The sequence below is a fragment of the Periophthalmus magnuspinnatus genome, chromosome 14 (genome assembly GCF_009829125.3).
Source record: "Periophthalmus magnuspinnatus isolate fPerMag1 chromosome 14, fPerMag1.2.pri, whole genome shotgun sequence".
NCBI lineage: Eukaryota > Metazoa > Chordata > Actinopteri > Gobiiformes > Gobiidae > Periophthalmus > Periophthalmus magnuspinnatus.
In genome coordinates this window covers 14859160-14973925 of record NC_047139.1, presented here as the reverse complement: position 1 = coordinate 14973925, position 114766 = coordinate 14859160, and the positions used below count along the sequence as shown (strand labels likewise).

Sequence of the window (114766 nt, the reverse complement as noted above, 5' to 3'; positions counted from 1 at the left end):
TATTTATAAGATATTGTGGGAGTGCTATCCTCAATTTCAAACCTGTCATTGACAAAGCCAAGAAAAGGTTCCATCATTTGTCTTTAAATGGTAGAATGCTACTTACAAATATTGAAGAAATGTTCAGATCGATTTATTCAGCTATGGCTCTAAATCTTGACCCAAAAAATAAGCAACTCAATTGATAAGATGTTATATAATTTTTTGTGGAAAAAGGGGAGAAAGTCTGGACATTACCCTACAAATAAGTACAAACAAATACATACAAACTTTTTCACTTCTGCGACCCCCTCAAGCACCTCAGGACACTAACAGACACTTCCTGCTCTTTTTTTAACACAGAAACTGCCACTCACCTATTCTGGACATGCTCCTGTACCACCACCTTCTGGAAACAGATTGTCAAATACATCTCGACCATTATTTCAAAAGCATTCACTCTCTGTTACAAAGACATACTCTTTAGGTGTTTTGAAAGTAAAAAACAGTTTGTACTAAATCTACTTATTATTTTGGCCAAATTCTATGGACCTTATTCTGTTCTGCCCACTTTTACTACTAAACCACGCTCTCTTTGTGCTGGCACTTCCGGTTAAGCGGGAATCACATTCATTTCAGTGGAGAATTTGGGAAATGTTTCACCACTAAAATCTGATATAAAGCATGCTGACTTGTGTAAACTGTTCAATGTTCAAGTCAACACTGCAGTGATTCTCTGGGAGGCTTTAAAACGGCTTTGTAGTCCCTGTAGAACTTAACCCCATTGACGATGGCAGTGCCCACGGCAACTTCAAGAATAGGGAGAATATTCACAAAACCAAACTTTGAAACCAGAAACCCATATTTTCAATATTCCAAAATGAAATACAATATTACAAACAAACCATCCAGAGCTCATAGCACCAAAAGCCATAAAAACCTACAATGTTTTTGAAAATTACAAACTGTAGTCCCCACCCCCGTCTAACATTTTTTCTTTCTTTCCTTCTTTTCCCCCTCTCTCGCTCTCCTATTTCCCATCACACAAGGTTACATCTGTTGCACCTAATATTGTTTTCAGTAAATTATTAGTAAACATTTATAATCAGTTTGTTATGCCACTGCTTTGTACCACTCTATTTTTTCAATAAATAAATAATATAATAAAATAATAAAGTGTCATGTGTAAAATGATCCAACCAACGACAGTGGAGCATGAGCTGAACTGGAGGAAACAGCTGCTCCTGGGTAAATCTCTGGACCCTAGCCTGTGTGTGCATGTATTATAACATTATTTAAAGTCAATGTTTGTTTGTTTATTTTTAGCATCTTTTTATTTCAGATAACTAGTCATATCAAAATATACAACAAATAACAACAGACAGTAAATGCCTTGAGAACGATTTTTACCCTTATATCCCTCCCATTCCCTGAAACTGTATACAAACAGCCTTATTTAGCCATATTACCCTGATGGGCTAACCCACCTGTCAATCACACCCATCTGAACTCAAGGAAAATCACCGGTGCTGAATTATAAACATTTCATATAAAACGCACCAAATGCAGAAAATTACCTATAAATAATTGTCAAATGTTTCCACGTTTGAAGTTAATCAATTCAAAATGTTATATTTATTAGCTGACCTACTCAGTTTACAGTCATTTTATGTCCTGTTTTTTAGTTTTTCGTGTTTTTGTTTTTTTAGCATTGAGATTGCATGCATGTCTCTTTTGAACTTCAATTTGGTTTGAAAGGAATCAATGCTGTTAAAGGTTGCAGACCCCTGATTTATACATTTTATTCTACAACACTGCCACAGGATGCATCAAAGAATCTGTCTAGTGTTCAAAATAAAGTATTGTGCAAAACGATAAATGGTAAAAGCCAAAGTTAAATCTGTCAACTGGACAAAAAGTTGTAGGACTGAAGCCGTTTTGCTGCTCATCCAAGCCGCTTCTTCACTTTTGGTCAGATTGCTGGTGGACACTGCCTTATATCTATCTGAAGGGAGGGGCTAAACTACACTGAAACTGTAAACATCTATTGTTTACAGCTTCAGCCTAAATGAGCCTGCACTCAGCCTTAATGGCCCTAATGGCTCGCTCTAATGTTCTCTTTGTTTCCTTTGTTTTCTTTGAGTCTGAGGATGGAGTTATAAATCGGAGATAGATGATCCTGTTTAAGGAAGGATTGTCTTTCCTAACAAAAATAGCTTCTTTAACTCTCCTCTCAATGAGATGGAGATGTACTGCAGACTGGGGTCCAGAGGAGCTCTAACGACGGAGTTGGTACATTCTCTTATGGAGTAGCTGTTTAGTTTCTCCAATGTAACTCTCATTGCACTCTTCACTACACTGAATGGAGCAGACCACATTACTTTGTTTATGGCTCGGGGTTTATGGCTCGTGCTAATGTGGTAATAATACATTTTAATTGTCATAACATAATAACAGACTTCTCACATACTTCCAAAACTGCAATTTGTTTTTAAATTGTTTTCAATACTGGGCAAATACCATATTCACATACCACACAGCCAAACTTTATAGAGGTAAACTCCTATTCAAACTATTGATAATAAAAAAAATAAATATGTAAGTCTTGTGTGCTCTTACACTGAAAGGGCCTAAACCGGAACTTCCGGACATTCCGCTAAACAAACTGCTCCCCCCTGTGCTGTTGTCTTCACAGGTCCATGGCGGTGTCTGTCTCTGTTGTTCTGTGCAGTTTGTCTCCGTGAGATGTGCGCGTTTCCCTCCGGTGTTTCCGCTGTGTTTTCGTGCGTAAAATGGTCCGACCAAAGACAGCGGAGAATGAGGAGGACCAGAGGAGACAGGAGCTCGTGGGTGAGTGTGTGGATCCTGTTAAACTGCTGCTAAACGTGCGCTGTAAATGAAAACAACTCAACATCATTTAGTCCTGATTATTCTGAGCTTACACTGTGTGAGTTTAAGACGTCCTGAATGTTTCCCAGACTCACCCTGTGCTTGAATCTGAGGAGAGTCCGAGCTCCTCCTCTGATCTGCTCCTGTGTGTCCAGAGGAAGAGGCTGTGGACACGTCTGTCCTCTGTCTGCTCTTACAGCGGCTTTAAACTCACACGACACTACGGAGTCTCATGAGCAAACCCTTTAGCCAACTTTAGCCTTGTATATTAGCTGTATTGTGTCGTTTTGCGTGTACTTTGTTCAGGAGCTCCATGTGTCCATCTCCTCACAGTTGTGTTCATCTTGTGGTCAGTCCATATTAGAGCCCTTTACACCTGAAAGTGACCAAAGTGCTTTTGAATAAAATCAAAACAATGCAAAACAATATATTCAACAGTGGGGAAAAACAGTACAATCACTATGCATAAGTTAAAGTAGAATTATGAACACAAATATATTCTGAGTGTACAATATGGCTTTTTTATTTGTATTTTTTAATGGGGGTGAATCAAAGCAATGATGTTTTAAATAAAGGTTACTCAAACATATGTTAATCACTCTAAATACAACCTCAAAATATTTTAATATTATGAGGTTGTATATATCTATTTTCTCATCTATGTTATGTTGTTTCCTCATAAAAACTACACTTAAAGCTTTGTTTTGCTTCTCTCACATATGTTTAACACACAAACCCTGCACGTTTAGGCTGAGTTCTTCTCTCAAACAGAAAACACTGTGTATTTAAACTCCATACACCTTCACTAGAATCATTTGGATGAATCCAGCTCTGGAATCTCAACTGAACTAAAGGTAAAACGTAGCTGTTAACTTAAACTACAGCTTCATGACATCACAAGGTGGAACAGAGCATTTTGAGGATTTGGAGATGTAGACAGACTAATAATAAAGTGTTACTCAAACATATGTGACTGAAACAAAACACAGCTCCAGGTATGTGTTTGAGGAGATAACATAACATGGCTTAAAGGTCACAAGGGTCAATTTTGTGCAGTATAGTACCTGTTGAAGTAAACTACAGTACAAACATGTTCACACAGGAAACCAGGAAATCCCACAGACCCTCCAGATTAAACAGGAGCCTGAAGAGCAGGACGTCAAACAGGAGGAAGAGCAGCTGCAGCTGTGAGGTTTATAATATATATTATATTATAGTTATTTTTTACTATTTTTAATGACAATTTGTTGTGTCTTTGTTTTTTTTCAGGTCTGTCTCTGAGTCCAGTACTGTGTGTGTGAAGACAGAAGAGTCGTCACAGGGAGAGGACATCAGCTCAGAGACACTTGTCCACACACAGACAGAGGGAGACACAGGGCACTCTTCTGACACTGACAATGATGACGACTGGGGAGTTCCAGTCAGCTATTCAATTTGTGAGTAGAGCTGGGTACCGTTTGATTTTTTTCTATACCAGTACTTTAACGATATCTCATTTTCGATACCAGGTCCTGAACGGTTCTTTTTTCAGTACCTGAATTATTTGTAAGTGTAAATTAATGGCCAATATTATGAAGATCATTTTTTGTAACCTTGAATTGCGTTATATACTATGTTAATTCATATTTTAAAACATAGTACTAGGCTATACGATGTTACAACTCAAGACAAATGCACATGCAAATGAACCAGAGCACCAGAGTTTATGCTTTTACTACGCAGTTACCTGGACAGAGGAGGATTATGGAGAACTTTACGTGGACTCACTTGCGTACATCTTTACACACACATGCTCCACACTGGATACTTACACCACAATTACTTGGGAATTGCGCTTTTACAGAGGAGGAGGAGGATTTTGGTGAGGTTTTGTTCAAATGATCTGTTTGGTTTCAGCTTTACGTGGACACTGCAGACTGTGACTGGATCTGGGTTTATTATTAGGGACAACACTCTTACTTTGAGATACTGCAAAGGCCCCGTGCTGGAGACTTGATGTGTTTTTGAGTGGATAAGTTGAAACTCTGCACGGTGGTTGTTCAGCTCTTCTGTTTTATCGATAAGATGATACACTGCTCTTTGTTTGGACACGTGGCTTATGTTAAAATGTGAGTGCCATTTGTTTGTGCACAGTCATGATGCGTGAACATCTGCTCTGCTGTTAAATCAGTGCGGTGTCTTAATTGTCTTATTGATGCTGTCATTTAAAGCCAAAGAAGCAAAAAGTTGGCACCAAATGAATGGTGTTTTTTTTGGTACCAGTACTTACCAAACCTTTTCGGTCAGTTCCTACTTGGAACCAATTATCGGTGCCCAGCCCTATCTGTGAAAACAATTTTACTAATTCCTTTGGTCTCAAATATCATAAGAGCTAACAAAAACTAGCATGCTAATGCACACATTCTGATTATTGGACAATAAAACACTTTATAATTGGATGCAGGCAGCACACAGTGGACATATTTTGACCTCAAGAGCTGCTATACAATATATATGTACTGGGGCAAGACATGGGTAAAAATTGGGTACAGGAACTTTAATGTCTCTATAATTAGCCTATCCAGAGGAAAGAAATTGCAGTTTCAATTTCACCAGGACATTTAGTATCTTTACATCTAGTTATTTATTTATTTAACTTTCATTTAACCAGGAAGTCCCACGGTAATTCAGAATCTCTATTACAAGAGAGACCAGGCCAAGGTAGCAGCGAACAGGAAAGTCACAAAATATGACATTGTAAAAACATTTGCAGCTCTCAAGAAAAATGTACACATCACAAAGGTCACCTCACTTTTTACATTTTTCTTTAACTTGTCAAGTGTCTTTTAAGTAAAACATATTGTGTTTGTGTGCGCTAATCAGCAGATTAATAAATCTGCTGATTTCCGCGATAGAAAACTGAGATGCCTAATGGGAGCTGACGTAAATGTCATCACAACAAAAAGCTGTGAAGTTGTCGGCACCTCTGATGGACAGCTGCACATCACACTAGTAAACAGCAGATTTTTTCATTTGTACCAAAATGACTATGCAATGCTGCCAAATCCTGAATGTATCACTGATTAAAAAAATAAAATTGGACAATGATGTGTAGCGTAGTGGGCATGTACCGGTGGAGGTGAAAATGAGAATTGATCGGCAATATGATATAAACGGAAATAAGAAGTTAAAGATTGCTAAACATTCATAGATCACTCCAAATACAATTCTGGGTGAGTAAAAGGTGAGGGGAAACAACTATAACATGGATAAAAGCTCTGGAAAGTCCATTTTGCAGAATAGGTCTGATTTTAAAGATGCGGCTTGTCTCCATGAAGATATTATTGCTCAGTGAAAAGTAACTGGTGGGAGGTGATGAATTGATGTTAAGGAGATTACTAAGGTACTATGGAAATATCCCCATTAAGGCTTTGTAAATGAATAAGTACCGGTGTTGTTTTCTGCAGATTGTCAGTCACTACATTCACATGCACATTAGGAAAACTGCATAATTGACCTAGTCCAACTGAAACCGATTCATCAAAATGTATGTAAACCCAGGAATTAGAATTGAGGTGTTGATTGAATCTCAAATATCCCACTAACACATTTGGAGAAGCAGATATGCACTCAGATAGCTGCTGTTTTTTTGTTTGTTTTATGGTTGTAATATGAATTTTAAATCTAGGATGATGATGGTTGAACCATATACCCAAGTATTTGATTGAACCCTTTGAATAAGTTTCCCATCTCTCTCCATTGTTGACACAGCCTCTGCACAAGCACAACACTTTTCAAAAAGCCTAGTGTGCGTGAGCCCTTAAAGTAAATTAGAGACAAAATTAGTGAGTGTTTCACAGGACAAAATGATATATTAATCACTGCACATTTATGTGTAAGGAATTCACTCCTTTATGCCCTGATTGACTCCTGCAGGTGTCCAGATCCCCCCTTTGAGTCCTGGTCCCTCTCTGAACCAGGAAATCCCTGAGACTCCACAGATTAAAGAGGAGCCAGAAGAACAGAGCGTCAAACAGGAGGAAGAGCAGCTGCAAGTGTGAGTCGCTAACCCTTTGAAACAACTGCAATTATTATAAATTTTTTTTTTTTTTTTTTTGTAATTTCCTGTGGTTTTTATAAACATGTGATTTTCTGTTTCTGTTACAATCATGTTGTCTCTGGGTGCTTTCAGTCATGTCACTGAGTCCAGTGCTGCTTCCGAGACTGAGAGAGGCGGGGAGGATTCTTCTGATACTGACAATGATGAAGACTGGAAAGCTCCATTCAGCTGTTCAGCTGCACAGATGGAAACAGAGGCTGATGGAGACTTCAGACAAGTTCAGACCAGAGCCAGAAGCACCACTGTACCAAACTCCAGTTCATCCCCCCAAAACAAGTCTGCACCAGAGACCAGTGCCACTGTGGACAATGGGGACATGCCAAGAACAGCTGAAGGACCTGAGAGGAAGAAACACCAGTGCTCTTTTTGTAAAGAGAGATATGGGTCTAAACATGATTTACTAAAACACATTAGAGTTCATACAAGAGAGAAACCATTCAGCTGTTCAGTCTGCAAGAAGACATTTACCCAAAAGAATAGCCTTTTTGTACATAAGAGGATACACACAGGAGACAAACCTTACAGCTGTTTAATATGTAAGAAAACATTTAGTCAAAAGAATAATCTTGTTGTACACTTGAGAACACACACAGGAGACAAACCTTACTGCTGTTCAATCTGTAAGAAACGTTTTAGTCATTCTTCTGGTCTCATATATCATAAAAAATCACACACAGGTGAGAAACCTTACAGCTGCTCTGTCTGTAAGAACTCTTTCACCCACAAAATGATTCTAAATGTACATATGAGAATACACACAGGAGAAAAACCTTACAGCTGTTCTGTTTGTAAAACAAGGTTTACCCAGAGCTATAATCTGAAAAGGCATATGAGAAGTCATGCAGAAGTGAAATCTTACAGCTGTTCTTTCTGTCTGAAAGTATTCAATCACAAGACTAACCTATGTGAACATATGAGAACACATGTAGGAGACAAACCTTTCAGCTGCTCTGTTTGTAGTAAATGCTTTATCTCAAATGCTCATTTAAAAAGACACATGAGTAGTCACACAGGAGAGAAATCTTACAGCTGTTCAATATGTAAGAAAGATTTTGCGGATTCCTGTGGTCTCAAACATCATAAGGAAACACATGCAGAACAAAAACCTTACAGCTGTTGTACCTGTAAGAAAAGATTCACTCGCAAGTCTAACCTAGATGCACATAGAACAATGCACACAGGAGAAAAACCGTACAGCTGTTCTGTCTGTAATACACAATTTATCACAAGCTCTAATCTAAAGAGACACATGAGGAGTCACTCAGGAGAGACACCTTACAGCTGTTCTGTCTGTTATAAGCAGTTTACCTTGAGCTCTTCTCTGGTGAGACATATGAAAAGTCACACAGAAGATAAACCTTATAGCTGTTCTGTCTGTAATATACGGTTTATCTTGAAGTCTTCTCTGGTGAGACATATGGGAAGTCACACAGGAGAGAAATAAGCTGGACACATATATGCACTGTGTGCACCTTGAACTTACCCAATGACTCCAGTCGCATCTCTTAAAATGCACCTACTCTGCAAAAAGTTTTCACAACTATCTACCGGTAGAAAAAAAATCAGTCACACGGATGGTAACTTTAAAGAGTATAACTGGTTTACTTTTCACCTTATATCATCGGAAAGGCTCCCTGGAGATGTTTGTGAAAAATACACTTTATTATAAAGCAATGAACCTATAACGTTTACTGATTATTGACAGTTTAAATGATGTTCTCTAATGTGCAGCCTGCGCAGCAGCTAAATCACTCATGTCAATGTAATAATTACATCAATGGATCTATTGGATCTATCAAAGATCCAAAGTCCACACTTCTATTTTGATTTTTGTCCAAAATGAAGGATTGTGTAAAAAGCTAAATAAATAAATAAAATACAAATAAAGCAATGATATGCTTTTGTTGTGTTGATTAATTTAAAACATCGCATTAGAAGATGATCTAATAACAATATAAGATAATAACAAACTTCTAGCATAATTAGGCCTGTCATGATAATTACTATATTGACTCCTCGTCCAGTATATGTTGGAGGGAATAATATTTATTTTTGGGTCAATATTCACTGTGTGTACTTATTTTCTGGCTATATGATAAGATTGAAGATTTCAGAATAGTATTCACTGTATAAATCTGCTCTTGGGTTATTGTCTCAGTGACATAAATAAGTTTGAATATTATCGTTTATCGTCTATATTTATTTATTTGAAGGACAGTGTGCAGATACATTAAAAAATGGCTGCACCAGATTTAGCAAAATGCTAATTTCCATCTGTAGTCATTGGTGTCACAAACATAAAAAAAAAAAACACAAAACAATTCATTACTTCAGCAATATATCGTACTTCAAAATTTGCTCTCGTGACAGGCCTAGGCACAGTATATTATTAATGTTGTACCATAATCACCAAAACTGCAATATGTCGTTCATTTAAATGCTACATTCACAAAGCCAAACTACTGATGATGAAAAAATACATAATGTCAGTATTGGGTGCTCTTAAACTGAAGTAACTACACAGTGTCATAAAATAAAAAGAAGAGAAAAAAAAAGAAAAGTGACATGGTTGAATGTGATCATGAGGAGTTGTTTGTTGTAGGTGTGTTGTCTGTGTCTGTGCAGATCCTTATGTCTTAGGAAAGTTTGATGGGGAACAGTTGGGTGGAGTCAAATCTGTGTGAGTGTCAAGAAGCTGCACGGTAATTATTGACTGTTATGGAATTTCTAGAGACAATTAAAAATAAAATGAACTGAGAAGCTGCCTTAAATCAAAGAGTGATTTATTAAAGCGATCGGCACTAGTGTGATGTCAGTGCATACAGCATATTTATACCATACAAATAACGATGACATTCACCTGAAAACCAGCTCAGACCCGTTAAAGGAGCACAAGGACAAAACAGAGCATGTTGTACTGGATCTAGAGGTTAAATGGTTAAGATATAGAGAAACCTTAAGATGCCGAGGCTAAGAGTTAAGAACCTGAGCTCTTACAACAGGCTATAAGACAAAGTGCAAACTGAATAAAACACTAACTATTTGTAAAACTACAAAAAAACAACAACAAAAAAACAAAACAAACGCAAGAACAGGGAATTGAGGATCATTGGGACGTTTTAACACTTTATAGACACACAAGCTCCACGTGGCGGCGGTAAAGCGCGTTTTTCTGTTTGTCACCCGCTGTAAAACTTCACCAGAAGAAGAAAAACAACGCGCTTAAACCGGAACTTCCGCTAAACAAACTGCTCCCCCCTGTGCTGTTGTCTTCACAGGTCCATGGCGGTGTCTGTCTCTGTTGTTCTGTGCAGTTTGTCTCCGTGAGATGTGCGCGTTTCCCTCCGGTGTTTCCGCTGTGTTTTCGTGCGTAAAATGGTCCGACCAAAGACAGCGGAGAATGAGGAGGACCAGAGGAGACAGGAGCTCGTGGGTGAGTGTGTGGATCCTGTTAAACTGCTGCTAAACGTGTGCTGTAAATGAAAACAACTCAACATCATTTAGTCCTGATTATTCTGAGCTTACACTGTGTGAGTTTAAGACGTCCTGAATGTTTCCCAGACTCACCCTGTGCTTGAATCTGAGGAGAGTCCGAGCTCCTCCTCTGATCTGCTCCTGTGTGTCCAGAGGAAGAGGCTGTGGACACGTCTGTCCTCTGTCTGCTCTTACAGCGACTTTAAACTCACACAACATCAGAGAAAGCAACAACGAAGTTAAATCTGTCAACTGGATAAATCTTGTAGGAGTGAAGACAGTGAAATTCAGATCTTAGCCAGAGAAAATAAATGGTTTGGGAGGAGAGTTAAAGAAGCTAAGAGCTAAGAGAATCCTTCCTTAAACACAAATGGAGGCCATAATCTCTCCCCCATCTACAACTCCATTCTCAGACCCAGAACAATGAGAATAATAGCAGGGTCGTTAAGGGCTGAATAGGTTAGTCTCATCTGAAACTGGAGACAATAGCTGTTTACAGTTTCAGTGTGGTTAGCCCCTCCCCTCAGATAGATTTAAGGCAGTGGCCACCAGCAATCTGACCAGAATTAAAGAGGAGCTAGATGGACAGCGAAACGTCTTCACTCCTACAAGATTTGTCTAGTTGACAGATTTAACTTTGTTGTTGCTATGGATTAGACCTGGACGACAGAGGGTCTACACAGACAACATCAGAGAAATGCATTAGCAAAACACTGGCAATGCCATCTTCAGCACTGCACATTAACTTTATTTAAACTTCAAGTCCGAGACTTCGACTTCCACCCAGATCCCTCTACAGGGCCCCTGGAGGGATCTGGGTGAAAGTTGAAGGTAGGGACCTCAACAACCTGATCTCAGGGATGATTGATTTTAAAGTCAATGCAATGTCAATTTGTGCCACAATTAGCCTGAAAATCACAGTGTAAGCCCATCTTTAAAGTAACTGTAATTGTACAGATCAATCCAGACGGTGCTTATTTCACAGGAAAGCAGGAAATCCCAGAGACTTTCCCGATTAAAGAGGAGCTAGAAGAACAGAGTGTCAAACAGGAGGAAGAGCAGATGCAAGTGTGAGTGTGTAACACTTTTACAACAATTATCCAAACAAATTTTTATTTTTACAGTTTTTTATGACAATTTGTTGTGTCTTTGGTTTCTTTTCAGGTCTGTCTCTGAGTCCAGTGCTGTGTGTATGAAGACAGAAGAGTCGTCACAGGGAGAGGACATCAGCTCAGAGACACTTGTCCACACGCAGACAGAGGGAGACACGGGGCACTCTTCTGGCACTGACAATGATGACGACTGGGGAGATCCAATGAGTTATTCAGTCTGTGAGAACCATTTTATTCATTCATTTAATCTGAAACACACAGGCCTTACATCAGGTCCTTTCTCAAAATAATCCACTTAACACTTAAATCAAAAATTACATTTGATTTGAATTACATACCTCCTCAGAATGATCACATTTTTATTTTCTGCTATTACTTTTCACGTATGTCACACTTATAGTTTTTGAACTATTAATTAAATTTGATAACTTATTTTTTTTTACATTTACTTCAGTGAAAGAGCTCCCCCTACTGGATACTATACTCTGCACCTCTGCAGTATTTACACATAACCACAAGATGCAGCCAAAGTGTCTCTTACTTACACTTTTACATAAAGAGTTAGGGGAAAACTTGATTAAAATTGACTTGTTTAGCTCCAGATCATCATGATCCTGACACGTGAGTACAAAGATTAGTGGTGGTTCTTCAGAATTTAATTTTTAATAAAATATGATTTTGGGTGAGTAAATGGTGCGGGGAAACAACTATGACATGATTAAAAGCTGTAAAAAGTAGATTTTGCAGAATACGTCTGATTTAAAATGTGCACAGGCTGTAGGGTCTTCTAAGTGCTTTAGTGCAAAGTGTTTGAGACGGTTAATATCATCTGTGCATCTTCTCCACCTACAGACAAACTGGACTGGGCTTACCTCAGACTTTAATAACATTTTCAAAACTACTGGCCTAAAATGATGGGTACATTTTGAAATCCAGTTTGATGTAAATATATTACTTGTGGTGAGAGTTGAATTGGCCAAGTCTTTAAATATTTTTTATCTGAATTTAGACGTGATATTGGTCAATATGATGATCATTGTTTTGGATCTTTCCCATAATTGCTAGAATTGCATTTTTCCAGGTCAACTTGTTTCTTCAGAAAGGTGTGAACTGTGCAGTGCTAGATAAAAATGAAATGATCTCTTGTCTACTTGATATACATGTACGATTCAATCCCATCGCATTGTTCTATTTTTGTGATGACCTTTACTCTCACATTGACTCCTGCAGGTGTCCAGATCCCACCTTTGAGTCCTGGTCCCTCTCTGAACCAGGAAAACCCTGGGACTCTCCAGATTAAAGAGGAGCCAGAAGAACCGAGCGTCAAACAGGAGGAAGAGCAGCTGCAGCTGTGAGTCTCTAACATTTTGAAACAATTATTATTATTATTATTTTGTAGTGATGGGAAAATGAGACAGAGCCTCGGAGCACGTCTCGTTCTTTCTGAAACAAATTGCTCCGAAGCACTGCCTCAGAGCTTGTCTCGCAGCAGCCGCTCACATGACTGAAGTGTCGATCAATCGCTTCAGTGAATCGAAGCGTTTCATTGGCTCAGCGAATGTTCTGCTCTGCGATTGGTTCAGAGTGTTCAGCGCACTTCTGTGGTTTGACAAGCGCTAAACAGCTACAGTATAAAAGATGCAGCGATATTTCTTAAAAATGTTGGGTAGTGAGGAGTATTGTGTGACGTTAGTGGTGATTTTGGTGACTTTTGGCGACTTTTGGCATTTGTTTCATTTTTGATGGCATCTACAAGTGGAAAAAAGCGATCCATGGTCTGGGAACACTTTGATCTAACTAAACCTAACAAGGTAACTGATTTTCTTATTTACAGCATGCTATTTCTGTTGCTCTTTACATATTATTTTAAATCATTATTATTGTTGTTGTTAGGTACGGTGTATGCTCTGCACACAAGTATTGTCTTACACTAACAATACTTCATCGATGCTGAGACACCTGCGTGCCAGGCACAATACTGACCAGAGCCAGCCGTCCACCACAGGCCCCAGCAACAGTGGCCATTATCCTGACAGTAAGTTATATATTTATTTCAATTATATTCCCATAATTTATGTGATTGTTTTTTAATATAAAGGCCACATATTAAGTAAGTATAGCCTTCTCATATGAACACACTTCTTTTACAGTGTCTAAAAAGATGTTAGATGAGGCCATTGTTGACATGATTATTAAAGATGGACAACCGTTTTCGATGGTTGAAGGAGAGGGATTCACCAACCTGCTAAAAATATTGGATCCTCTGTACAAAGTTCCATGCCACAAAACTGTAAAAACAATGGTGGAAGAACGCTACCAACAAAAGAAAAAGAAGGCCGAAGGAGAGTTAAAGAAAGCTTCTGCTGTCAGTTTGACCGCAGACATGTGGACATCCAGAAATATGGATGCATACCTGGGTGTGACCTGTCATTATCTTTCTGACAACTTTGAATTATCAACTATACTTTTAGGGGTACAGTACTTTCCCGTGACCCACACAGCAGCTCATATTACAGAAGCAGGATCGACAATGATGGCCGAGTGGGGAATAGCTGATAAAGTGTGTGCCATGGTTACTGATGGGGCCCGCAACATCGTGGAAAGTGTCAATTGTTTATCAATTCAAAATATTCATTGTTTTGCTCACTTGTTGAATCATGTTGTAAAAAAATCTATTTCCCAAACGTCCGAGCTGGATACAATGCGCAGCAAAGCTCGCAAAATTGTTGGCCACTTTAAATCAAGCTGTACAGCAAAGAAGAAGCTGGCTATCACTCAATCCAACATGGGCATGCCACAGGTGAAGCTGGTCCAGGAGGTAGAAACCAGGTGGAATAGCACCTTTGCCATGTTTCAAAGGATGTATGAGCAGAGGGAACCACTAGGCGCTGCCCTTGCATCCCTGACATCAACGTCCAATTTAACATCATTTAGCGCTGAGGATTATGATGCAATAAACCAGTGCTTAAAGGTGTTGAGGCCATTCAACCAAGCAACAGCGGAGTTGTGTGGGGAGGCCAGAGTATTGGGGTCTAAAGTCATACCCATTACAAAAATGTTAACTCATGCAATTACTGTTGAGTGTAACCAAATGGATGATGGTGTTGGAGCTATACTAGCCACCCACCTAAAAAATAATGTAAAAGAAAAAATGAGCGGCTTGGAGAAAGTCACCTCCCTGTCGTTGGCAACTATACTGGATCCACGTTTCAAAGAAGTTGCATTTTGCAGCCCATCCAATGCACAGGCTGCTGTTGAAAGACTGTCACGGGAATGTGCCAGCTTGATTGAACTCAGGACTCAGGGTGAAGTTCAACCACAGCCCTCTCCAGCCCCAAGTGACGATAACAATCTGTGGGCTTTACTGGACAGCCATGTTGTTGCTCAGCAAACCAGCCGTGCATCTCACAGTGCCACTGAGGAAATCCAAAGGTAGTGTTTCAGACACTTGTGCTATTCATCAAGGTTATATCTGGTGTACAAATTATATGCTTTCTGCCTTGCTTTCTAGATACTTGAAGGAACAACATATTCCCAGATGCGAGGACCCCTTAAAATACTGGGAATCACATAAAATACAATATCCTAATCTGTGGAGACTGGCTCAAAAATATCTTTGTATACCTGCATCCTCTGTTCCATGTGAGAGAATTTTTTCCAAAGCTGGTGAGTTAGTGAGCCGAAGAAGATGTAGACTAAAGCCTTCAACTGTGGAAAAACTTCTATTTCTTAATAAAAACATGTGATATATAAATAGTTGTATTTCTTTTTTAAATGTTCAAAATAGAATATATATACTAATAATGACTTCTAATAAAATAGAAAATAGAGTTTTGGGTTCCCAAATCGTGGGTTGTGTGCTGGTTTGCAATGGTTAAATTTGTCCACTAGAGGTCAGTGTTTCTCCAAGGCCTCAGCCACGATTTGAGGCCATTTGAGACGATATTGCGACTGAGGTGTCAGTGCTTCACGAGGCTCCATTCGCCCATCACTAGTTATTATTAATCAATATATTGTAGTTATTATAAATGTGATTTTTTTTTTTCCCCCTCCTTTTTGCTACGATTATGTTGGTTTATTTTCAGATCTGTTCCTGAGTCCAATGCTATTTATTTGAAGACCGATGAGTCCTCACTGCTTTTACAAAAACAAAGTGAGCACAGAGAGGACACACAGGGAGAGGACATCAGCTCAGAGCCACCAGTCCACTCAGAGACTGAGGAAGACACAGAGCATTCTTCAGACACTGACAGTGGCAACGATGAAGACTGGAAAGCTCCATTCAGTTGTTCTGCTGCACAGAAGGAAACAGAGGCTAATGGAGACTTCAAACAAGTTCAGACCAGAGCCAGAGGCACCACTGTACCATCCCCACAAAACAAGTCTGCACCAGAGACCAGTGCCACTGTGGACAATGGAGACATGTCAGGAACAAGAGCTAAAAGGAAAAAACACAAGTGCTCTGTTTGTAAAAAGAGATTTGGGTATAAAAAGTGTTTTCAGAGACACGTTACACTTCACAAGGAGAAACCATTCAGCTGTTCTGTCTGTAAAAAAACATTTGCCCGAAAGCGTAATCTTGTAGGACATATGAGAACACATACAGGAGACAAACCCTACAGCTGTTCAATTTGTAAGAAAACATTTACATACGAGACAAGCCTATATGTACATAAAAGGACACACACAGGAGACAAACCTTACAGCTGTTTAATCTGTAAGAAAAAATTTAGCCAAAAGAGTAGTGTTGCAGTACACATGAGAACACACACGGGAGACAAACCTTACAGCTGTTCAATTTGTAAGAAACGTTTTACTCATTCCACTGGTCTCCAATATCATTTGAGAACACATACTGGAGAAAAACCTTACAACTGTTCTGTCTGTAATACACAGTTTACCTCAAGTTATTATCTGAAAAGACATATGAGAAGTCACACAGAAGTGAAATCTTTCAGTTGTTCAATCTGTAAGAAAACATTCACCCAGAAGACTAACCTATGTGAACATAAGAGAACACACATACGGGAAAAACCTTACAGCTGTCCTGTCTGTAATAAAAGCTTTATCTCAAGATGCCATGTGAAAATTCATATGAGGACTCACACAGGCGAGAAACCTTACAGTTGTTCTGTCTGTAACACAAAGTTAACTTCGAACTTTTCTTTGAAAGTTCATATGAGAACGCACACAGGAGAAAAACCTTTCAGCTGCTCTATCTGTCATAAACGGTTGACCTCAAATTATGCTCTGAAATGTCATATGAGGAGTCACACAGGAGAAAAGCCTTACAGCTGTTCAATCTGTAATGCACGGTTTACTTCAAACGCTTCTCTGAAATGTCATATGAGGATTCACACAGGAGAGAAACCTTTCAGCTGTTCTGTCTGTAATAAATGGTTTTCCTCAAGCTCTACTCTGAGTAGACACATGAGAACTCACAGAGAAGAGAAACGTTACAGCTGTTCTGTTTGTAATATACGATTTTACTTGAGCTCTTCTCTGAACAGTCACATGAGAAGTCACACGGGAGAGGATTAGGATGAACAGAGCATGATGAAAGGCTTTGGTGTTGTGTTGGTACAATATTTAAAAATATTTAATATTTTAAAAAGAGGTTGAATTTTTGTGATGAAATGTTCTGGGAAAAAAATGCTGATGTTTTTGGAAGTGACGTCATGGTTCTCTGCTGATGGATGCACTTTAGCAAGGCTCTGATTACTTGTCATTGTATGTTTTTCTGTTTTTTTTTTGTTTTTTTTTGGCCCGAAAACTTTATTGGACAGCACATTTCTAGAGTTAAACTGGTAGAGAGAGGGTAGAGACATTTGGCAAACAGTTGAGGAAGGGAAGTTAGAACCCACAATGTCCATATGTGCAACGCCCTAAACCTAAAATATATTCAGTTATCTTAATAAAAAATAAAAACAATGCTCTGAAGGTTTGTAAATTCTTCTCATTACATTGATACCTGGAAATAAAATCATTCCAAATCAAAGGTTTATGAATATTTATTGATCCAAGTTAAACAGATGAAATATGCAAATGATTCATCAATGAGTGAGCAGAATGAATCATGGACCAAATACAGGAACTCTCTTTGTTGGAGTAGGTGGAGTCTCCACTTTCTCCACTGAGTGCTCAGGTCTGTGGCGATATGTCAAAATCAAAAGTCTAATTGATTAATTAAGCAAATATGTGATGTGTGCGATTGGGAGCAGGACCTTTTATCGCCAGAAGAGGTCCTGGGTCTCCTGCTAGCCTCCCATCTTGCCTGGCCTATCGTGCTTCAATCATTTTTCAAGTTAGATCAAAATCACATAATTTGTCCTGTCCCATCATATTGTCTTCTCTTGATCTTTGGTTGTTGTGGGTGTGGTTTTATGTGTGGCACAGACGAGCTGAGAACAATCAACTTGCCTGAGCCGCCTCAACTGGATCCTCTCGACGTGTAGGAGCAGCGGCTCTACTCCGAGCTCCTCCCGTGTGACCGAGCTCCTCACCCTATCTCTAAGGGAGCGCCCAGCCACCCTGCGGAGGAAACCCATTTCGGCCGCTTGTATCCATCTCTAGTTTCATTAAAAAGTCACTGAAGGGGGAGTGACTTAAATAGAACAGGGAGCAAATGGAAGAAAATAAAACAGATTAAACATGCTAACGTTTTAGGTGAATATAGCATTTTCCAAACAAAAAACCCTCCAACAATTAACAATTTTTACCTCCATAGAAGTGTAATACTCCTCTTTAAAAACACAAAAGAGCACTAGCTTTTATTTCTGTTATCCAGTGCTTAAAAAAAACAAAACAACCCAAAACATTTCTATCAAATGATTTTATTGAGTTAAAGGGGTCATTGAATTGAAAAGCAGCCAATATTGTACACATCTCTACAGCGACATAAGGACACGGAGTCGTTTTCATTAGCAAATTGGTCACTACAAAAGAGCTTCAATAATCGTAATCATTATTTCTTTTGCATATGAAAACTCTGAATGCTATAAAAATATGTGGGATACGGTGCGGAGGTGGCCGTCATGCTGCATTTGGACTCTCTCCTGTTGGAAAAGAAGACGCTTAACACCGCACGGCAAACAGAAAAAACAAACAAAACTTTGTACAATTTGTCATTTTAAACAAAAAAATAGATTTGGACTATGTTTTATGTACAATGCTAGCAATTCATATGCTATTGATAAAACAGTAAATGTGTAGGTCCAGACAGAAAAACAACAAAGGTGTTTCAATGTGATACAGAGCCCTCCACAAATATTAGCCACTCAAAATAAAACAGTTTTTTAATGGCAAATATGCAACTGAAAACTAATTACATATATGTTTTTTAATCTGGGGTGTCAAAGAATAAACATTTCATCCAGGATTTTCCAAAATGATCAGTATAATGATGAAAAAGGTGCACTATGGTAACGTTTCAGATGAGGGATCATTCATGTGCCTGTCTCCATGGAGATGTTATCGCTTTGCCTGGAATGTTCCACAGCATGACGTTAAATTCTTACTGAGAGCCGGGCCGCCTCTCCACCGATCTGACCTGTTACTTGGCCTGATACTGATAAATATTCTAATACTGATTTATTCTTTTACAAAAACATTGGACATGATGGTCAAGATGTTCAGGTTATAATTTGGGGTTTTGGTTCTTGAAATCATTGTCCAATCAGGAAGCAGAATGAGGGTCACATGGGTCTCATTTGCGTTGCCAGTTTTAGTGCTGAAATCCAGTTGGTTTAAACCTAAAAGGGCTCTCTCAACCAATCATTATCAGTGCTAGTGCAGCCTCTGCAGCTCAGAGACTGAATTGTGGAGGTTCTGATCTTTCACTTAAGGCCTGTCCATAAACTGAGAATGAGAAAAAAAACATATATGTGTCCTGTATCTGCAGGTTATGGCTCTGACAAACCAGGTTCAGTTGTGACTGTAGTAAATTTAAAACAGTAAGAGTTTTGGCGACATACAGTTCATTTAAAATAGTTTCAGAACTTTCCAGGCGAAGCAATAACATCGCCATGGAGACGGGAGACGGCAGATCCTCCAGTGAACGTGTAACTTTTGTCAGGGGTCAGCAGAGGGCTCTGTATGTTTTGTATTGCCATAGTAATTCAATGATATGTTTGAGAACACTTTTCACAAGGCACTGGAGCCCTAGAGTCTGGCCAAGTGTCCCTGCCACAAATGTACAGTGTTTTTGACCTGTGCGTTCAAGCATAACATGTGAAAATCAAAACACATTTAGACTATTTTGTGTTAAAAGTTTCCACCCGGGCTGAATAATCAAAATTAAATCTAAAATGTTGAAATTAATAATTGGAAAAGCATGTAATAGGAGTATCTGTGAGAGAAGTTGTGATTTGTTATAATTAAAATAAGTATTCAGCCCTGGTTTCAACACATGTACCATTCATCATACATTTTCTCCCCACATATTTTTACAAGAATATGACCCAAAATTTCACACAATTTTGGTCAAAAGAATTATAATTTCAAAAACAGAACCATGAACACATCACATAAACCTTTACATTTTCAAGATAAATGTAAAGCTTTTCAAATCAGAGCCCTTTCCATAAAACGCTCTAAAACTCAAATCAACCATTTTCCAGCAGGTCTTTGAAGGCATCTCTCTTTTTTAATCTTGCATAATGTTATGTTAAAGGGGACAGGTACAAGTGAAGGAAAATATACCATTCAAAATGAATACAAGCAATTTAAATAAGTCATTTTTGTTGATTTCATCTGAATTTATCCACTTTAGTCAAAAAATACTCAAATTATCAGCAAAATATTAACTAAACGAGCTTTTAGTTTATATTAAAGGTCCCGTAATATGCCAACTACTGAAACACTTTTGGATATAGTTGGATTGATATGTCATGTTTTATATTTTAAAAATGTATAAATGTGTGCAAAAATTGTGGCATATTATGATTTGAATGCATAGAAAACATTTGAGTAGTGCTACAGCGAGAACAGAGTGGGAAGCAGATTAAATGAGGTTAAAAATGATAACAAATGAGTGACGCTGAGAGCACTCAACGATCCGGTCATGTGACAGTGTAGGGACTTTAAAAACACAGAGGGGCACTTCAGCACCTCATGACATCACAAGGTAGTACAGTCCGTTTTCAGCTTTCAAGAAGATGCAGGATTAAAGTGCCTATGACAGGTTAGATCGCTCTTTTTACTAAAATGCAGTTAAAATCAACCAGTTTGTGATTTTTTTAGGTTTAAAATTTGACTTTCTCATTAGAAATCATGACATCACACTAGGTAGTCGCCTAAATACACGCCTTTTTTAGGCGCCTTTTTTTTGTATAATTGCAACAGCTCTTATCCCACCAAATGAAGTCAAAAATTTGAGACGCAAAATAACCTGGCACTTTAAAGCTACCATCCGTAATTATTCTGGCCAACCCGCCCCGTTGTATTCACAGACGGTAGCTTTAAACAAATGAATGAAACAAAGTGAATGAAACCAAAATAACCCCAGCTATGTTTTTGCTGACGAAACAACATTTAACAGTTAGATAAATAAATAAAACGTTAAGCACAACACGAGACCTTTAATTGATCTGCTTCCTTCAAACACAATAATCTTCATATTCAGAGCTCTTGGTCAAACCTTTAGCGTATTTCATAACTGTGAAAATGAAATATGCCCCTCAGATCACCATAGAACTTCAGCAGGTTAAATATATCATTACTTCATAGAATATTTAAATAACTCCATCAGCTCTCCCCTTTAAGAGAATGGAGCCCTGAGTCACACTTTCTGTACGAACAATGTCAAGTAGCTAGAATATTATCTGTATATTTAAGCACGAAGAATAGACTTATGTTATGGCAGTGTTTTTCAAAGTTCTGCTTATAGCGACGTCATCATGCAGGTGTTTGGATATGGTTACATCTTTTAAACGGTGCATTGCGGGACTTTTCCGGCGATGTCAAGAAGATGTTCTTTTCTAAGGCGAGAATGTTCCACAGTATGGCATTAAAGTAGACATTGTGCTCGTGTCTGCTCTATAGTTATAATCTACGACGCCTGTGGATTTTTACGTTATAATTTGGCTTCCACATTAGAAAATGGCGGTGTCCAATGGGAGCTGACATCGCCATAAACGTCATCACAACAAAACTATCGGCCCCTCCTACGGACAGCTGCACGTCAGATCAGCGAGTAGTGGATTTTTTTTTTTCATTTGCACCAAAATAATCAAGATTAGACCAATGATGTCTTGAATACAGGAGAATAAAGATTACTCAAACATGCACAAATCACTCAAAAATACAACCGTGAGAGGGTAAATGAGAAGGGAAACAACTATAACATGGTTAAAAAGTCGATTATGCATCATAGTTCCACCTTAGACAAGAACATGGCACCACCAGTCCAAATTACAAGTTTTTGACAATTTACAATGTTTTTCTATTATTTTGTATTATCAAGCAATAAAAACACCTGTGGTTTAATGCTGTGCTGTGGAACATTCCAGACAAAGCAATAACATTGCTATGGAGATGGACAGGTGGCAGACTCCCACCAGAAAAGTTATGCTGTGCACCTTTGATGTCAAAATTAAAATTATTATAACTAAATAAATCAACTGATGGATTTGAATAGCCCTTTTGGCAAACATCTCCTCAGTAAAGTGGCGCCTCTATCAGTTACGTATAAATTCACTACACTATTTTCATTCATATATTGCTTTTCAATAATTCAAGCACTATATATTGAGTCATTAAGATTGATATGCTAAAAAAATAATGTTAGGGATAAATATATTTTGTTATAGATCCTATATTACGCAAAACTGACTCTTATATAACTTGCTTCATCAAAAACATACCTGTTGTTTCATTCACACATGTTTTAATCCTTTATCATTAATCTGTCTATATCTCTAAAGCTCAGACTGGCAACTCCAGGACTGAAATCATCCAAATGACTGTAATGAAGATGTATGGAGTTTAAAAACACAGTGGAGCATTTCCTGTATTACCGCATGACATCACAAGGTGGAACAGAGTGTTTTCTGTTTGACAAAAGAACTCCCCCTAAACATGCAGGGTCTGTGTGTTAAACATGTGAATGAAACAAAACAAAACTCCAGGTCTGTTTGTGATGAGGAAACAACATAACATAGATCTGAAAATAGCGTAATATGGGCCGTTTAAGATATGGTTCAAAACTTTGCTTGTGTTATAAATCTCACCGGGACCAAATTATGAATGGATCACCAGCTCATATCATTTGTATTTTAATTTTAAAGATATATTCAGGGTGTTCATTTGAAATAAATACAGTCAAATCTTGAGCATTAAAAAGCATTATGGCAGTACCTCGTGACAGCCCTTTTCTGCACTTTGTCATAATGTTTTGCATAGACACAAACCTCACACACACCACTGGAATACTATGACTACTATGTCAGAAATGCATGATGGGATTATTGCTCTGAAGTGCCAACAGGATTCCATAACGCACAAATATATTAACACAAAATTGGCCAATATTGTATTATTTTACTAAACTGTAGTGTTAAAGGGCTTGTACCTGATTTTTCCTGTATATATTTCCGAGATACATTTAGCACAGCTAAATGTATCTCGCCCCAGTACAGATATATTGTACTATATAAGCAACTTGAGGTCAAAATTAGTCTGCATCTAATTATAAAGCATTTTATTGTCAGATAAAGAGGAAGAGTGCATTAGCATGCTAGTTGTTGTTAGGTTTACCATGACAAAACTTTCCTCTAAGTTGTGAAAAGTGTTTATATATATTGCATAAGCAGTTCTTGAGGTCAAAATATGCTCTGCTGTGTACTCGCTGCATCTAATTATATATGTATAGTGTTTTATTGTTCAATAAGCACGAACTGAGCATGCTAGTTGTTTTAAGCTTTACCGTGATGGCTAAAGTCCACTCTGGTCTCTGAAACTTGTGGAAAGTGCTTATAAACTCATCACAGTGAATAATTAGGATGCTCAGAATACATAAGCTAAGTGACTGATTTAAAATTAACTAGCTGTTTTTCACATTTTTTAAAACTATAAAAAAAAATCAGGCACAACACCTCTGAAGTCTTGTTACCCTATTTTTCCATGTATTTGAGCAAATGTGTCCTGCTCCAGTACAGATACATTTTATGAGCAGCTCTTGAGGTCAAAATAAGACTGCTACTTGCTGTCTGCATCAAAGTATAAAGCATTTTATTGTCCAACAATCACTATGCGGGTGTTAGCATGCTAGTTGTTAGCTTTAGTGTCATGGCAAAACTCCAATCCACTCCACTCAATGTGAAAAGTGCAAATAAACTCATTGCGATAAATAATTACGATTTTAGAATACATAAGGTAAGTGAGGAATAACTTTAGACTACTGCAAATTGTTTAAAAAGAACTTGTTCTGTTTTTTGTTTTGATTTTTGTAAGAAGTAAAAATCAGAAATAGGTGATTGGTACATAAATGCATAATATTGGCCATTTTTATGTTATCAGTTGCTAGCGCCACACTCCTTTTGCAAAGCCAGACACTGATAGTTGATCCAGTATCTCAAGCCACCAGTGTCTACTAAGCCTCACACATAAAGCCTTCTAACCTCAAAGCTCCAATGGAAGACACAATTAGAAAAAAGCTCAAAATATTTGTGCAACTGTATGGAATTCACACGTAAATAGGTCATTCATGTCCGTAAGTGAAGAAAAAGTTAGGGCTGAATTAGATTTTTTAAAACATCTTTAGGCTACAAATGTGTGGGTCTTAATTCAAAGGATTCTTGTTGTTAATCAATGCATGCTTTATATTTCTTGACCACTAGATGTCGCTCTAAGATATTTTTTTTGCATCAGCCCTAAAGACAAAAACTATTAAAGAAGACATATTGTGCTTGTGTCTGCTATATAGTTATAATCTATGACACCTGTGCATCACTATGTTATAATTTGGACATTTTAAATCACAATATTCATCTAAAATTACTTAAGAAAAGAGACAAGTCCAGAGCCCATTGGGAGGTGACGTCGCCGTAAGCAGCAGCACTTTGTTGTGATGACGTCAGCACCTCTGATAGCTGCAGATGATGCTAGCAAGTAGGTTTGTTTTACTTTGCGTCGAAATGGCTATGTGACACTGCTAAGTCCTAGCCACATGAAACAAAAGTTCAATATCTGCATGTAACGGTGGCAGTAAAACCAAGGGTAGATTGGAGCAATGACGTCCTGAATACAGGAGAATAAAGATTATTCAAACATGCATGAATCTCTCAATACAATTTGGACAGGGTAAATGAGAAGGGACAATTATAGCATGTTTATAAATTCTGAAAAGTCAATTCTGCACAATATGTCTCCTTTAAAGAGTTTCTGTAAGTGTTTAAAATGGTAAAAAACATAAGCCATAAAGGTTGTAAAAGAAGAAATAATCTACAAAAATAATGCACTACAATATTGTGTTGGTCATGTAAAATGAGGCGTAAAGGTCCCAACCAAAATCAGACCAGCTGAAAACCACGTGCTAAAAAGACTTAAGAGAAATGGGCCATATCTGTTAATGCTAGGGCTCATGTAATGATAGGTGTAGTATCATGACATCCATCTGATACCAATGTGTTCCATCAAAAATTTAGGGCTGCACAATAAATGGAAAAATTAAAGCCATGAAAATTAAAGCCCCAACTCGTAACATTTCTGGTAGCTGGCACGCAACCTACGTGACTCAGTGGAAATAAAAAGTTAAAGTGGAACTAACCACTAAGGTCATTTTCACATGTTAGATCTGTGAAAGTAAAGTAAACAGATCTGTTAGATCTGTTTACTTTACTTTTGGGTTGGCCTTGCAAGAGTCCATCAGCTGATAAATGAGTTTTATTTCTAACGTGCTTCAAGTGGACAGAGCCCCGCGAATATGTGTGCAACCTGCTCACTTCACCCATATGCGGTGGTCCTTTCTTTCACTTGTGGCTAAACACAGCGGACTGTATGCACTTTTACTGTCACAGGGACTGTGTAGGTTGGCCCAAGGTCAACCGCGTTCGCACTGCACTCGCCCACTCCAGTGGGCGAGTGCAGTCCTCATTGCAAATGTGTCTGGTCCCAGACACATTTGCAATTATTAGGCCCTGATTAAAGACAGGTGTTTCTGATTACAAACACTTGGCTGCAGGGGATACCTGTTTGACCAATCACACTTTTCCTCATATGTCCAGATCACTCTGCTCTTTAGTCCTCCAGGCACTGCCCAGTTCAACAGATCTATTTGAAATGTGGTTGTGTTTAGTCCCACTTTAAAGACATACTTTGGAAAATTCTTCATGGAGACATAAGCTGGAGACATCTTTGCCTGCTTTGCCTGAAGAGTCACATGTACTGTGTGACTCTTCAGGCAAAGCAATAACAAGCGAGTAACAGACCCTCTGCCATGCTATGAGTCAGGTCTGTGGAGATGCAAGCTGGCTCACAGTACCAAAATGCTTTTCAAGGTTTTATGTGCCCTAAACATACACACAATTAAGTACATTTTTGTTTATTTTTTGGCTGAAATGTTACATGGGGAGGCTTTAAATTTAAAAATATTACATAAAGTGAAGATTTCCATTATTTAGAAATATTTTTTTTTGTAAATTTAAATTTACTGATCTTACTTATACTATCTGTGTCAAAAAGTATATTAAAATTTCAAAATCATATATTAAATCAAGATATTAAACAAAGTTGTCACATTTTTCCTCGTTTTGCAGCCCTAAAAACTAGTGTAGTAGTCTCTATAGACAGCGAATGCAATTAAAAATCAATCAAAACACTCAAAAATAATAGCTATGCACCCATTTGTAATTTTCTTCTTAGTAGTTAAAAATGCTAAAGTAGTACTGCTACAACTGGTAAATAGTTCATTAGGAGTTCATGGTTTCAATTTTTTTTTGAAACCTACATTACAGTAAAGTGAAAGATAAAATCACATTAAAAAGGATATGAGTGACAGAACTGACCTGTTGAATAACTGCAAAAAATTAATATCTAAAACTACACAAATTCAAAACTATTAGAAAAAAATATAATAATTTTTGGGAGCACTGAATTTTTGAAATTTCCATGCTTTTTTTTTTCTTATTATTTTAAATTTACTGCCAGTGGAGCATGACATTTGCACCCATATATTTAAGACAAAATTCTCCACTTGCAGAAATTTGTTTTAAGAAAAAAGAAAAAAAGGGAGAAAAAAAACAGTAACACGGGTGTTCAAGCAAGTAGTATGAACCAATAAACTATCCAAAATGATTCAAATCAATACTGTCAATAATTGATTGTAATTTGAATTCATGTAGGTATTATAATTTAGGTATTATATTTTTTGCAGTCTAAAAATTTCTAGCTTAACTTTACGCATTCCTCATCCAAATCCTCTCACCTGAGCCATATATAGCAAAATGAATGTAGTGGAAAAAGTCTACCAAAATAAATATTGACTGTTTCAGCAGCTTATCACCAGGAGAGGGAGAGTCTATTCATTCACAAAAAAATTAAATAAAACTTTAATTTGATATGTCTGTTTAAGATTCGCAAAGAGGCATTGATGTGTGCTGCAAACGCGGAGTAGACCAGGGCTGACGTCAGTTGTCTTTGGCGCCCCCTGGTGGTGTGCTTGCCCCTCTGCTCCGCTGGTAGAGCCGGTAGCCTTTCCGACACAGCAGGATGAACCAGTAGAGCTGCGGTGCCAGGATGCAGCAGCTGCCCAGGTTGGTGGAGGCGGGCAGGTGGAGGGGCACGCTGTAGAGGGGCAGCTGGTAGTGGTGCCCGTAGGTCCAATACATGAAGGGGAAGAGGGCGATGCGGCACAGGAAGAAGGTCAGGAGCACCATGCCGCCGTTGGCTTTGTGGATCCAGCAATCCTGTAGGCCCAGCTGTGGAGAGAGAGACGGGGGTAGAGGGGAAGGGTTATGGAAGACATGTGAAAAATGCAAGTTTGGTAATTCATACATTTTATTTTGCAGTGACATCATGCCAGGGGGTTCTGCATATATGTCTATGGTGGAATGTTCAGCTGTTATCATTGTGATTCAATACACCCATATATTTTGAGATGTTTTAGCCTGAAAACTAAAGATACAATACAAAATGTATTAAAACAACACATTTTGAGAAGCCTGTGATCAATGCCAGCATTTATGGTTCCGTTTCAACAAAAAAGGTGAGTGTGTCCAACTGAAAAACTCTTGGTTAACGCTAGCTAGCTTGAGATTGTAATGTGACTTGAGGGGAACAAATCAGCTCACCTATTGTAATTTCTGGTCAGATTGCATTAAACAAAGCGCAGAGTAAAGTCTAACAGACATCCAAACTATAGACCATAAAGATATACAGTTTATGCTCCAGATAGAGCAGTGCCTATGGTTAGCATCACATATCAATAGGGTGCGTTCATGTTCAAGAATTTGATAATGTCATAATTTCAGACTGAGAGCAGGGGCCTATATCACTCTGGGGGATTGTGTGTATGGGCTTGGGTCTGGGTGGTGCACAGAAACAGCAAATACATAACAAAAGAATAAACATGAAAGAGCAGTTCTGCGTCTGAATACATATCCACAGCTGTAACTGGATATTGAATGTATTGTTTTCTCTTTTGTATGGTATTGGATGTAACAATCAAACTGCTGTTTTCACTAATGTTCCATGTGAAAGGGCGTTGGCTTTAATAAGCCTTTTGCTTCTGCATATTCCTTTTGTACATTGCTGTGTCACTTCTTTTTAAATTATTGTATTTTAAAAATGCTTTGTGTTATACTGTGTAACAAATTGCTCAAATAAAAATAAATTACATGAGATTTACTGTTTTTGGAAGAAATCTCTTCCAAAAAAAGTAACATACAATTGTCATATTTCTCTTATGGTTCAAAATCCTTCAATCATGTCTTTGAGGTTGAATGTGAAGCTATTGTGAAAAACTAATTTCACTTTTGTTTATTTATACTGACAGAGACTTTGTGAAATTTGAAACAAGGTCAGCAAATCTATTAGCAGTATTTAGTAAAACTTACCACATTAGTTATGATACATAAATTGCAAGTTTAACCAACATGATTCTTTTTATGTGATTACTCAATTCATTTAGTTTAAGTAACTAACAAATAAACAGTTTACTATGAAATTAGAATAGTGAACAGACAAATTAACCATACACCTGCCATGGTTCAGTCCAGGTCACAGATAGAGTGGTGTGTCATTTGATACAGAGCAGACCTTTCCCTCTGCTGACACTAGAGGGCAGCACAAATTGGTTAATGGAAGAGCATGGATCAGACTGAGAACAGGTTTAACATAAACTAGACTTGTTTTAGTGGGCTTTCTAATCCAAATTTAAATGGAGCTAAGTTATACTTCATTCTCTATTGTTTTCAAATGGTGGTATCTGTACCACTGGAGGTACAAAAGCTCCTGATGTTTCAGAAGGTCCTCTGCACTTCTTGTGTTGGTTTAATTTAGTCAAAACATTTTAAAAAATCTGTTGTCTGGTTTAGAACTACTCAGCTGTAGCCATTTACACCTTGAATAGTTCAGTTTTAGAGCTGGTTTACATGTTCTAGGATAGTTGAATACTTTTTCATTTGAGAACCTAAATGGATTTGACATCTCGGTATACAGTGGAAAAAGTGATTCTGCGATTATGGCTCATAGAGAAGTGTCCAAATAAGTACTGACTGAGCAACATGGAAGTAATGGAGTTTATATATGGCTAAAATAGTAACTGTAAGCATTAAAGGCACTGTACCTGATTTTTACTTATTTAAAAATATGAAAAAACAGAACTAGTTCATTTTAAACAATTTGCAGTGGTCCAAAGTTATTCCTGACTTACTTTATGCATTCCAAGCATCCTATTATTCTGTGATGAGTTTATAAGTGCTTTTCACAACCCTCAAAGACCAGAGCAGAGTTTTGCGGTAATGGCACAGCTAAAGACACTTAGTATGCTAACTTATACCTACTGATTCTCTTGACAATAAAATGTTTTCTAAGTAGATGCGGACAGCACACAGTTGACTTTGACCTCAAGAGCTGCTTATACAATACATTTCTACTGGGGCAAGATGCTCAGTAGAACACTATGAAAAAATGTAGGGCCTTTAACAGTGTATATAGGACAGTCATCCAGGCAGACGCTGAACAACAGCGGGGTTGTAAAACTAACCAAAACTGTACTGTGTAAATAATATGAGAACAGAAATAGGCAGTCAAGTGGAGGTATATGAACTTTAAAAACATAGAGGAGCTTTTCACCAAATGTTCGCTCTTTGTTATTAAAAGCTATTGTTAAACAGTATATCTGGAGTAATCTTTTTTAACTCAGTAGTGTCTGTGTCACTGGAGCTACCCTCTCAGATGTCAGCTCTTCTACAAGCCTGGCCAGACTGGATGAGAAGGTGCTTAGTGGCTTTTTCCTCGCACTGCTCTTTGTGTGCAGTGCAGCGTTTTTCTGCTGAGAGGGCCGGCCTGGTACGGCTCTGGCTCTCGACCACAGATGGTATCAGACGCTAATGAGGAGGCGCTGTCTTCCAGAGCAGAGAAGAGCAGAGTGAAGGGCCCGTGACAGCCAGGCAGGAGTACAGCGTGTGGGTAGTGTTACATTTACTCACAGCATTAGCAAACATTACAACTATAGAGAGGGCGCATGAGGAGAGGGCCCGGGTCAGGTTACACGGACGTTTGAGAGGAAACTGTGAGATGTAAAACCGACTGAGTTTTTCACTTTAGAATTGAGAAAGGTTTGTTTATGGCCCTTTACTCCATGTATTGAACCACGATAGAGAAATATTATATAAGCAACTGTTGTGGTCAAATTAAGTCTGCATGATTAGCATGGCAATAGTTCGCTTTACGGGATGGCAAAACTTCACTCTGATCTCTGAAAATTAGGAAAAGTTCACCGAGGTGAATAATTAAGATGCTCAGAAGGCATAAAATAAGTGAGGAATAACTTTGGACCACTGTAAAGCGTTTAAAATGAACTAGTTCTGTTTCTCCATGTTTTTAAGACGGTAAAAATTAGGTACAGCGCCTTTAAGATGAAGTCAACTCTGCAGATAAATTAGATGAGGTCCAAAGTTGAGATTTACACACACAGTCAAACCAGGCCTATATCCTTGAACATGCCACATACATATGACAGAGTGTTATTGATGAGCTGTCGATGAGTCCCGCGGGACAGTGCACGTTGTGTTCTTAAGTAGACAAAGCCTGATCAATAGAACAGTATGGACCACTAACTCATGAGCCCACTGCTGCTGTACACTGGATAACTAGCATCAGGCTACAGCGTTAGCCTTGTGCTGCCATTAAACGGCTAAGCACACAGCTGTTCAAGTTAGACCCACATAGCATTTTAGGAGTAAAAACATGTTTTCTAATACCCCTGGTTAAATGGATTATGTAATGTGGCCCTATAATTAGAGAATAGAATTGTTGAGAATATGCAAAATTATAATGTATGTAATGAAGGCTTTTAAAAAGGCTGCTAAAAGAGAGCATTTAAAATATTTAAGGTGAGCCACTACTCCAAAAGAAATTTGACAAAATTTGAAATTTGAGGCAAATTTTTAGTAAAATTTGTCCATCCATCCAGCTATTCTGGGGGAATCCCAAAACATTCCCAGTCCAGTCGAGAGACATAGTTCCTCCATCGTGTCCTCGGTCTTCCCGGGCCCTCCTCCCAGTGGGACATGCCCGTAATACCTTCCCAGGGAACTTTACCTTTCAACTCAGCTCCTTCTTCACCCAACAGTTCAATACAGCGGCTCCATCACTGCAGATGCTGCACCAATCCACTTGTCAATCTTACACTCCATCCTTCCCGCGTGAACAAGGCCCCAAGATACTTGAACTTGTTTACTCAAATACTAAGATATTCCCTATTTCTGTGTCTAATATGTCAACAATATGAAGTGAGAGATTAAAACCTGCCTCTGTGCATTTTACAGATTTATTTGTCTCAAATTTGTTCAATTAGGTGATATTTTCACATATAAATAAGGCTAATGAAACAATCAATCAAAGACATTTACAGGCAGTGCATTTTTGAAGGATTGCCATTATATTGATACTGCAGCACATTGCTCTGGGGGTGTTCTATATGTATCTCTATGCTAGAAGGTTCAGCAGTTCCACAGTAACACAAATGTTTTATGTGATAGCTGGAACTGCAACAGGTGAGGTGATTTGTGCTGTTAAATAAGTCTAAGTCAGTTTTTTCTCATCAGATTGTGTTAAAACAAAGCTCAGATTAAAGTCTGTGTTAAGTAACAGAGCTTCACACAGAGCAGTGGCTCCAGTTAGCTTCACACCCTAAGAGAATGTTGATGACATCAGCAGCAAACTATCAGTATCGACAATGAAATATCATGATACTCATTTGATAGTCAACCACAATCATGCTAACACAATCAAACTGAAGTATAGCGGCCCTGGTTATCTCCTATCCAATCATTTAAATGCACATATTATGTCTCACCTGAATGAGGATTTTGCCCAGGGAGACGAAGGGTGTGCTGACCTCCGTAAGAAACAAGCAGCCGATGAAGAAGTCTCCCTGTTCCTTCCTGAAGAACTGTGAAGCACATAAGACAGCGTTCAAGCACTTTGTAGTTTTACAGCTTCTCCTTGGGCCTCAATTACCAAGGCATATACTTCGAATCCATATCTTACAGAAAATAACACAGAAATATGAACTGCTAATAGAAGAATCCCATGCATTCCAGAACATGTTTGAGGTTTAAAGAGGTCTAAAGTGCAGGGTTAGCAGGTTCAACAATACCCAATGGAGCCAAGAAGAATTTGCTGCTCTCGAAGGGACTATGTAAAAAAAAAAAAGCAGCCTTTTGCAATTTGATCATTGTGACCATACAAAATGCAGTTTGGATTGTAATCTGTCAAGATTAATCGGTTTATAAATAATTGTAAGTATTTGGTAACAACTAGGGATGCATGATATTGCTGTGATAAGCAATACTGTTCAGTACTGCAACTTTTGTATTATCACAATATTTTGACACATTAATTTCATTTATAGAAAAACAAAACAGAAAAATACATGCCCAAATATACTACCAAAACCTTCTCAAACAAAAACTGAACAGAGATAAACTGATGACTAAATCAAGGCTAATCTTTTTCAGATTCTGAATGTGATGGATGATGTCATACTCCCAGATGGAGAGCAAGAGCCAGTTTTTCCTATTGATTTATATAGTACTTTGCTATAAAATATTCAAAAGGTAATCTCTTAAATATTGAACTTGATCATTTCTATTTGTGACTAAATCCAAAAACTCACTATATTACCACAAAAATCTGCATTTTAACAATATTATTTTCAGCTGCCCCCATCTGGCCTATAGGAGATAAACCCAGCAATAAGCATCATTTTGAATAAAAATAAGCAGTATATTTACTGTTGGTCATGTTGTCAGTAATTGTGAATCATCCTAATAAAAAGGCTGAATGTTGTGAGAATGTTTCTCACAATAATCTCAAGAGCTTGATATCTTGACATCCGAGCCAATTTTCAAGGAGAACCTGTACAAATGATAGAGGGAGGAGACAGGTCACAGGACGTGGGAACGCACAGCTGCAACCAAGGTCGGCCCTACATTCTGGACATGATATGGGCTGTGGGGACATTCAAACTAACTGTATGTGAGATATTTGGTTGGTTTATTTAAAAATAAGAAAATAAATAAAATAAAATCAATAATCAGGCCAAGCTGAGCATTTTACATAAGTTCAGGAGCTTTAAAATTTGAGAGGAGATTGAAGGATCACATGCATTTCAGAACATGTTTGGAGAGGTATAAAATAGGGATGTCAAGATGATTTGGTTAGAGATCATCCGATGTCAATACCGATTCCTTAGAATACAAAGCAACCGATGGCCAATAAACTCTGCCGATATTTTTGGGCCGATGTAGATTATTTTCCACAAATTATGTCATTTAAATTTGCTACAAACTGACCAACAAACCTTTAAAAGAGCAGTGTATCACATTTAGTGTGGTTGTCTCTTTGCATTAAAGTGTTAAAATAAAGCTTTGTGTGTATGTTTTAGGCGGCAAATTAACCAAAACTAAATGTTGGCCTGTGCTGGAGGTTTAAGGCTGATAGAAGATAAAGTCCATATATCAGCCTACTGATATATATCGGTCTATTGCTAGATTTGGTTATCGACGTACACAATATCGATTACAATGTACAGTATTTTTAGGCTTTTTTCTTTGCGCTAGCTGGGAATTTTGTTTAATTTATTTTCTAGTATTAAGCCAATATGATAACATAGCTGTATTTAACATGTATCACACATTTAGGTACTAGAACTAACTACAACTAAAGTGCTTCATTGTGCAATTTATTTCTAGCCATGTTTTATACAATATGTTTCACTTAGAAAAAGATTCACTGTGCTTATCCTACTTTAGGGTTATTATGTCTGTGGTATAGTCTAACCAGTCTAGTGAGGTTCATCTGGTCTTCTGTTAATTTATTTTAATAGATTCTTTTTCCAGACCAAGGTAGTTTGTTTTCATTTCAACTGCTCTCTAGCGGTCTTCCTCAGAGTGGTCACATGATGTTACTGTGATATGGCCGGTCAGCTGATTTAAATGGGACTATAAACCGGGAGGGTGGTTTACTCTCACACACCTGGGATACTAAAACCTGTTTAAATCAGTTGACTGGACACATGCAGCAACATCACATTAAAATAACTGTGACCAATGTGGAGGGAAAAAAATGGCAAATTCAAAACAATCTATATTCCAAAAAGTCAACCTAAATGTACAAGTACTTTTTTATCTGGTGGTTTATGTCACATTTACTTTCTCATTTAGTATAATATAAAGAAGTATAATTTCATAAAGCTGATCACGGTCATGGTATTGTATTAGACAATGGGAGTTTAAAAAAAAAATGATAAAAAGTTATTTGGTCATGGTGTCAATAATCTAGAACAATGGTAACACTAAAATATTATATTGTGACATCCCTAATCTAAACTAGAGTTCATGATTTTTCCACATATTTGAGAAAAATTTGTCTTGTACAGTACAGATATATTCCATAAGCAGCTCTTGAGGTCAAAATTAATCCACTGTATACTGGCTGCATCTAATTATATACTAAAGCATTTTATGGTTTGATAATCAGGAAATGCATTGTTAGCATGTTAGTTGTTGTGAGCTTTATCCTGATGGCAAAAAAGCACTTATGAATAATTATTCTTGTGAATAATTATGCTCTGAATGCATAACTTAAGTGAGGAATAAGTTTGGACCACTTCAGTTTAAAATGAACTAGTTCTGTTTTTCACATTTTAAGATGGTAAAAATCAGGTACAGGGCGTTTAAGTTCTCCAAATACATTGTTATCAAAAAAACAGGATCCTTTGTGAAGATTTTTTATGTATGTTGAGTTTGACTGCTTCACAAAACACGCCTTCCGTATCTTTTGTGTTTTAAACAATGGAACAAACTGGAATCCATTATTAATCAATGAATTATTAATGCATTCAGTTTCTAATTTGTCTTCAGGCAACAAAATACACAGTTTATAGCCCTGTTTATCTTGTTGTGTCATAAAACTTTAAATGAGGCAGGAGATGGCAATAGAACAGATGTACATTAGAAGAACTGCATAAAAAGTACACCATTATCAGCTAATACAATATTAATCTCACAGAAATTAATTAATTGTCTCCATGGAGATAGATGCAATATTGGCTAATGCAATAATCGATACAGCAAGAAAATAAATATATCGCCACAACACAAATTGCTCCATTTCACAGAAGTGTATTGTGTTGGACAAAAAACTTTTTATTTTGACCCAGTTTGACTAATAACTGAAGGCATCTACATTTTTTGTTTAGAATATATTGAACTTTTTGTGCCAAAAATATATTAAAACCTCACAATAAAACAGTTGTGACAATACAAAAATAATTATCGCATCTTTTTCTCATGTTGTGCAACCCTGACAGATACGTATAATGTTAAACTGTGGAACCATCCAGGAACGCAACCCTACTATTTGATGTTCCATTATAGGGAGTGGGTGGTGTGGTTAGATCAGAATATAGGTGAGTCAGTGGACAGGACAAAAAGACAGGAGACAAAGAACATCCCTGTCGGCAGCCTGCTGTCTGTCTGTGTGTGTGCTTGTGTGTACGTGTGTGTGCGGTATCTGAATAAAGCATGAACGCCTCCGCCCGGGGCCCTAGCCATCTGCTCATCAAGGGCCCCTCCCACACCTGTACCTGCCTCTGTCACTAAACACCTTTTCCTGGAAACTGGCTGCACTGAAATTGGCTTTGTTGAAGTCGCATGATACAAAGCAATTGAACTTAAAGCTTAGGTCACACTACTTATTCTGTCAGAATTCACATGGTCTTGCATTAGGCAAAACGGGCTCTTGTGAGCTTTAAGCCATGTTAGAATGTTGTTACCTCATCAAAAATCTGGAGTTAACTTTTGTTTCATTCAAACATGTTTGAGTAATCCTGCATTATTAGTCTGTCTTACGTCTCAAAATCTCAAAATGCTGTTCTGGCTTGTGATGTCATGAAGCGGTTTTCAAGTTAAGAGCTACCTTTTACCTTTTGCTTTGTAGAAATTGGCAAATCCAGGGTTGAAATTAGAGGTGCACCGATACCGATACTGATATCAAATATCAACACAGGTACTGAAAAACTAGCTGGGTCGAGTATCGGTTCCATGATGACGGTTAAGCCGTTATACTGGTTGGTCTTTTACTGGATGTAATAAGACTATTTTTAGGTAGATGTTTAGCCTAGAACGGCTTATACTGTTTGAACTTTTATTCAGCTGGATCTTGAGTAATAAGATAATTGTGTTTTAAGGAAATAATTGACATATTCTGTCACTGTATTGGCAGATACTTAACTTCAAAGTTTGTGTTGGAACTGGAAAAGCTGGATTGGTGCATCCCTAGCTAAAATTATCCTAATGATTCTAGTGAAGAGGAATGGCGTTTAATTGTTACAGTAATTATATTATTCAAAGCCTTCAATAAATTACCAAGTGCAATAGCTTTTTGCTCTTAATTTTATAACCTGAGAGGTTATGGAAATTTTCTCATAAAAGTTTTTGTGTGACTGTGTGAACATGTGAAATGCTGTGGATTTACAAAAGCAATGCCAAAATATTCACTAATTAAAGTTTGTATATAACGACATGGTCTAGTCAAAAAAAATGGTCTAGTCAAAAAAAAAAAAAAAGGCCCAATACAAACAGTTTAAAATATAAAAAACAGAATTAGTTAATTTTAAAGTAAAATCAGGTACAGTGCCTCAAGTAAACAGTTGAATTGCAGAGGAATCTGAGTGCCACTAGGCCTGTCACAATAAATACTTATTGTTCAAGACATGGAAGATGGAACATAAGATTTGAGTTGTAGAGAGTTGAAAAAATAACTTCTATGGCTATGTATTTCATTTATTTATTCCAGCTAATGTTCATTAACAATACTGTATATATCAAATCATTTTGGGGGGTGTCAGTGGTATTATGGCATTCAGCATTATTGTTTATCGACACTATTTTCTTTCATTCATACACCAGTGTACGACAGACATTGCTGGTGGGGTCGGAGGCTGAGGGTGGTAAAAGTCTTGACACAACGACAGCATTCATCTTTAGGTGCTGGAATCTCACCAGCAACCGTTGGGTCAGTGGATCTCATCACTCCACCAATGAGGTTTTATGTTGAGAGCGGGATAGTGTAGCCATGTTGCCAGCCCTCCCATAGTGGGGTGATGCTGGGGAGAGGGGGTGAGTTTACAGGGTCTGGATGACTGCAGCTGGAGGTGAATAATGTAGAGTCATGTGATCGCCTCCTCTCAGGTTACCACAGCACCTGCTCATGACAGGGTGAGCACTGCCTGCAAAGCGACAGGTGCCTCTACCTGTACCTGCAGCTGCTCAGGATACTTCTGTTTCATTGGTATAACATCATCATTAGAGCTACATTTTAGGGTTTTCATAGTGTCATTGTTTAGTTAATATTATGGGGTGAAATATCACAAATGTTAGTTACCGTTATATATTGATTTGTATTGATTCATACTGAACTAAACAGAAGTTGGAATATTGCATTTAAACGTGGACTATATCATTTTTCTGATGGCGGGTTCACCACCATATGTCATTAACGTTAAGGTACAGTTAAAGGTCCCATATTATACTGTTTTACGAACTATGCTATAATGTTGTTTCCTCATCACATACATATCCAGAACAGTGTTTTGTTTCATAAAAACACTCTGTTTCACCTTATGATGTCATGTGGTAATACAAGATGTGCTCTAGTGCCTTCACTAGAATCATTTAGATAATTTTAGCCCTGGAATTTCCTAACTCTACTGAAAAAAAAAGATAAAAGGTAGCTGTTAACTTGAAAAGTACCGCTTCATGACATAACAAGGTGGAACAGAGCATGCTGAGCTTTGGAGATGTAGACAGACTAATAATCCAATATAATAATAATTACTCAATCATGTGTGAATGAAACCTGGGGCAACCTGTTAAGAGCAGTGGGACACATCTCTAGATATAGATCTAATCTTGGTCAGGACTGTCTTTGTTGGTGGATGTACTGTGAAACATTCCAGGCAAAGCAGTAAGATCTTGGTTAAGACAGGTACATGGCACCCACGCCAGATCAGTTAAACAGTGCATCTTAAATTAGCATTCTTATACACTGCCTGACCAAAAAAAAGTCGCCACTAAAAAAAAAAGTCACACACTCTAATATTTTGTTGGACCACCTTTAGCTTTGATTATGGCATGCATTCGCTGTGTCATTGTTTTGATTAACTTCTGCAATGTCACAAGATTTATTTCCATCCAGTGTTACATTAATTTTTCACCAAGATGTTGCATTGATGATGGTAGAGTCTGACCGCTGCACAAAGCCTTCTCCAGCACATCCCAAAGATTCTCAGTGGGGTTAAGGTCTGGACTCTGTGGTGGACAATCCATGTGTGAAAATGATGTCTCATGCTCCCTGAACCACTCTTTCACAATTTGAGAATATTTGAGAATATGTCATCTTGGAAGAAAAAAATCCATTGATGGAATAACCTGGTCATTCAGTATATTCAGGTAGTCAGCTGACCTCATTCTTTGAGCACATGCTGTTGCTGAACCTTGACCTGACCAACTGCAGGAGGCTTGTATCTACTTGCTTAGTTAAATTCAGGTGGTGACATTTTTTTTGGCCAGGCAGTGTGTATAACAACCACAGACTGCATGAAGAAGGAAGTGTGACATCACTCATAGTGTTCATCCCCAGCCAAATGATGCCAATCAAGTCTAGCAGTTATAGCGGAAAGCTACACCCATATTTGGGATTTCAAGTGTGGAACCAAACAGCCAGTCAGGAGCAAGATTGTTGAGGGTAATGCCCCTTCCTGCCCGCACCGCTGATTTGGCATGGGGCAGGCATAACGAGCTGTGATAGTCATCAATCAAATCTGTTATGCTAGCGGGAGCTACTTCAGAGAAACAAGGTGCCGCATAGGTCTGTTATTAATGTTCATATCTTGATTTACAGACAAAATATCAAAATAAAAACACCAAGATCATGTAGAGCGTGTTTTTAAAGCTAGAATGAGAAGTCTCACAGCAGCAGTTACTGAGAGAGGGGTGCTCAAAGGAACCACTTCTTGCCCATGTTCACTTCCTATTTGGAACGCAGAGGCTAACAGGTTAGCTATGTCCATTTCTATTTACAGTCTATGATAACAGTTACTGTAAGTGTAAAATATGAAATGCTCTCCCAACCAGGCTACGGGGATGCATTGGGGGTGCACAACCACTTATAGGCTACTTAGAATGTTCTTTCTTTTCCTTCCTGTCCATTCTTAGCCATTCTTCCCCTATTCATACACAACTGAAAGAAACAATAGCTTTAGTTCAAAGAAGGTTATCAATTTCATTAATGTCCTAATTGTGCTCTGACATTCCCATGTGTATGTAATAAATAAGTCAGAACTTGTATTGATGTAACAGTACGTCTGACCAGTCAAACAGATAGAGAACAGTTGGGTTACAGCTGGAGCTTTGTAGTGGACATTAACCCGCTGGTCTAAGCTTACCCTCACCTGGCCGGGATCATCAAAGTTGAATGAGAAGAGGGTAATCACAAATGTGGTTCAGATGACCTTTGTTTCACTCAGCTCTGTTCAGGTGAGAATGCGTAAGGATACTGTCACCTCTGTGAAACTTGGCCACCATGTGTCTGCTATATATTTATAATCTATAACACCCATGGATCATTATGTTATAATTTGGACATTTTAAATGCAATTCTGATCCAAAAACGACTTCATGAAAGAAACAAGTCCACTGACTGAATCTACGGTGCCCAATGGGAGCTGATGTCACTGTAAACGTCATCTTAAGAAGGAGCAGCTCTTGGCTCCTCATATGGATATCTGCATGTCACACTAGAAAGTAGCATATTTTATTTTATTTTTAAAATTTGTACCAAAATGATTACGCAACACTGTCAAATGTATGAATAACTAAATACAACTTCAAGAGGGTAAATGAGAAGGGAAAGTAACAATAACATGGTTAAAAGCTCTGAAAAATATATTTTGCAGAATAAATTACTTTTTGTTTAGTTTTTAGTCAGCAAAAACATGGGCTATCAATGTCATTAGGCTATTACTGTTTTGACTACTTTCTTTTTTTTAAGTTAATCGCAAAGAAATTTAGGCCCTATTTGTGATATACCTTAAGCCACTGGTTTGTCTCCACAGAGATGCTTTTTTTCTTTCACTGGAATGTTCCACAGAATGGCATTAAAATTTGACAATCATTGATTAAATTGTAGTTGTTTACTAGTGCCTCAAAATATCCATGCTTACTGTGACCTGACTTGCTGCTCCTCGAATTTGACCTCTAACTCAACTATTTGTCTACTTGGAGTTATACTAGTGTAGTGCCATGAGGTGAAACGTTGTAGGTTTTCAGACTTTTTCTCTTCTTATTACTTGATATGGTGGTACATGTGGTAAATAGTTTTTCAGTTTTACATCAGTCAAGTTGGAGTTTGTAGAAAAAAAAGTTTAGAAGAAAACTGAAAAAATACAGGAGTTTTAAAACAGAATACCTCTACCTTTGTCATAGATAGTTATGTCTACCTATGACACTGAGAATCCCGTCCAAAATGCAGGAACAAATTAAGTACATTTACTTTTTTAATCATAACTACTCTTGTCCTTGTAAACATTATTTTTTACTGGAGTTAAACAGGAGTAACAGTTATGGAATTATCTCTACGTATGTGATATCTGCTGCCCATGTCCAACCAATAAAACAAAATAGAAAAAACTAAGCAAGATTTTTACTGAAATCTTAAATATAATGATGTTAACTACGTTTTAATGAAATAAGTAGTTTAACCAGTTGTATGCACTTTAACTTTGAACAGTCACTCCATTAACTCCATGATGAAAAAAAAAAAAAAAAAAAAGAAGAAGACAATGACATAATAATGCCAGTTGTTTAAAACTATATGCTTTGTGCATAACATAATTTCTATCACAATTCAGCTAAAACAATATATTTCATACCAAAGTGACAGGTAGCAAGATAGTGAGTAGCGCGATGTGATGCAGCACCAGTAGAAACTCCCTCCTCAAAAAAGAGATGACCGTACTGAGCGAGTGCTCCTTGTACTCCTCGTGCCCTTTGACCCGGAAGCGATAGTAGTGGCTGAGGTACATGGCAAAGATGTCGTAGGTCATGTATGGACAGCCATAGTAGATGACGAAGTCTGTGACCAGCCAGTGCCTGAAAGGAAACAGACAGCAGCAGTGAGACAGGTCAGACATGCAGTTTCAACAGCCGTGTTAGGTGTATAATTACTACACACACTACCGGTAATGGGGACTCAATTCATATCCTCGCTCAAAAAGAGACATTGGATGCATTGAGGACAAACTGACAAAGACGCATGACTAGTACAGTGCAGAAAAAACATCAGTACCAAATATCTGCAAAATTTTCAGTTGATACTTTGCAGTGACATCACTCTGGTGGGTGTTCTACAAACATGTCTATGGCGGAATGTTCAGCAGTTACCATGGTGACAAAATGCATTAGCATTAGCAAACACACCCAAACAAGTTTTAAGGTCATCTGAAAACTGAAAAGAAAAATACTAAATTAAATTTATCAGCACATTTTCAGGAGCCTGTGATCAATACGAGCAGTCACGGTCCTATTTAAGTGTTTGATTTTCAACAAAATGGTGAGGGTGACTAACTGAAAAACTGTTGGCTAATGCTAGCCAACTTGTGACTGTAATGTTATTTGAGAGGGACATGTTTAACAGCATAAATCAGCTCACCTGTTGTAGTTTCAACTAAGTAAGTTCTTAATGGTCAGATCATGTTAAAATAAAGCTCAGATTAAAGTTAAGACAGAGCAGAGCCTTCAGTTAGCATCACACCCCCAGGGAATGTTGATGACATCAGTTGTAATGCTGATGCTATCACCATACATGAGATTTTAAAGAGGCTGCACATTTTTTTCATTTAAAAAAGTAAAATTTGTTTTGCCCCTACAAATACCGTTCTAAAAGAGTTCTTAACATCAAAATAAGATGTGTGCTTAATAAATGTTTTATTGTCTGAACCAGGAAGTGCGCTGTTAGCTAGTTGTTGTTAGCATTACCATGACGACCTCTGCTCTGGCCTCTGAAAGTTGTGAGAAGGACTTATAAACTCATTGCGGTGAATGGACACCTGCAAATTGTTTAAAGAGGGGATTTTCCACTTCTATGGGGTATTAACTCCCCTTTCAGAGCACTGCTTTTTTTAGGACAGTAAAAATGAGGAACAGTGCCTTTAAGTTGGAATTACGTAAACTTAGCTTCCTAAAGAGCACGCCACTGAGCCCTGCATATGGAGAGAGAGGGTTAGGTATGTGAGCTGACTGCAGGACAGACCTGAGCCTCTGACCTGCGGCCTCTGCTCTTCTTAAGGTCAGGACATGGAGATGAGAGCAACAGGCTGCATATTCAGGCCAGACACTTAGGATGTTTACATGCCCAGCAGGGCTGCACGATTTACTAGATTTTCTAGATTTGCGATTTGATATTAGAATTCTGTTCAAAGTTCATATTTAAACACATTCAGAAGAAGTGAGAAACCAATTGAAATATGAACTGATATTGATAACTTTTTAACCGGTTATTTTTTTATTTTTTTATTTACACCATATCAACCACTAACAGAGCAGAGAATGAAAAAAGCAATTCTTTCCCATAACTCTAAATATTGTGTTACACAACTGACCCAAATGTAAGTGTGAGTTATCCTTTAAGTAACTATAGAAGCATATAAAAGTTCAACATTTAAAGAACTGTATGCAATATTGTGATTTAAATTTCATAAGAACCTTGTATTGTAGAACTGTATACTGCGCAGGGTACAGTTCCTTTAACAGCCACCAAAAAACAGCCTTTCAATTCATGAATTATTGGGACAAATCTTGAACAGATAGATCGTATCTAGTATCTTTTCCTGGATCAAAGCAGATACCTGCATCCCTCCAAGTAAGCCAAGTTAGCCCTTCCTGTGTGCTATTAATTTTTAATTGTGTGTAGCACTTTTTAAAGAAACTTTCAAAAATGCATCACACTCACAATCTTAGTACAAAATAGATTTATTTGAGCAAAATTTGTCTTTCCCAGGTACAGATATATTGTATAAGCAGTTCTTTGGGTCAAAATATGTCAAATTATAAAGTGTTTTACTGTTATTCATCAGGAAGTGCTTTGTTAGCATGCTAGTTGTTGTTACCTTTACCATCATGGCAAAACATTGCTCTGGCCACTAAAAGTTGTGAAAAGCACTTATGAACTCTTCACAGTGAATAATTAGGATGCTCAGAATGCATAAAGTAAGTGAGGAATAACGACTGCAAAATGAACTAGCCCAGTTTTTCACAGATTTAAGACTGTAAAAATAAACACCTTTAAATGTTTTGCAAACTAAAATGTCTACTGACCTTTTTTTTCTTTTTGCAGTGGGGTTGAGGATTGAGCAAATGTGCTAACAGAAAGCTGCATTACAAAATTTGCAGTCCTTTTGTTCATAAAGGTTGTGTGAGGTTGAGGGCAGAGTGATAAACAGTAGTCTACAAACGTATCCTCCTGGACTAATATTAAAGCACAACACAGCTGCCCTCTTAGCTTTTTATTGAAGGCATTGGAAGGTTCACTGGTCACTACTCACTGATCCCAAACACTACAAGGACAAAGTTCAAATATTAAAATGGACCTTTGTAAAGATTCAGCTAGTCGTGTAACACTTAGCCTCTAACCCCAGGCTGCTGGTGTAAGCAGATTCCAAGGAAGTTTGTGTACTTCAGCAAATCCTCTGCGTCTTTCTGGTTTCAATAACGCATAACAAATGTCAGAGACTGTAACAGAGCTGTATGTAACAGAAGGAAACTCTTAATGTGCTATAGTTCCCATTAGAGGTTACACTAGACTTTTCTTTACCGGTCATGTTGGCCAACATACTTTGGAAATCCCACGTATTCATGAGAATTACTGGCTATTCAACTGTAAATGAATGAAAAAATGCAGGTGCTCTGAAGATGGAGTAAAACAAACCTATCAAGTTTTATTTGACACATATTAAGCATCATTACTAGTTATTAGTTCCTCTGCAGCCCAGGAACATTTTTTTTTGTCTAAAACATTAATCATCATAATAATATCTAGTCTTGAGTGAGTGTTATAATGTGTTAGCTATTTTTATTTTTTTAAATTTAACCTTTATTTAACCACAAACATGTCCCGGCCAATATTATTTGTCGATTTTTGGGATGACATTGAAGTAAGTTCTTTATTGAGTAGCATCGTGTTGATATTAATTCCATATCATTCATCAGATGTAAAACAGGTGCAATCCAGACACAAAGTTTACATGTGTGGATCTATAAGTCACCCATAATAATGTCCAGCCACAACATAATTGCTTCAGTTATCTTTGCATTATAACTTGTAACTTCACCTCAGAGCCCAGCTTTGGCTCCCTCAGAGTGGCTCAGACTTATCTCCCCTAAACATCATGCATTAGCTGTGCAATGAAGTGTTCAGGTTCTTATACACAAAAGATTATTCAGACTAATGTTCCCTTTTCTTTACTATATCATATTAATATATCAATCAGGGTTTTTACTGTTCACAAAATTATTATTTTTTCAAACTTTGTGCAGGTCATCATCATTCTGCATAACCTCTGGCTCCCACACTACTGTGGCCTTGTTTCCATTGGTTTATTGGTTCTTTGGGGCAAATCAGTACAGTTCCAAAGTGTCTCCACTATCTTAAGTGAAGCGTTTGAGTACGAGCTTCCGAAGCAGTCTGGGTTGTTTTGGGTCCCAGATGGCTTTAGTGTAAGGAGATACACAGTGCAACGAGATGAATGTACAAGAGAGGACTCAGACTCATGCAACGGCAAAAAAGCAAATATAAACAGAAAATAATTTCTCATCAAACGCTGAGTTGAACTTGTGATAAACCACCATATTTCCAGTGATGTAACATATGTTTAGCCAAAACAAAGCTAGCATATGTTGGCAACAGCTGTTTTCTGTTTATCGATGCATGGCACTAAGGATCGAAAATATTAGCCGACAATTAATCAGAAGTAGTTTCTTGTTTAGGCTACCACAGCTTTAGCCACATCTCACAGCACCACACACTTTGAACGACAAAGCATCTTTCTGTGACTTGCTGAGATTGGCCTTGTGATTAAAAAGTATAATTCAGGTATGATTTAGATTTTGGCAATTAAGAAAATTTAAGTTATCGCCATGACTCATAGAGAGGAGGCTTTTTGTTGTTTTACATATTTAACAATATATTCATTCAATAAGATAACAACATGAACATTCCTAACATATTAATGTTTTACCCTTTACTGTGCATGTGATATGAAAAAAGACAGCAATTGACTTTTTATTTCGGCACACAGACGGAACCTACACAGCTCCTGTGTCCTCTGCTGGCAACAGCGAGGACATTAAAGGTAAAGCCAATAACAATAATTACTTTTATTTGACTGGAAGAGTTGAAAAATGTGATGTTTCGGGTTAATGGAGCTGTACCAGATTTTTACAGTCTTAAAAAGGTGAAAAACAGAACTAGTTAATTTTATAACGGTTTGTATCAGTCCAGACATATTCTTCACTTATGTTATGAATCCAGAGCATTCTAATAATTCACCACAATGAGATTATGAGCGCTTTTGACAATTGTCAGAGGCCAGAGGGGAGCATAGTAACATGCTAACAACACCTAGCATGCTAGCATGCACTTGCTCATTTATGGACAAGAAACTGCTTTAGTAGAGAATACATAGAAGATTTATTTTGATCTCAAGAGCTGCTTATACATTACATCGGCTCTAGGGCTAGAAACATGTTGCTCAATACATGGAAAAATCTGGTACAGGCCCTTTACCGGCGGTTTGAGTTATTGAGTCCGGTAATAGTGTACAGACTTAAAAAGTGAAGAATAAAAATGTGCGAATGAAACAAGGGTTTGATTTTAGGTAAATTACCGTACATCACCTAGGCCAGTTTTAACAAGGTATTACATTACAACATGGTCAAACGGTCAACAAAGTCAACAAATCCAAGCGATCAAAACATTGTCGATGTAAACAAAAGATAGTGATGGTTTAACAGGATCACATAAAGGCTAACCAAAGGAGCCGAAGCCTGAGTGGAAAGAGCTTTAGTAAATGTGGTCAGGGAGGCTAAACGGAGTGACAGATTGTGCTGCCGAGTATTAGCGTATTGGTGGTTGGAGCGTGTGTGTGTGTGATAAGCTGGTGCGTGTAACGGGGCCGCACAACTGAGCAACCAGCGTTAAGCCGTGTGTGTGTGGGGGGCAGGGGCAGGAGGGGCAGGAGAGGGCAGGGGGAGGGGCAGATTAGTGATGCCCCGGTCCCAGCGCTGACTCAGGATTATGTTACTGTCTGTCACGCTGAGCGCAGACATGGGGGTGCTCTGGTATGCTAACGTGGTGTTAGTGCCGGAGGAACAGGAAGGAAGTGCTCGTGCCAGTGCGAGCTTCAGAGGGGAAAGGCCAGGGGATGTGGTCAGAATACACAGACATACAAGGTGCTACTTTGCGAGTGGTACTTGAGGAGAAATTGTCCTTAATTTTACCTAATAACTGTATTCAACTAGGGCTAAATTCACCATGGAATACTTTATTACCAGATATAAAAAGGCTACTTAAAAATAGCCTATTAATTTGTTATAATATTGTAAAATAATAAAGTCTTCCACAGTACAGCAGCTTAAGAATATAGTGACAGAGACAGGTGATGTTTTATATCTTTCTATCTAAAGGCAGTGTTTTTTCACCATATTATAGGCCTGTATGTATATATTTGTGAGAATGTCCAAAGCACGTGGCTACTTAACGTAAACTACTTAATGTAAACAAGTTAGCGCATTCAGCTTTGTTCCTCCACCATGTAGGCCAGTCATGATAAAAAAATTTGATGTACGAAATATCGCTACAGAGAAATACTGCCACAAATGATAATACTGAAACTACTTTATGCTGCTGACGCAATAGAAAAAAAGCAAGATAATTCTAATCAACCACTTTTCAGTAGACAATATCATTAAAAGACGTAATAGTTACTTTTTCAAGCCCCTGTAGCAACAAAAATAACAAAAATCTTCCCAATATTGCAAAAAAATATACACACGATAAATACTGAGCCCCAAAATATATATTTCCAGCTTTCATAGGTCAATATAGTAATTATTGTGACAGGCCTAGTCCAAAGTTTTGTTTTCATTCATAAGGCTCTGTGAAAACAACGCAGAGCTAAAACAAATACTGTCTCTATCATTAATAATGTTTTTAGTGGCTTTAGAGCCCCCTTCGTCTGTAATACTGATACTGATACTGAAAATTGGCAGCCGATACCAATACCAGTACCACATATGGCAAAATGTTCTTTTTTGAGCTTTTGACCATGTTATAATATTGTTCCCTCATCTATCCGTTCACACTTGTTTGATGAATCCTTTTTAGTAAGTCACTTTCCACTAAATTTTAATTTCCAGAATTATTACGTCATAGATAAAAGTATGGAGGTCTTCTGTGCTGTTTTTCAGTCCATAAATCATTGCCTGACTCATTCTAAGCCCTTCTCAAGATTCTCAAGACGATTATCCAATCAGACAGCAGAATGGGCCACACATGACTTTCAAAGCTGAAATCCATTTGGTATAAATCTAAAAGTGCTCTCTCTAATCAGTCAGTTCATTGTTTTTTTTCTGTCAATTCTCCCAGGTGCTAAAATGTGAATTTGTGACTCCCCTGGCAGTAGTTCCAGTGATGTGCATGATGCTTACCTGTCGTGGATAACATTGTTCCAACAGGACGCCACGACGACCACTCCTGCGGCGGTAGCCATGAGTGCGTGGACCGAGGACACCAGCCTGACAACACAGAGACACAGCCAGTGAGACAAAAGCTGGCAGAGACATAACAATTGAAGGATACAGTCTGTGTCATACCATAGATATAGATAGTGCAGAGATAAAACAGTAAAGAGTGAACAGTAAAAATGTTCAGATATGAAAGTCACACAGTCCCTAAAAAGATATCTACTGTGACTACAGTTGTTACCAATACCTAATCAAATCTTATACTAGGTCTCGGGAGCAGTAAATACAGAATAGGTTTGCAACTAATGATTATTTTTGTAGTCGACTAGTCAGCAATACATTCTTCAATAAGTCAACAAGTCAAACGATTATTTCTCTTGTGTATTGAAACTTTTAAAATCTGTAATTACTTATACATTACTATATGAATACAATATTAATAAAAGTTGAAATATGGTGGGCTGCTAGATAGAGAATATTTACAAATAAAATGTACTGTTGATGAAAATCTCATTTATAGTTTGATTAAATAATGCCATTGTCTTTGTTATAGAAAGTCTTTTATGAATAGATAAATGAATAAATAAATTCAAACATTTTCCAAAATCTTTCACCCCTTGTTTCTAAAGTAAATAATGAGTATATTTCTTATATGAAATGTGGCAAAAAAAATGTTGTAAAGTTACTTATTAATATTTAAATTGCGATATATTGCTGAAGTTAATATAAACGATAATATTGAAACCAAACCATAAAGTAGAATTAGTCACAAAAAAGAATTGAAAGTGCACAACATATTTAAATATTGTTGATCTGTACAAATGAATGGCAGAATGCAACACATAAGTAATTAGTTTGTGTAATCTTAGTTCATAACTCAATCTTCTGCAGCTCAAATCTTATCATTCGGCAGAAAAAATAACCAGATTTACCACTACTAAAAATAAAATGTACTGACAATAAACACTGAACCTCAAAAATGATTGTTCCATTTATAATAAACTGATTGTTACCTCATTCTCTGTGTGTCCATGTATTAAATCTGATGCACTGAGGACAGACTCATGAGTAACAATGGAAATAGAAGAGCATTATATTATATTTTTGCTATTTTTTTTATATCCCACATAAATACATTGTGTCATTTTTTATTTTTTTTTATTTTTACAAAATTGAAACATTAATTTCTAATATTTACTTTAATAAGATACATTTACCCTTTGGACTTTAATAGCAAAAAATCAATATCTGCAAAAATCAGTTATCAGCCACAGTAGCAGGCCAAACATTGGATATCGGTATTGTCCCAAAAATCCATATCAGACCATCCCTAAATTTAATAATCCAAATGAATAGCACAATGAACTTAGACGGGGGTTAGTGAGTTAGTGTTGCCATGAACAGAGAGTCTTCAGGTGAGCTTAAGTAGCACCAGATGCTGAGGATGATCCGGGGATTAGCAGTGCTTGGGCTAAAAACAGACCTGTGATATGAGAGCAGGACATCCCCAAATACACACACAGGACTCCCCCAGTCCACAAAACTCATGCTAAACACAAGTACATCTGGCTATTCTTCTCAAACAGGCTGAGTTCACTGAGATTTTACCAACATCCAAATAGTAGATGAAAGGCAATGGCCAATAGGTGAGGCATTCTTTCACACAAAACTATCAAAAAACGTCTGAACCATATAGGCCTTTGAAGATAATCACTATATCAACTTATTGTTCAATATATGAAAGCTGTAACAATAGTTTTTGGGGTTAATATTAATTGTGTGTACATTTTCTTTGCCCTACAGGGACATTTTTGGTAATTTTTTGGCTATATGGTCAGATTTAAGACATAAAAAGGTTGAATTAATAACTATGACTATGACTTACTACAAATGCAAAGTAAGTACTTAAGTGTTTCATTCTGCTATTTACTTATTGCAGCTTTTTTTTTTTTTTTTTTTTTTTACAATATTGTAGATTTAGAATTGTGTTTGTGGTTTAAATCTGCTCTTGGGTTATTATGTCAGTGGCATAAATTAGTTTAAATGTTAGCGTTTATCGTCTATATTTACTTCAGCAATATATCGAACTTTAACATCGTGACAGGCCTAGAGCCACAGTATTTTGTCTAGGGGGACTCCTCACTACAAACTCACAACATTCATCTTGTGACTTAAATGTTTCCATGGTGATGATACAGCTTTGTCATGAATTTTTCACACTATGTTGTTAAATTTATCTCTCTCTATTCAAAGCAAATTAATGTCTGTTTGGTTGGGACAGTTATATATATATATATATATATATATATATATATATATATATATATATATATATATATATATATATATATATATATATATATATATATATATATATTATATATATATATATATATATATAAATTTATTTTTTTATATTTCATTCATAAGGGTTGCTTCTAGAGACACTGAATGTTTGAGTCAGAACTCTTGGAGACTCTTGGTTTCTCTGCTCACCAAATGAATCTTAACTCAACTTTAAGTTTAAGTTAAATTATTTTTGGGGGTCAATATTTATCATCTGCACTTTTTCTTTGGTTGGTTTCATTTTGTTTTTTTGTTCTATGATAAGATTGGAGCTATAGAAGATTGAATTATGAACTTCTACGACTCATTATAAATGCAAGCTAACTACTAACTACTAGTGTTGCATTCTGTTATTTATTTATTTATTTATTTATTTATTGCAGTTCATAGGCCTGTCACAGTAACATTTTTTGAAGTACAATATATTGCTGAAGTAAATATAGATGATAAATGATAATATGGAATCTAATTTATGCCACTTACACAATAACCCAACAGCAGATTTAAACCACAAAAACTATTTTAAATGTACAATATTGTTAAAAAATCACGAGTTGAAATAAATAAATAAATAAATAAATAAATAAATAGCAGAATGAAACAGTTTACTAGTTAGTTTGCATGTGTAATGAGGAATGCAACTTGTTAATTCAATCTTTTATAGCTTAAATCTTATCATATAGCCAAAAAAACAACTACAAATTTCCCAGTAGTGCAAAGAAAATGTACACATGATAAATACTGACCCCCAAAAAATATTGTATATAGTGATTATTGTGATAGGCCTAGCAGTTAATATTTTTTAACAATATTGTACATTTAGAGTCGATTTTTGGGGATAATTCTGCTTTAGGGTTTGGTTTCAATATTATCATTTATCATCTATATTTACTTTGTTATCGTGACATACTTATGGCAGTCGCATACTAGTTACAAGTATAAAAGTTAAATATTTATTTCAGTGCTATCCAGTCCTGCACACAGAGCATCAGTGTAAGTTATTTTAAATAGTCCCTTGTGTCAAAATACTACTTGGTTTTTCACTCAACACACATTTTATTTCTTTCCAACCCACTGCCTTAACCAGTACTGAATAAACCGATTGTACTGAGGCAAAGGGCTCCACAGAAAACTTGCCCAGTGGAAGTGGACTTTACAGGGTTGTGTGGAAATGGCCTGTGGCTCAATGAGAACAATGCAGCACTTTTCTGCTCACATGGGCCCATCTGACAGCACAAAGACCAAAGCAAGTGTCTGACAACAAGCGCCCATGCATCATTATACACATTATACTGCAGCCAAAGCTTCACAAGTTACATAACCTCAGTACCATGGTTTCCGTAGGCCAGATTTATCAGTCCAGGTGCAAAACCACAAATACATGCAAACAAAAAAAGTATTTAGTCAATTTCTGCCGCTAAACTGATATGTAAATGAGAGTATACAGTGCAAAAGCGTGGGCAGTAGTTCTCTGCTGCTGTTCTATGAGTGTCTATTAGGAGAAGCCCACAGCCACATAGTAAAAGTTGTGATGAATATAACTGAGAGGTAAGCCAGTCATGATAATTATTATATTGACTTATCATATGAAAGCTGAAACAATATATATTTTTAGCCCAATAGTTATCGTGTATGCATTTGTCTAAATTTTCTGAAATAATGGGGAGATTTTATTTTGTTTTTGTTTTATTATAACGGTAGAGGGTTGAATAAGTCTCTTTATTTATTATTGCTTTGTTCTGCTTTCTGTCTATTAAGAAAATGATTTACTGGGATCATCCTGCTTTATGGGAATTTTGTCAGTGGTATAAAGTAGCTTCAATATTATCGTTTATCGTTATATTTCTCTGTAGCAATATATCTTGCTTCCAAATTTTGTTATCTTGTCAGGCCTACTGAGTGTGTTTAAATACTAGCCTAAATAATAATAAATAGTAACTTCTATGACCAACCAAGAACACACACTTGTTTTTTTCCAGGTTGGTACTTTTCATGAACATTGCTCAGATCAGGTAATAATGACCAGTATCTTGGCTCAGATCTGGAGGTCATTCTCAGCAAATTAAACCATGTGCATTGATGGATTTATCAACTGCAGAGGAGGACACATTTGTCCTCTTGTTAAAATTTAGATGCATAGGACATATAAGGCTGCAAGATTAATCGTAATAGCAACTTGAATAGATGCAATAGGCAAATTGCAAAGGCTGCAATTTCCTCAACAAACATGCTTTATTTTTTATTTTAAAAAAAAACAAAAAAAACAGCTGATCCTGTAGTTTAGACAAATACAAACATGTTCTGAAATGAGACTGAGAAATTAGCATTTTCAAAACAATACAAGGTAACAAGGTGACATAAATGTTATTTGTTAGCAGTTAATATCCTATAGAAGTAAAGAATCCCCTCTTTAAACATGATCAGATATCTACATTTTAACAAGCACCTAATGATACTGTATTCAAAGTTATTTCATAGTTATTTTCATATTATAACAGCCTGCATTTTTTAAGTTCAAGAACATGGGTAGCTTTAGCTTTGAACATTCTAACGTGTAAATGAAGAAACTCCAGGCTTTGGAGTTCAAGTGCCTCTCAGCGCGGCTCTCATTCCTTGGGCTCTTTCGACAGCGCAGCCACAAAGACTGTATTTGTGCTTGTCCTGATTCAACCTGCCCCATCTCCATGGGAATGCAGCCATGACACAGGCATGGTCAGGCCACACGTCGACCAAGGTTGCCAGATTTTCAGAGAGTGACTAGCCTTTGGAAAAAGCCCAAAACAAGCGACCCCAACAAGCCCTACAAAACGAAGTCCCAAAGAGAACCAACTAGTTAAACGTTATGTTGCAGCTGAAAGCTACTGAGATGCACATATTTTTATGAGCATATTTCACATTCAAAACTGTTTTAAAACAGCAACTGTATTGCATTTCAGTAATTGCTGTATGGCAATTACTAGGGATGTCACAATATCATATTTTAAGATATGATTATTGTGAGTAAAAATAATGTGATTTTTTGATTATTCATGATTTTTCATAATAAAACATGAATGTTTGGGGCAAATATGACACTGAAAGGAGGTGCTGATGGCCAATATACCAGCCGATATATTTTCTGTTGTAATAATAAATTGTAAATCTTCAACTGATAAAAATTTCAGGTTGACGCCATTAAATTTCTATGTGAACATGCCACTTGGAAGCAAGCCCAAAAACACAACCTACAATTTTCAACAAGCCCAAAGTCGCTATAAAAAAGTGGACCTGGCAACTCCAACGTGGACCCCTTCAGCCTCCCGTCTCTCCGTCCCACCGGCCCCTCTAAACCCGCACAGTGTTACCACACACTGTTACCACTGCACCGTCACAAGACCCAGTCCCAACAGGCCCAGCTTTGTGCTGCTGCCACTGACCCCTGTGCACCCACTGCTGGGGCCATAGGGGTAGAGGCTGGCAATGTACATGAGAACGACAAATACACGTTTATATTTTGGTATCATAAGGAGAAAAGTTGCAAAAAGATCTAAAAAAAAAAAGTTAAATCAGTAATGCTTAGGACTATAGTTGAAATTCTTGGACATGCCTTGTGCATGTGTTGATTAATCGACTAAAAGGGTACATGATGCAAGTCTCAAAATTCATAGGATTTCACACAAAAATTGCAATGTACACAGAGAGACACTAGTAAAGAACATCTCAATGAGTAAAAATGTGGAAACACAATTCTAAAACTCCATAATTTCTAATTTTAATAAAAACATAGTCGATTAAAATACCACTGACCGATTAATCAACTTAACAACTAAAGGACTAGTAAATTTAGAGTTAAAAATATAGAAGAGGGTTAAGATAGACAGATACACACTGAACTTAGACTGTTGAATATTTTATAAACTGAAAAAAGTTAAAATTTATGTTGCAGAATCCAGCAAATGAAATTCAGTATTAAAGAAAACTATTTAAAACCGTTTTTCATGGTTAAAAATTGTAAATGTGAAATTCACAAACATGTAAAATTCTAATTATAAAATTATCTTCCATGTAAAAAGTTATGTTTCTGCACTTGTGTATTATTTATAAATCCACTTTTTTTTTTTTTCCTGAGCCAAGGCATTTCATTTTTATTTTTCAATCCTTTCTTTCTTTTATATAGATTTTGGTACTTTATTGTTGGTAATATTTGTTTATGGCATTAAGTTTTTTGTTTCAGCCTAAGGGTGGGGGAAAATAGGAATTAGAAAAAATATTAAAATACTTTTGTCAGCATTGGGCAGCTTGTACTCTGTGGTGTGAGGGACTGGAGGAAAAGTTAATAAGAACGTGTTGCTAGCCTGTTGCTTTGCTAATGTTGTCTTTGAGTGTTCCTGCTGTGTCAGAGCTCCACTTTTCTTTCACCCAGTCTTCCAGGGACATGCTGGTCTGTGAACGTCTATTGTGCTAAGTCCTAGGAGTGCGTGGATGAGCTGAGAAGTCAATAACTCAGATACCTAGATTTAGAGCTGGGCGAAAAGGTAAAAAATATAGTCAAGACTTACAAGGCCAATCTTTACACTTTTAGGTGTATGGGCTTTCATTCTTAAATCTCTAGCATAGTTCCACATTTTGTTTGACATTTTTTCTTATTATACTTTTACTATGCAAAGTTTGTAATACATTCATTTATTTTGGGTAAAATCATGACATCAGCCTTACATATTGATCAAAAAATATTGGTGAAGCTTATTGGCCATTGGCAGGGTTCTAAAATATTGGCATCACCATGACAAAAACATATTACCGGTAGTTGATTTTTTCCTATATTGAAAACAAATTAAAATGTCTTTCAATATTAATTTGAGACCCATTTAACACAAATTTTATACCTCCAATATTTGAACTGAGAACTCTGCTCTAAACTACATGGTTTTAGAGGATTTGCTGTAGATCAAAAAACGACCCAAGCTGATCACAGATGATGAATAAAAGTGAATCAAGAGTGAGACAATGAGCGGGAGTTTTCTTAACCTTTCAGGAGTCCATTGGTCACCCATCATTTTGAACAAAATCAAATTTCTTACACCTCAAATTAACAGGTTAGAGCTTCACTCATTGATTCTGCAGAAATTGGCGATGTTTTTCACTCCCCTTTGATGTTTTGTGCAGCCATATTTGTTTTGATACAGGCAGACAATGTGTGTCCCTGATTGGCTAATCCACCTGTCAAAACTGTGCTTAACAAAATCATGACGCAATTTTTTTGCAAATATTTAACTTTGCTAAAAAAAAAAATCCCCTTAGATCAGACCAGATGAACCTCACTGGACTCAATATTTTAATTTTGCATATCTTCAAAACATCATTTGCAATATTAGCAATGTTTTGATATATATCTCCCACTTCTGCCTCTACTTAACAATGAACCAAAGTACCAAGTTGCTTTTTAACCAAATGTGTCACTACACGATGTAAAAGGTCAATGAGAAACCCCATACTGAGATCAACACAAAAACAAATGCAAATCCTCCACAACAGCCGCCATGAAAAACAGTTATAGTGCAGGCTTCAGCTGCTTTGCATAATGACTCACACTGGAGTTTGATTTCTCATGGCACACCACTAAACGCTGTGGATGTGAATGGACGGGGTATTTCCTAGTTCAATTTATCCTTCAACTTCATCAACTAAATGATTAATCAAAGTTCATTTAAATGATTGGATAAATATATATGAAACTTACAGAGTTTTAAAATAAAGGCTATAATTTATTATTATTATTATTTATTTTTGCACTTTTGTGTTTACTTTCTATTCACGGTCTATTCACTTTTACGCACACCACAACCAAGACATTTACAGGCACATTTTAGCAGGGCTGCGCAATTAAACCACATTTCAGTTACAGTTATGATTAATGCTTTAATCGATTACAACAAATATGTAATCAACATTATTAACATGGACTTCCTTCCTTGAGTGGAATTTGACCGTTCAGGGATTGCACATTTCTGATTATTATTTTTTCTGTAAACGAGCAGCTCTATGTTTAAGGACAAAATAAAAATCTGATTATGAAAATTAGGAATGGGAGATATATCAGTTTCCTTATTGGTTAATATTGATTTTTTAAATTTCTTTCTATATCGGTATTGGTCAATAATGATATTTTTTTCTAGCGCTGCCCTAGGCCTGCGATGATAATTACTATATCTACTTATAGTTTAATATATGAAAGATGTAACAATATATTTTGGTGCTCAGTCTTTGCAAAAGTGGGGAGATTTTTCAAAATTTTATGTAAAATTGTAAGAGCTTGAGCTGCAGATGGTTGAAAAAATAACTTCTCTAGCTAATTATTAGTTCATTCTGCCGTTATGTGTTGCATTTCATGCCTTTAATTGACACTGACTTTTAAAAAATGGTTTAATAAGATTATCCTGCTTTGTGTCAGTGGCATAAAGTAGCTTCAATGTTATTGTTTATCGTTATATATTTCTTTGTAGCAATATATCTTGCTTCAAAATTTGTTATCGTGACAGGCCTATGCTGCCCATTCTGTGTGCCCAGGTGCCATGTCCAGATTGTCCTCAGTGAATCAGATTTGTCAAAATGGAAATAGAAAAGTTATATGGCTGTATGTTTACAAGAACATATTAAAAAAACAAATTGTGAGGTTTATTTCAACTGAATCTGTGAGCCTTGCTATGGATTTTAAAAGGTAAATTATCACAGCAGCAGGCTAAATATTGGCACAAAAAAATTCATATCAGCCCATGCCTAGAACAAATCCTCAAAATAGACAGATATTAATTTTTGTAAATATTCTTCACCCCCCTCAGTGTGTTTCCTCAGCTTCCTCCTGTTTGAACAAGGTCTGTGGGCTCATCTCACATGCACTCCTTTCTAACCCTGACAGTCGACCTCTCTGAAGTCGTATCTGAGCCGCAGCATGTAAACCGTTCTGTATTCCTCCGTGTACTGGCCCTGCGGCAATGATGTGGCCTGTAAGTACATGTTCCGTTCAGTGAGCTTTAGTAAATTAGTGGGAGTGATATTCCAGTGGCTGAGTGAGTACTTTTGCATTTGTCGGGCTAACAAGCTAGCAGCGAGTGGCCGGTGCTAAGTGTAGCTCAGTCCGGGATTAGCAATAGCAAAGGACTGAGAGTGTTCTCATGACCAGTGGAGTGAAATAAAAACACTAGAGAAGCAGGGGGCCAATTAGGTTTAGTTTGTGTGACAGATTAATATATTTTTTCAAATTACTTCTTGAATCATAATTTTGCATAAGTTAAGTGGCCATTTGTGAAGAAAAGTTACAAAAAAAAAGTTGAAAATACAGAAAGTACAGAAAGCAGCTGCAATTTCTAAAATGGAATATTTCCACCTATGTCATGGGGGTCCAGAATATACACTTCTTCAATACTTTACAAAGATGTGAGTCCGGTAACTGGTGAATCTGAAGTGGCTGTGATTGACAGGTGGATTAGCCAATCGAACACACGCATATTGGAAAAAAATTAAGACAAAAATATGCAATGCATTCCTTTGTTTCACATGTGTCACTGAAGAAAAAAAATAATAATCTGAACGAATCTGATTATGCGATCACATTTGAGCGGGCTTGAGACGTAAAGGAGGGCATGGGGACCAGAGTGGTATCAATCTGTATAAAAAATACAAAGAGATATCATTCTGGATTTGCCAGGCAAATAAACTAACATCAATTCCATCCAAAATGCAGAGATAATTTATGCACAAGGCAGGCATTCTAACACTTAAAGGTGCTGTCATCTATTTTTATTAGTCTAATCACAACTTATGTGTAATTTAGCTTTGGCTTTTGGTAACATTACAGTTGCTATAGCTAACACTTATGGAATGACCTCTACATATGTCATATCTGTTGCCCAGGTCTAACCAGGAAGTAAAACTATTAACTTCACAAAAAAAACTAGGTAAGGTAGGTTTTAGAAAATCTGAAATATAAATGTGTTAATTATGTTTTAGTGAAATTAGAAGTCTAACCTGCCATATGCACTTTACAATTTAAATGGAGGAGAGGTCATAATTTTATGTTAAAATATGCCTTTTTGCTGTCAAAATGCAAATGGTTGACCTGGTTTATGTTTAATAAATAAAAACTGCTACAAAGGTTAATGTCTTGACTGATGGCACAAATGAAATACAGTTAAATTATTTTTTCACAATAGCTTCAAAGAGTCTTGGAATTTTTCAGTTACAATGGTGTGATTGTTATGAGCTGAAAGGACCAAAATAAACCTTGAGTAGATTTAATTAAGATTTGATTTAAAGGTCAAATCATAATTAGTGATTTGAAATTAGTCTTTCACAAATCTTTAAACTGTGTGATTGTTGTGAACTGAAAAGACCTAAAGCCACGATTAATATGGTGGATTTGTTGACGCTATTCTTAACAAATAATGAAAAGATTGAATGTTCCTTAATGATTTTGAGATTCTTACAAATATGACTGAATATTGTAAAAGAGGTAACCAAATAGATGGAGCCATTATCAGAGGATGCTTCGATTAATGCTACTTCCTTATGCAAAGAAAGTCCTCAGAGCTATTATTAGAATAACCAAGTAACAAACTGAAGAGCATTAAACAGCCAGGAAGAGCTGTGCATTAGGCTGTGTTCATGTGATACAAGGACATACACATATATAAGACAGACAGAGTGTGGGCTATAAAAAAGGTGTACAAGAATTATGTTTGAGACTTTTACACCAAACAAATCTACAATTCGGTTTGTTTTTGATTCATTAATTTGCATTACTCTTTTTTGAAGTATAAACTTTTTTGTGCAAGATGAGTGTCATAGGGCTGCAAGATTAATCGCAACCGAAACGAAATCTCAATTTGAATGGACGGAATTGGCAAATCAAAAAGGCGGCAAAAAGTACCATAATTTCCTCCACAAATAACAAAATAACTAGTCTTATTCTGCATAAAACTGCTAACCCTGTAGTTTAGATCTGTACAGACATGTTCTAAAAGTGATTTTTTTATTAGTTTGTCAGTTCATATTGTCAATTTTCCTGGAGGTGTTTAAAATGTGAACTATGAACAGAATCCTATTATGAATTGAAAATCTAACCACAATTGCAATGCTTGGCTTGCAGAAGCAAACAAAGAAATAACTTAAGAACTGTTGTACAGACAAAGACGAGCTGTGATTGATAACTGCAGTGTCTGTTATTTCAAAGTCTCGGTTCAAGAGTGAATCCTTTTCTTGCTGCGCCAATCTCTGTCAAACATGTGAGCAACAGTAAACACAAGAGCACCCCTAAAGAGCTCAGCGCCGACAGGACATATTTTTCATCAACTAACTTTCAAAGCTCAAAAAGATTGCTAGCATGTAGCCCTGGCCTCAGTAAACAGGCACAAATACAGTCACTACTATACACAAAGAACTCTGAGTGCACTAAACAACCAAACTCAAATCATCCTTGGCCCAAAACCTATCAGATTGATCTTGTCCCAGTTTACAGCAGGTCAAAGAACTTAATAGGTGCGAACAGGGCTTAGGAGGTGTTCAGGGGCGTCTAGTAATTTATTCAGCATTAGCAATAAAACTGTGCAGCTATAACTGTTAATAAAAACAGCTGTCATAACCATGCTTTTGGCAGAAATAGATAAACGAAGTCTCATTAACGTTGAGCATGCTACGAACTGTATTACTCACAAGTTATTTGCTCTCCACTGCAGAAATAAACATACGGTAGTTTTTTGCTTCATTGTAGTGGTCCAAAACAAACAACATGTGCTAGTCCACAGAGGAGGGACTGTAGTTTGTCAACGATGCTCAACTAAAGTTAGTGAGTACACATCCAAAGACTAGCTGTTTCTTACCTTGTGCAGTTGAATGCCTCTCCTAGTCCTGTATGTAATCGCACTGCACTGTTACATGCAGCCGATAATCAAGTATTGTATTTTTCGGACTATAAGTCTCACTTTTCTTCATAGTTTGGCAGGGGGTGCGACTTATACGTGAAATTATTAAAATATATAATCTCACATATTTGTTATTATCACATTAACAGTCTAGGCCTGTGTACCAGTTCGACAGGCCTGCAGAAGAGGAAGCAGTGCTTCATCTATTTCCGGAGTTGGCGGAGTTGTTCAGAAGCCACACCGAGAATGAAGAATTCAATGGATTTAGTGATTTGGAGTGAGGTCGAGAGTCTGGTAAGCTTGTTTTTTAAGCTTATGTTAACATACCAGACACATAATCAATTCGTTGTCTATGGTTCATGTAGCTGAATAAATATGAATGTGTCACGTTAGCATGGTGTACTGCTATTCAGCCTGTTGTTCTCTATTTTATTGTTATTATTATAGCCTGCCTTTAAAGATAAACTGTCTGTTCTTGGTCTCGAAATGTAGAAAATAAATTCATTATTCTGCATTTTTTCGCTGGTGCAACTTACACTATGGAGCGACTTATAGTCTGGAAAATACCCAAAATGTACATGTGTTGGGATGTGTTGGGATCTTTGAGATTTGAACCACGACACCTCAGTTTTAGTTGATGGGTTCACATACATTTTGATAAATTGATAGATTTTATTTGGACTAAGCCGGTTTTCTTGGTGTGTGTGTAATGTAGTGACATGCCACTCGGCGCTATAACTGATATTTCTTCTGACAAATTTTGCTTGTATCGGTGCAGGAGATCATGTGAACCATAGCACCGTATGACTATGAAAGTGGTTTAAAATTTTCCATGTGTTGTAAAGTGACAAAGAAAGAAAATCTTTTTAAGATTTTTCATGCAGTGGACACCAAATGCTACTTTATAATTAGTGTGTGCATTTTGTAATGATATTGTCTAGGCAAGCTCTGCTTTAGATGAAAGCAGACTGTTTGCTAATTTAATGTCCTTTTAAATAAATTGATTTAAACATCAATTTGGAGGACAGATTGTTCACTACAATAAAATCTGCTGCTTTAGAGTACATTGTCAGATGTTTTGTCCTGTGATGAATTTCAAAGTTTAAACATCATATCTGTTAGCACTAAAGCTCGTGATAATGTGTAATCACAAGGAGCTGATAGCTGTCAGTTGAATACAGTGCTGAATGTGACATCTTTATTACATGAATGTTTACCGGTACTTTCTCTAGGCAAAAAAAATGCTGTGCTGCCAGAACTTAGTTTTGTAAAACGTAGACTACCGAAAACTACTCATGGCAAAATATAACGGTTACTGCCGATTAGCATCACCTCAGGTCTGTGAATGCAGACATCAAGGCTTTCGGCGCCAACAGTTTGTGCATGGCATTATGCTGGCATTATAACTGCCAGAAACGGTTACAAGTCATGTTTCAGTTGTCTTACAACAACTTAGAACTTTTTGGAGTTCATTATGTTTGACCTGAATGCTAATCCCAAATGCTAATTGATTGGCATTTTATGCATAACTCATGGAACAAAGATGAGTTCTGTTCTGTTATTTTAGCAGGTTTTTTTTTTTTACTTTTTTGTTTACATGCGCTTCCATTAACAACTAGAGCCAATATGGCTGAAGGTGGCGTATTTCTGGGTTTCAGCTTCCTGTTTACACGCAACATTTTGAGGACTCCCCACCATTCAAAAGATACATTTAGTTTTGAAATGTTAATTGCTATCGGAACAGTGCAAATTTTCCATTACTCTGAAACCCATGGATAGGTCACATGTCTGATATGAATGATACATACAGTATCATATTGCAATCACAATATATTGATATTTCAGTTCCTCCTTATTTATTGAAACTAAGGGTATGAATCTATTAGTTTACTTAGGCTGTTTAACTGAACTTGCAGACAAGATTTTCACTCTTATTCCAAAAAATAAGTTCATTGTGGAATTTGAAATTGTGTAACACAGAGATTTTCACAAAAAAGGCAAATATTGTACATTATACTTCTTCAGGACTCAACCACTCTTATTTTATCATCATTTATGCCTCTTCTAGAAACAGTTAGTTTTCCACGCAACTTTATTTCAGAGGGGTGGAGTCACGTGTGTCAAGGCATATGACTGCTTTTGAATAAATGGAGCAAACCAACAACTGTGCCAATTCTGTGTCCAAACTTCAGCTACAAAGATGTCATAGCATCTCAGACCTCTCTTACTCCATAGCTCGTAACGCATGAGTATTTGTGCAGTACTGTACTGACAAATCAGATCAGGTTTCTTGCAGAACTTACCAATGTATGTAACCAATTTTCGTCATACAGTCTATTGCACGGGTATTACCTGTTTATAACACCACGCAAAAACACAATCACAGAAAAGGCACAGTGTTAAATGGACAGAAACATAGCTCTAACGGATGGCTAACGGTTTAAGAGGCTACCAAAACAACTAGCCAAAAACTAGCTTAAACCCCAAATGCAACTGCGACACCGTAGAATAAACCACGTGGTGTAAATCCCAAGGTCCTGTTATGAAAAGGCGATGGGAAAGGTCCGATTGGGTTTTTTACCTCTCGCTGACGAGCACCACGTCGGCATCGCTCCAGTGGCTGAACACGCGCGGCAGGAGTCTCCGAAACGCCAAGAACAGACCGGGGAAAACTACGGCACCGCTAGCCAAAACTTTCCACATCCTGGCGGGGATTCGTGTGCACACCAGCCCGGATCCCTGCTACGTCTCCCCCCCGGACACTTTGGAGGCCTTCAAGAACAGCTACGAGGCATTTTCTGCGGAGCTTTGGGCGCTGTGTTCTTCCATCCACACACACGGAGCGGCAGCGGGACTCAGCAGCAGCACCACCAGCGTCAAGCCGCGGCACTGGCGCACACGAGGCGGTGAGACTTCCGGTCACTCCATCAAAATAAAAGTCGCAGGAAGTACAGTTCTGATTACTTCCGGAATGTAAAATAAAACGAAATGAATTAACTTTACTACCTGTACTGTGGGATATTTAGTTTTATTATAGTTTTATAACTGCAAAGTTAATAATTGTTGTTAACAGTTACCAGTTTATAATAAGAGTGTAATTATTATAAGCAGCACAGTATTTGCATTCCTCCCCAGTTTCAGAGTAAACACAGCACAGGTTATTTCTGATGTAAACAGAGAAGAGGTTTTGGTGGTTTTCAGATTTTAAAATGTGATAATCCAATAACGGGTAAGAAACATTTTTTTCACATAACCTTGTATTTTCATAAGAAGTATCTAAAGCGGGGGTGTCAAACTCAAATTCACAGTGGGCCAAAATTAAAAACTAAGACAAATTCTCAATGTTTACTGAAAAACTGACTGCACCTGACATGTAATGTTTAACCTTTTCATATGGAAACAAACTTTAGTTTTACTTAAACACAAAATTTGGAACAACTCAAGCTTGATATTACAAGCATATGAGAAATTAAATTTGAAATAAAAGACACATAAGTAGTATTCATTTCTTATTTAAATAAATAAAATAAATTATGTCTCTCTCTGAAGCAATTCATTTGACCGAAGTGACCAGTAGCTTGGTTGCTAATGAGTGTCAACAGAAAAGGAAGGGCGCTTGCTGATCTCGCCTTCAGCATTCTAGTAACACATTCTGGGATTTGTAATATTAGTGGTGCACGGGCCAAATATAATTACACTGCCCATATGTCAAACTCAGGCCCCTGGGCCTGAGTTTGACATATGTGATCTAAAGGGTAAATTCAGGAATGTTGAAACTTAACCTCTTACAAATGTGGCCTTTTTTTTCCTCTAAATGCCTGATTATAATGACTCCCAATTCTAATTGAACCTGTGTCTAAACTTAAATGGCTGTGTGTGAAGCTGAGGCTCTGTAGTTTTGGCCTCTGTCTGATCTACTCTAATTATAAGTGGGAACAACCTCTGCACAGAGGAATTGCAAATCCCAGATAGATTATTTGGGGTAAATAGGTATAGCTGGTGTCTGGAGAGATCGTCCGATAGGCAGTAGATTCCCGGTTCATACATCACTAAAAATGAGATTTAGGAGCTTGTAATTAGGTGAAAATAAATAAATAAATAAATAAATAAGTAAAGGTAAGCCCTATTATATTTTGGGGAATTTTATATATTGTTTATTTGTGGGTTTGGAGTACAAACTGGTCCAGATTCTTCTCAGAATGGTTGATTTGACTGAAAATAAGTGGGGTTACAGCTTTCCCTTCTTGTTTCAAATGTCCAGCAGTGTTACAGTTCCCTTTTATCAGACGGTGGATTATACAATAGAAAAAATAAAGAAAATTCAGAGGGCCCACCCTCTTAAGATCACTCTATTTCAACAAAAATAAATCTGCATTTTAACAAAGCAATGCAAATATGTGTACAGTATTACAAATGTTTTGTGTTTTATAGCATGTTATGATGATACCTGAAACCCAACAGCTAAGAAAGGTCCTGTGTATCAGAACTTTTGGTTTTTTACTATTTTAATTGGATTGCTCTGCGCCTTACTTGTTGTTTACCATTAAGTAAATTAATTATTATAGACATGTAAATTTCTCATAATTCTGCACGATTTATTACATTTATTGCTTGGAGCAGTTACTTAATTTTAGATTTTTATACTAAATGTACTTACTTATGTTTATTTCTGTCAATATGCCAATAAATGTATTCATGTTTAGTAGCCTTTGTAGTTGTGGCTGACTTGTGGATAAGCACCATCGTTATGTTCTAGCGCCCTCTGGTGGTGATAACTAGGTACACTATTGCTCTATAACATTGAACAGTATTATCTAGAATGATCCACACACACCTTTGCTCTCTCACGTGTTTTAGTCGTATGCTTTTTGATGTTGTCAATGTAATGATTATTCTTGGAAAGTGAAAAACACAGGCTGCAGTTGGCAATGACATTATCAAGTCAGTCTGAACAGTAATACAAGACTGATGGATTTTTAACACAAAAGATACACAGATATCTTCGCAAAAGATAAGAAAAATTGTGTAGCTCTCTCTGCTGAGCCCTCACATCTGTTTCTCCATCTGAGGTGGTCTAGGGACACCTACAATAAGGGCAATGTTACTTCAAAAAATATTACTGAACAAACATCCAGGTTGTGTAAATGTTTTACTGCTTTACTAATTAGAATCAGAAGATTTTTATTGCCACACAGTTTACAAACTAGGAACTTACTTTGGTGATAAAGTGCGACATAAAACACACTGAATAAATACAAATACAAATAAGGGTATGCAGAAAGTTAAAAAGATATGCTTAAAAAATAAAATAAAATACTTAGAGGTAGAAAATATATACAACAGCAGCATCAGAACAGCAGTGCAAACATGACTTATTAAAGTGACCGGTATTATAAAGTGTCCAGTTTTGTGCAAATATTATAAAGTGTTCATGAGACAAACAGCAAAGGGGAAGAAACTGTTCTTATGACGAGAGGTTCTGGTCCCAATGGACACACTCCTGCCAGAGGGAAGTGGCTCAAATAGTCCATGTCCAGGGTGAGAAGTGTCAGCTGCTATACGGCCTGCTCGCCCCCGAGTCTTGGAGACGTACAGGTCCTGTAGAGATGGAAGGCTGCAGCCAATCACCTTCTCAGCAGAGTGCACAATGCACTGCAGTCTCTGTCTGTCCCTGGCAGTGGCCCCAGCGAACCACCATCACTGTGATGGAGGAGGTGAGGATGGACTCAATTATGGCCATGTAAAACTGCACCATCATCTGGACCGGCAGCTTGCGTTTCCTCAGCTGCCGCAGGTGGAACATCCTGTGCTGGGCTTTCTTGATGAGGGAGCTGATGGTCGGCTCCCACTTGAGATCCTGGGTGATGCAGGTGTCCAGGAAGCGGGAAGAGTCCACAGTGGTGATGGGGGAGACCGTCAGGGTGAGCGGAGGCAGGGGGGCTGTGACTTTCCTGAAGTCCACGATCATCTCCACTGTCTTCTGGGCATTAAGCTCCAGGTTGTTGCTGCTGCACCAGGACACCAGCCGGTCCACCTCCCTCCTGTAGGCAGACTCATTGCCGTCCGAGATGAGTCCGATGAGGGTGATGTCATCCGCAAACTTAACCAGTTTGACGGAGTCGTGGCTGGAGGTGCAGCAGTTGGTGTACAGGGAGAAGAGCAGGGGAGAAAGTACACAGCCCTGTGGAGATTAGGCTAGTGATGTAAACATAAACACTTATGTGCTAATTCCAGTGTAATTTACAAATAATATGTATATATGTTGATAATTCACAATAAAATGCTAATGTGATATTTGAGCTGGCATCAGGACAGAGGGGAGAGTGCCTTATCCAGTTCTTATTAGAGATCCATGGTTTAAAGTTTCTGTTACTAATACTTGGTTAATTAAATAATAAAATATCCCTACATTTTTAATAACTTTGTAGTGTATGGATAACTTTGAAAAAACTTGTAATTACAGTATATCAAAGTTACTTACAAATAGTGTAATAGATATCATGTCCAGTGTTTTGTATTTAAGAATGAATCAGTGTTACATTTGTGATCAATAAAAGCTATATTTGATTTGAACATACACACCTTTTAAAGTTACCGTCTGTAAGTTTATAATTTTTGACCTGTAAATGGCAAATGTCAACCTCATATCAGGAAGTACAAAGGGTATAATAACTAATCAGACTAACCAGATAGTAGTTTAGTATGACGTATTTATTACATTCAACCAACACATTTGGAGATGTAGCCTACTGTAATCTATGGTGGGAAAACAGAAATGTGATCTTTAAGAACAGGCATAGATTGAGAAGTGCCTAGATACTCATTTAGCCTATTTTTTTTTTTGTCAATATTGAGTCATTCTTAAAGACAGTCTGCACATAGAGTATTTATGTTGCCTGAAACCACCAAGAATTAATTTGCAGGATTTGGCATGACAACAGTCCTCCATTGCTATAGTTTTATACATTTTCAAAAAAGTAAAGAGTTTTTAAGTTTTTAAGCCCATGAACTGGTCTCTGTGGTCAAATTGTGTTCAGAACAAACATGGTTCGATTAGCATGGCATTCACATTGTAACATTGCACTTGCTCTTGTTGTTTTGAGGTTTGAGTTTCCAAACTGATGAGAATCCATCTGGCACTGGTGTTAGCTGGGTCAGTGATATTGCCTGACCTTTTGTTATTTTTCTGTACTACAATAGATTTGAGTTGTGGAGGACTGAATAAATGACTTTTATGACTCACTATAAGTTCAAATTAACTCCTTAAGTGATTAATTCTGCAATTTATTTATTGCTGCTTAGGTTTTTAACAATATTTTGTGGGGGTAAGGGTTATTGCGTCAGTGGCATAAATTAGTTTCAATATTATCGTTTATTGTCTCTATTTTCTTCACCTATGTATTGCACTTCAAATATGCGTTATTGTGAAAGGGCTCATAATACATTCGTCTCATATAGAGATTTTCCAGACAAAGTTCAAAGTCCCTTTACAATTTTGGGCATTATTCCTGCATTATACTATTGTAGCCACACCTACCTTGGGACAGACTGATGGAAGGGAGACTACAAATCTGCTCCAACAGCCCCTCCCACCACTCACTCACACACCACACTCCTACGAGGCAATGTGGGTGAAGGGTCTTGCCTAAGGAAACAATTGCAACTGCTGCCCCACTGTCTGACGAGATCAGGCTTTGACAAGTGGCCATGAAGGCTGTAGTTTATAGCGTGTGTTTGTCAAATGTAGACATAATTTTAAGTTACAAAATATGAAATTCTAATGCCACTCTGACCAAAAGCATGTTTAAAGAGGGAATATTGTGCAAAAATATTTAGAGCTTTCTACCATGTTATAACGTTGTACATCAAAAACATGCCTGAAGAGGTTTTAGATGTCATCCAGTCAGTAATTTAGCAATCTCTCCCGGGTCCTGTTCAAACCCTCCTTATGATTAGTTGTAAGATTCTGTCCAATCCTCAGCCCACAAGTCTATGTCATCCTTGCTCCCACACAACAATTCCCCATAAATATACAAACGCATGATACAAAACTGTGCACAACCACATGGTGAGCTAAATATAAAAATTTGTTAGCAGTTAATACGCCATAGAAGTAAAAAAAAAAAGACCCCCTCTTTAAAAGTAAACTAAAGCCACAAGAATGTATTTCCACTTTAACCGAATGTTAAATTCTTCATTCTCTTCACTTTCCATTCCCCATGCCAAGGGGCCGACTCATAGGTCAATTTCACAAGTATGTCAAAAAGCAGAACTCTCTGATGTCCCGATGCTGTCTGTACCTGTGCTGTCCTTATCTGAAGACCCATAAAAGTATAAATTCACAAGATTAGATTGTACTATCTAAGTCAGATTGCATAATGGCCTTGCTACTATTTCTATTTCATCCCAAACTTCCTGGAGAGTCTCTTGTCACACAGCACCTGGGTTTATTTGACATTTCTGTACATTCCTTTACGTTAGACCAGACTGACAGATTTGGTTTAGATATTGTCAGATCTAGCTGGGGAGGCTGAGGAAGCTCGTGGTTCTGGTCTGGCTCCATCTACTCATGAAAAACGTCACCCCTCTCTCTGTTACTGCTGCTGCCGCAACATTTTGGTCTTAAAATGTCAGTTTTAACCAACTCTACATGATCCTGGTGTTTTTATTTAACTATTTTGTCTGTAAATCAAAATATGAACATAAATAATAGGCAAATCAGGTGTCTTCTTTTCCTGATGTCACGCTAGTGTTAGTAACAGCTTTGATTAACAGCGTTGTTAAGTGCACACTCCCTGCTAAATGACGAGAAGGGGCGTTGCCTTCAACAGCCTCGCTCTGAAGTGATCCTTTGGTTGTTGTGATATTTGCGGAACTTGGCTCTAAATTACATCCCTACGACTGTTAACCTTGACTGGCTTCATTTGGCTGGAGCTGAACACTATGGGTGACAACACACTCACATAGTCCACTTCTTTATACAGTCTCTGGATGTAGGTGGGTTTTTTCCAGGGACTCCAGTTTCCTCCATCATCCTAAAACATAGACACACGTATGTTTGTTTTCCATGCTGTTTGTGGGGACCTAACATTTGAGGTGGATCCTAACCTTAACAATAATTACTACTTTCCTAAACTTCAGCTAAACTGTAACCTTAACATAAACGAACCCATATAATAAGGCTTTTCACAACTCTCAGAGACCAGAGAGGAGTTTTGCTGACAAGCAGCATGCTAAGGTGCTCCTGATTATCGCCAATAAATTAAATTAATTAAATGCAGACAGCACACAGCAGAATAATTTTGACCTTAATAGCTGCTTATACAATATATCTGTACTGGGGCAAGACATTTTGCTCAAATACAAGGAAAAAAACGGATACAGGGCCTTTTAGATGTGACTCCATTGTTGAGACTGCAAGCCTCTCAGTGCTCCATAGAGAAAGAATCAATGTATAAAATGTCTTGATGGTCTGTGCAGCACATAATGGTCCGGTCAGCCCGTCTGAGAGCGTCACTTATAGTAGAGATGCTGTGATAATATGACAAATCATGGGGCAGAATGTAGGCTAATGCTTTTTACATTATGTATGTAATGGTCAGGTCAGAACACACAGCAGGAAAACATGTTAGCTTTAGCCTGAGTGTTTATTGTTTAACTCGAATATATGTGAATGTAAAATGTGAATGTAATATGTGAATGTCTCTTCTCGCTCTTCTTCTTCTTCTCTCTCTTTCCCTCTCTCTTCTCTCTCTGTCCCTCCTCTCTCTCTCTGTCTCTCCTCCTCTCTCCTCCTCTCTCTCTGTCTTTTCTTCTCTCTCTCTTTCTCTGTCTCTCTGTTTCTCCTTTCTCTCTCTCTGTCTCTCCTCCTCTCTCTCTCTTTCTCTCTCTGTCTCTCCTTCTCTCTCACTCTCTCTCTTTCTCTCTTTGTCTGTCTTTCTCTCCCTTTGTCTCTTCTTCTCTTCCTCGCTGTCTCGCCCTCTCTCTCCCTCTCCCTCTATCTATCTTTGTCTCTCCTTCTCTCTCTCTCTCTGTCTCTCATTTCTCTTTCTGTGTCTCTCCTTCTCTCTCTCCCTCCTTGTCTTTCTCACTGTCTGGCTCTCCTTCTCTCTATCTCTCTTTGTTTCTCCTTCTCTCTCTCTCTGTCTCCCCTTCTCTCCCTCTCTCTAACTGCCTCACCTTCTCTCCCGCTCTCTCTCTCTGTCTCTCCTCTCTCTCTGTCTCTCCTTTCTCTCTCACTCTCTCTTTATCCCTCCTCTTTCTCTCTATCTCTGTCTCTCCTACTCTCGTGCTCTCTGTCTCTCCTTCTCTCTCTCTCTCTTTCTCTCTCTGTCTCTCCTTCTCTCTCTCTCTCCTATGCTCTCTCTCTCTTTCTCCCTCTGTATCTCCTTCTCTCTCTCTGTCTCTCCTTCTCTCTCTCTCTGTCTCTCCTTCTCTCTCTCTATGTCTGTCTCTCCTTCTTTCTCTCTGTCTCTCCTTCTCTCTTTCTCTCTCTCTCCTTCTCTCTCTTTCCTTTCTTTCTCTCTCTTTCTCTTTTCTCTGGTCAAATACATCTAAATCAAAAATGGCTGTGCCTTCAGTGTCTTTTCAGTTGTGATGACAGTCAGGTCACATTGGCCTTTATGCACGCCAAAATCTGATTATAGTCTGATTTCTGGATCTTTAAGATTTGTTCACACTTAATTTATATAATCTCATAACTCAAAAAATATGATATTGCTTGAGTTTGCTTATAGGTAATAATCTATGGTCATTATGTTATATTTTTTGACAATTTAAATCACAATATCACAAGATCTAAAATGACTTAATAAAAGAAACCAGTCTGCTGACTTCTGACGTCATTGAAAACGTTGTTATATAACAAAGATGCTACGAATGTCTTAGTAAAGTGGGTAAGAAAATATTGCAATACTGCAAATATTTAAAATGAATTCTTTAATTTTTATGTTTTGAAGACAGTAAAAAGCAAGTTCTACAATACCTTTGGTTGTTCACATGTAGCAAAGCAATCATACAGTTAATCTTCTGCCTATTATTTAGGTGTGGTTTACTTCAGATCAAACTCAGGTTTCCAATGGGCCATTAATGGACCTCACACTTTTATCTTATCTATAACATCTAGATAGACACGGGACAGGATCATTTTCCGAGACTCCCAGTTTTAGTGCCAGGAGTGGATGATGTCAGCCCAGTGACCTAAGAGAGTGCTGTTCTCTAAGATTTTGTTTCCATTGCAGGATTTCCACTACCTAATCCTTTTTCGATCCCACTCAGAAATAATCTGTTCTTATTTTACCTGGATTGTGGTGTCATAGGCAAAACTCCAGATTTCTCCTGCACAGTTTAAAAGCCTACAGAGGTGTAGTTTATAAAGTATATTTTTCAAACGCAGACATTTTAATATTGGAAAATGTTAAATACGTATCCCAAGGTGGCACAAGCATAAAGTTTAAAGGAGAATTAAAGTCACAAGAATGCATAATGTGTTCTTTAAAGTCAACGTTTGCACTTTTACCCATGTTATAGCAGTGCGCATCATGATCTTAGTTGTATTTTGAGTGATCCTATATTGTCCTCCATTCAAGGCTTGAGTGCTAAGAAAATGTCCGTTCTGTTTATTACTATCTTCACCTACTAGTTAAATTTTTGTGTTTTTAAGCAGTAATAAAACACAAAAAATCAGGTATAGTCAGGTATATAGTTTTTAATCTCACAGTGAAGGTTCCAATACTTGTAGAATAATATGTAAACTTTTTGTATTGTTGTAGTATTATGTATTGTAATTGTTGAAAGTAATATGTGCGCTTTATGGTCTAAGATTCGTTTCCCCTAAACCTGTTGAGAATCCTTGGGCTGTGTTCAGACAGTTGTCCGTGTTATCAGGCACAGATAAGAAGACTTCCGGATCCGACTGATGCTTCTAGTTTCCTTTCTTAGAAAATACATAGTAACATTTTCACCTACCGTGGAAATCTGTGATCCATGTTGTGTGTTGGAGGCTCTAGTTGAAAATTTTACGTGCTATGTAAGATTCTGATTTTAAATTTTGCAAACATGAGCTATCTCTTATTCCCACATGTGAGATAATCATGTTCAAATCAAATATAGCTTTGACTCATAACAATTGAAATTATGATTTTTGATTACAAAAACATGTATTTATTTTAAAATGCTGTGTTTTGTTTATCTAATCAGAAAGCAGAATGAGCCTCACACGAGTCTCTCATTTGGTTGCCAGTGTCAGTGTCATTGTTAAAAAGTTTGGTTTAAACTTGATCTAATTGGTCACTACCTAAATCCCAGAACATCCAGCCAGTCATTAATCAGTGCTAGTGTAGCCTCTGCAGCTCAGTGAGTGACCTGTAGAGGTTCTGAGCTTTCACATGAGGCATGACCACACACTGAGAATGACAAAATATCTGCAGATTAAGGGACTGAAAACCCAGGTTCAGTTGTGAGTGTAATGCCTATAGTTCATTTAATATCATTATGAAAGTGATAAGTGTTAAGATTTAGACTTGTGAAGGATCCATCCATCAATTTTCTTCCACTTGGGGCCCCATCGCGGAGGCAGGGACTCCCAGACTTCCCCCACCCCAGACACATCCTCCAGCTCCTCCGGTGGGACCCCAAAGCATTCCCAGGCCAGCTGAAAGACATAGTCCCTCCAGCATGTCCTGGGTCTTCCCTGGGGCCTCCTTCTGGTGGGACATGCCTGGAACAACTCCCGAGGGAGGCGTCCAGGAGGCATCCTGAACAGATGCCCGAGCCACCTCAGCTGGCCCCTCTTGACGTGGAGGAGCAGTGGCTCTACTCTAGGCTCCTCCTGTGTCACCGAGCTCAATATTAAAGGACCCATATTACACTATTATTACATTATAATGTTGTTTCCTCATCACAAACAGACCTGGAGTTGTGATGTCATGTTGTAATAGAAGAAGTGCTCCACTGTGTTTTATACTCCATACACCTTCACTAGAATCATTTGGATAATTTCAGCCAATTGTGGAACGGAGTATTTTGAGCTTTGGAGATGTAGAGGAAGTAACAACATTATAACATGGCTTTACCTCACAAGAGTCAATCGTGGGTAATATAGGACCTTTAAATATGTGACATTGATCTTGAATGGGCACTTTTTACCTGTGTACTCTTACATTAAAAATATGTACAGCCGCAAATAAGAAATATTGTGGTAATTTTTCCACGACTGTCACTAGGTGTGTGTAGTCTCTATGGAAAGTCGTAAAGTGTATTGATAATCTCCGGATGACCGCGCATTGGTTAGTCCTGGTCCACTGCAATAGTGGGTGGGGTGGGGGAGTGAGGGGGAGGGAGCAGGGAGGGGGGGTTATTATATATTCTGGGCAAGAGAAGACAGTCCAGGAAGAGACGCAAACACATCGCTCCAGCATCAGGTGAGTACACATCAACACAAGTACAAGTTGTGATGTAGTTAACAAAAATGTGAAATTCTGAGATTTTAAAAAGGAATACAAATTAGACTTTTGTAAGGATTTAGGATTTGGATTCACAATCTTATTATATTAACGTGCGCATGACAGGTTAGACTATTTCACTAAAGCATAGTTAGCGTCATTGTATTTTATTTTTTAAATAATTTTACTTCGTGGTTGGACATGCGAGGCAGATATGACATACGTAGAGGTAATTATATAACTGTTACCTAGCAACCATAATGTTGATATGGGCTAAAACTGGTCTAAACTACAAAATAGTTATGACAACACATTTATTTTTGGTAAATTCATATTTAAACTGTCAGAAAAATGTGTTCCTTTTGCTTAAATGGTTTCTGTATTTTGAATAGAATTTTCAGTGTTGATTACATAGCCAGAGAGATTCTGCAACTTTCTGTATTTTTGTACTTTTCTTTTCAACTTTCTTTCCACAAGCTGCCACTTAATTAATGTAAAACTGGGATAAATCTTTAGCACAGGTACTATCCCACCAAACCAAGTCAGAATTAGCAAAAAATGAAAACGTATCATATGCAATTTAAACTTGTTGAATGCTGCTTGTTGAACAATCGAACTACTACATTAAATGACACAGAAATTTAAATAAATATGGTGAACTTTTCTAAGAATAGACAATTCCAGGTCTTTGAGATATTTTGACATGTTAACAGCTTTAAAAGGTATTGTACCTTTTACTAGTTATCAGAAGGGGGCACTGCTGAAACATGGCTACCCCTTAGAGAAATTTGCCCTCTGCATTTGACCCATCAGGGCAACCTGTCAGGAGCCATTGGGACCCATGTCCAGACCTTGAGCTAGTCTCGGTCAGTATGGTCAGTATCTCCAAACACAGACCACCTTCTTGATTCATCAGATGTTACTGGAAGATCCGAAATGTGAAAAGAAAATGGCCGCATCCTCGGCATAAACGCAGCAGGAAGTCGGCCATTTTGGGTATTAGTAGTTAGTGTAGAATGGAGTTTTGTTACAACATGTGAACAACAGTTATACTTCTATATTTATTAAAATCTGTTTTTTTTGAAGGTTTGATTTTATTGGGATTACAAATTAATACTTTTTTTTTTTACTGTAAATTATGACATACGTTTAAAGTGCATATGAGGTTTTTGTGTTTTTCTAATCATGATTTGGTGAGGTTAGGGTTAGGGTTAAAAAGTACAAAAATGCAGTAAGTAGCACTGTGTTCTAAAAAAAAAATCCCTCTACCTTTTGTCATCAACAGTGAAAACATATATACAATGTACATTTTTCTGACAGATTGAACATTGATTCGACAAAATAAAGGAGTTGTCATTTGTTTTTATTTGTCAGATAATCACTATGGTGTCAATTTGACCCTTTAAGCCCTTAACGTTAAGGTTGCTATGTAACTGAACTAGAGTTGCTTCTCTGCTGCCCTGCCCATGTCCAACCAGGAAGTAAAAGGATAAATTGTTGAAATAGAGAAAACTAAGCAAAATATTTTGTCAAATCTTTTATACAATTATGTTAACTACTACAACTAATCTGTCATATGCACTTTAATATATTTATTTAAGGTCATTCCTAGATTTCAAATTGCATAATCTTATTTGTTTAATGGGACAGTACAGTAATTCTCGTTTCACTTTGTCAGGATTTTCTCTGACTTTGTGAGAAGTTTTCCCACTGCGCCACAATGCACCTGAAAGTCTCAGCTGGTCTTCTCTGCCTCCTCTGTGCAGGTACGTGGTCCAAATACTTCCCCAGAACTGAACTTTAAGATTACCCCTAGTTTAAAGGGCTCATATTTTGAGCTTTGGGGATATAGACAGACCAGTAATAAAAGATTAATCAAACATGTATTTTGTATAATATAGGACCTTCAATTAGTTATAGATAAGAAGATGACAGAACTGGTGATGACAGCATTAACCAGATCAATAAGTTTATCAGTGCATTTATGATTAACACAAGGCCATATTGCCATCATTTGTCATCTATGGAGCAACATGAGGTTCAAGACATTTACAGACATGTTTGGATCTGAAAGTAGAAGTACGAAGTATTGCTCCAAGAAAGTATTCCGGGAAACTACTACTCAAATAAGAGGTTGTAAGAATTTGATTTAAAATTTCATAAACAGAAAAAAATCAAACACAAATGCAATATGGGGTAACTATAGTGATTTAAAATGTAATTACAGTTACATGGCTATAGTCAATCACAAGTACAAGTACATGTTTAAAAATCTGCTCAAAAAAGTACACCCCAAATCACTATACAACTACACATTTATTCAGTAATAGCCCCATACTAAACCAGGTCTATAAGAGTCCTGGCTGACTGGAATAGGGGTGGGACAACCAGACAAGCCGTGACCTTTGAACAGGAAGTAAAAAGATCAAAGGGAAGTTGGATGTAATTCAAATAAGCAAATAAAACGTCATCTTTCACTGTGTCATTCGGGCATTTATTGTACTTCAACTGTGATGCTCAAAGTTCTATCTAAATGACATTCTCCACTTTTTCCTCTTTTCACTTGGGGTTTAATCGTCAGGCCGATCTCATCAGTTCACAAAAAGATGTTTAGTAATTCCCAGTTTGTGGCACTGTGAGGTGTGGCTAAAACTAAAAGTCGCGTGAACACTTAACTTCTTCCAGTTTATTGTGACCTTTTTCTGCATTTATTTCACTTCTCTATGACTCTACATCACGTTTTAGTGTCTCTTTATGCAATACCTTGGGTTTGGCTCATGTTAGATGTATTATGGTAAGGGTTAAGGTTAGTGAAGCACATCAGCTCAACTTAGAACAGGAAATACAGCAGTTTGTCACAAGATCAAGCCAGCATTTGTTGAGTGATTACTACTTAATACGTCTGCATTCTCTCTTGTCCAATCATCTCGTTTATTGTGTAGCCACACCTTAAGTGAAGCGATCTGTCCCGCGCTGGCCCCCACTGGGAGCTAGTATCCTCAAATGGGGCGGTACGGTTCACTTTAGCCAAAAAAATACACTTGCGGCCCGCACCAATCCGCTCCAAAGTGAGCCAGTGGAAAAAAGGCTTGTCTCAATTATGGTTTCCTCCTTCAGGGTAATATCAGCATTGTGCCCTCTGCTGGAGTTTTGACTAATGATCAATTACAAGTACAGCTACTAAATCTGTACTTGTAAAAAACTGAAGGATTTATTATCACAAGTAATAACGAAATTACATTTAGAGCATTAAACAGTGAGTGTGGCTAAAGTGCAAGTATTAGTGCAATTCATAAAGTGCAGATCCTCAGAGTGTAAACATATTCACTATTGAGGTACTTACAGCATGTGACACATTAACATGGCGTGAAAGGCAGAGGTCGATACAGCATTGTAGAGTCCAGTTCACAGTTAGTTGGCAGGTGTGACGAATGGAGGGTTATGTGGGACTTAGGTGGAAGGCAGGAGAGAAGAGGACAGTGCTCATTGAGGAGTCTGATTACCTGAGGTTAGAGGCCGGAAGTGTCCTGTACCTCTGTCCAGAAGGCTGCAGGTAGAACAGGTCGTGTGTGTCTTAGTGTAGCAGTAAAAGTAAAATCATACATGAAAAAAAAAAATACTGTAGTTACTAATGCAAATATAAATCAGCCTTTTATGCAAAACTTGATTAATTAAACAGTTAATTAATGCTGAGTTGAGGTGTTTTAAACCACATTTCTCACATGATCTGGCTCTGTGCGTTAGTGTTTGTTGAGAGAAAGCAGGTTTAAAAATCTACTAAACAAGTACAATTCTCCCAAATATAAAAGAAAACCAATTACAGTAACTTAAAGGTGCTGTACTTTTTTTTTACTGCCTTAAAAATGTGAAAAACAGAACATTTGAGATGGTTTGCAGTGGTCCAAAGTTATTCCTTACTTACCTTATGCAATCTGAGCATCCTAACTATTCACCATGATGAGTTTATAAGCGCTTTTCACAACTTTCAGAGACCAAAGAAAAGGTAAAGTTAATGAGGTTATAAGCATGGCTCTATGGTTATAACTGTGGGTTTTGATGGGACTGGCATCATCACTTAACAACTCTATACAAATACAACCGTGACTATAATGTATCTCCTGCTTTACAGTTCTTTTTTGTGGAGCTCAGACCTCAACCCCATCCCCAAACACCACCACCACTACAAACAGCACCCAGTCCACCTCCGCAACCCCCCCTCCCTCAACGTCCACGGCCACCATGACAACACAGGTCAACAACGTCACTGAGATCACCCCTACACCTAAGAGCGGTCTGTCGGATGGGGCCATCGCGGGCATTGTCATCGGGAGTATCGCAGGGGCGGGGCTGCTGGGTGAGTACTACTGAATGAACAAAATAAGCAAATCAAAAAAGATGGAATTTTTGAAGGACCATAATCTCCTCCTCAAAATCTCCTGTCTTATTCTGCATAAAAACTGTGAACCCTGAAGTCTAGATCTGTACAAACACGTTCTGAAATCTGATTCTTCTATTAAATTGTCAGTTCTTATTTCTGTCTTTTTGTTAATTGATCTGGATGTGTTTAAAATGTGAACTTTGAACAGCATCCTATTATGAAAATATAAATCATGAATCTGATCACAATCACAGTATTTGTCAAAAAAAACAAACAAAAAAAAACCCACAATCGGATATATCCCGAGTACCAAACATTAAAGGTGCACTATGTAACATTCCGTTTAGAGGGCCCACTGTCTTCATGTCTCCATGGAGATGCCGTTGCTTGTTCCACAGCATGGCATTATACTTATCTGTCTTACATTAACTTTTTTTAGATTGTTCAAAAATGTCCCTCATAAAGCCCCACATAGACTAAAAAGAGTTTTTATTGCTCTGAGAACTTGGTAGGTGAGCTTGCATCTCCTCAAACCTGACTCTTATTTGACCTCCTCCTTGTTTCCATGGAAATGTTGTACCTTTGGCAATAATCTTCCACACTATGGCATAAAACTATCTCCATGGAGAATGTTCTGCCTCCAAAAAGTTACATACTGTGCTTTTAAATATGTGTTCTGCCAGTGCAAGGTCGCCATATCCAGCCATATCCAGCCATATCCAGCCATATCCACAGATCTGACTTATAACTTGGCCTTAAGGTGCCGTATTTCCATGAGGATATATATGTTTGATGCTATACTGTGGAATATTTTGTGCAAAGAAGTAAACTCTCTAAGGAGACAAGCATCCTATTTTGTCTGATTCATAAAGTTTAAATAATTCTACATTGTCCTGCTTTCGAGGAATGAGAGCTCTAAAAATGTTAGTTTTCACCTACCCCCTATCCCCACCCACTGCTCTGCACTTATAGGATATGCATAGAGTTTTTAAAAAATCACATTTTTTGTCAACAATAAATGAAAATCTGCTGCTTGCGCGGAGGTGGTAGTTAATAATTGTACTCAAGTATGTGTACCATTACTTCAAAATAGTATTCCTCAAGCAGAAGTACAAAGTTGTGGTACAAAAAATGACTAGTAAGTGAGTGAAGTGAGTGAGTAAACAAGCATTTGGGAAAAGTACTACTGTTGGAACCTAACAGCTGATTTATAATTTGAAATGAATGTAATTTAAAGGACAAAACATTAAATAACCCAAACCCAAAACCTGGTAATTTCAAAGGACAGACACAAAAAAGAGACAAACTAAATCATACCTGAAGAAGCGCTGCAAGAAACACAAATGTTCAAATCATTTCACATTGCCAAGAAAAAGCTTTTGTCACTTGTAGACTCACAGTGGGATGAGGAACCAAAATTTTTACTCAAGTAAGAGTACTGTTACTTCAATAAAAATATTATTCAAGTAGGAGTAAAAGTACACTGATAAAAAAGTACTCTGAGAAGTACAATTTCTATTACAAAGATGACTCTTTGCTACATGAAATACCACTCTGAAGAGCCGAGTCTGTCGGTTCTGCAGTTTTGAGCAGGAAATCTCTGGATCTGTTTGTCATTTTAGATCAATATGTTGGTGATGATGTTAGTTTATTGTTTAACTCCAGATCAGATATGAAAGAATCTGTGTACGTACTTCTGACCAGTGTCTTCCAGGCTCAATTGTACTTTGGTTTAGTTAATGAACAATAAAAATATACTTATTAACTGCCCTGCACTTACTTCGTTCTCCAATTTTACTTTCTTACGTTGTGATACACGTAGGATTCAACAGTATCACATAGTCATTTTGATATATTTTTTTTTTCAAATTAGCTGCTTAGGAGGTGCCGGCAACTTTATAAATCTTTGTTGTGTTGGCAATTACGATGACGTCAGCTCCTATTGGGCACCGCAGTTTTCTAACACGGAAGTCGGCGGAGTTGTTTCTTTTATCAAGTTGTTCTAGATGAATATTGCGATTTAAAATGTACAAATTATAACATAATAATCCACAGGTGACATAAATTATAACTATAGCAGACACAAGCACAGTATTTCTTCTTTAAAACTCTTTCTGTTTAACACAATCTGAAGTAAATTTGTGCTGAGAGGGAGGACATTAAACTTTGTGCCAGTTTTGTTTCATGGCCTAGTAATTACAAATATATTAACCGCGTGAACAAATCTGCTGTTTAAAGAAGACATATTGTGCTTGTGTCTGCTATACATTTGTAATCTATGACACCTGTGGAACATTACATTATAATTTGCATGTTTGAAATTGCAATATTGATCTAAACAACTTAATAAAAGAAACAATTATGCTGATATTTGGGTTGGGAAACTGTGAAGCCCAAATGACTACGTGACGCTGCCGAATCCTACGTGTATCATCGATTAAGACAATGAAATTGGACAGTGAAGTAAGTACAGAAGTGGGCGTGTACTGGTGACGGTGAAAACAGGGGTAGATCGGAGCAATGCCATCTTGAATACAGAAGAATAAAGATTACGCAAACATGCACAAATCACTCTAAATACAACTTTGAGCGGATAGAGTTGTCAAAATAAGTGTAGTAGTAGTACCCCGTTGTACCCAGTGGTTTTATTATCATCGTGGTATCATAGTCGGTATAGAGTATCATGTGCATTCCTTAGTAACAAAATCGCAAAAGCAAAAACAAAAAAAAAGCTCTGAAAAGTCGATTCTACTCAATATGTATGTGTAGATTTATTCAGTCATTACATTCAAATCAAACATTATTCAACTTGTATAAGGTTGTACATAACATCTCTATCATGACTGAAAGGGTTTAGGCTGAAGTAAAGAAAAAAATACTTATAATGCCTAACCCATATTAATAATAGCACACAAGAATTCAAAGAAAAGCAGCATCAGTTCCACAACATATGAGTAAATATGTAAACAAAAGAAAAACTACAAATCACGACAGTTCACATGAATCATTCCTGAGACCTGTAATTTTCAAAAAGTGATGTTTTATACCTCTTTTTAAATGCTTCTATTGTGTAGGAGCTTTTTAATTTATCATCAAGGTTGTTCCACACACTAACCCCTCAAACAGAAATACAATGACGTTTTTTACTGGTTCTAGTCTCCTCTAACAACAATTTTTACAATTCCCAATACCCATCTCAATTTTTAACAATATTTCCTATAGATCTATACGTGAATTTGACCAATCTAAATGTCTGTGTTTTGTTCCTGCAGGGGGCGGAGTGTACGGTGCATTGAAGTACACTGGGAAAATCTAACTCCGGCTCTGCACCAGCCCATAGCACTGAATGATACACCTTATGGAAGTGTGTGGAAATGTGGAGACTATGCATGAAGCTAAAGTCTGATAGGCCCAAGTACTAAACCTGTACATGTACGCTGAAGAAACATGCTGCGTTCAATGACTCCACAGGCCTAAAGGAAGACTTCACTTCGTTTGAATACTGTAAAAGCCTCATATTACACTATTTTCTGATTTGTTATAATGTTATTTCCTCATCACAAACATACCTGGAGTTGTGTTTTGTTTCATTCACATATAAATCCTCTATATATTTACTGTGTTTTTAAACTCCATACACCTTCACTAGATTTATGTGAATGATTTCAGCCCTAGAATTGTCGATTTCAACTAAACAAAATGCAGATTAATAATAAAGGATTACTCAAACATGTGTGAATGAAGCAAAACACAACTCCAGGTCTGTTTGTGGTGAGGAAATAACATTCTAACGAGGCTTAAAGCTCACAATTGGACCTTTAATGACTTTATTTTAATATAATGTCAAATGAAAGAAAGATCTGTAAATGTTAACAAAATTGTGTTTAAATAATTCTTACAAGGACAAAAATAAGAAACAAAGAGATACCGGGCTAATATAAAACACTATTGTTGTAATTAAATATCTACATGGCCAGTCTTCATGTTTACTACATTTTGTACAAATTCTGAAGACATCAAATATATGAAGTAAGATGTATGGCATTATGTAGCAAAGAAAGTTAAATAACAACTCTACTAAATATGTTTTTTTTGTGTGTGTGTGTTATATTGAAATCCTCAGAGTATCCACCCTTTGCTCCGTTAACAGCGCCATAAACACTTGTCCTTCTCTTACTGAGCTTCATGATGAAATCTCCTGAAACAGTTTTCACTTCACAGCTGTGCCTCGTCAGGGTCAAGAAATGCCAAAAGTCCAAACCAGAGTTCAAAATAAAGGGAGGGTGTATTTTCAAAACTAAAATCTAAACTAAGTTTAAGTTATTTTGAGTTTATTTTTGTTTTCTACATTCTATGCGTGTCATTCATAGTTTTGATGCTTTCAGTGAGAATCTACAATGTGAAAAATCATGAAAATAAAGAAGAAAAATAAATGAAAAAACTTTTGACTGGTCGTGTATTTTTAATATATAGTATAATGCATTTTAAAGTATAGTTTCATGTATTTCAGTGTAAGTCTTTGGTCCTCTGTTTCCTAATTGAATGTAATGATGTGCACAGTCTTTTGATGGAGCTAGTTTGACTGGTGTTTAATCATTAATAAATCACCTTTGTGTATCACTAAGACAATATTAGCTAAAGAATAACAATATTTGCCCACACTACAAATGAATGAATGTTAAATGCTCATCTGTTAAACATAGAACATGCTACATGTTTTCCATTTCATTTCTGTGTGTTGGCCCAAAGCAAAATATTTAGATTTCTGTTTATTTACATGAAATATTTACATGTGAAAGGTTGACATTTAAACAAGTAACATGTGTATTTCTATTATGACTGTATATTTGTGGAATCTACTAATAAAACAAAATAAAATGTTATCAAAAAGATATCCTGAAAAACATGCATTCTTTCTGTGAGCAGGGTTGTCTGTTTTCATCTGACAGGACATCCACAGCTTTTATGAAGGTTGGGTTTTGTAGGGATTCTTTTTCTTCACAACATAAATTTTCAAAATTTTCAAATCCTCAAAGCGTCTAAAGTGAGCTTTGTAAGATTTGGCCTAACTGCAGTCCCTGCTCTGGTATGCTGATTGGTCAGAATGACGAAGTAATGTGGAAAAAACAAAAACTCTTTTTGATATTTCTCCTTCTCCTCGCCTGGTCTTCCTCCTCCTCGCCTGGCCCTCCTCCGCCCCCCTCCCTCCTCCTTGCCTGGCCGATTTTTCTTGTTTTGTCTGATTTTTCCTGTTGTTTGATTTTCCTGTTTGTTTTTGTGTGTAGGCAGCACGGTGGCTGAGTGGCAACACTCATGCCTCACAGCAAGAAGGTTTGGTTCGATCTCCGGGTTGCCCAGGCCTTTCTGTGTGGAGTTTTGCATGTTTCTCCCTGTGTCTGGATGGGTTTCCTCCGGGTACGCCGGTTTCCCCCATCAACCAAAACATGAACGCCCTTCGAGACAAATCTTGTTGTGATTTTGGGCGTTACAAAAATAAAATGAATTGAATTGAATATTCCATGTCAATGAGCTCAGGCCACACAATGCCATCTTTGGTTCATCTTCCAGATCTGATTGTACTTCTATGATGGTTCACATCATTGCACTTTGGTCTGTAGCTAGACTCCTGCTTTACAATATGCAATTACCTGGTTAAGTCAACATAGGAGGAGCAGGACCTGTAGCCTTTATAACCTCGGGCCTATCTGACGCCTGGAAAAGGCTCAGCGTGGTGGGAAGGTTGAGTTTATATCTTCACTTAACCTTTTAAGACAGTTCTCGTATTGTCATTAAATGTTCAAATACAAAATGCTGAATTATCTGTTTTTCCAAGTTGAATAAGTTGCTGCACTGAAACAGAAACATACCCCCATTAAGAACATGGTTGAACTGGTTACTTTCAGGATTGTGGGTGAACACTCCACCCACTCCACAGCTGAAAGCCATCATAAACCACCATGGTAAAGACAAGTGGAGCCAGGCCAATGGCAGGCACAGGCAGTAATGGACAATAAAATGCAAAGGAGGAATCATTTCAAAAAGAAACATTGATAAAAGTTGAATGATGCCAGTTACAGCTCACGGCTGTTGCATAAACATAGTTCCTGTTTCATGATGTCATGTACAGATAAAAGTTGTTGAGGACATACAATACCATCAATGTATCATAGGCTATAAAATCTGAAGTTTGGACCTGTCCATTAAGTACACATTATATACTTATGTTACCAGGTTTGTGAACATGAGCAAAAGAGAAACACCTCAATAACAGGGACATCATTCTACTTCTCTCTTCTTCCATAGAGTACAACTCAGACCAACTATTGTAAAGCTATGAATTATGATCATGTAAGAGTGATTAAAAGAGTGTCCGATGACACTGATGCACAAAGAACAAACAGTGTTTGGAAAGTAGAGGCAGTGACTTTAATTACTCCAGGAGATTGATAAAATACTGAACATTTAATGTGTAAATGACTTCAAATGGTCAAATGTGTACATGCTCAATCTTTAGACTAAGGCCGTTTTCACACTGCCACTAGTTAGGTCAAAGTAAGTCAACGTAAAAAAGAACTTCTGCCTCTGCGCAGATGAGTCTGGGGCTGTCTGTGTGTCATTCCAAAAGGTTTTTCTCCTACACGACCGAGTGTGTACAGTCCTTGCAGTGTATTTAGCCACAGGTGAAAGGAAAGACCACCTCGTATAAGAGAAGTGAACGTGTGCGCGCATGTTCCAGAGGCTCTGTCCGCTTGAAGCATGTTGTCACAGAAACAAGTTTGGGATCAGTGTGTGTTTGGGGTGAATGATGCTCAGTACATGTGAACAAGGCCGACCCAAAAGTAAATATGGAGGTTTGTCCACAGAGCAACATGAATATTTTTGCTTTAGGTCGTTTTAGCAAAAAAAAAAAAAAAAAACACTTAAATCCCATGATGACTGTGTGGCTAACCCCCATCAGTCCAAAAAAACATGTACCAAATCCTTCAGCTAAGATACTCCTGACCAAACTGAACAACAAGATCATGGAGGTGGGTCCCCCTCTGCGGTGCTCCCTGCTCCTTAGGAGGCGCCCCAGCTGCATTTTTTTTCTTTTTCTTTTTGTATAGCACAATTCGTGCACAAAGAAGAAAGAAGAAAGACATTAAAATGACAAAACAAACAAATCAAAACATACATTATCATCATAAAATTAACATTAAAAGAGAAGAGTGGAGAATAAAAAACTGTTCAGTCATATACACGGCTAAATAGAACCATTTTGAGTCTGGACTGTCAAAGTAGAGGCCTGTCTCACATCTTCAGGAAAACTGATCCAGTTTTTAGCTGCATAAAACTGAAAAGCTGATTCTCCATGTTTAGTCCTGACTCTGGGCACCAGCAGAAGGCCTCAAGTCCTCAGAGTGTGAAATGGTTCATATGACACTAACATGTCAGAGATGTACTTTGGTGCCGGGCCATGGAGAGACTTGTTCACAAGCAGAGCTGCTTTAGAGTCTATTCTGTGAACTACAGGAAGCCAGTGCAGAGACCTGAGCACAGGACTTATGTGTGTACTTCCTGGTTCTAGTCAGAACCCAAGCAGCAGTGTTCTGGATGTACTGCAGCTGTCTGAAGGCTCGTTTGGAGAGGCCAGTGAGCAGGACGTTACAGTAGTCTAACCTACTGGAGACAAACACATGGATAAGTCTCTCCAAGTCTAGTTTTGACAGTATACATTTGATTTTTGTAATGTTTTTAGATGGTAAAAGCTGTAGATGTTATTGATTTGATGTGGCTGTTAAAGTAAAAGTATGACTACATTATTACCCCTAGATTTCTAGCCTGATTTGAAGTTTTTAGAGAGAGAGACTGGAGGTGACTGCTGACACTTTCTCTATGTTTCTGTGAACAAAATGACTTCAGTCTTTTCTGAGTTTAGCTGAAGAAAGTGGTTTACATCCACATAGTGATTTGTTGGATGAAGTGGCAGGGTGAATCCACTGGGTTTTTATGCAATAAAAACAAACCAAATGAAAAACGTGCTTTTATTTTATTTAGCTGAAAAAAAATATACTGTGTGTTATAACCCAGACATTACTACAATACATTTTAAATTCAAATATTTTTTTTATAATCGCTTTTAATACAAGATTTAACCTCCTTGAAATAGATATTCATTATGTAATGACAAAAGATGCCCGCTAGATGGTAGTGTTGCCCTTATTTCTTTATTTAAATTTTATTTGTTGAAAAATAACTGATGTATCCATTTGTCTTGGGTCATTTATGTTTACGTAGAATATGTTTTATTTTTTGTTATTTGATATTCATTTTCATATAGCTTGTTGGAGTGGCTCGATAAAAATAGTTTGGGCCTGATTTTGTGACAGAGCCCCACAACTCCAGATACATGTTTTATACTGTTAATATTTTTAGTATGTGTTAGATCAGTGTTTCTCAAACTGTGGTACAGCTCCTTCAGGTGTTTTTTTCAGTTTGTGGTTTGCCTAATTTAGAGTTAATTCTATCCACTTTTTGATATAGTCTACTTTTAGACCTGGTTTAGATCTGGTGGTACTCGAAAAGCCACATCTTATTTATGGTGGTACTTGGTGAGAAATGTTTGAGAGCCCCTGAGTTAGACTATAATAATATGGCCTTTTGAATGAAATAAAATAAATGAAATGAATAAAACTAATACTCGTCTTAGGCTTCTGTCACTTTCTTTAATTCCTTCATTTTGCTTTAGTAAAAACACACATTTTATATATATATATATATATATATATATATATATATATATATATATATATATATATATATATATATATTTGGTGTTTTGTCATACATACGTTCACAGTGCATCACATAAATACTGTACAAAAATCTGTGCACACTCTTTCCACATGTTTTGTTCCAACAACATTTTTACATTCATGTTACATTAATATTAAATAAACAATAAATTAAATATTGCAGTCAGATTCTTCATTTGTCTTCATTGCACACGATACAAAATGCAAGTTCACATATAAAAAAGTATTGCATATTTTTTTGTCCTTGAGTTTTGTGTGTAGTGGCAGGGTTTGTCCACAGGAGGGAGATGTTTCCTCAAGATTACAATTCCATGACTTGCCCAGAGTTTTGATCCAATACTTAGGAAGAAGGGGTCAGTTCAAGTTTATAGTCTGGTGCTTGTTAGGGCTGCACAATATTAGAAAAATGTAATATTCAAGTACTTTTTTAATACTGCGATAACCATATAATTACAAACATCTAATTACAACAGAAGTGTGAACTACTTCATTTGCATGTCAAAGTATATCAAAATAAAACTTAAAGGCTAAACCAAAACCAAAACTGAAAATTCAGCACCAAAAAAAAGAATGAATATATTTTCCCATTTAACAAAACGTTTTTACAAGCAAATGAAGAACCTTAGCATTTTGCGTTATGTATTATGATTTATACTGTATATTATGATATTTGTAGTTTTGAAATATATTGTGCTGCCCTATCACAGTGGGAAGGGTCTATAGTCTACAGCAGTGGTTTCTATTCTTTTTTCCTTGACACCCCCATAAATACATCATATAATAATTATTACTACCAAGCATTTATTCCAGACAAATAAACAGCACGTGGCGTTTATGTTCCCGCCCCCAGGTAGAGACCACTGCTACAGCTATAGTATTTTTATAAAGGGTTGGGCTCTAATAAAAAGTTGGGTTTTGTCCAGTTCTATAGTCTGCAGGTCTGGTACTTGTTATAAAGGGTTTGGTTGATACGACAGGTTCGGTTGTTGTAAAGGGTATGGTTGTTATAGTCTGCAGGTCTGGTACTTGGTACTTGAGGGGCTCAGCTCGTAGAAGAGGACATAAGCGTTACTGCTGCGGACTTGGCTGGAGGAGATTGGGTTCACCCTAAAGAAGGCAAACGAAGCAATGTTAGTTATGAGAATACAGCATAGTTCTCATGACAATGGCATCATTTTATCTTATCTAAACGATTTTTCCCACGTATTGAGCAAAATTTGTCTTGCACTAGGACAGATACATGGTATAAGCAGCTCTTGAGGTCAAAATAACTCAGCTGTGTACTGTCTGCATCAAATTATAAAGCTACTTAATGTTAGAGAATCAGGTTGTTAGCTTTACCGTCATTGCAAAACTCCACATTGGTCTTTGAGAGTTGTGAAAAGCTCTTATAAACTCATCGCAGTGAATAATTAGGATGCTCTGAATGCGTAAGATAAGTGGGGAATAACTTTAGACCTCTACAAACCATTTAAAATGGACTAGTTCTTTGTTTTTTATGATTTTAAGGCAGTAGAAATCAGGTACATGGTCACTGAAATGATTCATGATTTTATTCTATGAGAAGCCATGCTAATGTAGCCTGTGTTAGCTTTAGCTTCAGTGGCGTGGTGGGAGACGTACCTGTGGTCATTGTAGCAGTACCACTCCCCCAGTGCCGGGTGTTTGCAGTAGGCTGTGTAGTGTCCCCCCAAAGCACTACCCGAGTGGTTGGACACGGCAAACAAGTTATACACCGCCCGCTCTGAAAACAAAAAATAAATAATTATCAGCAATAAATTAATAAATCGGTAAATTAAATATATTAAATCAACATAAAAAATGACACGGGATCACTTTTACAAGAGGAAAAACTTAAACAAATACAACATTTTAAAGTGCATATGACAGTTTTTCATGTTGTTTTTTCAGATTTATTAAATGTTTAGCATATTATTCATGGGGAAAAAAATTACAGAAAGCAGTGAGTTTCTACCTATGTCACCAATGCACAAAATCTGCTCAATTCACAACTTCATATGTTTTTTCTGACAGTTTTAACATTCAGCCATATAAAGACGTTGCAATTTTAATTTATTTGTCAAATTAAAACAATTGTGCAAATTAAAGGAGTTTTGGCCCTTGTTTACATTATGGTTGCTAGGTAACAGTCATGAAATTACCTCTATGTCTGTCACGTCTGCTGACTGTGTCCAACCAGTGAGTCACATTATAAACCAGGCAAGGTTTTAAACAAAAAGTAAAATTATGTTAACTTTGTTTTGGCAAAAATTTTTTGTCTAACACTTTAAAGGTCCATTGACTCTGACTTTCTATTCAACTCTGAGTAAGATCATGCGGGATTATAACATTATAACATAGTTAAAGGATTAAAAAAGTCAATGTGACAGGTGTTTCTACTACCACCAGAAAAGGGAGAGGTTGAAATAGGGGTACATATAAGTATAATATATTTTCAGACACTTTTCTGACTGACCGTTGGTATCGGAGAACTCCCGCAGGTCCAGTTCTTTCAGGGGGAAGTTGACGTATGTGGAGAGTTTGGAGCTGCGAACGTTTGAGTCGGAGAAACGCTTTAGGTCTGAGACAAGAGAGTCAAGGAAAAAACTACAACGTTCCAAATATAAAAATATATACATTTCAAGAAAATCCATATCAAAAGACTATCTCTATATATTTAATTACTATCAGATTTGAGTTAGCTTAATTCGCTTGATACAATATAATAATAAGTGCATATGACTATCAAGTCATAATTAGAAAGACATATAACTTATAATATGCACTTTAACATCCTTATAGGTGTGTACACAGGTGGGTAAAAGGATACGAAGCACCAGGATGTGAGGAAACTGCTGGATGCTGAGACGTTTGGTGCACTTCCGCCTGGTTTTACAGCGCTCACACGTCTGGGGGATAGACAGAGGGGATAGACAGAGAGGGGGGGACATAAGGGGACATGGTCAGAACATAGGACAGGTATTACTGCAGTATTTTGGACATACAGCGTGTGGACATACCGGACTCTCATCTCCATCCAGCACATCTTCTCTAGTGAAGAGCTTCAAACAGTCTCTGAGCGTCACCTCCCTGGCGTTTTTCTGAGGAGACAGAGACAAAGTGTTTACTTTTATATTATACTTTTTATGAGGAAAGAATATAAGCAATAAACTGTTGTGTGGGCTTAGAATAAAAAGAATAAGATTAATACCTATGTTTCGTTGCCTGGTAATATTAAAAGTACAGTTTCATATGTTATGCAAAAACACTTTCAAATGTGGTAGTAAAAATAGCACTAAAACGAGCATTAATTTTACTCATGTATTTGAGCAAAATGTGTCCCAGTCAACATAATACTTTGTACTGGGCTGTGCTGTACCTTTGCGATGGGGATGGACAGGTCCCAGAAGGGGTCAAACATGGTGGAGGAGGAGCCACACACAGAGCAGGTCAGACAGCTCTTCAACTGGCCCCCGAACACATCTGTGGAGAGGCGGGAGGGGGAAGAGTTAGACAAAACTGATACTAATTGATCATAAACAAAATAAAAAGCATTACTGAAGACAAAAAAAGAAAAAAAGAGTAATTATTTTTTGTTAAATAAATTTGTTGACTATATAAAAAAGTATATATTTTGTAATGAAATTCTGACGATGCTTTTCATGTGTTCATAAATTCTCATATTTTCCAGTCCTTGTCTTACCGACTATAGCGCTGTCCTCTCTCTGTACGTACAGGTTCCACATCTGTCGACCCTTCTCCTCGTCTCTGCAGCACAAACACATCTCTTTTACAATCTGTTTCAGAGTTTATCAGCCTTTTTAGACCCTAGGGCTACTTCAAGAGCATTTAGTTGTTCAAGGGCTAAAAGATTCAAAGTGATAGTATTTTGTTATAGGGCATTGCATCCATTTGGCATTGCATACAAACGCATACATCTGAGACTATCATGTCTCAGATGTATGCTTTTAAATTTAATAGTAATGCACAAACCAGTATATTTTCAAGAATCAGATTGCAAAAATATTAACTTGGAGCAGATCCATGAGCTACGTGCAAGGTTTGTGATCAGGAGAACCGTAACCTGAGGTTGACCTGGACAGTTTGCAAATGACTTCAATGATAAGGGCCATAAAAGTCAAATCATACTGAACTTATTTTATAATGATATCATGCTTGACTGTACAGTATGACAGTATACAGACTGACTATTGTCACATACATTGGAAATGTATAAAATTACTTTTGTCGCATTCGAGAGGAGACTGACGTATGAACGAGTAATCTAATACAACATGTTTGTAGAGGTCTAAACTACAGGGTTAGCAGCATTTACATAGAATAAGACCCCATGGAGACACAGGGAGGGTATCTCTTTGCTAAATGAGGATCTTAATGGATAAAGTCAAGAAAGGGAAGGGAGAAGAAGGTTAGTCTTTTTTTAAATTGTCTGTTTATGCCTGTGTATTATGTCCTTGTACTGTGTTTATACTTCAATACTATAGCTTCAGTGGAATGTTCATGTACATTTAATTTTGCACTTGTGACATAACTCTTTGGTTCTAAACATTTGCATGCATTGTGCAGTAAACATAATGGTTGACTCATTGAGAGGTCGCAGTAGTGCTGAGTCTTAACAGATGGAGAGAGACTTACGAGAGGTGGTCAAAGTCCTGCACCGACACCCTTGGGTTCTGTATCGCCCGGTTCACTTCGTTATGCAGACCATCCAATAGGAAGCGCAGGAACTCTTGGGCGTCCTGCTGACTGCAAACAAAAGAAGAGACTAGTTAATACAATAAATGGAAGATAAATGACAACACCTTTATTTTGTTAAATGAAGGTTTAAACTGTTTGAAAAAACATCTCTGGATTTTTGCAATTTTCTGTTCTTTTTGTATTTTTCTTCAGCCTTCAACCTTTTTCTTCAGCCTTCAACCTCAACCCACAAAGTGCCACTTAACTAACTATAATAAATATTTCCCACTGGTACTATCCCACCAAACCAAGTCAGAATTAGCAAAACATAAAAAGCTGTCATATTCACTTAAATATGATATAACTGCAGTGAATAAAAAGCAGATTCAGACTCACTTGCAGCCTCCAAACTTGGGGGCATATTGACAGATCTGTTTCCTGAATTCTGCCGGGTTAAGGGTGTCTGAGCTGGCTGAAGTCCACAAGCGCTGGATTAGGGACGCAAACTCTGTAGTGGGAGAGAAACAACACATAAGAGTTACTGCCTGTTACTAGTCCATATTTGACTACTTGTACTATGTATCAAAAATCAGATAGTAATCGGTACTGAGTGTCTAATCCTTAGTATCAATATCAACAACGCTAACTAGCACATATTTGACTTTTACTGTAGTGTTTGTGGTATAATGTTCTCATGTATTTGTACCTTCCATAAGCGCGGTGCTGCTGGTCCTACGCTGGCTGCAGAGGTCCAGTCTGTGTGCGCTCCTCAGGCAGTAGTCTCTGAGCTCTGTGGTGTTACTCAGACACTGCACGATCGAGTTCATAAAGCACTGCAACGAAACACAAAGAAATAAGAACAGGCCTATCACCAGAACACATTTTTAGTGTGATGTATTGCTAAAGAAAATATAGAAGGTAATACTGAAACACATTTATTCCACTTTTTTTTTTTTTTTTTAACTATAAGCACATTTAGAATAGTTTTTTGGGGGTAAATCATGCTTCAGGGTTAATGTGTCAGTGGCATAAATTACAAATTACAAAAAAATAACAAAAATCCCAACTTGTACAAGATGTAATTGGAATATTATAAAGTCTTATTGCCCATAGGGATGTTATTTAAATGTGAGAAAAGCTCTTACCGTGTTGCCCAGGTTCTTCAGTCCTACCAGGCCTTGGGGAGTCTTGTTCTGTTGAAATATTGAATATTTTTATTAGATTTCAAAAGCAACTTACAACATTTTTATTCTATCTCAAAGTATAAATTACATTTTATAGTGCCATGTGTTTGTTGTGAACAATTTGACCACAGAACAAATCCACTTATTGTTTGTGGGCTAAAAAACTTAAAAACCAAAAAAAGAGTTTTATCTGTGGCGCAACTAAACGGGCAAAATGTGAAATGAGCATTTTTGAGTGCTCAGAGAAGACAGGTTTTGATGAATGGATTAATAAAAGCATGGATGAAGCAAAAATACAACTCCAGATATGTTTCTGATGAGGGGACAACAATTTAACAGGGTTGATAGCTCAAAAAAGTCAATTCTGCATAATAAATGTTCTTTAAAACCTACACAATACTTAGATGGTTCATGAGGACAGGTGAATTACACTTGTAAGTGGGTCAAGGAGCGACTATGTGCGGAAGACATAACTTTATGAGCGTGTTATGTCATCTCATCTGCTGTTACAGTCCTATTACATACATCACATGTCCTCTGTACACATCCTCTGTACACATCCTCTGTACACTTTGTTTTGCCTAGGGCTCTAACAATAACAACACTATAAATACATAAACTGATAAGTATAATCTTTAATGATAATGTATGTCAAACTAGAGATAGGCCATATGTCTGAGTTTTGTTTTATAGATATGCTAAATTCAATGAACTCTGTCAAGTATGCAGTCTAAAATAAAAAAAAAAAGTATATATAGTACTATCATGCAAAACTCTGCTTGATAAACTCATTGCGGTGAGTCACACAAAAAATACACTGAAAAGCTAAACTGTATACATTAAAATATATCAAAGTTTTATTCTGTCAGGGCAGAACAAATGTAAATTAAAATTACTTCAGAATTTACCTCTTATTTATGGCTTCAGTAATTGGTATAACATTAAAAACTAGTCTTTGTACATCCAACGTGACATTCCCGTGAGCACACCATTGAGAATCTACTCCGTCGCGGCCCAATCAGAATGTTCCGCTGTGCTCTCCCCTTCCTCAGTACCCAGTCATCGGCCAATCAGAGCGCTTCACCGCCATAGCATCACTCCAACATGTGATACGCCAAAAACAATGGTCAGATAGAAATCAGGAAGAGCATAGAACACCAAAGAACTTCTGGGAACATCTAGAGGAGGATACGCGGGGATTAGGTGTCATGTGGTGTTATCTGATGTCACCCGTGATCCCTGACTGAAAGAGCAGACGCAAGGGTTCGTCTCCAGTTTGTAAGAGGGTATATTGTTTTTCAGAATGTATATATTAAAAAGAAAAAAGCAACAGAAGAAAACAAAAACCCTGCAGCTTGTTGAAAAAATGGGAAATTTGCTATAGCAATTAACAATAAAAAAAAGTTATATCTTTATTATTAATGGTTAAAAGTCCTCAGAAAGAGTTTTAAAACAGGAAACCCATGAATGCACTGGACTTCATGATGTAATCTGAACCTCAATATTATTTAATTTACTTGAATACTAAACCTGAGAATGTTTAGTTAGTGTTAGGTACTTAATAATCGCCACAATCAAACGCATTCAAGTGTCTTGCCCAAGGACTAAACAGCAGCCTGTGCATGGGCTTGTACAGGTGACCCAGTGAATGAGTGAGCGCGGCTAGTAACAGAGTAACGTGATGACATAGGCCTGGTTAGCATTATTAAGCCTCAGCACTCCACTAAACAGTGCAAACACAAACAGAACACATGCTAACTGCACTTTCATTAACAGCACACACGCTAATAGTACTTCTCTACATGTCATAGTGCTCTATGACTCCACTTCGTACACTAATAACTGCATAACGCACACCTTGTTATTTAATGCTTATTTCTTATTAACAGTTTATAGAGATTTAATCTAAAAAATGTGGTTTGTCCAAAGTGTGGTCACTATAGCAACCTCAGCGCAAAGTAATTGGGCACATGCAGTCCTAAAAACGTGCCAAATCACGTAAGTTTCCAATGACACAGCACACACGCTAATGACGCAAATACATATACTAGCTAACAGGGTAGTACTAGACGCTGGCGCCATGGAGGAGTAATCAGCAACTGAAGTGGAAATCACTGGATAACATGGACAAAATTTCTGAGAAGTGGAAAACATGTCATCATCATCATCATATTCTGTCTGGAGAGTGCAAGATCCATTCTCAAACCTCATGTACTTACTACTCTAATTACTTTTCACACTACACCTTTTCTATTTCACAAGATAACTTATTTACAGACTATCTAATTCTAATTCAAGTAATATGTTCATATGTGGATTTATAATCTGTCTAAACATTTTTTTGCAAAGCTTATTATCCTAAACTCTCCAACCAGGCCGAGACATTCCACACCTAAACTACAACAATACATTGCGGGAACAGTAATGAAACCATCCCTGGAATCTATTATTGAAATGTGTGAATGTTTACAATTATAAAGAGTTTTATTGTTTGATAATCAGGAAGTCCAGGTTAGCATGCTAGTTGGTCTCTGAAAATTGTTAAAAGTGGTTATAAGGTCACTGAGGTGAATAATTAGGATGCATAAGGTGAGTGAGGAATAACTTTGGACCACTACCACTGTGAGTAGGCAATGAGTTTATGAGCATTTTTCATAACTTTCAGAGACGAGACGAGTTTTGCCATCAATATAAAGCTTATTTTGACCGCAAGAGCTGCTTAGACAACATATTTGTACTGGGGAAAGACAAATTTTGCTCAAATAAATGGGGAAAAAAACACCTTCTTGCATTTCACTGCATACATAACAGTTCATAATAAGCTGTTAATCATTGTAGCAGCCACAGCTTTCACACAGCACAAAGTCACAGTGGCACCACTATCACACGAGTATCTGATAAGGGGCAGTTATGGGCCCAGCGGTCATGTGTTTGGACATGACCGCAGGGACATGAGCGAAGCACATAAAAACACAATTTGACACAATAAGCATATCACAAAGACTGATATTTTTTGAAGTACCATCATTTTCTTAAAATAGCAAAATATTCTGTCTTTTTCTGTCATATTCTGAAATGTAGGTGATTCTTGTATTAGTTGATAATTTCATAATTCAGTTTATTTCTAAATTCATGTGGATGTGTTTAAAATCTGAACTTTGAACACAATACTTTTGTTAAAACATCAATCACGGATCTGATCGCAGTCTCAATGTTTGTCTGAAAAATCTAAATTATTAGGGCTGAACAATTTGAGAAAAAAAAAAGAAGCTTATCTGTTAATTTGATAGGTCTGTACAGGTGTAGACTAAACAATTAGACAATTACTCTAGTGCAATGTACCCTTTATACCCCTGTAGACCCAGGCCTGTAATTTTTGAGAGGTTTTATTTTGTTGAAAATGAGTGACCAATGAGCTTCTTTGTCACTGAAATAAACAAAAGCGTTTAAATGGATTGTCAGGAGCAATGTTACAATTAGTATATTTAAGAATACATTTTTAAGATATATTTTGGTATATACGAGGCCATAAAAACATTTTAGCAAATGTGAACAGTATAGAGAAGTAAATCAAATCAAATTCACAGTCTTTGCTTCCAATGTGTGCAGTCATATGAAAAGCAAAACCAAAACTTCTCCGGATTACACATTTTACGCACAGATATAGTCCCATACCCATGTACTTTGCCTCATTACTGCATAGTCCAAAAACAAATATCACAACGCCATCAAAATATATCGTTTAAGTCCACGCATTTAAGCAACTATTCCTCATCTGCTTTTATAAAATACATGAAATATGCTGTTGCAAACTCCAAAATGAGATCCACGGTAGCAGCGTCTTTGCTCACCTTGTTCTGGCTGATGATGAGTCCTCTGAACGTGGACACCAGCGCCGAGCGGGACAGAGACGGGCTCTTTTTCCGCTGCTCGGCCCGCTCCGGAGACACCGCGGCGTTCGGCTCGTCCGTCAGCGTGTACGAATGGCGCAGAGACGGCATGGCTTCGCTCCAAGGGCTCGGTGGAGGTGAGCTAGTACCGGGTTCTTCTTTTCGTGTGGACACGGTGGAGCAGTGCGTCTGCGTGGAATGATGTGAAAGTTCAATGGAGATGAGTTTTAAGGACAGGCCCCGCCTCTACACGTCCCTGAAGGCGACGTGTTGCGTCTGAGGGCTGTGGGACACAATGGGTGTGTGCGCCGTGCGTAAGTGCAAGCTATTTTTTAATTAACTTTTCTAAGAAAGCGACCAAGACACATGATATAAGACAGGACATTGCAAATAATTGTGCAGATTTAACATATGAGGTGAAATGCAAACATATCAATGAAATGTATCAATGTATGGAAGCCCGTTTCCGCCATGAAAAAAAAAATAAAAGCCCCACAGAAAGTCGAAATTACGAGTTTTAAACTCGTAATTATGAGTTTAAAACTCGAAATTACGAGTTTTAAACTCGTAATTATGAGTTTAAAACTCGAAATTACGAGTTTTAAACTCGTAATTATGAGTTTAAAACTCGTAATTATGAGTTTAAAACTCGTAATTATGAGTTTAAAACTCGTAATTACGAGTTTAAAACTCGTAATTTCGACTTTTAAAACTACTAATTATGAGTTTAAAACTCGTAATTATGAGTTTTAAAACTACTAATTATGAGTTTAAAACTCGTAATTAGAACTTTTAAAGTCTTAATTGAGCTTGTAGCACACTGCAACTGAGTGTACAGAGCAGAGGAGACAGGAGGAGGACTGTTATGTTTATCACCTACATACTTTTAAAAAATGAATAAATTAAGCTCCAGTAAAGTTTCTGGCGTCTTGAACAAATCAGTGGGCCCTGAGTGCTGTTCTGACCACTCATGAGCTGTGCTCTGTGTCTGTGAGCGCTCGTTTTCCTGGTCTGAGCAGAGTGCCAGCTGGTCACAACCCCGCTGGTTTATTGAGGAAATTATTAAAATACCAAATTCATTTAATCAAAATTGATGAGGTTCACTTTTTGTAAATGTTACATTCCCAAAATTACGAGTTATAAACTCATAATTCATACTTTTAAAAGTCCTAATTACGAGTTTTAAACTCATAATTAGTAGTTTTAAAAGTCGAAATTACGAGTTTTAAACTCGTAATTACGAGTTTTAAACTCATAATTACGAGTTTTAAACTCATAATTACGAGTTTTAAACTCATAATTACGAGTTTTAAACTCATAATTACGAGTTTAAAACTCATAATTACGAGTTTAAAACTCGTAATTTCGACTTTCTGTGGGGCTTTTATTTTTTTTTTCATGGCGGAAACGGGCTTCCATATCAATGTGTTAAAAAAACAAAAAAAACAAAAAAACAAAAAACAACTGACTAATATTAGGTTTAGTACTACTACTACTACTACTACTACAACTATTACTACTAGCCTACTACCATGTAACACCATACACTAATAGCCTTAATAAAGCATAATCAATAAATTGTTTATCAATAGTCATTTAATTAATAATGATCCAGGCTTAGTAATTACTTAAAACTACAGCATGTAACTTTTAAACCTAGAAACAGAGTAAAATAAAAGCATGTTTTTCATTTTGGTGTTTTTTTTTTTTTTGCACTGAACAAAAAAATATTATAACATGTATCCTTACTCTGAGCAGGCTTGCATCTCCACAAACCTAACTCTTTTTTGGCCTGGAGGAGGACCTCCTCCTGCTTGTTTCCATAGAAATGTAACTATAATGCACAGTATGGCATAAATTGTATCCTTTCTCCAAGGAGAATATTCCTAAGTATGGTTTTAGTTTTTTATTTCCATGGAATCAGGCAGGTGAGACCTTCAAACAGTCACATATTCTACTGTATCTTTAATGAATACTCTAACCCATTAGTTAAGTAGTTATGAAGTCTGACTCATTCTTGATAAACTATTGCTCATTATAATTTAAGTATTTTTCATGCTATATTAAGGAATGAGGGTGTAGTTATTAACACTACTGCTGCTATTATTACACTACTATTAGCTTTTCTTATACTACTATTACTGTGTTTAGTTCTACTACTGCAGTCCTGCACAATGAGAGGTGGACAGAAAAGCAAAACTATGTAGGATACTTAAGAGTAACATTACTTCAAAGTAATATTACTCAAGTAAAAGGTCGAGTAAATAACTCGAGTAAGAGTAAAAAAGTAGCCCTGTCTGAAAACTTCTTTCGTCAAAAATTAAATGTAAAAATAAATGTCACTACTACAAGTACTGCCAACCTCTGTGCACAATTTAACAATATTCGTGTACTTGGAATTACTAACCTTTGTAGAACTATATTTTGAGGGAACTGTATTTAAGATTTAGATTTTAAACATGACCTAACTGTGTCCTCAAATACAAGACAAAATGTTCAGATCAAATATGCTAAATACTGGTACTGCTACTTGTGCAAACACGTGGTCGTTATCCATTGCATATACTTTACTACTACTCCTACTACAGTGTAAAATGATGAATGAACCGCAGTGCAATTGCATGAGAGCTCTCTAGAATAGTGAGTTGATGCCAAAACAGTGTATTTTCCAGTGGCAGGTTGTGCTGCGGGTGCCTCCGTGCTGGGGGCAGGCTGCTGCCACTGTTTACACTAGAGATATTTCCACAAGCAGCTCTGCTTTGTAAACACTGGCTACATTTAAATGTCCGGCCAAAACTAGGTGACTAGAAAAATCAGCAAACCCAATAAATAGATCTGATTGGACAAAAGAAATCTGATGTGATGCGATATGTGTCAGTTAAAGGGCCTATACCCAATTTGTTCCCATGTATTTGAGCAAAGTGTGTGTTTCCCCAGTACAGATATATTGTATAAGCAGCTCTTGAAGTCAAAATATGCCAGCTGCTAGTTGTTCTTAGCATTGCAGTGATAGGTCTGTCATTGCCTGTTTTGAAACCTCATTTGATTTGGCATGTTTTTTAAAACAGCATGCCAAGATACTTTGACGCAAGTGCTGAAGTTTCTAAAGTAACCATAATTTGGACAAATCTCATTTTTGAGATTTGTTTAATAAACTGTTTTACTGATAAATACCTGCTGAAAGTCTGTGAAAATTCTAAGAACAAACTCCATAAAAATGTCAAACTTTGATATGAACATATTTAAGCTAAGCAATACTGATGGCTGCATCAGACAGAACACATAAAACACATTTAAAAGAGTTAATGAGGAATAAACTGTTTTTTCATGTTATTAAGACAGCACCTTTAAATTAATTTGTGCAAATGTGTTTCATTTTCATTTTTGATGTTCTGAGTCTCCCCTCCCTTTGCTCTCTCCATGCTAAGTCACTCCCCCTTCACCGTGCAGCCCACTAATGAAACTGCTGCACATCACATCAGGTTTGTATTGTACTGTTTTGCATCAGGTTTTTGTATAATTGTGAAGAATTGTCGTGTGCAGGATGGATGACATAGACTTATGGGCTGAGCATTGCTCAGAATCTTACTGCTAACTGTAAGGAGGGTCTGAACAGAGCCTAGGAGAGTTCACTAAATTACTCAAACATATGTATGGATAACATCTAAAACCTCTTCAGACATGTTTTTGATGAGAGAACATCTTAGAAAGTTGTTTTAGATCCATGTGGCAGACGCAAGTACAGTATAACTTCTTTAAGGACAGAACATGTACCAGAAAGTCCAAGTATGTGACCCCCCTGATGACCCTGTGATGACCTTTGACCCAGGACAGGCCTGCTCTTCAAATAGGTGTTTGCCGCTGATATGGCGTTATATAATCAGTCCTCTTTCACTTTATAACCCACACGATGAGGGCAAAGTCTGAGCCATTTAAACAGAGGCATCAGGACTGGTCGTCACGGCAACCAGGGTCAACAACATGGACTGTAGAAGTTTATGGGACAAAAACCAGCTCTGCACTATTCTGTTTATTATTTGGTGTTTTGGTTCTCAAGATGATTATTCAATCAGAAAGCAGAATGAGCCTGATATGATTCTGTCATTTGGGTTGCCAGTTTCACTGCTGAAATCCAGTTGGTTTAAAACTAAACTCTCTCTAACCTGAATAGTCACTACCTAAACCCAAGCACCTGCAGCCAATCATGAATCAGTGCTAGTGCAGCCTCTGCAGCTCGGAGCTTTCACATGAGGCATGGGCTGTCCATATACTGAGCACAGGCTTGTTACGACCCAGCTCAGCTAGGGAAAGGTAACAAAAAGAAAACCAAGATGGAAAAATGGTAAAATATTAAGTAATTTAATTAACAGGAATGGTAAGGGTAAACTAAACAAAAAGGGGCTAAACATGTATAAACAAAGGGTACGTTGCAAGGGTTAAAACAAAAACAAAGGTAAAGTTGACTACAACACAAATTTCACAATAACAAAATCTTATGAACAAACAAACAGTCAGTACTGACAACAAAGTGTCTCATCACAAAAAGCCACTACCCCTTTAGTGACTAGACCAAAAGAGACAAGCACAATGACATACTGGCCACACCAGGCCAGCAGCCCCAAACAGGTGTCCCCAATCTTCTTAAACATGGGAGGCGGCTGAAGGTGGGCCCCTTGATTGGCCAGGTGGAAAACAGTCCTCCAATCACATCCAAGGGGTCCAACAGCCACAATTATGGGGAAGGAAGAAGACTCAGGGACTAACACAGGAAACATAATATATAAACAAAAAAAGAACTTAAGGCCTAGGGCCATAACAAGGTTACATACACTTCCTTTAATCTGTGGTACATGGAAAATTCATCAGCGTATTACATCAAATTCAAATTCACAGGATACTTTGCTCATGAGTGTCCCGAGTGCCTTTCTATAAATATGTTTCTTAAATAACTTAAATAACTTGCCAACTCTTAATATACTTCAGGGACAGGCTTTGTCAGACATACCGGGCAATCCCTCTGTCTTTGCACATAATTATCATATGATTAAGAATGTATGTGTGTACCTCAAAGTGTGTACTTGTAGGGCGTAATTGCAGTACTAATTGCAGTACTGATGTCATGTGATACGTCAGGAGGAACATCACATGGTAACCCAACCCAGAGAAAGATGGAGGAGAGAGGTAGAGAGAGAGGGAGGAAGTAAAGAGAGAGTGAGAGAAAAGGGACAGAAAGAGAAAGGAGGGAGAGAGAGAGCGACAGTGAGAGAACGGGACAGTAAAGACAGAAGAAACAGGGAGCCAGGTGAGAGGAAAGAGAGAGAGATGGAGGGAAAGGACGTGAAGAGTGAAATAATAAGGAAGGGAGACAGAGAAAAAGAGAGGGGGAGAGAGTAAACAAAGCGAGGGACAGAGGGAGATGAAAGAGAAAGTGAGAGAGATGAAGGAGAGAGAGGGGCAGTAGTAAAAAGAGGATAAACAGAGAGAGGTAGAGAGAGGGGAGGAAGAGAGAGAGAGTAAAAAGAAAGAAAGGGAAAGAGAGAGAGAGAGTAAAGGGAGAGAGAGAGAGGTCATTCTCATATACTTGGTAAATGAGGAGGAGTACATGGTGTACAGGACTGTACATTCCTCTGAGTCACACACTGACCTCACAACTGACTAATACTAAAGCAGACCTATTGTGCTTGTGTCTGCTATACACTTATAGTCTATGACACCTGTGGATCATTATGTTATAATTTGTTCATTTTAAATTGCAATATTCATCTAATAAAAGAAACAAGTCCTTCAATGGATAGCTGCAGATCACGCTAGGAGCAGTAGATTTTTTTCATTTGTACCAAAATGACTATGTGATGCTTAATCCTGCATGTATCACCAATTAAGAAAATTAAATTGGAGACTGACACACAGTACAGAGCAGAGGGCGTATGCCGCTGGTGGTGAAAACAGAGGTTGATTGGCAATATTGTGTCTTGAAAATAAGCGATTAAAGACTGTTCAAAGATAATACATAAATGGTAAGGGGAAAACAACTATAACATGGTTAAAAGCTCTGAAAAGCCCATTTTTCACAATAGATTAGCCTTTATTGTCTCCCTTGGGAGAAATTTGTCTTGGGACAAGGAAACTCATGCCACATATAGAAACATATAACATACAGCACACACACAGTGGACACATCAATGAATGCAGTTCATAAGAAAAAAAACAACAAAACAACAACCATTCAACATTTGATAATATTGCACCATTCCCATAATTAGCACATTTGCACATTCCCTGGAGCCTTTCTGCCTAAGGTGCCAAAGGACATTGCACACTCGCTGAAGCCTACTCACTGTAAGTGCCCAAAGATAGTGCACCTTCCCTGGAGCCTACCTATGAGCAGTATTGCATATTCCCAAAGCCTATGTACATATAGTATTGCACAGTCCCTGATGGCCATACAGTAGAGCATTATTTCTTCAAGTTCAGCACAGAAATTGAAAGGGGAATAAATGAGTGCTTAAACCTGTTTAGTCTGCTGGTTGGGACCCTGTACTTTCTTCCTGAAGGCATTAACTCAAACTGGTTGTGGAGGATGTGAGTTGGGTCATTACATATTTTACTCCTGTTTCACTAGTATCTCTTGAAAGATCTCCTGAAGAGGACAGGAGGCCATGCCAATTATTTTACCCGCCCTTTTAGTCAAACTTAAGATTTGAGCTTTCAATTTGACAGATAGGTTGCCAAACCAGGTAGACATCCCATAACGAATAATAGACTCAATACATGCTCGATAAAAAAGAAGCATTACATTTTTGTCCACTCCGTAAATCTTCAATCTTCTTAAAAAGTACAGGCGCTGACTGATTTGTGAGCAAACAAATTCTATGTGCTTGCTCCAGTTAAGCTGAGAATCAAAATAAACCCCCAAATACTTGTAACAAGTCACCTGCTCTATATTTTGATAATAGATGTGATTTAAGAAAATATAAAGAACTACTATCACAGACAAAATAAACATGGTGGTCAACAGTTATTCCTCACTTATTCTCCTCTTAATTATTCAACATGATGAGTTTATAAGCACTCTATAAGCATTCTCAGAGACCAGTGCAAACAACAACTAGCATGCTAACGTGCACTTGCTGATTATTGAATTATAAAACATTTTATAATTTGATGCAGACCGTACACAGCAGACGTATTTTGATCTCAAGAGCAACTTATACAATATATCTGCACTGGGGCAAGACTTTACTCAAATACATAGGAATTCTTCACCACCATGTTTGTTTTGACACAAATAGGGTCCACCTGTCAATCATGTGCAACTGATATCAGAGAGACAGGATACAATTACCCACTCGTCTATGTAACGTCTTGTCAAAGAGTGTGGTTCGGGCTGCCACTATTCTTTCCTGAAGAAGACCTCAAACATTAACGGTTTTAAAAGTTAGTTTACCAGAGTGTAAGAGCTTTAAATGTTTCACATATTCTATCATTGTGCATGTGCCATTTGGTAGAATTCAGTTGAAATGGGCGGGGCCATGAGCTCAGTGCCTGAGTCACTGTTTGAGATCACACCATAAGGCCAGATATAAAAAATAATCATGACATGACCACATACTGAGCTCAGGGTGTCTGTACGATGTCATTCATTTATTTTGGAAGGTAGTTCACACAGGAAAATTAAAGGTTCTCTAGGATTTTTTTCTTCTTTCTTTTGCCCTTTGAGCCATATTTCACTATCAATGCAGTACTTTGCTTCTCTCTGCTCCAGCTGGAACTCTGGAGTACGCCCTACATTAAACCAATCACATTAAAAACAGTGTCTAAACTGGTGCCCTTATACAGGTGTGTCAAAGGAGACCTGGTTGATCTCCTGTCACATGACAATAGATGTCTATTGAAAAGCTGTGTTCCTGGGTCTGTTTGTGTTTCTTACAGATCCAGACAAAGACCCTATGTTTTCACAGTTGTTCAGTAACATCTTGCCGCCTGTTTTGGCAGGCATCATTCGGGTGACTTCCAATATGCAGGCCAACAGAAAAAGACCATTTGCCCCAGGAGCATCCCAGCCTCCTCTTGCTGTGACTGGGCTCAGGAGGAGGGGTGGGGATGGAATCGAGGCAGCGCCTTGGTGTGCACAAGCCTCCAGCTTCCAAATAGATAGTGAGCATGGGTGTGCTTCCGGCTCCATCAACCTTGGCGCCAATTCACTTTCCATTGGAAAACTGTCGCCCCTCTTTCTATAACTGCTGCTGTCAGGCTTAAAATGTTCATATTAACCTGCTCTACATGATTCTGGTGTTTTTATTTCGTCTGTGTCTGTAAATCAAGATATGACCATAAATATCAGACAAATCAGGTGTCTTCTTTCCCTAAGGTTGCTCCCGCTAGCATTAGCAACAGGTTTGATTGACAGCGTTGCTAAGCACCTGCTCCCTGCTAAACCAGCGGTGAGGCGGAAGGGGCGTTACCTTCAACAGCCTCGCTCCGGATTGGCTCTTTGGTTGCTATGAGACTCACGGTCGGAATTTGTAATATGGAACTTGGCTCCAAATTTGCCCCTACAACTGCGAGCTTCAAATGACTGGAGGCGAACGCTGTGGGTGACATCACACTCCCTTAGTCCACTTCTTTATAGAGTCTACGGGCAGTACGTCTCCAGTGGCCACTAGGAGGATGCACTTGCTTAGGAAAATTCATATGCAATCTTTTATAAATGAGGCTCCGGTCTTAAAAAGTTGTGAAAAGCACTTGTAAACTGTTCACGGTGAGTAATAAGGATGCTCTGAATGCATAAGGTAAGTGAGGAATAAGTTTGGACCTCTGCAAACTGTTTAACATGAACTTGTTGTTTTTCATGATAAAACAACAGTATTTGTTTGTGAATTGTGCCTGGCTCTGGCGCTTTAACATGAGTCCTGTGTGCTGAGTGGCAGCAGTGAAGCCTTTATGGTAGAATGATTGACGTGAGTTTGATAGGACTTGTGCATTATGATCTGGAGCTGAGTGCATTCTGATAACATTATTATTCTATTATTACCTCCTCTATATTGTACAACTTTGTAAGGCGACAAAGTACAGCTCATAAAACCAATGAACTGAGTGACTGACTAATATTGCTTTGTAAACTATTTTAAAGAAGACATATTATGCTTGGGTGTGCTATATAGTATAATCTTTGACGCCCATGGATTGTTATGTTATAATTTGCACATTTTAAATCACAGTATTCATCCCTTGACTGCTTGTCTCGTGGGAATGCCTCTGATTCATCTATATTGTTCCACAGAATGGCATTAGACCAATTATCTTGCAAGTATTCATTGTGTGTAGTGTTTTTATTGCTTAAAGCCTCTCCACAGACGTGACCTGTAACAATCTGGTGGTGCCACTTGAGATAATATATATAATTGTAAATATTATATAATAGTAGTGTTGCATTGTATGGTTTGGAGTGTAGACTGTGAATAAATAAACTTGCTGCCACAGTTGCTTTTTTGAATGATAAAGTAATATTGGGAGGTAAAATGTACTTCTTATAATGTGGATTAGTACTTGGAAGTACTTATACTGGGAGTATAAATGCAGGGTGGAGGTCACAGGATCATTCACCACACTGTAACCCAACCCAGAGAGAGAGAGAGAGAAAAGGGGGGTGAGAAAGAGAGGAGAGAAGCAGAAACAATGAAAGAGAGAAAGGGGCTGAGAGATAGGGAGGGTGAGCGAGACAAAGATATTAACCATAAACCAGGTCAATAAATCTGCACTCTGACAGTTTAACAGCTAATTTCCCCACAGAAGTCCGACCTGTCCTCCAACTCAGTTTAAACTATAGAGCAGAGCTATCCAAACTGTTTCCACAGAGCGACATATAATGAATCATATGATGATGAGGGCCACAGACCTCGATTCCCGCTCAGACCAAGTTCTGTCATTGTGTCCTTAGGCAAGACACTTCACCCACAGAGCCTAGTATGAAAGTGGTGTGTTTATGTTTTAGTGGTAGTTCATGGTGCAGATTGGGAGCCTTGTTTCTGTCAATCTGCTCCAGGGCAGCTGTGGCTATAATAGTGGAGTGAATGAACAGTTCACTGTAAAGGGTGTTTTGAAAGACGCTGTATATATTTCCATAACATTACTACTGTTATTAATTCAGTGAGTGGACCAGATGGGTGCATTCAACAGCAAACACCTTGGAATAAGATTTGGAACATCCATTTTAGGCTTGTATTACAATGCAGTGTTTGTTAGTGATGTTATGAATGTATACTCACTAATACTAAATGAAAACTACTGCCAGTGATCATTTTGGCCAATTCAGCCGGAGGCCTGAAGACCAATGCAAACTGGTCTGAGGGACACATTAGAGCCCAGTCTGGACACTCCTAGGAAAACCTCAGGGTTGTAATGTCACATTAACACAACCTATAGCATCATTTCATATGTAGTGGAAACATGTGAATCAAGTTGAAAGCAGGTCAGAGCTGCGACAGTGATGACGATATGAGGCGCTATGATTCATGGGTAATGAGCATGATGCACACATCAAAATAAATATGAAGATGTTGCCGTGGAAACATAACAGGAAGCCATGAGGACACTCCTCCAGGACAGTGTTTGCTATAGCAACATGACCACAGTTATACAATGTACTTGTACTTGTACTACTACTTCTCAAGTACTGCACTGTGGAACTGCTTTTGAGGAATCATGGGGAATGTACTTCAAGGGCATGTAATATGCAACATGATTTTTTTTTTTTACAAGGTAATGTTGTATCATCTTAAAATGTGAAAAACAGAACTAGTCCAAGTTAACAGTAAAGCATTCCAACCATTCAGAGCACCCTAATTATTCACCACAATGAGTTTATAAGCACTTTTCGCAACTCTCAGAGACTAGAGTGGAGTTTTGCCATCACGGTAAAGCTAACAACAACTAACATGCTAACATGCCCTTTCTGATTATCAGACGATAAAATAAGACAGTACACAGTGGACTTATTTTGATCTCAAGAGCTGCTTATACAATAAATCTGTACTGGGACAAGACGCATTTTTGTGATGCAATGAAGAATAACTTTGGACCACTGCAAACTGCTTAAAATGAACTAGTTCTGTTTTTCACATTTTTAAAGTAAAACTCTGCTACAGCGGCTTAACATTTTTTTCTTAAAGCACTTTAAATTCTTTTGTGTATGTGCTAATTTTTGTGCTAAACAAATAAATTGACCTTGCCTTACTCTCTTCACTTAAGTAAACTTGTCTCTGCACAATGCAGTCACCAGACAGGTTGGGTTTGTGGTGAATGATACAGTACACGCCTGAATGCAACACACGTGAAAAGTACTTCACATATTGTAGTACTGAGGGATTGGAATGTTCACTATACATCTTCCACACACACCTACCCGAGTTGGCACGCACATATGAGACAACAGTGACATGAAATCAGGACACAAAGGTGATAAAGAGTGTGTGAACTCAGTGCCTGCACATGGCTACATTTGATGAAGACGTCATACTGGGAGAATCCCTGGAGATGTCTCTGAAAAATAGACTTTATTATAAAGCCCTGTACCTGTAACATTTAAGGGAGAGTGGTTTAAGTTGAGACACTTTTTGCATTAGTGTTTTTGTTGAAACAATGTAAAATCTGAACAAAATTAAGTACCCTACATACATTGTTTACCTTATTACGAGCATGCTCTGACATAGTTTTAGGGAAATTATCATTCAAAATAATAACGAAAAAACTATTTTGGCTCAACTTAGCCCAGCAGGAGGGTAAGTTGAGCGAGGTTTGACGTAAGTTGAACCACCAGATTAAACTCTGACCTGTGGACCAAAATGAATAAAACTTGTATTTATAATATTCAAAGTGTCGTAGGTGTGATTTGATAAAGAAAAAAAAAAGAAAAAAAATGCAATATTTAATAATATTGAAAATATGCACCCCCAGAGAACAGATTTTTTAAACCTAAAAGATACACATAATATGCATCTAAAAACGTCATTTGAATTAACTTGTCTTTGCCTTTCATACACTTCCAAGTTAACAGTAAATAACCTCAGGGAAAGAAGGTGCCTGATTTGTCTGTTATTAATGTTCATGTTTTGATTTATAGACACAATAGTGAATTAAAACACCAGGATCATGTAGAGCGGGTTAATACGAACATTTTAAGAGCAACATGACAGCCCATGATTACTTTCTAGTTTTTAATTCTGCACTTTTCTCCTTTAATGTTAATTTTATGATTATTTGTGATTATTTATGTTTTGATTTGTTGTATCGTGATGTTAATGTCTTTCTTATTCAGTAAAGCACTTTGAATTACCTTATGTACAAATTGTGCTATACAAATAAACTTCCTATTGGAACGCGGCAGCTAGCAGGTTTGCTATGTTCATTTATATATACAGTCTATGGTTCTCCCCCAGAAATGTAGTTTTGTTTCAAATTTTCTCAAACATTTTAGGGGCATGATTTAACAATGTATGCTTTCAATATATATAGTCTCATATGCTAATAAAAAAGTACAGTTTTTAAGATTTAATGAGCAGCTTAGTTTACCCCAGTCTCCTTTTCTAACAGTTTTAATGATTAATGATTGATTAAAATAGCTAAAACACATCTGCTCTAATGTGCAGAGGGATTTTGCAAATATATTCTTCAGATTGGAACCACAAGAGACTGTGTTACAGTCATAGTATGTAACTTTTTAGCACAAAATAGACTAAAATAAAAGTATGTTTTTTTCATTTTGATTGTATTTTTAAACCGCCACATTGCTGATGTGAAGGCAACCATTTTGAATATGGATATACTGGTACAGATACCCAAAATCTAATCCTCGTGTTTTAACAAGCTTGCATTTTGAAACGACAGACTCCAACTTGAGGCCGCATCATCAAGACATATCTGGGATCAAAGCTGTTAAATAAAATTAAAAATTAAAAAAAAAAGTCTCAGTGTGTGGCTCTTAATAAACCAACCATTTTGAACGTATGAAAATCCCTTATACTTTTGCAAAAACTATTGGATACAGATGAGCCCAATGTAGCTTTTGTGTATTTTGATGACCTGGATAAAATGATGTGTGGATTAAAATGGCTCTCCATTGCCCCCTGCAAAGTTAAAATGGGACAGAAACATTTGGTTAAAACACTGGTTTATCTTTAGTTTGTTGTTTTATTTTTTTACATTTTGAGGCAAATTAACAGTGTTTGGAAAAAGCCATGAGGATTGTTTCTCTTCAAAAATGAATATGTTCACCAGATTGGAGCCACATGAGTCTTGTGTTACAGTCCCAGTATGCAACTTTTTACCTCAAAATAGACTAAAATAAAAGCACATTTTCTTTCCTTTTCATTGTGCTTTTAGTGCTCTGAAAAACATAAAAATTACATGAAGTTCCTACTGTACCTTTAAGTGCACTTACAGCCTGTCGTGTCTGACTGACATTCTGAGAAGGCACTGGTGACATAAGAAGGTCTCATGTTATGTCATTACGTGGAATAGTGGATCGCATGGCTGGACAGGTTAGGTTGGCCTTATTATACAGGTACAGACATTTGTCTTTGGTATTAGACTCATTCTTGTGGCCAAAACAAACCTATTAGGTGCGGCACTTATTTTGGTAAAACAAAAAAAATGTGATAAAATGAATTGCCAGTTGTCACGCATAAAATCTTTATATTTAAAAAAAATATTATTCTTTTGTTTTAAATGGCCATCAGGCTATTTTCTGTTCTGTATTTTAATTCTGTTTCCCCATCAAAAAGATACCTGGAGTTGTGTTTTGTTCCCACATGTTTAACACACAAACCCTTTATATTTAGGCTGAGTTCTTCTCTCAAACAGAAATGCTGTTTCCATGGCCAGTCTCTACTGAGCAAAAGGTTAAAGTTAGCGGTTAACTTGAAAACTACTGCTTCATGGTTTCATGACATCACAAAGTGGAACAGAACATATTGAGCTTTGGAGCAACTGTGTGCAATATAGTCGTGATAGTGAATTATATACATTATTGCAGTTAATTTGGGATCCAATCGTGAATGTATTTTTTGCACGTGTGTGATTGGTTGATGACATTTAAGGGGGCAGTTCCTTAAAGTGGAACTAAACACTAAATCAACTTTTTTGTCACTATAGACTATATATGGTGTTATAATAGTATTGTCTAATATTCCTAGTGCCTTTTTCTCATAACGTTAGCAGCTTTCTGTTGGAAAATGTCCAAAATAAGTGTGTCCTGACTCCAGTAGCTTCAGCAATTTAAAGTGCTTGGTGACATCACGCAGGGCTGTCCTGATTATAACCTGGTGTTTGTGATTACAAACACCTGGCTATAACCTGGGGCAACGTTTGAAGTGTGGATATCTGTTAGACCAATCTCACTGTTCTTATATCCTCAGACCCCCCTCCTTCTCTCCACTTTAGTCCTCCAGGCACTGCCCAGTTTAGCAGTTCTACTTGGCATGTAGTATTTAGTCCCATTTTAACTTGTATAAGGGGAGTAAATAAAGAGTGAAACAGTGTGCAGGACTCTTCTTACAAAGTTTACAGCTAAGTGCCTCATCCTCCTATGAACGTGTTGCACACTCAGGGGTATAGAGTCTACCCAGAAACAAAGCAATACCATCTCCATAGAAACAAGCAGGTGGTGAACCCTCAAAAGTAAAAGTACAAAAAAGCAGGATTCCTATTCAGTACTTGTAGCTTGAGTAAAAAGTTTTTACACATCTTTTTCAATGTATTTTTTCTTTAAGGTTATACATAAGACATCATAAGGTATGATGTAAGATATATTAAGATATATTAATTATGTATTAAATAAAAATAATAACAATAATAAAAATAATATTTGTTTTATATTAATAATTCAGATTTCTTTCAGATTCCTCAAAGTACCCACCGTTTGGTTTGCTGACAAAGCTTTGGCCTCTCAGTGAGCTTTATAATATGGCGTCACCTGACTATTCTCCTGAAATTATATATGTGTGTGTGTATATATATATATATATATATATATATATATATATATATATATATATATATATATATATATATATATATATATATATATATATATATATATATAGAGAGAGAGAGAGAGAGAGAGAGAGAGAGAGAGAGAGAGAGAGAGAGAGAGAGAGAGAGAGAAAGAAAGAGAGAGAGAGAAAGAAAGAGAGAGAGAGAGAGAGAGAGAGAGAGAGAGAGAGATTTAATACAGGCTTATCATCGAACATCAACAAGGTAGTTATCTGTGCTACATAACTGCAGCTTTTGTAATTGCACCAATTAAATAGCTGCCCTAAAACCACCCATGGTTGCTGTGAGAGAAGTTCACACAGATGGCCTGGACTCACGGTGATTTGGAGAACAGCTTTATTTCTCTCAGATAACGACCGCTCTCAATACATTATCATTTGGTGAATATGAACAGTAAAAACCGGCTGGCAGGTAAGCTAGCACGTGCGGTAGACTTTACATCTGTACAAAGCCAAGTGCAAGGTAAAAATTTCAGATCTGGCCAAGGTTAAAATGACTTGAATCCCAAATATTAATCTCTCTCTGATCCGAATCATCCCTACCTAAACCCAGCACCTGCAACAAATCAACATTTTTGCATCTAAACTGTATACATGGTGTTTGAATAGCATTGTCTACTGTTCCTAGTCATTTTTGGCAATTTTAGTGCAAACTAGGTACATTTGCAGTTTTCTGCTCAAAAAACATACAAAAACTGTGAGTGTGGGCTGCCTCATTTCAATTTTATGGGGTATTTTACTTCTGTGTGGTATTAATTGCTAACACGTAACATATTTAGATCACCATGTTACCTTTTGTTTTGAAAATGCTATATTCACTGAAAACAACATATTAACGTGTTTTGAAAGTTTTTGATGCATTGAGACCCCCTCCCATTGCTCTCTGTGTTAGTCACTCCACCTTCAGAGCACTATCACAACACAGTCACCATGCATCTTGCAAATTAAACTTTTGCACATGGTGTCAGGTTTGGCAAGTTGCTATGTACATTTTTGTATCATCCTTTTGTATATTTATGGAGAATTTTCACAGGAGAACATGGATGGGGAAGGTTGTGGCCAAACATTGCAGAGGACCTTACAGCTAACCTTAAGCAGGGTGGATGGATGACATCTAAAACCTCTCCAGTCATATTTTGGTAAGCGAACAATGTTATAACATGGGAGGAAAACTCAAAAAAATCAATTTGCATAATATCTCTTCTTGAAGAACTTGGTGATATCTGGCTGTAGAGGTAGAATTTGAAGTGTGGATGCCTGTCAGACCAATCACACTGTTCTTATACCCTCAGACCCTGCCACTCCTCCTCCCCTATCACTCTCCTCTTTAGTCCTCCAGGCACTGCCCAGTTTAGCAGCTCTAATTGAAATGTGGTTGTGGGTGGAGTTTAGGTGACAAGTACCACTTTGAGGCACTGGCAACCAGGTTTTACTTTTGATTGTAGTACTGTGATGACATCATCGGCTCCCAGTGGGCACTGGACTTTTGTAACGCAGAAGTTGGACTTGTTTTCTTTTATTAAGTTCTTTCAGATGAATATTGCAATTTAAAATGTAGTGCAGACACAAGCAAAACAAATCTACATACAATTTGAGTGAAACAAAGTTCCCAAAATGTACAGGTGTTCTTCAGAGTGAATGTCTTAATTAAGGTGTACAGGTGTCCTCTAGTAGTGTCCTAGTCCTGTTCTAACACGTGCATGTTTTCTCTGTCCTCTTCAAGTGCTGCTGTCCTGCTCTCTAGATGTCCTCCAGGACAAGTTTAGAGGGACAAGGGCAGTGAGGTATAATAAGGGCTAGAGAGATTGTGGGTTCTGTTGCTGTGCTGAATGTGGCATCTTGTAAGTTGAGGAAGGGCCCCTAACCCCTTAAACTCCACATAAAACTGCACTATTTAGCAGACTATATAGTGCAACATTCGGACACACAGCTCAATACATTCAGGACACATGACTCTGGAGTCTGGAAGAAAAAAGTCTGCTAAAAAGTTTCAGGTAAAACTTAATTTCTGTAATGATGATCAAATTGGACTAGTATTTATGGACCAATAATAATAACCATAAATTTTTTGTCAAGCTGGATCTCCCGTAAATGGACTGGATTGTTCAGCTTTTTGTCTGAGATGTGTAAATTATTACTCTTTTAACAGCTCGAGCTAAGGTAAAGAGCTAATGCTAGCAACTTTACACCTTTAAAAACTATATGTAAGAAGTCTATATTGAACAGTCTACTGACCATCGCTAGACACTTTCAAGGTGCATTGCGGGACATTTTGGATGCACTACTTTTGGTGTGACACCTATTCTACCTGAAGCTGAAAAAAGGTTTAAACTGCCTGAAAATGCTTTCTTTGTGAATAAATTGTCATCCTATTTTGGATGGAGTTTTTGGTGTTGATGGGATAGTTAGAGATATTTTGTTTTAGAACTCACTACTTTGTGTATTTTGTACTGCCCCTGAACTGATGTAAAACTATAATAAATATTTAGCACAGGGGCTATCCCATTAAACAAAGTCATACTTTGAAAAAATCATGAAAATCTGTTAGATGCAATTTAAATTGTCATATAATGGTATATTTGTAGTTCTAACTTTGCAGAACTGTATCTGTCAAGACATTTTTTCTCAGAATTATGAAAATGTATATTTCCTAAAAACACTGCACTGGTCGATATTTCATGTGTATTACTATAAATGATTGAAAAAAAAAAAAAAAAAGTTCACATTAGAATGTTAGAACATGGACATTAATAAAGTAAAAATACAAAAAATACCAATTTTTTTTTCTTTAAAAAGTCCAGCTCCCTATTAGTGGAGTGTGATGTCACCCATAGCGTTTGGTTGCAATAGAGAGAGTTGTTACAGAGTTGCTGCACAGAGAGGGACAATGTTTTTTCAATAAAAGTCAATTTCAACCAAAGCTCGAAGGAACCACTTCACGCTCAAGTTCCTATTGGGAATGCGGAGACTAGCAGGCTAGCTATGTCCGAATTATATACAGTCTGTG

General features: G+C 37.4%; 4 protein-coding genes across 5 annotated transcripts; 2 read left to right on the top strand and 2 right to left on the bottom strand.

Annotated features, from left to right (window-relative positions):
- The first annotated feature begins 2664 nt into the window (after nt 1-2664).
- Nucleotides 2665-15307, top strand: LOC117382000 (E3 SUMO-protein ligase ZBED1-like). Of its 2 annotated transcripts, XM_055226559.1 has the most exons (10): nt 2665-2829; nt 3971-4055; nt 4138-4304; nt 6784-6904; nt 11606-11772; nt 12784-12904; nt 13310-13364; nt 13447-13588; nt 13704-14985; nt 15065-15307. In XM_055226559.1, the coding sequence occupies exons 1-10, from the start codon at nt 2772-2774 to the stop codon at nt 15297-15299; spliced, it is 2433 nt and encodes an 810-aa protein (XP_055082534.1). In that variant the 5' UTR covers nt 2665-2771; the 3' UTR covers nt 15300-15307. The 2 variants fall into 2 exon arrangements, with proteins under 2 accessions (XP_055082534.1, XP_055082535.1); XM_055226560.1 differs by lacking the exons at nt 2665-2829; nt 3971-4055; nt 4138-4304; nt 6784-6904 and adding exons at nt 10186-10400; nt 11427-11511.
- An 8691-nt stretch (nt 15308-23998) lies between these two features.
- tlcd3a (TLC domain containing 3A) lies at nt 23999-63169 on the bottom strand. Its single transcript, XM_033977749.2, has 5 exons — nt 62904-63169; nt 48045-48131; nt 41213-41432; nt 32072-32167; nt 23999-27467 (listed from the first exon to the last, which is right to left on the bottom strand). Exons 1-5 carry the CDS (start codon nt 63023-63025, stop codon nt 27177-27179), a joined length of 816 nt encoding a protein of 271 aa, XP_033833640.1. The 5' UTR covers nt 63026-63169; the 3' UTR covers nt 23999-27176.
- Nucleotides 63170-73666: 10497 nt separating this feature from the next.
- On the top strand, nt 73667-81990 carry LOC117381102 (uncharacterized). Its single transcript, XM_033977950.2, has 4 exons — nt 73667-73743; nt 75443-75530; nt 77894-78118; nt 81415-81990. Exons 2-4 carry the CDS (start codon nt 75485-75487, stop codon nt 81456-81458), a joined length of 315 nt encoding a protein of 104 aa, XP_033833841.1. The 5' UTR covers nt 73667-73743; nt 75443-75484; the 3' UTR covers nt 81459-81990.
- A 5552-nt stretch (nt 81991-87542) lies between these two features.
- On the bottom strand, nt 87543-96894 carry LOC117381098 (ubiquitin carboxyl-terminal hydrolase 2-like). Its single transcript, XM_033977947.2, has 12 exons — nt 96671-96894; nt 92781-92828; nt 92342-92468; nt 92032-92143; nt 91594-91704; nt 90641-90705; nt 90317-90420; nt 89958-90038; nt 89768-89846; nt 89414-89518; nt 88561-88681; nt 87543-88044 (listed from the first exon to the last, which is right to left on the bottom strand). The coding sequence occupies exons 1-12, from the start codon at nt 96818-96820 to the stop codon at nt 87942-87944; spliced, it is 1206 nt and encodes a 401-aa protein (XP_033833838.1). The 5' UTR covers nt 96821-96894; the 3' UTR covers nt 87543-87941.
- Between the last annotated feature and the right edge of the window lie 17872 nt (nt 96895-114766).

Coding starts and splice junctions, on each gene's coding strand:
- LOC117382000 (XM_055226559.1), top strand. CDS start 2,772: ATGGTCCGACCAAAGACAGCGGAGAATGAGGAGGACCAGAGGAGACAG. Junction 4,305..6,783: donor TCCAGTCAGCTATTCAATTT/GTGAGTAGAGCT, acceptor TGACTCCTGCAG/GTGTCCAGATCCCCCCTTTG. Junction 14,986..15,064: donor GCCACTGAGGAAATCCAAAG/GTAGTGTTTCAG, acceptor CTTGCTTTCTAG/ATACTTGAAGGAACAACATA.
- tlcd3a (XM_033977749.2), bottom strand. CDS start 63,025: ATGTGGAAAGTTTTGGCTAGCGGTGCCGTAGTTTTCCCCGGTCTGTTC. Junction 48,132..62,903: donor GTGGTGCTCGTCAGCGAGAG/GTAAAAAACCCA, acceptor CTGTGTTGTCAG/GCTGGTGTCCTCGGTCCACG. Junction 27,468..32,071: donor TGGGCAAAATCCTCATTCAG/GTGAGACATAAT, acceptor CTCTCTCCACAG/CTGGGCCTACAGGATTGCTG.
- LOC117381102 (XM_033977950.2), top strand. CDS start 75,485: ATGCACCTGAAAGTCTCAGCTGGTCTTCTCTGCCTCCTCTGTGCAG. Junction 75,531..77,893: donor TCTCTGCCTCCTCTGTGCAG/GTACGTGGTCCA, acceptor CCTGCTTTACAG/TTCTTTTTTGTGGAGCTCAG. Junction 78,119..81,414: donor CGCAGGGGCGGGGCTGCTGG/GTGAGTACTACT, acceptor TTGTTCCTGCAG/GGGGCGGAGTGTACGGTGCA.
- LOC117381098 (XM_033977947.2), bottom strand. CDS start 96,820: ATGCCGTCTCTGCGCCATTCGTACACGCTGACGGACGAGCCGAACGCC. Junction 92,469..92,780: donor TGAAGAACCTGGGCAACACG/GTAAGAGCTTTT, acceptor GTTTCGTTGCAG/TGCTTTATGAACTCGATCGT. Junction 92,144..92,341: donor CAGCACCGCGCTTATGGAAG/GTACAAATACAT, acceptor CTCCCACTACAG/AGTTTGCGTCCCTAATCCAG.